Here is a 144,179-nt window from a genome sequence, read left to right on the forward strand (position 1 = left end):
CCAACGGATACCGTCGTGTAGATATCTGTTTCTCAAATGTTTTGCTATATTTCCAATGATTATTTGGTCGTATTGTATTTGCATACAAAAGGTCTGCGACCTGACGTGTACCATCATAACTCACAGGCACATTTACTTACGCAGTCATCAATTAGAATTGTTTGCCGCCTAAAATAAACCGTTCATGATATTTACAAGTGGTTCAGTATGTGATGTTACCGAATAAGAATTTCATTGACACAAATATTCCTATGTCCAAGTATATTATACAAAAAGCTGTCTCTTTCGAAGCAAGTCGACATAAATTACTAAAATCGTCATCTAAATATATATGTGTCACATAAATACATGGCAACGAATTATTTAAAAAGGTACATTCAACTGTTGCATTCAAAAATCTATTACATCAACAAACCCTCGAAATAATATGTATCATAAACTAAATTCATTCAATAAATATATCATTTCTAGATCATTCAAATTTGCTGCAAATATATCACTAACGTCCAATGTTCACACTGAAATCGAAGCAAGCTGTAGAAAGAATTCTTAGAGTAGACTTAATATCGCGTAGCCAACAAACAACTGCCGGGCTGTTGTCGCGTTGTAGTGTAGATTACCACTTCGCGTCATCTCACGACTTCTTAGTTCAGTTTACATATACGGTAGATGTCGGTTCCAAAAGCCCAATTGACTAAATATTGGCAGACAGCAAAACCATGAAATATCTTGAAACTGTTGCAAGGAATGTCTACAAAATGCATGACCCAGTGTACCAGTAAACCAGGCTAAAACCACCAGCTTCTATTCAACTCAAATTCTACCACAGTACTGAAATTCAGACTGGCTGTACTATTTATACTACCGAAAATCATCCTAGGTGTAGTAGATATCATAATATGGCTCAAATTTCATCACATATGTAAATCAGACTCAATGAAATTAAAACAAAATAATGACTGTGATAAATAAACTTGTGTACACACAAATTACAGTTCTATGATATAGAATATTGAAACATCGTCACATAACATTTAGATAAATTCGGTTTTATCCGAGAGACGTTGATCATGCGGGCCATGATTCAACTATGAACGTGTCTAAAAGTCATTGACGTGATCAGACAACATATCACATGCACACGCAAATTGGTTACGTTGAATGGTTTTCATATGTATTGACTCACATGAAAGCCCTATCGTCAAACATGTATAACCAATGTGTTTTCCATCACCAGGTTCTTATCTAGGAAATGTAACATCATATTTTGTCTCTGGTATACTGAGCTCAACATTTGGTTGGGAGTACAGTTTTTATTTGTTTGGTAAATACAATTTTCTCTCTAGTTTTTCCCGTGCCATATAGGTGATTCAATATGATTACTTGCCGATGAAAAATATATACAGTAACAACACATGCGTGGATAAAGTTGATTCCTTATAAATGGACTCCAATAAATAAATGTGTATAATGTAATCACATTGTGTTTCTATTGTATCAAACGGATCAGGCTGTACAAGCCTTATTTTAGGCCTACTGTGGTTGTGGCTAGTGTTTGCGACGCCCGACGATCATCCTCGAATTTCAGAAATCGAACGAATTTACATAAACAAATGGAATGGCGTAACAGGTATAAAACAGGTCGAGTATAAAGTACAATAAGTTATGTTTATTATTTATGATTGATGACTTTGTCAAGGATTTTGGAGCTATTTATTAAATGATCATTATTATGATTTGTGATATTTTTTCTAGAAACGAAACATTCCATGGAAATGTATTTTAACATCGGTAGCAGTGTGGGGACAAGCCATTGCAAAGTTTTGTCAAAACTGTTATATAATGTTGTTACTTCTAGCTCTACCGACCATTCTATATAACATGTATAGTATTGACATAAATACAGTAAGTGGCATATGTCAGATGAAAGTGTCACTGTATCGTATAATTAAACAGACTAATAGAACATTTTATACAGTTTGGATCGATTATTAACATAACATAATGATAGTACCATTTAGAAAACAAATAGTCTTAAATAGAGTGCAGTATATGTATATACGAGTATAAATTTAAACATACGTTTACGCCTCGCCAATTTATGGTTGTCCATAAATAAATGAAAAGGTTACTAAATATGCAGAACCAAGTAATTTCGGATTAACGGGATATTAATAGATGTTTGTTACATCAGAATACGATAAATCAATATAATCTATATCAGTATTTTGATTTATATGATCAATACATTTTGTCGATAGAATGGATTACTCTCTGCCATGACGGCTTTCTGTGTTTGGGTTTTTATGATGTTCTTTGGATGGCTATCGGAATTCATTCTGAAAAAGAAGAGTCTATCTGTTATGAATATCAGACATTTATTCACCGTGTTGTGTAAGTAAACCAAGTTATGTATAAATTATGAATTATTATTGCACGGGAGATAAATTTTATGTGTTCTACTTCTTGTGAATAAATATCAAACAAACAAAGGTGGAACATATTTTAACGGGAATGTCAGTACTCAAAAACATTTTCTTCAAATATGTTTTCACTCAACCATTCTATAGGTAGCATTATATCTGTACTATTTTTTAAATAGATGTGATTATTTTTTAACAAATTTCGCATTCGGTATATAGTGGAACAATGAAATATTTGTATCACACTATAATGTAGGCCTTATCAAAATAAAGTTTCCCAAATGCGTTTACAATTTGTCAATGTCCAGATTGATTTATATCGTTTTTAGAAAGCAAATATAAAATGGCACAATATAACTTTTTTTGTGTGTAGGTATGATTCTCCCGGCTACATTGTTGATCATCGTGGCACACACTGGATGTAATGACTTCTTCTGCAGCATTCAAAGTCAATATCTTTGAAATTGCTCCGAGCTATGGGGGCGATATTTATACGTTAATAGACAGCTTTAGTTCAATGAGCGGGTTTTTGGTTCCTGTTCTAATTACTGCACTGAGCAGCGATAAGGTAAATCTATTTTGCATTGTATCTTTTTGTACGACTCTTCATTATTGTTCCGGCGACAGAATATAGGGCAAGATACTAAAATGTACATGATCATGCATAACCTCCTGACTCCCGAAAAATGTAAACAACTTCTTCAAGAGAACTATGTTTATCTGAATAAGACATTTCAAATGCCGTCGATTACGTCTTTCCAACACCCAGAAGTAATTGCCGTTGAATACACATTATTTATTAATTTTAGATTAAACCCTTTTCCAGAATTTCTTTCTTCGATGGAAGACTATTTGCTGGATTACGTCAATAATAAATATTATTGGTGCCGTTGTCTTTCTCATAACATGGAGAGTTGACGTTCAGAAATGGGCTATGGTGGATAACAACCAACAGGGCACTGAATACAAGCCATTGGAATATGTTAGCGATAAGATTTGAATGGTTGATGTAAACGTTGATCTAAATGATGATGATCCAGATAATTTCACAAATCGTGTGCCTACAACGAAGTCAAAATTGATAACATATACATAAACTGAACGCTTAGCAGATATGATTAAATATATGGTAAATATATTGTTTGGATCCATATTTTTCAGCAATATGTTATGTAACATCTGCTGCACACAATGCAAAGGAACACTGGTAGATAATGTTAAGACTCAAAGCCCATGGCACTCCAGGCCTTAATGTTGCTGTACATCCTTTATCAACCTGGACGAATAGTTCAATCAACAGAACATTTCCTATGTTGATATATTGTTTTCAGTCATATTGGTTTTATTAAAAGCAGGGTCTCGGCAATGTGGGCGTTTTGTAGCACCAGCAAGTTCGTAAATAAACGGAGTTCATATGACATTTGCCGCCAAATTGAATTTTTAAAAAGGCATACACGACCTAAAATCGTCTTCGCAACCACTAAACACATTGATCTGAAATTGTGTCTGTTGTAATTATGTACCAAGCGCATTGAAGTTTGAGAATCGTTTAATGATTGATCATGTGGTTTGGCCTCAATCTTGGATTGAATACAAACTGTGGCAGTTGGCTTATATCCTATAAAATGAAATTCTGGATGCAAACATCTGTTTTCTGAAAATCAAAAATCAAATCTAGTGATCACGTTACGATTGGCTACAAAACGATATAAATGGCACTTGCACTTGTGTAGCATCGATGTATCAAGGTTGTGTATATGTTGCTAAGTCCATATTGAGGAGTACATGTGTAAATAAAGACAAATAAAAAAACAATTTCCACACTAAAAGAGATTACATTATAGGTTAACTCATGAGAGTAGATGACTAAAAAGGTACAATTAACAATCAAACCAACATATGTTTTAGAGGTGAAAATGAAATCAGCGTAACCAGCATTCATTCGGTATTGTTAATCCAAAAAATCGTCTAAATTGACATTATAACACAGGTTTTATTGTGGGATCATCTCTCAAACTTTGGCTTGAAAACATTGGATGTAAAAGTCATATATTATTCATACAAATCCAAATAAAAAAACGCGAAATCTACATTCCTTTCAAACTGCCTTAAATTGTCCTTTAGTCACGCACGACACTACTACCAAAATCGATAAGCGAGAGATTAAAACTTAATAAAAATCATAGTAATAATTTGAGAAGTATTTTGCAAAACCTCTAATTAACATATGTATGCACGATTTAACTTCCAAAAATAGGGTTACGTCTGACTGTCAGATGTGACAAATAACTACCGAATCCTTAGCCACCTTCAACTAAACTAATGCACCGGCATCCAAAGAAGCTGCTTTTGTAGGTGGTAGTGATTTCATGACACAGATCGCCCATAGCAATTTGCGGTTCACAGTGCATTTATGGTGAGAAGCGGGTATGTAAGAAAATCCTTGAATAAATCAGATGTTTTCACCATGTGAGCATTATTAGAGATAAAGGGGGGGGGGCGTTGTTCCACCCCATTTATTTTCTATATTATCAACTTGAAAGGGACGTTTTCCAGAACTATGCATTTTCATCCTGTCAAATGAGGTTTTTATATATTAATGATTTTAATAGAGAGTCATTAATTTGAGTCATCAGGGGGAAAGATGAATTGAGCGGTTTGAAATCACACCTCATATTTATAATTCAGTTTTGCGAGATAAATTAATATTAACATGTATGGTATTAGCGAGGGAGTATTAAATCAACCATATTTTTAATCCAAGTCTGTATGAAGCATTAATAGTAAAGAGAATTGTCTAGAGAGTCTTTGAACTTCCGAGTATTTTATTAACTATTGCATCTTAAACTTTGATAGCTTATGAAATGTTTAATTTTTCAATCATTCTTCTATAATGTCAAATTATCCCCAAAGACCTACGATCAAATTGTCACGTACAAATACATTATCTTCAGTATATTATGTTTCTGATAGTTTTCTTTTGAATGTGATGGATTGATGGATTTGTTTCACACACGATCTGATCTTTGTACCTCTAATATGGTTATTTGGGATGATATGTATTATAACGTACTAGTATTTACATTTCACATGTACATGTACGAGATGATTTCATGGGGAGGGGGGGGGGCGAACACTTCATGTTTAGTTTACTCATTGACATGTTCATATACTGTATAAAGTAAAATTTGTCTGGATTTGACTCGAATTTGGATTGTGTTATTTCTACATATTTTAGGAAAAAAAATCCCTTCTGAAAATTCTTCAATCCCATAAACCGTCATATCAGTGAACTATTTAATATATTTGCTTGTTATACCCATTTGCCCAATGACAATATGCCACCACAGGTATCAAACTACTCTGTGAAATAGAGACATCAGATGGTAACCTTTTTATTACATTACCAGCTCAGAGTCTCAAAACGACAATGAAATCGTGATTTTTACGGAGCTATGTTTATGAGTTCAAATTTATGCAAATCTATGTTAAAGCGATGAAAATAAACAATGACAATTGACTCGCCAAATAAATGAGAATGAAACATGTTTTAGCATAGTATGAAATAATAGAATACAAATACAATCAAAGAAAGCTTAGAAAGAACTCCCATGTGCTGAGAGTATTGGAGACACATTAAATATAATTCGAAATTACTTAGCTGAAAACTAATTATGCAAATCAGAAAATTAATATGACCAGATTTGAGTGTAAAACTAATGAGGTCTGCGCAATGTAACAGAAAATCTATGTCTCCAAGTTTAATTGAAATGTGATTAGAACCAAAAAATTATGAATTATTATGCTTATTAGGGAATTAATATGAACAGATTTTTACCCCAAACTAATTAGGTTTGTACATTGTCCTAGAGCATCTTTGTACTAAGTTTCATTGAAATGGAATAATTAGCACCGTGAAAACTCCAAAATTTCGACCCCTCTAAAAATTTGAACGCCTATTTATTTGCCGGGTTTCGGTGTTTTATTTACCTCCAAATTTTCGACTCCACTAAAAATTGCCGACTCATTCTTATTCGAAAATTGCGACCAGTTTTAGTTTTCCCCCAAACGAAAAAAAAAACGATGTGAGCGTTCAAACGGGACCTTCCTCAAAGGCATGAATCCGGGTTTCTGATTGACTGAGAGATTTTTATTTTATTGGTAACGAAAATATATTCTAAATAAACGAAGTTTCAAATAAAAACGAACACAAAAATCTCGGCATGCTGCGTTTCTGAATTGTTGATTATTACTGTACTCAGTAGTGATTATAATAATGTACACAAAATAAATTTGTTGAATGGTTATGAAATACAAATAAAAGTCAACTAAGTTTCATCGTAAGCGAATGATTCCGGTCTCGTATAAACGTTTGATGCTGTAGGATATCCGCCATGTTCTCTTAGGTCAAATAGGTCAAATCGCTAATTAACCAATCAAAAAGCTGGATGATGCGAAAACGGCATGATTTTTTTTAAATAAAAAAATTAGTTGTTTTTAAAAAATAAACTGGTCATCTGAAGAATAATTTAACATTGTTCACAGTGATAACAGCTCATTCTCGAAAGGAAGCTTACCCGCTCACGCTAGTCACGATAAAAATCATACACGTGTACTCTTGAATAGACAGACGTCAATGACTACGGTAAAACTTAGACTCTATTTTAGCCGGCAGGATTGATTGAAATGTCCGAAAAATGACGCCAAAATACACCTTAAAAGTCCCATTTTATTTTCTTAAATCCCATTATATTTTTTAATCCAAGGGCGAATTTACGGCAGAATTTGGTCCCTCAAATCACCGGTACGGTGCTCAAATAAGGGACACGTGAGCTTTGATTCTAACCGGATACATTGCACTGGGTCGGGGAGATCGTTTGCTAAACCTCCATGTATCTTTTGTCCAATGGGTACCTGTACTTCGAACATTCGCAAGTTTTCCTAGGTAGTGCGAGACAGCTTTGTCTTTTGACCTATTAGTTTTGTGCTGACCTCTTCTCCGCGTCTTGATGTTTTGTTTTGCTTGTCATAATACTCACTGATTGATGACTTTGTTTAGATTTTGAGTTACAACTCGGCCACAACCTTTGCTTTTACCGTGAAACATGAGGAAGTTTACGTCAATTGACGGACATTGCATTTTTTAAAAACTAATGAAGCACACTGTCTATCATCCCCATTTTTTTTTGCTGATTTCTATTCTGAAAAATTCGACCGTCCGAAAATGCACCTTAATTTTGACTCTAAAAACACGTCACATTTCTAACACAAATTATTTAAAACCAGTCGAAATTTTGGAGTGTTTACGGTACTTTAGATATCAGTGTGAAAGATTAAAATTGGTTAATTATGCAAATTAGGTAATTAATATGTACAGATTTTAACCCACAATTATTCAGGTCTGTCTATTGTCCTACAGCATCCATGTACATTCATTGATATGTGATGTATAGTACCTGAGATATCAGTGTGAAAGTTGGTTAATTATGCAAATTAGGTGATTAATATGCACAAATATTTACCGGAAACTAATTGGGTCTGCATAATTCTAGATTCATTGAAATATGATGATTAGTACTTTAGATATCAGTAGAAAAGCTGAAAATTAATTATGCAAATTAGGTAATTAATATGCACAATTATTTACCCTAAAACTAATCAGGTCTCTGCATAGTCCTAAAGGATCTATGTACCAAGTTTCATTGAAATGCGATGATTAGTACTTGAGATACCCGTGGAAAAGCTGAAAATTAACTAATTATGCAAATTAGGTTATTAATATGCACAAATATTTATCGAAAACAATCAATCTCTGCATAGTCCTTGAGTATGTAAGTACCAAGTTTCATTGAAATGTAATGCTAACTACTTATATCAAATGGTGAAAATTAATTAATTATGCAAATTAGGTAATTAATATGTACTGATATTACCATAAAAACTATCAGGTCTGTGCAGTGTCGTATGACATCTATGTACCAAGTTTCATTGAAATGTGATGATTAGTACTTGAGATATCAGTGGAAAAACCGAAAATTGACTAATCATTATGCAAATTAGGTAATTAGTATCCACGGATTATTACCAAAAACTAATCAAAACCTAGCATTAGTTCAGAGCATCTATGTACCAAGTTTCATCAAAATCCAATGAGTGGTTGTTTAGATATCAGTGGAACAGTCATGGAACCACTAAAAAATAGCTAATTATCATGCAAATTAGGTAATTAATATGCACGGATTTTTACCAAAAATTAATCAAATCTGCGCATATGTTCAGAGCATCTATGTACCAAGTTTCATCAAAATCCAATGAGTGGTTCTTTAGATATCAGTGGAACAGTCATAGAACAGCTAAAAATTAGCTAATTATCATGCAAATTAGGTAATTAACGAGCATGGATTTTTACCAAAACCTAATCAAATCTGCGCATTGGCCCAGAGCATCTATGCACCAAGTTTCATCAAAAACCGATGTATGGTTCTTGAGATAGCAGTGGAACAGTCGGACACACATACACACATACACACACACATACACACATAAAAGACATTTCAAAACACATTTATACTTGCTTTATGCTTAGGGAGCAAAAAATCAAACAATAACTTCAGTACCAGCTGCCTCAAAAAAAAAAAAAAAAAACCCACAAAACACAGATTTACATTTATTTACATTATATTACAATTATTCATTTATCTCTTATTGTGAGATGTGTATTTATTTCATTCATTTACTGTATTTTTAGTATTTCCTTTTATTTTCATTTTTTTATTATTACATGTTTTTGACTTTATTGTACTTTTTGTCAAGATCTCAAATGGGATACGATAGCAATAAAGAATTACTTACTTACTTACTTACTTACACATACACACATACACACATACAGACACACTAACTGCAAAGACTCCCATTTTGTGCTTCGCACATGGGAGTCAAAAACAGCATGTTCATCAGTTTTAATTCAATGAATGATGTCATGTTAATAGTGTACAAATAATAATGAACTTCAATGAGCGGAAACCAAGCAAAAAAGTTCCATAAACTTTATTTACATTTCAAGCAGCCTGGAATATATAAACCTCAAGTTCCTGGCTGTTTTTTAGTCTGTGATCTTGTAACTCTTTTGGGAGGAGAGTCCAAAAACAATGAAGCATCAAGGTTGGATAAATGCAAGAGAAGAAGTGCATCCTGTGTATCTTTACATTTTAACTCTGCATCTGATTCAGTGTATTCTTCTTTGCCGGAATGGGCACTTTTTTCATCATTTCCTATGTCATTAACAGTAGTTAAGTTTGCCTCACTGTCACTAAGCTGTTTATCTAACTCTGTCAATTCGCAAGTTATATTCTTCATGGGCAGTTGCTCACATTGTTCACTGTTTAAGTTATGAGATAAACTGGCTTCTGTAAAATTGTTCAACGGCAGCATCTTTTTTACTGATGTTTTAAAAGTATCTATATTTGACTTTTCATCTTTGTCACTTTGCTCCCAAGAAGAGGCAAGACTAGCACATTTAGATTGTGGTCTACCTTCAGTTCCAGGGTTGATATTAGATGATGTCCTAAGAGGAGGTTTGAAACACTTCCTGACAGCACAAGGTAGGGGACTGGGAAGTGGTGGTATCGGTGGTGGTGATGGGATATGGTCAAGATAGTTGGCAGGAGAGTTGGTCTGTGGAAAGTGAGAACTAAAATCCTGACATCTGAAGTTCAACTTTATTCCAGTGATTGTTTGATTAGGTGTAACAGAGCTACTATTATTATCCGCACTCCTAGATTGGTTATCTTCTGTAAACACATCAGATGTCTTCACAGTTTTCTTGCTATCAACATTCAATCTTGCATAACTACGGCTGCTGGTTGCTGTTATAGGACTTTGAATGTCACAATCATATTTCATACCATAGAAAACACTTGATGCTGTACTGCTGACTGCTACACTTGGGGATAAGGTGCGAGTTTGTATTCCATAATCACTACTTTCATTTCTCACAATATGCAATTGTGTGTTTTTTCCCACTGGGAAACAATCGATTGTCATGCCAACGTTTGTCATGCTCTGAATGAAACCTTTTGGATCCTGGAAAATAAGTAGCATCAAAAACATGAATTTAGGTAACACAAGGTCATGTAAAATGTTTTTTTTTGTGTGTGTGCAAAATGACATAGCTATTACTTCTGACATTTTTCAGTTGTAATAGAAATTTGTTTGAAAGGCACGACAGACTTAATCTTATTTATACTGCCAAGTAAACAGTCAGCTCCGAGAACCAACCCCCAGAACCTCGCAATTTTCCAGATAGAAAATGATGTAATTATGAAATTACATGCATATCCACCATTAAGCTTTGTCATGCTTCGACATTATGAACAAGATAATTGAGTAATGGGTTATGCAAAATGATAATAGTAAACTAATGAGACTATGAAATAAATTGATGTACATACATTTAATTAACAGTGTTTAAACTTTTAAAAATCATTTGATTTTTATTCAGGAAGTACGCACATTAAGTGTGTTGGGGAGATACAAAACCTTCTACTCGTTGTTGAATAAATTTACCAAAATGTTTTGCTAAAAAAGTATTGGTCAAACTTCTGAGCAAAAAAATGCATACAATGCACAGGTTTGTGAATTTGTGTTTTTTCCACCAAGTTAATGCAAATACTTTCATGTATCAATGTAATTATGACATACAATACCTGAATTGCTGCTTTTAATTCTAGGAATGCCATCCTAATGCCAGTCGCTTTAGGGTTTTCAGTGAATACAGAATATTCAGAAGCAAAAGCACATGGTCCTTGTGAATGCCTATTTTGTCTAAACTGCAAATTAGAGGCAGCAATAAAAGTACTGGGTTTCATCATGTCTTCAATGTGGTAAGCCTGAAAAAAAAGTGAGTGAGTGAGCGAATAAATCAATGTCCATGATATAGTCATTGTATATGGTTGAATAACTCATGTCCGAGTTGGATAAAGTGAAAAAAACTTAAATGAGTCTTTCCTTTGAATTTAATCAGTCAATGTTCGTCGAGGACATGGATTATGAACACCATTTGCAATTGGCTCTCTGATCCCATTATATAAATCAGGGTTCATCATGAGAAAAATGCTTGATTTTGATGCCTTTTTAACATTAAAATGGTAGCCAATCAGCCACCTTGAATCAGATCATGAAACAAATGGACAGGCATAGAAATGTACATGTATGCACAAAGGTCAATCCATAACAGATATAACTACATACAATGTATATGATTATACCTTGTATTAGATTCTGATCATTTTCTTTATCGTATCATGGTGAGTATATTACATAAAAGTGTGCTCAGTGTTCTCCCCAGAAAAATGTATCAGAGTGGCGGCTAATTTGCATATACTTTACATATCATTAGCATATGACTGGAGATAAAGAAAACAATAATGACAGGCTTGCATGGATGAAATTGTGTCTTTATTTTTTAACAAATCCGTGTACAAGATTAAATGAATCTGCTGCTGTGTGATTTCTATGTAATGTTGATTCTTTGGACTTTCATGGAAGCCCAGTGATCTGCAGCTTTTGAGAACGCCGTGATTTCCCACTTCTAATGACATGGCCTTCTTGTGCATCTCCGAGTGTGCGTGTTTATTGATAGCATATTTCGTAATATTTATACATGGCATAGAATTCCATACCAAAAAACTATTTCTGGATGTTTTTAAGTTGAATTTTCCACATATGTGACACAGCATTCCTAAAAGATAAGAAATAGGAGCGAATCAATACTTGTATTTAAAAAATATCGTCACGATCAACACATTTTGAAAAGTCGCTAAACTAAAAAATTGCCACGATAAAATTTACCCAACTATTTCAAAACACAATACTAGTATTAGTTATTTTGATAAATCATAGCAAACAATTTTTGAACTTCCAGAAAGAAAGTCGTTTCCAAAAAAATGTTTCGACGATCGGCAAAAAATGAAGCCATACAAAAGTTTACAAAACTAGGTCAAAATACGCTTCCAAGTAAAACGCTACAAATAAATACTTTTTTTACCTTTGCCATCGGATGTTTCTCTCAGCGTTTAGTACCACTGTAGACAGGGGTACCAGTGACCGCGTTGCTGGTGGGTTTATCACTTGCAACCAGGGGCCCAGCAGGGCGTTCTACGCGGAACCACGATGTAATATTTCTGCTGTTTGACATCGTTGCTTCTTCCAGCCGAATATGCTACTGAGAAAATACTCGCTATTACCCCAATTAAATAGGGCGAAAGTGTTTATTGTCGAAGTACAAAGCCGTATTAGTCCATTGTCTTCGCGTAATCACTGACATGTTTCCATTCACACCTGATTTGGCTCACAGTACCGGACGCTGATGACGCTGACTAACAGATTCGCACGTGTATTTACAAGCTAAAACAAAGAATAACAGGAAATGCCACAGAGTAGCGGGCAATCTCTCAGAGTAGCGGCATAAATAATAGAGTAGCGGCCCCGCTACGCTAAAACGCTTTGGGGAGAACACTGGTGCTTGATATTTACAGTAATTATACATCCAAGCTACAACCAGCAATGGTCATTTACAGTATTCGCCTTCTACAAAAATTTATTTCAGAACACAAGAAAACTTAGTTTTGAATGTTTTGATCAGAAAAGTTAAATACATTAAATATTCACTAAGCTATATGTTAGTAATGCCAAGTCATGAGATGGCCTTATATATATAACTCACAAAATGTGGATTTTTATATATATACACTATAATCCGAATGAGTGTGTTGTCATCAGGGACAAGTGACTCCCTGTATAGTGGCTGTATACCTCCAAGTTACAGGTGTGGAAGACAGGTATAAGGGGAGTCACTAGTCCAAAATTACTTCACATGACTGAGGAATTCAGTCTGGGGGTGGGGGGATTCTGAGGGATTATATATTTATTATATATATGCAGACTCATTTTACTATTTGACTACCTTAACTTATGTAGTTAACATAATTACACACTTTTAATAAACTTAGGCGAGGGTTCTCCGAACCCGCCTACTTACATAGTTCATACCCACCATAGACTCCGGTCAGCCAAAATGACTATTTTGAACTGTAGGCAGAGTCAGACGCCGATAGGTGGCAGGTTTTCCGAGCAAAACAGAAAAGTGATGAAAGGTCTTTTCCCAGTCCAGGATGAAACACTCTACAAATAATCACTCAACACACTAGTTAAGACCCAAAAAAGGGTGGTGTTTTACCTTGCCTGTGCTGTCCCTGGAGCAAGAAGCCAAAATGCTGCTACGGTGACAGGGTTTGGTGTGCCCGAGAAAGCTAGACCCCCAACCGAATTCTGGGGGGTAGTAAGCTTTCAAAGTAAAGACCGAAACTGTTCTGCATGAGGGCATAGGCGGCAAAGCGGGACCTGGGAGCTTCCAGGGGAGTGCTGACGGTAGAGAGATCTGTCCGCATAAAATGCCGAGACTGACTTATTGCCTATGCGCAGGGATCCTTGCGGTCGTTCGGGCTGGGTCAGCAAACCAACGACGGGACCCAACCTAGAGAGACCCTTTACAATGAATTCGGTGTCTTTTAGGTGGTAGTGGATAAAGACGTTCTGCGTTCTCCAGAAGCCTGTCCTCCATGTGTGCTCAAGGGGGGCGCCTGACGCTAGCACTAGCGAGTTAGCAATCACACAGACCTCATGTGCTCGTACTTGGTGTCTCTGCAAGCTCTGTGTCGAGGAATTTAAAATATTATAGACCTCTAATACAGTCGCAGTAAACCACCTGGTTATGGAAGTTGGGGAGGCCGGCCTATCCTGCCTGCTTGGGCCATAACACAAAGATATGTGCCTGGCACCCCGTCCCAAATCCTTAGTAAGGTTTGGTGGCAACTCCGTGCTCGAACCGGGCAGAGAAGTAATTCCTCCTGACCCTCCAGCCGGAGGATGACGATCGGGTGAGGATCGTGTCCTGGGATTTGGTTCTAGGTGAGAAACCTGATTCGTGTCTTTTGCACAACTTGATTGTCCATAACGGCAGTACATCATCCGAGAAGGACAATGCACCCAGCTCTGGCCGACGCCTACCTGAGGCAAGGGCCAGTAAGAAGACTATTTTCCACGTCAAAAATTTGAGTGGTGCTGATCGGAGAGGCTCAAAGGGCAGTCTGCTTAGAGCGTACAACACAGCCGACAAGTCCCAGTTGGGCGGTTTCCTTGTATGGGGTCTCAGTGTCTGGAAAGCAGTAAATAGTCTCCTAATAATAGGACAATCGGCTAGTCTTGTTCTTGTACGTTTGAATGGTGGGGGACAAGGCCGACCTGTAGCCAATGATCGCTGTGTAGGACAAACCCACTTCGTCAAACAGGTGGACGAAGGAGCCTGCTACCTGGCCAATAGAGGGATGATATGGATCAATCTCCCTTCCGCTACACCAACCAGTGTATGCTCGCAGCCTAGAAATGTAGGCCGCGTTGGTGGGATCCCTGTTTGCCCTGGCAAGAACGTTGGCAGCCCGCTCAGATAAGGCTTTTGTATGTGCGGGTCTACTGAGAGCCTCTATGCGTGTAAGTGATACTTGCTGGGCTCGTTGGTAGTGCGTCGTCTGGTTGGGACGGCAAGTCCGGCAAGTCCAGAAGCACTGCTGGTGTTTCCGACAGAAGTGGAAACTAGGCCTTGCTTGGCCAATTGGATGCGACCAATGATAATATGCAGGTGTGCACCTGTCGCAGTTTACTCTGGTGCCCGGTGAACTAGCGGGAAGGGAGGAAAGGCGTACACAACTAAGTGGGTCCGCAGGGTAGCAAAGCGACCCTGGCCCAGGCTCCTTGAGTCAGCAGGAGTGTTACGTATGTCGGGAGCTTGGTGTTCCGGGGTGCAGCAAACCGGTCTAACCTTGGACCGTCCACAGCCAAACAGCCTGGAGGCTGTATCAGCAACTCAAAATGACTATTTTGAACTGTAGGCAGAGTCAGACGCCGATAGGTGGCGGGTTTTCCGAGCAAACAGAAAAGTGATGAAAGGTCTTTTCCCAGTCTGGGATGAAACACTCCACAAATAATCACTCAACACCCTAGTTAAGACCTGCTGGTGTTTCGACTATTGTTTCTGACAGAAGTGGATACTAGGCCTTGCTTGGCCAATTTGGTTCGACCAATGATAATATGCAGGTGTGCACCTGTCGCAGTTTTCTCCAGTGCCCGGTGAACTAGCGGAAAGGGAGAGAAGGCGTACACAACTAAGTGGGTCCGCAGGGTAGCAAAGCGACCCTGGCCCAGGCTCCTGGAGTCAGCAGGAGTGTTACGTACATCGGGAGCTTGGTGTTCCGGGGTGCGGCAAACTGGTCTAACCTTGGACCGTCCACAGCCAAACAGCCTGGAGGCTGTATCAGCCACTCAGTGTTCTGGAGACGGAGCCGCCCTGAAAGGGCATCACCAGACTGTTCCTCACCCCTGGAAGGTGGTGTGCGGTTAGCTCCACATTGTATTCCAGGCACCAAAGGAGGATTTGCTCCGCTAGGACTGACAACGATGGGGAATGCGCCCCCCTCCTTCTTGAAGGAGACCACCGCTGCGTTGCCTGTGCGGAGCAAGACTCTGTGGTCTCGAACTACAGGTAGAAAGCGTGGTAGTGCTAAGTACACTGCTCTCAGTTCGAGTCGGTTGATATGGTAGTCCCGAAACTAATGCGGGAGCCATATCCTTGGGCTTGTTCGTCCAATAGATGCACTCCCCAACACTGGGGTAGGCATCTGTTACTAGAGTCATACCTGCGGCGAGTGGGTCCAAGGGGGCCCCCCTGCCTGAGGTTGGCTAGTGACGACCAACAGGGCCTCCTTCACTTGGTCCGAGATCGAAACCCGTCTATCTAGTTCCCATAGGAGAGCTTGGCGTTATAACAAGCTTCATACCGGGCGGCGGTGTAGTGAGGCCTGGGGAACGACCCTTCGAACCGAGGTCATTATTCCATTCCATTAGTTCTCAGAGGGACACTGAGAGAACGCTGACTAGGCATTCGGCTAGGCTGCTTAGCGCTAAGCAACACTCTTGAAATAGCTAAGCCAAGCTTACCTCTGTGTCAAAACTCCATGCCCAACTACGCGTTGGGTCCAGGTCGGACTTGTTGATTTACTAATGAGCCCAACAGGTGAAGTAAATCCTGCGTTAGCCTGACACGTTTAGCTATTAACCCCTTGCCCAGGTTGTTGGTAACCAGTAGTCTGGGTACGGATTGAGGTGTACCCACATCTGGTGAAGCAGCAGCACTACCTGTTTCATCACTTTGGTGAACTTGTAGGGCGCTGTGCCTAACCCAAACGGGGGGGGGGGGGGGGGGGGGGGGGGGGGGTTGCACCCAAAATTTCAATACTTGGCCCAGCTGGGCAATTTGAAGGAGATGACAACTCGCTGGGTGCATCGGTATGTGCAGGTAGGCCCCGCTTAAGTCTAGTGGGGGCTAGCCAGGCGAAACGGTGGATGGAGAGAAGAACCCTGAATGGTGTCTCCAAGTGGAACCGATCAAGGAGCACGTACTGATTCAGTCTGCCTAGGTCCTGGACGCCCGCCACTTGTACATTTGGTACTACGAACACATTTGGGTAGAAGCCTGGACTTAGTTCCGGCTGATGTACACTGTGTATGGTGCTTTTTACCAGCAAACTGTTACTTCCTGTCTGATTGCTTCCGCCTTGAGGGAGTCCCCTGGCAGTGCCCAACAGGGGGACACTGACAGGGGAAATGTAGATTTCAGCGGTATCCCGTAACAGGATGTCACCACCTGGAAAGGTCCAGGGATCGGTCACCCGCTGTCTCCAAACCGGACTACACCGGCGCAATCTGTGTATGACAGGGATATGTGGCAATGGGTTTGGCAGTTGCGAAGGGGGTGCTCTCTTCTCCCATGAGGTGAGTTCCCCAAAGGCCTTAAGGAGTCACTAAGTTGTGACCTGGCCACTCGCCGAACACATGCCTGTCCCCCCCGCTTGCAGAGGTGAGCGTCAAACACGCTTCCATACATCCATACATTGCTAAATACATTGCAAATAAAAGAACACATGCATGAGGGAAAAACGAAATACAGTTGTAAAAGGTGCCGCCGCGAAACCAACAACTGGTTACGTAGTGGCGCCGGGTTTTAATTTTTTTGTTGTGAAAAATACTACACACAAATGGGAAAAACGACACGAGGGTAAAATGACAAGGAAAACTTATCCTACCAGCTACAATGTCGGATGCCGTGCAGCGGCAACAATCCAAGCTAGACACACGAACAGGAAAAAAGGCAGGCGATCCAGCAGAGACGCTAAAACTTCATCCCCATAGATGCAGAGAAAAAGAAAGATTGAGTGTATAGCCGTCTATGGCGCTGCCATATGGCCTCGGTCATGTGGTTCGTGACTTAAGGGAAAGAGAATCTTGGGGTCATGGGGCTTCCCCTGACCTAGATTCTATCTCTCTGTCACTGGCAGAATCGCTGATTAATGCCTACAGTTCAAAATAGTCATTTTGACTGATCGGAGTCTATGGTGGGTAATTGAACGTAGTTATTTACAAGGTTTTGTAACATGTCAAGCAAATATTTCAATTGGGACCATATCACACACATGCACTGATATGAAATTTATGTAATACATATTACCACAGTGTGCATGTATGACATCACACCTAGACACATGGAGCCGGGAACAGCCACTGGTGGCATTGTATAAATCGAGACCTATTTCGGCATGCCGTAGCTTTAGATTTCATTGTAAAACGAAAAAGCAGTTGCTAAATAATTTGGTGACCAGTTTAGTATGATAGAAAGTGTTTACAGACTTCAAATAACCACAATAGACATACTACATGCTTTCCATTAATAATTTCACTTAAAAATAATATAAATGAGATATGTCTAAGTCATAACCTCATAGGTTATTAGTGCACATTTCAGGCTCTTTTTCCGTATTCCACAATGTATGCGTCATCACATTGAGGTCAATTGAAATTTACGTTACATGCAACCTACGTCATGTTCAACACCACCAATGGGTTTCACCACATTTATAGTGCTGAGTAACATGGTCTTTGTATTTGATGCCCACACATAAGCGACACTACCAGATATATACAACAGCTAAAAACCCAGCGACTGCTGAGGATTTGTACACACTCCCACAGTGCCATACGCTGTAATATGCAATGACAATCCTGGTTTCCCCATAACTCTGGGTGATATCTTGATATATTTGTGCTAAATATCTTCAGAATTTCAAAATAAAAGATGTATAGCGAGAGAGCCACAGACTTGTTTTCCCATCAAATAATATTCCATTTTCTCTCATCATTTTCACTGTTCTCCGGACCTATGTAACCTATGGAGGGTGAAACACTATTTGAAAGGTGAAAACAAGCCCTGTGGCTCTCTTGCTCTTAACAAGATCTTGGCGAAGGTCTACTACTATACTGGAGCAAAAAGGATGAAATTAAACATTCTGTAAAAGCGGCATTTGGCTTGTTAGCAGGTTTGCAATTATTCAACGTTTAAAATTTGCACCATATATTCCTACTGTACTGCATTTGTCAATCCTTGCCTGCCTGTAATCTGGTAATACCAAATGTACCTACCTGTACTCCATTCCAAAACTTGATTATAAATTGATTGCGTTTTTCATCAGATACTACAACACTCTGCAAACCACTATAAATTGAATTCAGTAAGAAAAATTGTTAAATATAATACAGTACACACATACAAAGTTACCGTCACACTTTGCTGCATTTAGTGAGAGAAACCTACATGTACAGGTATTTTCCATATTTGCTACTGGAGTACCCAACACTATTAATATACCTGTACAGTGATTAGGAGCCATTTTAACAAAGTTACACACACAATAAATCATGGTATATATCAGCAACATTAACTGTCACTGTTGACACCCCTGACTTTTTATGGGTTTTTTTTAAATGGCAAATTAAACTGTGAAAGCTATACCAGTGTAAAACAGGCTATGGACAAGTCAATAAAGATATCAAGTTTTTACTGATTCACTAAATGGGGTAGTTCACAACTGTTAATTTCTGGAAAAGACTTGACAAGAATGACAGGTTTATTTCAAATAATAAGTAATTTTTCTTGCTAAACAAAGTACATTGGGACAGCCATTTTGTTTCTCCCACCAGTCCAATAATTTGATCACCAAAAAACATCAATGGATTAGCAGACTTTTCAATACAGGGGTACCCTTTTCAAATCTGCATAATCAGAGTCTGGTTATATAAGACATATACTGTAAACTATTTGAGAATTATACCCTACAGCTACATGAATATACAGTGATAACAGTGAGTACAATTTCTTGTCTGAATTTTGTTGCTGAAGCCAACTACAGTGATTTTAGATTACTCTAACTCTGACTACATGCTGTCATGTACACTCCAAGGATAACAGGAAGGAGAACAAGCAGAGTAAACAATGGCTACACTAATAAATTAACTGGAGGACAATAGAAGACAACCAGTAAAGTTAACTGCTCAGAAGAAAACCATTTAGAGAACTCTCAAGTCTAATTGAGCCAAATCATCTGTAAAACTTGAGCCAAATCATCTGTAAAACTGTTACATGTTTGTGCATTGTATGACCTATAATGCTCAAAAAACAAAATGGACACTTGAACAAAGAACAACAATGAGAACAAAGGAGAGACAAATTACTCAAAACAAAACACAGTGAAAGCCTACTACGAAACTGGTCAAATCAGGTCAAATTTGAAATGGGCAGTAATACTGTAGATGTCATAGCAACAATACCAGTTGAAACATTTAAGGAAGAGAGCTTGAAAGATTTCTTCAGTTCCTTTGACCAGTTACAAGGAAACAATGTGGAGGTCAAGATAAACAAACAATCAGTTACATTGATATCAAATAGGAACTATACTGACATCTGGTTAAGCTGTTTGAAGAAAGCGTACCCAGAGAACCAACACCAATATGAAATTAAACTGAAGGAAAAAACTGAACAACTGCATTTAACAAATCAAGATGGCCATACTGTAACTATTAAGGTTTATAGAAATGGAACACTGCTGATACAAGGAAACTCCTACCACAAATGGATAATGAATGAAGGATTAATACTGATGAGACACATACAGAAACAACTACAACTGAAAGTAAAAATCAGCAATAAAGAAACAGATACAACAAGACAACGGCTAAGAAGAACGACCACAAAACCTATAAGATACAGCGATAGTAGTTCAAGTGACTCAGAATCTGAAGAGGTAACCACTGATCCTGACAACAAACATCAACTGAATGATGACATCACAACTAATCAGACTAGGATCGCTAACTCAATTACGACAAATATTGGAACAAGAACACCAAGCACCAGGCCCAGATATCAACACACACCAACATCGATGATAAGAGAAGAAACACCAAGTAAAATTCCTGTAAGCATAAACAAATCGATAACAAGTCATGATTACAACAAAGATGATACTAATATGCTACAAACAATTATAGAAATGATGGAAGAAAAACATGACAAATATATGATGATGATAACTGAACTGGATGCAAAAGTCTCAACCAGTCATAACGACATTCTCAAGAAAATATCTAATGACACCAACAAAGGACAAATCGGAAGTGAAATATCAAAGAAAGATAAAGAAATACAGTCCCTAAAAGAACAGCTGCAAAATAAAGAAAAGATATTAGAAACTACAAAACAGTCATTAAATAAGGAATCAGAAGACAATGCCTGGAAATCTATCAAGATCACACGACTTAAAGATGATGTACAAAGGAAAACTGCAGAAATTGAAAGACTAAAAGAGGAACATACAAAACAACTACAACAATTCCAAAGTGACAAAATAAATGCACAAGAACAAACTAAGAAGGAAGTACAAGACATTAAATCATCCATAACAACTACAATTATGACAGAATTCCAACAACTTCACGAGAAGATAGATACATCTACTTGTACACCAGTAAATGAACAACTATGGACAGTGGTATCAAAGAGAAACAATTACCAGAAGGATGATTATACTCAAGAAAAAATGTTAACACCACATAAAAGTCCAGTGCAAAATCAAAACAAAAAATATAGTGACATAGTACGACAACACTCTCACACACCAAAAGAAAACCAAGTCAGCAGGGAAAATTTAACACCAAATACAAAAGACATGAGTAATGTACGACCATCCAAAATAAGACGAATCCCAGAACAAGTAGAACACTTACTCATCAGTGATTCACAGTCAAAATACATACAAAACAGATATCTCGCCAAGAACCAAATGGTACTCACCTACAGCAGTGCTGTAATATCCAACATTAGAGAAGTCATAGCTGATAATAACTTTCCAACAAGTCTTAGAAGTATTACAATCAACGTTGGTGGAAATGATATCGACAATGACTCAGATGTTCAATCAATAAAGAATGAAATGAAAGAATTACTAGAAGAAACACACAGGAAGTATCCAAGAACAAAGGTGTTCTTATGTGAAATCTTCCCTCGCCAACACTGGAGCAAATCAACATCCAACACTATGAACGCAGTAAACAGATACATCAGAAAAACAGAATCACATGATACAGCATTCATTGTAATGGATAACATAACACCCAACATGTTAGGAAGAGACAGAATACATCTTAACATTGATACAGGAACTCATTGCTTCATTTCTAACATAAATACAAAAATCAACAAGTCTTACCCACTGGAAAGAAGACCGAGAAGAAATCAACCAAGAGAACCAAGAGAATTTCCTGCATCCAGAGAATATAGTCACTCCAACCATACTCACCAACAAAAAAGTGATCCTCTAGACACCACAAATGAGTACAGTGATACAAGAAGACAAAGAAGATATGTACTGCCCTTAGAAAGAAATACTCCCAGAGGATATGATCGATACAACAAAGGGCATAGCATTGAAACACAATTTGAAATAACCTGTTAATGACAGTACAACAAAAAAGAAATAAAAAGTACAATGATACTATGACACCAAATTACATTACAATTGGTCATTGGAACACTGCTGGTCTAAGATATAACTACAAACCAAGAGAAGGAACTATAGACATTAAAACAGAAGGTTCACTAGATATAGAACCACACATTAAAGATTATCACATATATGGAATGACAGAAACATGGCTGAATACTGAAAGTAAAGAACTAATACCACAACCTAAGGGATATTATACTTATCACAACATTAGGACAAAAAATAAAAAAGCATGGAGGTCATCAGGAGGAATCAGTATTTTCATCAGAAATAGTATCAAAAGTGGAGTCAAGATCATGTCAAAGTCTAGCAACTTCTCTATTTGGTGTCAAATGTCGAAAGACTTCTTCAACCTTGAAATGGACATCTACATAGGTACTATATATATTCCACCAAAAAATTCCACTTTCTACAATGACAATGACTGCAATCCATATGACGAAATCAACAAAGAAATCCAACAGTATAGCCTCAATGGACATGTCATTATACAAGGAGACTTTAATGCTAGAACAAAAGACCTTGAAGATACAATTCAAGATGAACAGGACAACCTTCACATAAACATGCCATTACCAGATACATATACATATGATAAAATAGTCAAAAAAAGGAGAAACACGGATACATGGAAGAATGAATTTGGAGAGGAACTAACACAACTATGTAAAGAAAATCGTCTACGGATATTAAATGGGCGGACTTCAGGAGATTGGTCAGGTCAACTGACATGCTACGGTTATCATGGTGCCAGCACAGTGGACTATGCAATCACAAGTGAAACACTACTACAGAATATCCTTCATTTTAAAGTTGAACAACTACAACAGGCAAGTGACCACTGTCCTATCAAAACTATCTTGAAAATACCAAAATACAAGCAATTCACTGATATGAATGAAGTCCTTAAACCAGTACATCAATGCTATCAATGGAATGCAATGAATAAAGGCATGTACAAGCTATATATGAAGACAAAGGAGAGTGAAGATATTGTGTCCACATTCATAGTAAACAATAATAACAACACAAGTCATGATATGGCAATACAATTCCAAGAGATGATACACAAAATAGCAAACAAATGCTCCATAAAATTAAAAACAAAGAAGAAGACCATGCGTAGGAAAGTTAAGTACACAGACAGGCAATGTAACATGAAGAAAAAAGAACTACAAACTCTTGCAAATATATTACAAAAAAACCCTTCAGATGGGACTCTCAGAATGCTTTACTACACTAAGAAAAAAGACTTCAGGAAGTATGTAAAAAGCATGCAAAAAGACAAGAAACAAAAAATATTATCTCGCATTGAATCAGCAAATGAAAATGAACATGCACAAGAATTCTGGAAGAAAATAAACCAAAGTAAATTACAAACTGAAAGAAATCCCACACTCAGTGTGGACTGAACACTTTCAATTGGAAACAATAACTCTGCCACATTAGATAGAATAAAACAAATGAAAACACAACTAAAACAGTTAGAGAATAAAACAGAAGACAACCATAAGCTGAATAAACCAATATCATTAACAGAAGTTGTGCAGGCAACAGGAGCATTAAAAAATAACAAAGCAAGTGGACCAGACGGTATTCCAGGAGAGATGTTAAAATACAGCAACATACAAATTAAACAAGCATTGAAACATATGTACAATCGTGTGCTAGAAACAGGAATTTACCCAGAAATATGGAGCACTAGTGTTATTACTCCAATACACAAGAAAGGAGACAAGATGGACACAAACAACTATCGCGGCATATCAGTTGGTAATGTCATAGCTAAAGTATTTACTAGTATAATCATAAACAACAGAATCACAAATCATACAGAAAATAATAAGATTATTCATCCGAACCAAGCAGGATTCCGACGAAAAAAACGAACAGTTGATCACATTCTGACTCTCCACACAGTTATAAAGAAACAACAAGAAAAAAAGAAAAAAATGTACTGTTGTTTTGTGGACCTCAAAAAGTGTTTTGACACAATTTGGAGGAAAGCATTGTACTATAAACTACTACGTAACAACATCAACGGAAAAGTATACAACATAATTAAGAACATGTACACTAATATGGATTTAGTAGTCAAATTAGGTGATGTAATAACAGAACAATTTAAAACTAAAAATGGAGTTAAGCAAGGTTGCCCTCTGAGTCCAACCCTGTTCAACATCTTTATAAATGACTTTATCACAGGACTCACAGAAATTGAAACAAATGCACCAGAACTGGATAATAAAACTATCAATAGCCTATTGTATGCTGATGACATTGCACTACTATCAAAATCATATGAAGGATTAAAAACTGCAATAGACTTTCTCCATAAATACACTTCAGACTGGGGGCTACAAGTAAACACAAACAAAACGCAAGTGATTATATTCAGGAATTCGGGATGCAAACCAGATACAAGGCGATTTACATGTGGCAATGAAGAAATAAAAACTACAGGATTATACACATATCTTGGAGTAACATTTAAGGCCAATGGATCAATAACCTCTACTGCAGACAGACTGGCAGACAAGACCTACAAAGCTGCAAGGATCCAGTCACACATATATCCAACATTACAACAAACATGAACAGTATAAGGATAAAGGAAAAACTCCTGAATGTGACACAACTACCCATATTAACATATGCAGGTGAGATATGGGGCATTTTCCAAAATCAGACTAATTGGGACAAAACAGCAACAGAAAAATATCATCTACGCTTTTGTCGTCAAATTCTTAACATTGGCAACAGAGCGAGCAAAATTGGATGCAGAATGGAACTGGGAAGAGAGCCACTGATAAGCAGAATATATTGCTCAGCAATTAACTATTACAAACACCTCAAAGCGATAGACAATGACAATTTAGCTTTTTATGCTATAAAAGACATGGAAAACAATACTTACACAGGAGCATGGTTGACTACCTTAGAACGAAACTTGAAACTTTACAACAAAAACAATGTCACAGATTTCACAAAACAAAAACTAAATAATTCAATTAGACAATATTACATTAACAAATGGAATATAGACAACAAAAGGGAAAGTGCCAAATTATGCACATACAGGACATTCAAAGACTCCTTGGAACAAGAAGAATACATAAAAGTGATGAACAACACACAACATGTCAAAACAATAGCTCAATTTAGATTAAGTTGCCATAAACTTGCCATCGAAAAAGGTCGTTATACAAAACCAAAAACACCAGTGGAAGACAGGTTATGCTCCCATTGTAACGAAGTTGAAAATGAGGAATATCATTTAATACATTGTAAATTGTACACAAAACAAAGAGACGCAATGTTTCACACTATCAACAGTGTAAATGCAAATTTCCTGAATTTGGATAAAGAAAAACAATTTAAACATATCTTACAATCAAAAGATAAAAATACTATTATAGCCCTCTATGTGTACTTGAGTAACAGTAAATGAACAAACAAAAGAATACACTCAGTCACACTTATTTAACTTTTTATTTACTCAACTTTCGCCTACTTACTTTTTTAGTTATTCATTATTAACTTTATTACATTTTAAACACCAAATTAGAAATGTAAAATTTTCTACACGGTTGTAATAAAGCTGTTATCTATCTATCTATCTAGTATCTATTTAATTTTCACTACCAGAAATATTTCCCATTACAGGATTTCATGGCATTTGTGAAGACAAAATTTCATGATTGTCAAAAATTTGTCTCACATGATATTAAAGTGTTTTACAGTATTTGTGGGCTTCCCTTTTCACTTGTATTTGAGGAACTTAATGCCCTATTGTGTTTAGTGAATTTCCTAAGATTGAGGTGAGATTATTGTTTTTCAATAATTTGGACAAACACGCATAACCTTCACATTAATTTAGTAATACCAATGACAACCAAATGTTGCCCTTCATTAAAGAGCATAAGATTTGTGCAGCTGTAAATGTGTTAACCAAAGAATTACAAAATTAATTTGAAGTTATCTACTTACAAATGTAAGGAGAAAGATGTATAGGAATACACATTTTATTTTGGTAGATATTGACAACACTGATAAGAAGACATGATAACTTACCCTGCAAGTTCAGATACAAAGACTACCAAACCAACTATGTCCACTTCCCCATACATTGGTTGAAAATAAACATCTCCCAGGTTCAAAATTTTTCTTGGTAGATACATAGGCACTTCATTTTCTAATGGCAGTGGGTGGTATCTGGAACTTCTTGTGGATGATAACTGGATTTCACTTCCTCTGTACTTACTTCTAATATAAACAATAAAGAACATTAAATAATAATAATAACTTTATTTAATTAAGCGCAACAATTCCAACATATGAAGATCAAAGGCGCTGATACAATAAACAATCAGTCAAATATTAAAAGCACTTTTAAATAAGTGCGTTTTCAGTCTGGATTTAAAAATGTCTACTGAAGGCTAGAACGAACAGACAGAGGTAATTCATTAAAAAGTTTAGGACCTAAATTTTCAAAAGCACGGTCTTTGTATAACACCTTGGACTTTTTACTACACATCTGACGAGTTTTAATAAGAAACTTCGATTCAGATCTTAAACTACGACTCGGTACATAAAATTCGATTCATTCACATAGATAATTTGGGGCAAAACCATACAAAGATTTATACACTGGTAAAAGTAATTTGAAATTGATTCTTTGTACAACTGGTAACCAATGAAGTTTAATAAAAAATGTCTGTAATGTGGTCATATTTTCGAGCATGAGTGACAAGGGGGGCTGCTGCATTTTGTACACGAATAAGAGGTTTTATCTTAGTTACAGGGAGACCAGACAATAATGAATTACAGCTGTCTAAGCGAGAAGATATGAAAGCATGTACCAACTTTTCAGTATCAGATTGGGATAATGATTTACGAATACAATTAATATTTCTTAGATGGGAATATCCAGATCTACAAATAATAGAAATGTGTGTTTCCATAGATAGCTGCGAATCAAACAAGACACCTAAGTTTCTAGCACTTGACGAAGCACTAACCAATTCTTCACCAATTGCGATACTAGACAAAGGACACGAGTCTTGCGAGAATCTCCGAGACGACATGCACACAAATTCAGTTTTCGACACATTCAAAAGTAGGAAATTACAAGACATCCAATCGCTAACATCTTGAATACATGTCTGAGGTATCACCCGGGCGCGAATTTGATCATCTTCAGAAACCGATAAATAAATCTGTGTGTCATCGACGTAAAAATGATATTTTACGCCGTGACGTCACAATAACTCGCCCAATGGACGCATGTACATTGAGAACAATAATGGCCCTAAGACTGAGCCCTGTGGAACACCGGTTTCTAATATAGACGTCATATCAGAAAATACATTTCCAATTTTCACTTTTTGAATGCGGTTACTCAAATACGACTCAAACCATTTGATGATGAGACCATTTAAACCAAAATTTGATCTCAACCTATCGATGAGAATCCTGTGATTCACAGTATCAAAAGCGGCTGAAAGATCCAAAAGTACGAGAGCAACTGAATTCTTAGAATTATCAATACTGCATAGTACATCGTTAGCGACCCGCAAAGGAACCGTTTCAGTGCTATGTGCGGTCCAATACGCTGATTGAAACTCTTCATACAACGAATAATTCTCTAAATGTTGTTTCACTCTGGATGCAACGACACGTTCAAGGACTTTAGATATAAAAGACAAATTAGAAATCGGTCGATAATTTTTCAGCATGTTTGAATCCAACGATGCTTTCTTGAGCAGAGGTTTAATCAGCGCACATTTCATTTTCTCAGGAACACTTCCAGTGCGAAGTGATTCATTTATGATATCTGTTATAGGTGAAAGCAGGATAGAAAGGATCTTTTCATCTTTTAATATATTAGTGGGTAAACAGTCCAAATCGCACGAAGCCGACGATGATTTTTTTATAATTATAATTATTTCATCCTCCGTGGCTGGTTCAAAACATTTCAATTCATCACCAGAGAACTTGTGCAGTTCGTTAAAACGGTTTCCATTCAATAAATTTAGATTTAGTCCTTGATTGATTTTCTTAATCTTATCCACGAAAAACATGCTAAAACGATTCGCTAAATTTATTTTGTTATCGTGAATCGGCAACGCATTCAAATTATTTGTCGAGCCTAGAAGACCATTTACGATGGAAAACAGTTTTCTTTGCTCACCATTACAATCCGCGATCTTATCAGCGAAATAACTCCTACGTGATACATCAATAAGATCATTAACTTTATTTCGTTTAGATTGGTAGATTTGGCGATGGACAGTTAAACCAGTTCGCCGCCACGTCCGTTCAGCTTTACGGCGTTCATTACATTAGATCATGAGGAAATTATACGAAATGCTGAATGAAGGCATGCTGTAAGATGACCTGTGTAACCAGAGTATTCAGAATAGTGAAAGTGATGACCAGAGAGAATACCAAAAGTCTTTCAATTTAGAAATTACTTTAATTTAGGCGGCAATGTGAAAAACCTTGATTTTATTCTAAAATAGGCATCACAACAGTTGACAAGTTAAGAAGCCAAAAAAAAAACATTTTGGTACTGTAACAGTATTTACATGTGATAACAAAAATATTCGTAGTGAAATGATACCACCATGTTTTTGCCATTATCAAGTTGACTTGGAACTACAAGCCAGTTATTAACTAATCAGCTAGCCAAAGATATTCATGAATTTCCAGATATCACAAATGGCTATACAACACACCACTTGAGGGGCAAAAACAAGTTACCGGTACATGGCATAATTGGCTCTCTCTCTCTACAAGATCTCAGCAGCCATTTGGCTAAGACAAAAAGTATTAGACATTGTGGCTAAAATTACTTCATCCTTAACAGAAGCCCGGCATTGTTTTTGTCATGTCTAGTTTCAACATTTATTGTCAAAAACACTGGCTTTTAAGAATATTACTTACCTTCCAGCAGAAGTAGACAAGTTAAATATTTTGTGTCTTGTTCCTTCACTCAAAAGTCCGATTATATCATCATTGGGTCTCCAGACCGTCAGTAAACAGCTGGTATTATTTCTATTTTCTGTGTAGTCTGTAATTCTTACTTTGTAAATTGCGCTTACTCTTCTACTAGCTGGGAACTAAATTACAAGGTCATTAGAAGAGACTTGTGTGATTTGTTTACTTTACATGTAAATTGATCACTTTTTTTAAACAAAAGTTATTGTAACATTTGGGATTAATCTGAATAAAATATAATGTTGGTAGGGGACTTTTAATTGTGTTTGTGGGTGTACATAGCCTCCAAGTACAACTGGCCAAATATCTATGCAATTCACATTCTGAAATACATTCAGGACACAACATTAAAATATTGCTAAAATAAATATTTTAAATTTAAATATAAATTCCAACTCATAACATTTTCAAATTCCCATATCCACTGTGCACCGATCTTCAGTATTCAAAATATCAAAACAATTTGTTCACTATACTCCTGCCTTTTTATTTTTGATCTTAAAAGCAATCTGTTTGTCCACAATGTGGTCAATTATTTTCAGCCCCTAACACATACAATACATGATATGCCAGTAATGATAATTCCTGTATAATTCCAAATATCAACTGTACAAATACTCACCCTAATGTTCAATATGCAGCAAGCATTTATTGGAATTCAATGCTTAATATTAAATAAATACAGAACAGAAACACTTTCAAAACTAAACTAAAAATGCACCTACTACGCTGTAAGCAATTGTTTTGAATCTAATAATTTAAATCATTTGTTTTGCCCATCTACTGTTTATTTTTTTGTTGTGTTTTTATAACCAAACCTATACTATCATGTTCAATATTGTAATTTAACTACCTTGGATCAGAGGCTACAAACATGACTAGTTTGAAAAAAAAACTTGATGATTTATTATTAGTATATTTTTTGCATTTATTTTAAAATTAGTATTATTAATATGATTCATGTGATTCTCAATTTAAAAACAACCCCAAAAAAAAAGGAATATAATAAAAGAAGTCATAATGGTACAATTATAAAATCCCACCTCTTCAGACTGCTCATCTAAGGCTCTCTGGAATTCTGATTGAAGGTCATAGTGTTTCTTTTCAATTAGTGATTGCTTATAAGAATGTAATAATTCAAACTGTCTTCCATTCAAGTAATTCTGGAACAGAAAAGGCAATAAAAGTAACAAGATAATGAAATGAAATGAAAGTACATTTGAAGACCGAAATAATGAAATTTTGTTTTGAATCCTTTCAAAATTTTGAAATCCAGATACTGTAAAATACTTTAATTTGGCAAAAATGTATTCTCGCGTATGAGAAATAAAAGTCATAAAGCATGATTTTCACACAAAACAGTGTCATAATTTTGTTTTGTTCTCTTGTGCATAGATTGATTTTTCTCATTGTGGCAAAAAAACAAACAAGTGACCTTACGGTCGAAATAGCTCTGCTGTCCTAAAATAGCATTGTGGTAGCAATGTCAAGCAACACATACAGTATCCAAACGACAAAAATATTCGCCATAAATAGAGAATTGAAGATATCCTGATGAAATGAACAAGTCAGATGGTGATGGATAATCGCCTATATGAACAGGTACACTCTGTAATTTTTTACAATGACATTTTGAAAGCTTAAGTAAACGATTTTTCATTGTAACACAACGATCACTGTATCATTTCCAGCTGACAGCAATGAAATGCAATAAGCATTCACCACTGCTGTTGCAATCATCCGTACCTGACTTTTCAGTGTCAAAATACACAATGTCTTGGAAATTACATGAAAATCAGCAAAACACTGTATGGTTTTTAACACCAAGAAAAAATCATGCATTCTGTTTTCATCTCAGGTACCTTGATCAAAATTCTTTTGCCATTCAGCATGCATTGATTGCGTAATTTGTATATCCATGATCAGCGTCCTTGGTAATGAGGCACTCTATGAATAAGACATTTCTAAAAGTTGGGCTTTGTCTTAGTTTTGTTAGCCTTCTCATCTGAAGTTGAATAAAACCTGCCCCAATTTAAAGTAGTTTTCCTTCCAATTTGACTTTATTTTGAATTTTTTATGTATTTGATAATTTGTGTAACCAAAGTTGAGCAGCAAATTAGAGAAAATCTGCATTTGTTATTGTCACATTGTTACCACTAATAAGCAAAATACTACTCTCAGATTTAGAGACGACAAATCCCCCTGAAAAACTAGGACATTCACATGGTATTTAATTCCGCTCAAACGACCTCCCATGAAAATAAATCCATGTGATGAGTTCATTCACAAAAACAATGTGACAGTGCAACCATGTACATATAGGTTATAGTATAAATGATACACACTGAGACAGACAATGCATGTCACAGGTGTCTGCTTTATTAGATTGATGCATGATGCCAAAAAATAGATAATTTCATTTACTTTTGCTGTTGCGTCAAAAAACATTGATAATATATGTACCCAAATTTTACTACCGGGGTATATACTAGGTAAAACATACATTACCTCAATAGACATTGGATCAGTACAAGTCTGAAGAGCTTCATAAATGTCTTCACCTGTGTCCAACTTTGCAATTTCTTTAATTTTTAGATTTTGATTTCCCTTTTGTTTATTTCTACCAACATCTTAATAGACGAGAACAACAAAATTAATGATCTCCATTACTGGGAGGAATGAGTGCAAAAAGATAACCAGGACCAGACAGTTCTAATACTTAGAATGACTGTACTTACTAGTATGATTTAAAAAGATTTAAGCTAATAGATAATCCAAATGTATCACAGATTAATTAAATTTTTACCACCAATAGTACAGTCATTCTGTCTTAGGTTACATGTGTAATGACAGTGATTTATAACTTGGTGATGCATGTCAAATCTGTTGTGACTACGACATAGCTGAATCAACAAGTGCACTAAATGTATGTGATAAAAAAATGCTTTATACATAAAAATGCTTTTAATAACAATTCTCACCATGAGATAATTCACTTTTTTCGAACTCATCTTGAATCTTTTTAAATAACTTTTCTGCTCTTTTCTGTTTTTCTTGTTCAAACCTAGCTGCAATCTTTGTTTCTGCCCGTGCACTGTGTACAGTTGAGCTACCCTCACTTGTCTTCTCTATGTACTGAGGAACGCAATGATATAAAAAAAACATCAGATTAAACAAGCTGCAAAAGATCCTTCTAATAACAATATAACACCAAATATTCCCACATAACCAAATATAGTTGGAATAAGTTTACTTAAATTCAAATCAGTTAAGACATAAAAGTAGCTACATATTGCTTGTTAGAATTTTGTGTAAACAATGTATTGACATGCTATGGGTCCCACATTGAAGACAAGACAACCACCAGCCTTTAAGTGAGCATATTATTAATTCATTTAAAAATTAATTTATTCTGTCCGTGTACAGTTGTTATTCTCCTTTATAACATAGTCCCTGTTGGTTCAAAATAAATCAGCCATTTTGAATCAAAAAAATAAATTACATGATTATTATAATTTTGATTGTGATCAGTCAATGTATGTCAGAGACATGCTCTATTAACAGCATTTTCATTCACTCATGTTGAATCCGATCTGTACCAAGATGGACATTAACTATTCATGCATAACTGAGATGATGGTCCACAATGGTAGAAATGCTTGATTTTCAATTTTAACATTAAAATAACTGCCATTCAGCCATCTTAAATCTATTCGTCAAACAAATATACATGTATGTGCATATATGCATCTTGATGTATCAAGGCATGTCAGAGATATGGCTCTGGAACAGTATTTGTTTTAAAACAAGTCATTGTTAATGACACAGTCCCCATCCAAAATGTTGTGATCGGACATATCAATTTGATGCTGATGGAGTCATTGAGATTGAAACCATTAATAGGAGATGGATTTGTAAAATATTATGATTTAGTGCTTTTAAATGAGAATTGGACATTGGGCAGTCATATTGAATCAAATTACAAAAATAATGTTCATGTTGATGTATCTATTGGTATACTGTCTTTGTACAAAATTTAAACAGAAATGTTCATTACATTCATGGAAAAGTAGGCATGGGTATCATGAAAAACAAAATGGCCACCAGTCAGCCATATTAGTTTGAATCAAAGAAAAACAAGCCATGCACGAACGAAATCCATCCATAAATGCTTGATATTTGATGATTTTTTAGCACAAAAATGGCCACCATTTGGCCATTTTGAATAGGATCGTCAAACCAATATATCTGTCTATCTATGACATGATGTATAATGAATATTTAAAGTTTGAACATAATCAGTGAAAGCAAGTCAGAGATATGGCACAAGAACCACATTCATTAAAACAAAATGGCCACCAGTCGGCCATTTTTAATCTTATCTGAAAAACAAAATGAAGTGCATCAAGGTCCTATAATGTATAATGTATATACCAAGTTTGAACAAAATCCATCTGTATACAGCCGAGAAATGCTTGATTTTGATGATTTTTAGCAAAAAAAATGGTCGCCATTCGGCCATCTTGAATCAGATCGTGAAACAAATTGACATGCATTTGTATAATATCATGTATGATGTATGTGTGAAGTTTGATTGTGATTGGTCCAGGCATTTCTAAGATACAGGTCTGAATGCACGCACAGACAGAGGCACGCACACACACACGCACACACAGAGGTCAAAACACAAGTCTTCGTTTTCGGACTGCGTCCGAACGGGGACTAAAAATAATGTTGGTACAAATGTATCCCTTGGTAAACTATTTTTGTACAAAATTTAAAGAGAAACGTTCATGGCATTCAAGAGAAAGTAGCATGGGTACCTTGAAAAACCAGATGGCCGCCAGTTGGAAAAAAAAATGACGTGCACCTACAGCTCAATATACATGATCATCAAACCAACTTTGATCCAAATCGGCCCAGTTATCTCCGAGAAACTGCTGCGGACACATTTAGGTATCAGAAATAGCAAATTTTACATCCAAAATGGCCACCAGTTGGCCATTTTTGCTCTGATCATAAAGTAACGCGCATATGCAAGACATTATGTATTGTCCTCATGTAAAGTTTGAATGAAATTGGTTAATGGGTGTTGGAGATATAGCTCCGGACGTACGAACGTACGGAACAAACCCAAATTAATAGTTCGTCTGAACAGGGACTAAAAAATGTCCACCTGCCGGCCATTTTGATTTTGATCTGAAGAACATAATGATGTGCACCAAGGCCTCATTCTTTTTAATGTAACAACCCAAATGACAGAAATGCTTGATTTTGCTGAATTTTTAACATGAAAGTGGCCACCACTTGGCCATCTTGAATCTGATTGTGAAAGGAACAGACGTGCATGTATCAAAGATGTATTATGTTTGTGTAAAGGTAGGCACACACAGACAGATGGATGGATGGATGGATGCCTAGAAGTCAATCAATACCTGTAATTCCCTGTTTTCGGACTGTGAGAAAATGAGATAATTTTAGTTATGACGTGACAATGGTACATCCCTTTGACATAGTGACTAAGGTGACATCATCAGTCTGTGTGTGCTCAACCAGAACACAATAAAAGCATCATAGTGCAATAATTTTTAATCGTTGAAACAAGTAACAGTTAGATGGTGGAAAGACAATAAATAAGAATAATATTTCTGCCAAAAACCATTACTGCAAACGTGTGTGCAACAACACACTCAGACATCATGACTAATAGCATGATGTAAGTGCATGATTCGTAAGCATAGTTCCACGTAAAATCATGATTCCTCTTATTCTACTCAATCGTAGAACTAGTTGATACTTGCAGCGTCATGGGCTAGTTTTATACACTAACCTTCCTTTTGTGGATAATACTAGCGCATACTAGTCGTCATTGGCATATTATAAAACCAACTCAACAAACAAGTGGTGTCATGTGATAATTTCATTATCATAGCAGTATAATAGCTGTTCATCTTCATATAGTCCCCTGGATCCCACAGTGCAAATATAAATCCATACTCCACTAGTGACAATGGTTTTCACTGTGTGGCTGGCAAGAACTATTCTTGTTAATATTACTCGCATTACAAAGTCAACTTTTTAAATATTGTTCATGAAACTGATTAATTAACGTATTTGACATTTAGTTTCAAACCTGGAAAATCTACTGAAACAAGTAATCAAACACAAATATGCCAATTAGTTAACGGAGAAAATTAAAACGGAGAAAATTAAAACAGTGAAAACTACATATTAGAAACATTAGTTCATAAACATAAACAGCAACAGAGGTGCAGGTAGTATTTTTTGATTTCAGACATAATTTCTTTCAAGCTTCACCAACTATCATTTGAGCAAACTTTGCATTTTTGATAAAATGTGTTCGTCATGTTTGAGATATTTATGATGACTTTTTAAAAACTGTAAGTCTGACTGTTTTGATATATATTACTGCACATGCATGTAACATGGACGTCTTTCAGATTTGGAAATTTTGTGATATCTTCAATTCCCTAATTTTGTCATTTTGTTATTATCAACTTCAAGTTACTTTCGCATTGGGCCATTCCAGTTTATATCTGCACCCCACCCCCCTGTTGATGAGTTTGTGTGTTTACTTCATACAGGGTATAATTTCCATGGGTGTATAAGTCATACAAAGTTTTATTTCCAAATCACCATTCACCATACAGTAATGGAAATCCAAAACTATAGGTCCTACTTATGGTGTTGATGAGTTCCTTTGTGACACCATACAGAGTAGGATTTACAAATATAAGTCTCATCATATGCTAATTTACCAAGTTCAAAATTTTATATCTGATAATGGAAATCCAAACTAGTCCTGCTTCACGGTGTTGATGAGCTCATTCGTCCCACCACCATCATTATCTATTTCATACTGGCCCAATACAGTCAGAATTCCAAGTTTTTTTTAGTCATAGAGTGTTGGAAATCCAACCTCATCAACCGGTATGTGGTGAGATAAGCTAGGCCATATTTTATTTAGTAGCCATAACTGCCTGGATTTCCAGAATTTTTTTTTCCATACTCGTCTGGATTTCCAGATTCTGTTTCTCCATATACAGTTGGAAATCCGGGGTATTTTCCCCATCATACAGTGCTGGAAATCCGACCTCATCAACAGGGGGGGGGGGGGTGCAGATATAAACTGGAATGGCCTATTGTGCATCAGGTTTATGTTCAGCTCACAGGATTGTTTTTTTAACATGCTGTTCCTACTGTAGATATCTCCTACATTACATTCATGCATTCAATTTACTCTACACACAGGAATTCTTTTTTTATAATGTGATACAGATTTTTTACAAAATGCACATCACAGCCAAAAGCCAGCTTGTAAACAACATACAGTACTCATTCCGCCCAACCTCCAGTCCCGCTTTTATCGCTTTTTTTCCGACCGCTTATCGCTTAATTTCCGACCGCTCGCTGCTTTCCGACCGGAAACCGACCGCTTTTTTTCCGCTCGCTCGCGTTCGCTTTTGTTCGCTCGCTCGCTCGCTTTTGTTCGCTCGCTCACTCCTGCTATGGCTGGCTTCAGAAACATCGTCCGCTTGCCAGCCGACCGCTGGAGTAACAATGATCGTACATTGTATGTATAAACTTAAGTTTTTATTCGTAATAAATTTAGGTTTTAATCATGATTCAAAACACAACGCCTATTGCTTCTCTGTTTTGGAACAAAGACGCCTTCAAATCACTTGACACATTGGAACGTTTGCTACGCAAGTCGAACTGTGACCTGTATTTACATATTTACGTCCTTGTGTGTGTGTGTAGTTCAAGCAGCTATATAACTGGTCAATCGCGATATGTATTGAGTACTAGTATTTGTGTGTTGTGTGTGTGTTTCTGTGTGTGATTTTGACTAAATTTATTCCGAACGGCGCTCAAAATAATTTGACACTTTGTTATTTTCGAACGCAACTCACACTATGACCCTTACTCAGTTTGCATAAGTAATACGAATGCTGTAGTTCAGAAAATCTATTGGTTAACTTTTGCTCGTGTCTGGGTGCGCAAAACAAAACTGCACATATAATTATCGCATAGCTGAATTTCTACAAATCAATTGGACTTAAACTACTAGTATAATGACTGTGACGATTAATCGCTTGTCTGAGTACATGCGGCGACGAATTATTGGATTGGCAGCAGCCGGACGAAAAATGAAAGAGATCTCGGAACAGTTAATTTGTTGAGGAAAACCATAGAGGGTCTATGGGAAAACAAAACAAACGCAGCCAGTGATACATTTTGAAAACAAAAATACAAAATAAGCAATCAGAGGCGCCGACCACGCGCGTTGGAAATAAATAAAACGTGTTGTGACAGTCTCACCAAACTCTTTCACTCGCGCAATATAATTATGTTATTTCCCAAAGCACTTATATTTAATACATTGACGAAAAACACCGCAAGAAAAATGTAAATCAGGCTTGTAATTACTAGTAACTCTACTCGAACGCAATGTTGATCACTGTAAAAGTGGATAAATTCGAACCGTCATCAAATTCAAAATTCAAGCGATCTCGTTGAATGTCAAAAATAAACTCGATGTTTAGAAAGACAAAAACAACACCATATTAGAGTGCAAAAAAAGTTAGCAGCAAAGAACGAGAAGTGCATGTGGGAAAGCGATGAGTGAACTCGAGGAAAATTATGCTGATGTGAGAACAAGCCATATACCCGCGGAGTACTCGCTAAAACATCGAGAAAATGTGCCATTTCAAAGGGCACCCTTACAAATAATGTCTGCGATTGTGTGAACATGATAACGTGCAAACAAGGAACAGAGCTCGTGGTCCACAAGGAAACTTAGCGATGACGCAGTTATAGATGTATACGGCTGTTGAAAACAGAGACTCCTTCGATCTCATATAAGCAGGTTCACGTGGATGTATCATTTTCAACTATTACCAACAACGCTATGATAACAAAGACATTGTGAAATTCTTTTGTTTTTATGTAGAAAAATACAGTAATTTTACCAAGTAAAATCATATTTATTAAAATTGTTGTTCATACACGAGTTGTCGAACACACTACATACTAGTAGTTTGTAATTTCATCTAGCTCCTTTCAGTCACGATTCAAGACAAATAAAAGGCACAAATATAGATAATATAGCAAATTATTTTTTTCTGTAATATTCGTGTGTAATCAGTAATTATGAAAAAAAAATTATGGGTACATATGAAATAGATTTCGTTATGAATTATTCTTAATATCAATTTCTGAATTACTTTTTTCAAAATCAGGTTTTTTCCCCTAAAACGAAAAGAATTTCATAATGTCGGGAACGAGAAGTTTTTTTCTTATTATTATTTATTGGGAACGGAAAGTCTTTATCGTAGTGCTTCGCCTCGGTTGAAAATGAGCTCTTCGGGTCGCTAAAACTGTATGTGCACCTCTGTTGGGGTGAACATTTGTATTATTATACTGAATAAATCTTAGAACAGAAATGGTGGCACTCAATTATGGCAATCTTCCAGCTCATCGTTAGAAAGATTTTCGGAGGCAAATTTAATCTCGAAGGATTGCAGGAAATTGACCCTTACCGATTCATATTTATGAATTAATCGGGATTCAGGTATCATAGTGTGTGATTTTTCATGCAAACATTGTGAATGGTTCTCCGACACTGATTCCTTTTTAACTTTCAATTTTTCTAAGACGCGGCAAACCCTGCTCATGACCGGAGACGTCGTCGAGATGCAGGTGCGATTCCTCTTAGCAACGCGTTCTATTTATTTCCAAAGCGTGTGGTCGGCGCCTTTGATTGCGTTTATTTTGTTCTTTTATTCACGTAATCTATCACTGGCAGCGTTTGTTTTGTCGCGTCTCACAACTTAATGTCCAAGCTGACTTTGTTTTGGCTGTAAGTGAACTACGTACAGCTCATGAAAGTATTTCGCCCAGAGTTCGCAAAAAACGGAATACCCTGCAAAATTTGAATCCTTTATTTTATAACGAGACATTGGGCGCAAACATAAAAACCATAATTGTAGTTCAACAGGTTTATGTAACGTGTTAGTCCGCTTGCCAGCCGCCTAGTTAAAAAACGCGATCTCCAGTGATGTCGGCTTCGACAACTTCGGACAAGTAAGATGGGCGCTGGCCGACATTACATTTGCAAGTATTGTATTTGTTTGACAAATTGTACACTACGGTCATTCTATAACAATCGATCAGTCGTTTTTTTCACAGTCTTACTATTCCTGCAGATATTCTTCAATTGTTATAGGTGCCACGGATTTTAACATAACTACAACTTGACCCGTGTTAAACCCAAACCATGCGTGCATGACAACCGTCACCCTACACACGGTTACTCAACGAATACCGTACTCTACAATAGACATTTTTCGCTCTCCACCAAAAATAGAATGGTTTTATTTCATATTAGTTGTGTCTGTGTCAGTGTCGTATTTGATTTCACATGTTTGGTTCGATCTTGTTTATGGTGGACATTATTACTACGCGTATGTATTATTACCAATTTTATATGGCCGTGTGATCCACCGTATTTTTTTCAACGGTCGTTCTATAAATTTCTGATTGTATTTATTCTTATTTTAACATCATAAAAACAAAAATGATACACTTGTACATGAAACAGTAGGTAATGAACTGTAAATGCGGGCGGTTGCGCTGTCAGGCGAGCGAGCGAGCGAGCGATTGCGCGAGCGAATACTTCCGGATTTGCGCGGTCGAAAAAAAAGCGGAAATTGCGCGGTCGAATTGAACAAAGCGAGCGAAAAAAAAGCGATCGAAATCCGGAAGCGGGCGGGAGGTTCGGCGAAATGAGTACTGTATATTGAAGTGGGAAAGTCATCACACATGCATGCAGCAAACAACCATAGCATGTCATTGTTTACAAACAAGGGTCTACCATGAGCCTTTATATTTTTAGCATGATTTGTTATCGCTTAGAAGTAAATTCTCATGTCTACACAGCAGACAAAACCCTCTGCTTTAACTAAATAAAAAACTATTAACAAAATGGCATTTATTGTTTACATCTGAGAAAGAACAGTATTTAAAATCTATACAGTTAGTTGATGAAGAGAACAAATTGTGCTGCACAATTATCTTTATATTTGCATCAAAATGCAAAACCATGGAAAATATGTAATACACGACTGACCTCAAAATACACAAAAAAAGAGTATTAGAGGAATTATTATTAATATAATTTAAATATTGTAAATATATCGATGGCCCCAAAAATAAATGTAAACCTTAATCACTTGAGGGTATGTAATCTGTCCATAAATTGTGTTTATGAAAAAATGATATGCAAATTGAGTCTTGTAAACATTTTCCCAAATTCTGATTCCGATGCAAATCATTAAAAAATGCATTTACAACTTTACAGCAAGCTTAAAAAAAATATGCCAAAATTTAACATCCTCATAGCAGAGGTGGGATATAATAAAAAGTATGAATTACCAGAAAGGGCACAACAAGAGTTTTTTTGGAAGAAATGGATTAAATTTTCAGTGTAACAGTACCTTATTGAATTGTAGTGTACTACTATATTATTGGTGGGGGATGCAAGAAAAATAAAGGAAAAGGAGCTGTATAGAGATACATGAGATAACAGTATAGTGTGAGATTAACATTTAGCTGGCTTGAAGCCAGCCTAGCATGTTTTCAAAACTTCCATATACATTGTATCTATGCAAAGTGATCTGTCCAAATATTTGAATTTGTGAACTTCTGCGCAGCCGTAGCACCACCTGTTTCTACACTCTGGTGAATATGTATGGAGCCATGCAAAACCCTGTACTTGACCCAACTGGGCGAATTGAGGGAGTCGCTGACTCACTGAGTGTATCGTATGTGTGGGTAAGCATCGCTCAAATCTAGCGAGGCTAACCAGTAGAAACAGAGCATGGAGAGTAATACGGTGTTCAGTGTTTCCAGTGTATCACCACCTGGAGAGATCGAATACGCACTGCCTCAGAGCCAGAATAAACCGACACAATCAGTGCGATAGAGATGTGTGGCTTCGGCAATTCTACATCAGGGCTGATCTCTCCTTAGCCGAGGTGAGACCCAGCGAGGCCTGTAGAAGTTGATAGGTTCAGACTCTGCCTCCCGCCGAACATATGCCAATCCACCTCGTCACAAGTGGCGAGTAACCCCTGCCACGAGAGCCAGATGACACTGCAGGATATCCCATGTAGCCGTGTGGTGTCTCACCAATGGCTGTGTCTGCTGGTCTAGGAGGCTGGTGCGTTCCGCCTTTGAGTGCTGGCAGCACAAAACAATGCGTTCCAGTGGGCTGAGGGTCGCCACTCTGCTCTCAGGGCATGGATTGTTTCCAACTGAACTGATGAAATATTCCATGAACGTGGCCACCTCCCAAATATTTGTGGTACCGGGGTCAGGGAGAGGAACAGTTTTCATCGATCCACACTGAATGCGGACAAAAAAAAAGGATAAAGGCAATATGGCAGCACCTCTTTGCCTCGGTCACATGGTTCGGGACGTGAGGAAAAATCTTGAGGTCATGGGGCTTCCCCTAACCTAGATTTCTTTATCCGTCATTAGCTGAATCGCAGATTAATGCCTACAGTTCAAAATAGTCATTTTGACTGACCGGAGTCTATGGTGGGTAATTGAACGTAGTGGATTTTGATATACATTGTTGACTGACCCCATGGCTATGTTTTATATATCAATTTCCATGGCTTTTTTCATATTGTAAATATTTACAATGGTGAAGTCACTCTTGACTGCCAACTTATGACTGCACTTTTCCCCCAGACTTGGTATGTGATGTATTTGGAGAAGTGTGACAAATGTTTATTTACCGGTTTGCTTTATATTGATAGTTTCATTCAGTATTCAGCAATATGTTTTTCACTTGAACCCTTGAAACACCAAAGTTTTGTCACCTTTTACAAAATAAAACCAACATAGTTTTTTTCTGATTTTTTCAAAAGTTTTGATGAAGATATATAAGTCCATACAGTTTAGAATTATTCATTTATAGAAAAATGCATATAAATAGCAAAATCTTGCACCAACAATTTGGTGCCCAAAGTGTTCAGGAATTGAGGATTAACCAGTTTCTGATTCGCTCGACCATAAATACATTGATGGTTGAACAAATAAATTAATCATAGCCAATAAAATGGCCACAACGCATGTTCAAAGGCATCCTTGCACGCAAATGAATAGGACACACTTAAGAAGCTCAGTATGCAAATACACACACTTAATAATTTTGATGTTATTTTCTGCTAGCAAAACAGCTGAAAATTAAAATTCGAGCCTTATGATATCAAATTTATTAAACTTGTGTCGTAAGTAGTATATGGTAATCGTCATGATATGAAAATTACCAAACTTGTTTAATAATTCAGATACGATGGGTCACTAAAAATTTGTTCCTGCTAACAATGCAATTCTGCTACCACGAAGGGCAGTGAACATTCAGTGGCTTGTGATGACTGAACAACTCTTGTCACATGCTATGGCTTGTTCTGAAATTTTAGCTTGGCAGAATTTAATCATAAAGTCAAATGGCAATTAAGTTTTCAATCATATTAACCTTGACCATTGTATATTAACTCTGATCTTCAGTTGCTAATATAAATGTGTTTAAAGTGGCATCAAAAATATCCTGTAAATGGATGATGTTTTTAATACTGAACATCATATCCATTGTTTGCTGTAGCTTGTGGTTAAGTCATACTGTATATCTTGCAACTTTTGATGATCAGGTTAATCTATCATTGACATACTAAACTATCAGTCAGACACTAGATACTACACTGGTGTTATTATACTAATCATATCTATAATTAATGTACATCAATTTGTCATTCATTATCACTGCATGGACAAAAGAGTAGCAAAGAACTAATGTCCATAAAGCAGACTGACTTGGTTTACCAGCAAAAACAATATACATTCACAGCACACTCACAAAACATTTCTTGTCTGAGAAATGAGAAATGAAATACAAAGCGACATGGATTATGTATTCTATGAGTTGTAAATTTTGTATATATTTGATTCTAAATAGATTTGGGTAACATTACCGGTAATACTATAAACATTTAGGCAAAATTTTCACTTATATCTTGAAAAACAAATCAAACTCTGATTTTATACTTATTAATGAGACTGAAGATGGCCAAATAGGAAGTGCTCAAGTTATTGTACAGTCCTCATTTCACCAAACTAATGTCAACGTTAATTATGTCACGTGACTGCTAAATAAACAAATCCATTATGCTGCTATTTCTTACTGCTACTAGAAAACAAAAACAGTTAGCCAACACATTTTTATGGGGAAAAAAAAGACTACAATGTTCTCCAAAATAATGTAAAATTGATAGTTTCTGAATTGTTTAGTTCTTTTACAAAGTGGTGGAGAAGAATTCTGTAATAAATTAGAGTACTCTAGTTTCACGGATCAATTAGTTATGAAATATTAATGATACTTGAAAACGGTTTTACATTTTGTTTTCAATTGATCATGAGTTCAATCTCTACAAAAATCAATGAAATCGATAAAAAAAGGAAAATATTATTGATTAATTGCAAAAATAACGATACCAAAACCATGTCGGTCTGGTAAAATTTGACATCCAATTTCAGTGACTGAGCTCGATCTATAGTAATACGTATTCTCACCAAAAATATTTTCGAATAAAAAGTGAAAAAATCGAACAGAGCTTGCCATGTATAAATAATTTTAGGGGCTTCAGCAGAAAAATGCATCAAATTTAGCTCTAACCGTAAATATTTGGTGACCAGTCAAACAACTTGAAAATTATGATTCACACGGCCCTTCGGTATTGAAAATCGTCCACCCTAGTCTGGTTTACCTTTTTTCCCAACTTGCAGAAAAAACTGATTGGCCATGGCCACTAATGTATCTCAGCCTAGTTTTTCTTTTTGAACTGAAGTCAAATCCCACCCCTTGTCAAAATATACCAATGTTTTTCAGTGAATAATTTTGAAGTCTGACACAGCCAAAAAACTATGTGAATCAACGCCGGATGATTGGATGGTACAACAACCCTTAAATTTCGGTCAAATACGCTTTGTTAGAACATCACCTAAAAGTCACCTGATCGGAGCATGACCTGGGTCACAGAACCATATTGGACATGGTCGATAAACAATCCAAACAATCAAAGACCAGATTTTTCTAGATATTTATACATACTGTCATACCAAACATATACAATATTAATATTAATATTAGGTATTATTTTAGGCTTAGAAATATTTTCTTTCACTCAGTCCATGCATGGAACTGCTATTCAGTCCTTTGGCTTGTCTTCTCTTTGACAAATTGTAAATACATTGCAAAGACTCAACACTCAGGAAAGGAAATCCAGACAACCATGTCGTACTTGTGTTAAAATACATTTTGTAGCAGTGTATCACGTCTAAATATTGTTTAAAATAAAATATTCAATCCCAGCCAAATCTAGGTCAAAGGGTCAGATCAGGTGCATATAATTATAGATTGTTAAAACCAAAAGTATTTGAACTTTTGACGGCTGTGCAGCATCTATGAAAACCAGCAGGACAATTATAAGTCAATGTGAACCTCGAGTGAGCGGGCAGTGATATTTCCGAGTTTGTGTGAAAATAAAGAAGAAATTGTCCGGTCGAATTCAACAAGCAAAATCACACAAAGAAAAAAGCAAAAGCTGGCGGGAGGTTGAGTGATACGAGTACTGTAACATCAGCAAAAATAAATCTATTGTATTGTGTCAGTAAATTACATATCTATTAATTAAATATTTTAGGTTGGAAGGTGTTTGAGTTTAAAAACAAACATTTTCCCTTGCTCTATTTATCTATCTAAAATATGGGCATGGTAAAATAGTATCAAAAATAGTAAGTAGTACCACTCGAATGACATATACCAGGATAAATACAATATCCAGTCTAGTATCTACTATAAAAATACTTGAATGTCAGATCTATTGTACTCACTTGTAATGGATAAGACCTCACCACCACAATGTCGATACATCCCACGAGACCACCATCTGGATATAATGTGTTCAAAGAAATGGGGAGTGGGTGTGGATTGCGATGAAAACCTAGTTTCGCAGCATAATGAGATCGTCTGGTTGAATTACAGGTGATCTTTAACATTAAATCTGGTGGTGCCTGAAATAAACATTTACAAAAGACTTCAGTGTGAGAAAAATTAAAGCAACAATGTTTAAATTTTCTACTACAGCCATTACTTGCTGAAAGTTCACATACATGTACAATTCCGGAAATGTGGTTAAAAAGAATTAATTGCTAACAAATTGTGTTAGGTGTACACCTGTGATACAGTTTATATTTGAAGACAAGCACCACAATGAAATGTACTTTCTAAATAAAAGCACACACTCTCGTTTTTTTTTTTTTTTTTTTTTACATAGCGCCCTCTATGGTAAGAACATTGATCCAAGTCACTTTTGTTTACCAGTTAACACTCTTGTGTTCAGAACCATCAGGAATAACATTACAAAATACTTTTTTTTTCTAGAATACTTAATTTTAATTCTACCATGATGTAATAATGTAAGTTAGAGAAAGGTAGTATTCACTGCTGTATAAAAATAATCAAGGTTTGAACACAATAAATTGTATATTTCATCCACTCCACTTAATTATTGAGAATTGTGCTGTTTCTTGTTCTCCAAAATTTCGTTCGTCTTAGATTTTTCTTTGTTGACATGTGGTTTGACTTTAATGTAGGCTTTAATTAATGAGTACAAAAACCTCTGAACTGATGGTAGGTGGTGTTCTGAGACACTGAGAGGATAAACACATTTCTCAAACAAATATCTACTGTCATAGATGTACCCATAAAAATAAATAGTGCATATAAATGCACTGCTTATTATTCAGTCATGGTTTGATAAAAAATATGTATTGAAAAAGCCACATTTATTCTCCGCCAGTGCTGTTTCTTTCCTGATGAAGACTATCATTCTCATTGATAACAAGAGTGTGTGTTATCTAGATTTCATTTTAAAGGGCATTGTCTATATCTCGGACCTTTATATTTCAAATGGAAAAATAAAAAATTGGACACAACTACAAGAAATTGGGTTTACTCCTAGACAATATCTCCTTTGACATGGCATAATCTCCGCTATATCACCAGAATGGAGAGGCTGTACTCCCTTTTTTGTTAGACCAGAATTGCCTATTGGTTTGTACATTAACAACATATTTTGTCCATTGAAGATGGTAACATGTAAAGTAATACGAAATGCTCTTTCATCTCTTTATTTGATTCCACCAAAATGTTAAACTTATTTTCAGCAGTTGTTTCAATTAAATGAAATTAAGTGGGAAATTATTTTCAAGATACCATTTAGAGTTACCATTGAAACAAAACTCCAAGAATTCCAGTGGAAACTAAATCATAATGTTTTATTTACGAATACTATGCTTCACCGTATGAGACCTCTTCTCGTCACCTCTAGCCTTTGTTCTTTTTGTCATAATAGCGACGAAACTCTAACACATTTATTCGTTACATGCAACTATGTTACTGTCCTTTGGACATCAATATGTAATAGATGGGGTGAATTTTTAAATACGCCAGACACTTTCACAGATATTCAAATTTTGCTGGGAGATGATCAGTTCTCAAGTTTATTGAACCATATCATTATTATAACTAAACAAATTATTTATTCCTGTAAATTAAATGGCATTTCACCTTCATTTCGTCTGGTGGAAAAAAAAGATATGGCAACAAAAGAAATGGAATATTGTATATGTAGTAAAAATAGCACTATCAAATTGTTTCAGGTGAAGTGGAGAAACTTTACCTAATGTTGGTTTGTGCATCTTACAATCCACAATTTTTTAATACAATTGGAGTTACTTGGTAATCTGTCTTCATTATTTGTTGTTATTGTTTTGTTTTCTTCTTTTACTTTTTTTGTTTTGTTTATTACTGTTTTTTTTGTATTTACTAAAGTCCTGTAATTTTTTGTTTATGGGTAATAAAAAATATTTATCAAAAAAAAAAAAAAAAAGACTACATGTGTGTGATAAAATAGCTATCCATAGAATACTTGACTTGTTTCTCATTACTACTTGTTACTACTTCATGTCTCTATTTTCCTGGTTTAAAATAACCGTAATTCGGTTTGCTAACTTCAAGTTTGTCTTATTATAAGAACTCAATGAATTTTGGATCTGCCAAGTTTTCTTGGCCTACCATCATGTCCATTGACCTAATAGATCAAGAATTCCATTAACCAATCAGAATACCATGTTGTATTACAGACAGTTTCCAAATCATCTAAATATTGGTGATTGCAAAGAACTCATTGAACAAATAAATTTCATTATTATCGTTGCACTATAATCAGTTGGTGTTGATTTTGCTGCGCAACAATAAATAGCACTTGTTACATTGTAAAATGATATTAAAAAGATGAAATGTATTTTGCCTATTCCCGCAAAAATCCGCCAGTTTTTTTCTATGATGAAAACTCAGTCATACAAATTTGTTTGGGCCATAAAACATTGCAGATGATTGTGTTTTGACAGAAATATTACTAATGTTTTTGTAATCAGATTTTTACTCATTTCATCACAATTATGTATTTTAAAAATAGGCCAATTGTCCTGTTTGGTTGACGTGTGACCCCTGCAAATGTTTTCTTACTATTAATATTAATGAGCATTTTGATGACGTCACAAATTTGAAAGGTTGAGTATGCATTCTTTCAAGATGGCCGTGAATAGCGAACAAGCGATTGCTAGCACGCCAACAGAATGTAAGTAAAGATGCATTTGTTAGTAAATGAACTTCGGCCAACCCTTTTTAGTGTTCAACCAGTGTAAAAATGTCTGACAACAAATATTTCTCACTGATATATTCAGCACTAGTTCTTGACAACATTGCCCATATGTTTTACTACAATGTCCAATTCTTGCCAACCAGTCACTGTGCATGCCAAATGTTAACAAGTATGACGGCCTATTAATAACCCAGATGTTGAATAGTGTGAAATGTTTCTTATTGATACATACTGAAGTAAGTTTTTACTATTTTTGTCATTGAAAATGTACACTGATATGTGTGGTAAATTATATGCAAATATGACAATTGTACAAGACAATGCATACCCAGAGTACACTGCACTGGTTCTCTGACTCACCTCCAATGGAGTGCATGCATCCTGGGATCCAATCAATTCAGCACCATTGATACACAGTTTAGTACCAACTTTTATTTTCCCATTTGTTATCAGTCTTTTCAATGCTGCATCTATAAATGCTTTAATGCTGTACCAACCATCAGTTAATTCAATCACCATATTGTTCTGCAGTTGTAAAACAGAACTGTTCATGAAGTCATGTTTATTGGCCTACCTATTTTCACATGCCTTCACTTTCATTTTAATTATACAAATATCTAATAAAATATTTACAGCATAACTGTGTAAGATATTAACTCCCCCAATGGGGACTTCGCCCTCCCCTAATGAGAACTCCCTTTTTGAGCAACACACAAATGATTACCATATTTGTTAAATTAGTAGTGCACAGTGATTCAGATGCTCACTAGACAAATTCTCAGAGCTCATTTCTTAATCGATCAGACCATATAAAAAAAAAATATCTGAATGCATTATACAGCAAAGGTATTTTTCAAAGATGTGAAAAATTGAGGACAATACTGTACATAGTGTATGATACACAAGGTATTTTGTAAAGAACCTCATAGTTTCCATAGATTTACAGATTAAGAGGTTATTACAAGGATACCGAAAAGTATGCACGAAGACAGTACAGCAGGAGTGTCGACCGATGCGCAGCAGAGGTTGATGCGACAGCGTACTATCTGAGTGCATATTTTGCAGTATTTTTGAAATAATCTCATTATTATACATCTTTTCCTTCCAATGATACATCATGGGAATGCCGAAATCCAAAAAGTTTAGAACAGAATCAGCAAACTTTTTTGTGTGGAGTCCGGTCAAACCCTGGTGGCAGCCATGTTTGTTTTTATTATTATAGGACGCTTACGCATGTAATCCTTCCATATTTAGAATTCGCATTTCCTAACTTACGGGGACAGATGTATAATAATATACCTTATGATTAATTTGTTTTGAAACTTCATTTGGGTCTTGTTCATGTGATGTTACATTCACAGAAGTTGATGATACACACAACACAAGTCGTTTGGATGGAGCGTCGTCCCGTTCTAATATCTTCTTTAAAGCCGATCTTTGACTGCAATCAATTTCTCTGTCATATCTGTATTTCAACTGCTGCATCACATAGTCTGGAGTCAGACTTCTAAAATAACAAATTTAATATTAATTCAGGAGAATTGCAGTGTGGTTATGTCCAATGTGATTAAAATAAAATCTAAACTTTCATAGAGTCTGATTCAAATCTCATTATTTAATTGTTCACTAAGATTCACAAACACACTGCATGTACACAATATGATGCGGGTATTATGTTCTGTAATTGATTGTGTGAGTAATCTACTATGAAGAAATCTCAAGAACAAGTCTCAGATTTTCTACTGCAGTTGGTCAGATGTATAAAATAAACAAACAATTTCAATGAAGCAATATTTTTGTGGGTATATTTGTTATAAACTGTACAATTATTTGTGTGTTTTTTTACAAATTGATATAAAGTGGAATACTTTATTTTCGCTATAATTAATTTTCGCTGAAAAGGCTTTTTGGGCATTTTGTATGGAATTTATTTCCAAACGGTTCATATTTTGAGACAGTGCCCTCAATGTTGAATATTGGTGAAAATTTGAATATACATGTAGTAGGCAGTGCAAAGTTATAAGCAAGCAGTAATATGAATGAACACCTCTATCCACTGCAGAATCAACACTATTCTCAGTGCATACATAGCACTCAATAAACTCAAAATTTTTTGAGTACAAATATTCATATATACCGGTACACAGCACTCAAACTGAAAATTCCTCTATTACAAATATCCATATATACACAGCACTTTATAAACTGAAAATTCCTCTATTACAAATATCCATAGATACATAGCACTCAAATAAATTGAAAATTCCTCTATTACAAATATCCATATATACACAGCATTCAATAAACTGAAAATTCCTCTATTACAAATATCCATAGATACACAGCATTCAATAAACTGAAAATTCCTCTATTACAAATATCCATAGATACATAGCACTCAAACTGAAAATTCCTCTATTACAAATATACATAGATACATATAGCACTCTATAAACTGAAAATTCCTCTATTACAAATATCCATATATACACAGCACTCAATAAACTGAAAATTCCTCTATTACATATATCCATAGATACATAGCCCTCAAACTGAAAATTCCTCTATTACAAATATACATAGCACTCTATAAACTGAAAATTCCTCTTAGACTATTACAAATATCCATAGATACATAGCACTCAAATAAACTGAAAATTCCTCTATTACACATATCCATAGATACATAGCCCTCAAACTGAAAATTCCTCTATTACAAATATACATAGCACTCTATAAACTGAAAATTCCTCCATTACAAATATCCATAGATACATAGCATTCAATAAACTGAAAATTCCTCTATTACAAATATCCACAGATACACAGCACTCTATAAACTGAAAATTCCTCTATTACAAATATCCATAGATACACAGCACTCAATAAACTGAAAATTCCTCTATTACAAATATCCATAGATACACAGCATTCAATAAACTGAAAATTCCTCTATTACAAATATCCATAGATACATAGCACTCAAACTGAAAATTCCTCTATTACAAATATACATAGATACATATAGCACTCTTTAAACTGAAAATTCCTCTATTACAAATATCCATAGATACATAGCATTCAATAAACTGACAATTCCTCTATTACAAATATCTATAGATACACAGCATTCAATAAATTGAAAATTCCTCTATTACAAATATCCATAGATAGACAGCACTCTATAAACTGAAAATTCCTCTATTACAAATATCCATAGATACATAGCACTCAATAAACAGAAAATTCCTCTATTACATCTACCCATAGAAACATAGCACTCTATAAACTGAAAATTCCTCTATGACAAATATCCATATAGACACACCACTCAAATAAACTGAAAATTCCTCTATGACAAATACCCATAGATACACAGCATTCAATAAACTTAAAATTCCTCTATTACAAATATCCATAGATACATAGCACTCAAATAAACTGAAAATTCCTCTATTACAAATATCCATAGATACATAGCACTCTATAAACTGAAAATTCCTCTATTACAAATATCTATAGATACACAGCACTCTATAAACTGAAAATTCCTCTTTTACAAATATCCATATATACACAGCACTCTATAAACTGAAAATTCCTTTATGACAAATATCCATAGATACACACCACTCAATAAACTGAAAATTCCTCTATTACAAATATCCATAGATACACACCACTCAATAAACTGAAAAGTCCTCTATTACAAATATCCATAGATACATAGCACTCAATAAACTGAAAATTCCTCTATTACAAATATCCATATATACACAGCACTCTATAAACTGAAAATTCCTCTATTACAAATATCCAGATATACACCACTCAATAAACTGAAAAGTCCTCTATTACAAATATCCATAGATACATAGCATTCAATAAACTGAAAATTCCTCTTTTACAAATATCCATAGATACACAGCACTCTATAAACTGAAAATTCCTCTATTACAAATATCCATAGATACACAGCACTCAATAAACTGAAAATTCCTCTATTACAAATATTCATAGATACATAGCACTCAAATAAACTGAAAATTCCTCTATTACAAATATCCATAGATACATAGCATTCAATAAACTGAAAATTCCTCTATTACAAATATATATAGATACATAGCACTCTATAAACTGAAAATTCCTCTATTCCAAATATCCATAGATACACACCACTCAATAAACTGAAAAGTCCTCTATTACAAATATCCATAGATACATAGCACTCAATAAACTGAAAATTCCTCTATTACAAATATCCATATATACACAGCACTCTATAAACTGAAAATTCCTCTATTACAAATATCCAGATACACACCACTCAATAAACTGAAAAGTCCTCTATTACAAATATCCATAGATATATAGCATTCAATAAACTGAAAATTCCTCTATTACAAATATCCATACACAGCACTCAATAAACTGAAAATTCCTCTATTACAAATATTCATAGATACATAGCACTCAAATAAACTGAAAATTCCTCTATTACAAATATCCATAGATACATAGCACTCAAATAAACTGAAAATTCCTCTATTACACATATCCATAGATACATAGCCCTCAAACTGAAAATTCCTCTATTACAAATATACATAGCATTCAATAAACTGAAAATTCCTCTTTTACAAATATCCATAGATACACAGCACTCTATAAACTGAAAATTCCTCTATTACAAATATCCATAGATACACAGCACTCAATAAACTGAAAATTCCTCTATTACAAATATTCATAGATACATAGCACTCAAATAAACTGAAAATTCCTCTATTACAAATATCCATAGATACATAGCATTCAATAAACTGAAAATTCCTCTATTACAAATATATATAGATACATAGCACTCTATAAACTGAAAATTCCTCTATTCCAAATATCCATAGATACACACCACTCAATAAACTGAAAAGTCCTCTATTACAAATATCCATAGATACATAGCACTCAATAAACTGAAAATTCCTCTATTACAAATATCCATATATACACAGCACTCTATAAACTGAAAATTCCTCTATTACAAATATCCAGATACACACCACTCAATAAACTGAAAAGTCCTCTATTACAAATATCCATAGATATATAGCATTCAATAAACTGAAAATTCCTCTATTACAAATATCCATACACAGCACTCAATAAACTGAAAATTCCTCTATTACAAATATTCATAGATACATAGCACTCAAATAAACTGAAAATTCCTCTATTACAAATATCCATAGATACATAGCATTCAATAAACTGAAAATTCCTCTATTACAAATATATATAGATACATAGCACTCAATAAACTGAAAATTCCTCTATTACAAATATTCATAGATACATAGCACTCAAATAAACTGAAAATTCCTCTATTACAAATATCCATAGATACATAGCATTCAATAAACTGAAAATTCCTCTTTTACAAATATCCATAGATACACAGCACTCTATAAACTGAAAATTCCTCTATTACAAATATCCATAGATACACAGCACTCTATAAACTGAAAATTCCTCTATTACAAATATCCATAGATACATAGCACTCAAACTGAAAATTCCTTTATTACATATACCCATATATACACAGCACTCAATAAACTGAAAATTCACATATTACAAATATCCATAGATACCTAGTTGCAAATTGTTGAGGGTAGGCTACTTCCATTGCAGCTAGCTTCCACACAATCCATTTATAATGATTGTAAACCCAATCCATACTCAGCAATTTAGGATCAACACCCGGTGTGCTCAGCATTGCTCTGCAGGGTAAAATAGTAGAAATCATGTGTATTGTGATCTCTACATGTACACATGAAGTTCAATCACATTTCAACATGTGGTAATAGTAGATGACTGTATCATCCCACAATCACCAAGACCTATGCCTACTCAGATCGGATCAGATCAGAATAGGATTGTCAAACCAATATATCTGTATACCTATCAGATGATGTATAATGAATATTTAAAATTTCAACATAATCAGTCGAAGCATATCAGAGATATAGCACTAGAACCACATTTATTAAAACAAGCCATGCATGGCACAGTCCATGTTAGTTATCAAATTTAAGATATATAGTTTTGTTTATAGTAATATAGCTGGAATATAACCATGTCAGGAATATAATTTTTTAACATTAAAATGATTGACATTTGTATCTGATCGTCAAACAAGTACTTGTCCATATTGAGAGATATTGCTCTGGAACAGCATTCAAAATCAGCCATTTTGAATCCATGTATATATATATATATATATATATATACATACGTGGACAGAGAAATTAAGACACGACTAGATAAGTAAAGTTCACTCTACAGTACTGTTTCGTAAGGTACATGGAGTACTTCACTCATCAGGAGTTAAGACTTTATTAAATAAACCACCGAAACAGACTACGTTATAAGTGCTACAGATTTGCATAACAATGGAGTGTGTTTACGATATTAAAACTAGTTGTTGCATAGCAACGATTTGGCTCTGTGTCTACAGGAAGAAAAAAGCTCATTTCTTTTATTTAAACTACAGTAATGTGGTTGGAAAATTATAATATATTTCTCTCTAATACATAAGTTGCAACGTTTGCTTGAAGTATTGTATGGTGCAGCATGCAATAACACTCTCCATTTGATGTCGTAATCGATGTTATTGTCTTTTAATGACCAAGCGTATTTACTGAGCTCTGTTGCGTTTCTCAATGATTGGTTGCGTAGCGATGCAGTGTGGTTTCTGTACCGGGTTTTAAATTCATTTCCTGTTAGTCCCACATATGTTTCACACTTGTTGTTGTCTTGCCGTCTGATATTAGCTTGGTAAACCAAGGCCGATTGTAAACAATTTCCGTCTAAGGGGCATTCAGATTTCTTACGGCAGTTACATAATCTGTTGATCTCGGTACTGGGTGTATTGGTGTTGGCCGCTGTAAGTTGTTGTTTGTTTTGATTGCAGATTATTTGCTTTACGTTATTCGTACAACTGTAGCTCAATTTGATGGTGTTATGGCTGAAAATTTTCCTGAGTTTGTTTCCCTGTTGGAAACACTTATCAACCAGGGTGAGGAATCTTCTAACCACGCTGTTAGTGACATTTTTTACTGAAGGGAGGGGGGGGGGGGGGGTTAAACCAGAGGATGTTGTTACGAGGTCTGTTTGTTCTTCTTCTTTCCGTGGGGGGTTCGAATTTGAGGTGATAATCATATCCACTTTGATTTAGAGCTGTCTGGTAGGGTGGCGCGGCTAGATCAAAGTGTTTTTCGTCTGATGAAAGATATGACAATCGTTTGTTGATTCCTGCCGGTATATTCTATGTACGTATAGTGGGTGGCTGTTGGGTTTAATATATGGATTGTAAAAGCTGTCAGTGAGGTTGAATGTGACGTCCAGGAAGTTGACAATATTTTTATTAGCTTCGATTGTGACTTTCAGACCGTGTAGTTTGAAAATATGACAGATGGCTTTTTTTATTCTTTCAGTTTCTTTGGGTGTGTTGTCTACAGCGGCTAAGCCATCATCTCTGTACGGCTGATCATTTTTCCGCAAATATCATGCAGCTGTGACAATAAAAAGCATCCAACTAATTCACACGTCTCTGCGCCGTCGAAACTGCCCATACCGGTAGTTACGTCGAATGAGCAGGTGCTCTTCTTCTGCCAGTAGTGGCCATTATGTAATAACAGAGACTTTTTTGAATGTAGAATAATATTTATTTCTTCTTCCGAAATATGGTCGTATGAAGAGGCGAAGTGTAACGCTTTGAGAAGAAGATCTTGGTTAATGGATGGGTAGAATTCTACTATATCAAAGCAAATAAAACGATGTTTTTCTTTGTGTTCGATTTTGTTGAACCATTCTATTACAGATGCGGTGTTTTTCCATTGGTTTGTTCTTGTTTCTATAATAATTTTCTTATTGATCCTGTCTAAAATTTGTTTACTTACTTTGCCGATTTCTGGTTTGGTAGGGTTGATCAATCTGCATGCAGGATTATTTGCAAAGTTTGGTTTGTGGTCTTTCAGGGTGATGAAGGCCTCTCTATTTGCGGTGACGTCGACGCGGTCATATATATATATATATATATATATATATATATATATATATATAACATGATGTATAACAAATTTATAAAATTTGAACATAATCGGTCAAAGAATTTAAGAGATATGGTTCTAGAAGCCCAATCATTTAAAAAATGCCCGCCAGTCAGCCATTTTGAATCCAATCTGAAAAATAAAATGACGTGCATCAGGAACCCGCAATGTCTAATGTATGTACCAAGTTTGAACGAAATCCATCCACAAATGCCAGAAATGCTTGATATTTGATGATTTTTTAGCACAAAAATTGACCACCATTCAGCCATTTTGAATAGGATCGTCAAACCAATATATCTGTCTATCTATGACATGATGTATAATGAATATTTAAAATTTGAACATAATCAGTCAAAACAAGTCGGAGATATGGGTTTAAAAGCCCATTCATTAAAACAAAATGGCCGCCAGACAGCCATTTCGAATCCGATCTGAAAAATAAATGATGTGCATCAAGAACCCGCAATGTCTAATATATGTACCAAGTTTGAACGAAATCCATCCATAAATGCCAGAAATGCTTGATATTTGATGATTTTTTAGCACAAAAATGGCCACCAATCGGCCATTTTGAATAGGATCGTCAAACCAATATATCTGTCTATCTATGACATGATGTATAATAAATATTTAAAATTTGAACATAATCAGTGAAAGAAAGTCAGAAATAAGGCACAAGAACCACATTCATTAAAACAAAATGGCCACCAGTCGGCCATTTTTACTCTTATCTGAAAAACAAAATTATTTGCATCAAGGTCCCATAATGTCTAATGTATATACCAAGTTTGAACAAAACCCATCAGTAAACAGCCGAGAAATGCTTGATTTTTATGAATTTTTAGCACAAAAATGGCCGCCATTCGGCCATCTTGAATCAGATCGTAAAACAAAATAATGTGCATCAAGGTCCTGTAATGTCCAACGTATATACAAGGTTTGAACAAAATCCATCTGTAAACAGCTAGGAAATGCTTGATTTTGATGATTTTTTAGCACAAAAATGGCCACCATTCGGCCATTATTGATAGAATTGTCAAACCAATATATCTGTATATCTATGACATAATCTATAATAAATATTTAAAATTTGAACATAATCAGTCAAAGTCAGAGATATGGCACTAGAACCACATTCACTAAAACAAAATGGCTGCCAGTCGGCTATTTTGAATCTTATCTGAAAAACAAAATGATGTTCATTAAGGTCCTATAATGTCTAACGTATGTACCAATTTTGAACAAAATACTTGATTTTCAGCACAAAAATGGCCACCATTCGGCCATCTTGAATCAGATCGTGAAACAAATTGACGTGCATATGTATAATATCATGTATGATGTATGTGTGAAGTTTGATTGTGATTGGTCCAGGCATTTCTAAGATACAGGTCCAGATGCACACACGAACACACAGAGGTCAAAACATAAGTCCTAGTTTTTGGGCTGCGTCCAAACGGGGACTAAAAACGTAATGGCAACCATGTTGACAGTCACATTGTAATTCGATACTGCAGCGTCTTTCTTGGCAAGATTGGTGGTTTCATCAGAGGTGACATAAATTTGTATATCAAACAATTGTATGCAGTATTTATGATCATTAATGCATCTAACTTTTGTCAAAATTCTATTCATGTCATCATCAAGTAAAGTCTTTTCAAGTATTGAAAACTTATTATATAATAATTTTTCATGTTTGGGCAAAAAAAGTTTAGGGTAGACAACCAATTTGTGATAGGGTACATATGCATGGTTATTGGAAACATGCATCTTTTTTATACAGCAATAAATTGTCATATAGGGTGATTAAAACTGTTTGCTTCAACACATGTGTAAAAACTTAGGTTGTAATGACATTTTTCAACAAAACATAATGTAAAAATGATGACTTTAAGCCCTGCATTTTTATACCATGTACGCACTCCACTAAAGCCTGTGTAAAGATCTGTGTTATGTTGGCTGTATGTTTGTAAGGACTGATACAGTCAAGAGAGCATAATTTATTCCAATTATAGTTACCATATATATGAGGGGCGTTCAATAAGTAATGCCCCTGACCCACTTCCAGTTGTCTGATCTAGATGAAATTTTGCATGTGTAATGATTTTCATCTCTATGGGTTATGTTGCAAAAACAGCTCTGAACAAATTGTGGTTTCTGATTTACAGGTGTTTGAACTGAGTCAGTTGAGTGTTATGCAGTGATCCGATTTTTGTATTTGAAAGGACGACACCAAAGGAGACTTTTGATGAAATGAAAGAAACTAAATATGGTGATGATGCCCCATCATATGACCTTGTAAAACACTGGCATCGTGAATTCAAACATGGCAGAAAGTCTGTGGAAACAGCTCCCAGACCTGGTTGTCCCTCTTCTGCCATTGATGAGGCATCTGTCCGTCAAGTTGAGGCAGCCATTTTGGAAGATCGACACATTACTGTTCGCCGAATAGCCCAAGAGATCAAGATTAGTACAGGGTCTGTGGAAACTATCATTCATGACCATTTGCATATGCATAAGGTGTCTGCCAGATGGATTCCCAGGTTGCTCACACCTTTCCAGAAGCAAGAACGCGTTGAGTGCTCGAGGATGAATTTGGAGATGTACTAAGAAGATGAGTCTAAGTTTTTTCAAAAGACTGATACACAGGATCATCACTATGATCCAGAGACCGAAGCCTAGTCAATGCAGTGGAAGCACTTGGACTCACCACCTCCAAAGAAGGCAAGGGTGCAGCCCTCCGCTGGCAAGGTCATACTAACAGTCTTCTGGGACCAGGAAGGAGTAGTGATGACAGTTTTCCTGGCAAAGGGTACCACAATTACAGGAGCGTATTACGCTTCACTTTTGATGAAATTAAGAGAAGCTATCAAAATCAAGATGCCGGTCAAGATCAGCAAAGATATCCTCCTCCTCCTGCAGGACAACACTCCGGTCCACAACTCGCATGTCACCAGATCAGAAGCACGGGCGTGTGGCTATGAAATCCTCTCCCATCCCCCTTACTCTCCTGACCTTGCACCCTCTAACTTTCATCTCTTCCCAGCCATGAAATTGTTTTTGAAAGGAAAGTGTTTCCCAGATGATGCAGCCTTGATTTCTGAAGTTACGATGTGGTTGGAGGACCAACCTGGGGTGTTCTACAAAAACGATGTCCAGAGCTGCATCAAGTGATGGGAGAAATGCATAACTCTGGGTGGTTCCTATGTAGAGAAAGACTAATACATTGTAACTGTGCCAAGTTTCATTAATGTCCTGCTATGGGAAATGGGGCAGGAGCATTACTTATTGAACGCTCCTCATATTATGTAATATATAACCACATAAACCAAAAAACATCATTTATTGTATGACTTATATTGCCCATAAGCCCTCCTCTGTCATTTATGTACTAAGTACATACGATACTGACAGAACACATACATTATTGTTTAGCTGAATGACTATGAGCAGAAGTTCATGTATGTGGGAAACACTGCATACTCATTCTAGAAACTCACTTTACAAAATTGTCCTTTCCAGCAGTTCCTTTCTCATCAGGGACCAAAATACCTCCATCACTTAATTGAATACCATCTTGATTTGAGCAAATACTTGTACTGTAATGATTAGCACAATTGAATCTGTAATTTTCTGCATTACTGCTTCTAATATCCAGCACACTGGGGTGTATTCCAAAGGAGTGTAACTATGGGGCAAACAATAATGAAAAGAAAGAGTTGACATAGATTTCTAAAATAATTTAGAAAATGGAAAGTTTTGTCAAAAACAAGTTAGTAACATTAAGCATTAGCATTATGCTATTTTTACTCAATATAGCTATTCTAATTTTATAATTAAACCCCTTTATACCCAGTATCTGTTCTGACGTCATGACTATAGATAATAAATTCATTACAATTTTTTGCAAAATTTAAATATTATTGGTATGGCCTAAGATGCATTTTAGCATAAGTTGCAGCTATAATGCGCCATTATGCAACATGGGTTATATACATGTGCATTATAGCCCTTACTTATAGCAGTTTAAAACAGCTGAAATGCAGTAGCAAGTTGCATTATAGCGTGAATACATGGGAATACATGTTGGATTTTAGCATGACTTGGTGCAAGAGGCTTGTATTTTTCACATTATTGACTCTTTTATCATAGGATCCCTAATTAACATGGCTCGCATTATAGTGCATTTTAGGAAATTGGTTGAATTTAATAGTAGAAATATAATGTGCACATGATAGAATTACATGTCACTTTAGCATCTAATGACATGCATTTTAACATGGTATCCTATGATAAGATGATATAAAGCAAAAAATACAAGAATCCTGGACCAAGTCAGATGTTAAAATGTGACTATAATCTTACCATTCATGTATTATAACTTATGCAGGGTTAAATGCAACAAATTTTTTTTCAAATGCAATAATGCAAGCAAGCAATCATCATAGTCTGACGCTAAAATGCGATAAGTAATCGTATAATGTGTGTAATATTTTCATAAATGCATTATGTTAAAATCGTTGCAGTATAGAAATTACGATTTAGTTTAACAGATACCTGTTAGCCTTCAAAGTTTAAATGGCTATAATGCCAAAAATAGAAAATTTACCATCATTGGCCATTCATGCCAGTCAACATGTATAACAAAATATTCCCAAAGATTGAGTTATGACACTGTTCCCAAACATTGGCAGTACTAATCACAAGCAAGATCACACAATACTTGTTTGTTGTATCCTATTTGCCTCCTGCTTGTTTCCGGTTCTGGTCCATGTTTGAGACTACTACTCTGTGCATCCACAACTAAACAGACATAATTTTTAGTCAGCAGCCTGAATGAATCGTAAATTTACCTCATCTGGTGTATGTTGTTGTGGTGGTTGTGAGCCAACAACATCATGTAACTTCAGTCTTGGTTGGTTGCATCTCTTAGTATACAGACTGCCCATAGCAGGTTTGATTTTAGCGGCCTTTAATAAAAAATAAAAAAAGTTATCACTCAATCTATTGTCGCAAGTTTTACAGCTTGCCATAATTTTGCAATACCAAGCAGGGTATCCAATCCTATTAGGAATCACAAATTTATGCTATATTTACCGCTAAAATGTTACCACCTTGCCCACTCCTGGACTTCACACACCAATCACTTGGATTTTAAAGATCAATTGATAAGATTACAAGAATCCTGTCTTCATGAATACGGTAAACATCAATTGATAAGATTACAAGAATCCTGTCTTCATGAATACGGTAAACAGCTTTAATTTCATGAGACAAATACCATATTTTACAAGCAAGCAGTGACAAATTCTCTAGGGTCATAGGAAACAAAGTTTCAGTAACTAAATTTTTGCAGCATTTTCACGAATGCCATAAAATCCTCATGAAAAATCATGAAATCATGAAAAATTCTGGCAGCAAAAACTAAATGGTTCACAGAAACTTCATTGGAACTGGGAGATTAGAAATGTGAAACAAGGCTACTAAGCTCTAAGCTAGTATCTAAAGAAAGCAATTTATATTTCCATGGTCTTCCACCACATCATTCAAATTTGTATTCTAGCCAATAGCATGGCAGCAGCTAATCTCAAAACTTCCACTTAAGCAATGTGTTGTTGCTTGTCACTAGTAAACCTAGTCAGAAAATGTATATGTGTGTCTTTGATCAAATATATAAAGCTAGTCATTATTTTGTAACATTTGGCAAATTTCTATAGAAAAGAAAACAGTGTGAAGACTATCACACATTGTCAGACGAGCAATGGTATTCCAATATTTGATAGAGGAAAAGAGATTACTGACCTGATATGTCTGCTTTGCCGTGATAGCCCTTGATGTCCATGATGAACACTGTTGTTTTCTGTTAGATTCCTTGAAATTAATAGAAGGTTGTATCGTTTGACTTGGTAACACAGCAATATTGGGAGTTGATTTTTCATTTACTGTCTTCGTTCCTGACTCTGAGTCAACACTTATAACTCTTTTGCGAAAGGGAGTCTTGAAACTTGACCTTCCACTACAGTTTTTATTCTGATTAGACACTGTAGAGGCAGTAGATTTGTCAGTGCTGCTTCTATAATTAAACAGCCCATGTGGACTATACTGAGAATTTATGGAGTTCACATTAGACTTTATACCATTTTTGGGGGTAGAAACGATTGGTCTCAATGGCACACTGAACTTCTGATGTCTATCTTTGGTAAAACCTAAAAACAATGGAGAAAATGAATGTGTAAAATTTGCAGTAAAAGTATTCTATTATCGAATTAGTTAATAATTATTGGATTTATAACTAATAAATGCAAGATACACCATTCCAAACTACTGTAATCCACTTCAATATATTCAGAGTGAGAAAAAGAGTGTTTCTGCCCCTCAAATAGCGATAATTTCTCCCAGTGCATTCAATTTCCCTGATCTATGTACACATAGTATGTGAAACGGTGGACAAGATGACAGAGAGAAAATGAAACACAATTTGAAGGGCACTACTAAAATATATCTTATTTATCTAAACATGCAGGTAGGGTTTTGAACTCTTGTCTGGAGTCAAAATAAAAAGAAAACCGGGTTGTCCAGTGAGAAAACCATTCAGATTGTTCACAAGAAACAATGTGTTTTTTTTAACATAGCTTTTTGGCCACTTTTTATCAAATAAAACCAGAATCATTTTTAGCAACTACACATGTATAACATCTTTCACAGTTATGTTAGCATCTGGCTTTCCAAACAATAAATTCAATTTTTTTTTTCAACAAAATATAGCTACAATGATAATACTAAATTCTGTAATTTCTTCTCATGGTTAGCCCGAATTTTATATCTGGTTGTCCCATGACAAAAAAGTCTGGAACAACCAATTTCAATCCCCTGCTTGACCAATCATTCATGAGCCCAGAACAACAGTTGTTACCAGTAATCCACACTTAAAGTAAAATAAAAGTTGAACATTGGTTATTGATTAATTTGAAGTGGACGTTACATGGACATACCTGTTGGAGTAGTAGATACTGGGGTGATTCTTCCTCTGCAGTCAACTTTAACACCAGAAGTGTCTTCACATAGTCCTATTGAATATAAAAATGATATATATGATTATTAAACTAAGGTTAACATTTACATTGAAAAACTGACAAAAGAAGAAATGGAGGCACTTGTATGCACTGTATTTAATGTGTATATATTTATGGTTACATACAAAGTTTATATACTTGTAGGTTGTCTCTACTCTCCATCCCCCTATGTTTATAATATCCATTTTGTACCATAATAATCACTCAACACATCCCCCACCTTGACAAACACTTCCCTATATGTACCTGGCTACATATTTTTTGCAAGCCTACTGTTAGTACCATGATTTCAAGTATTTCTTTTACCATACACAAACATGACAAAATTACTGCTACATGTACTATGAAGGTGAAATCAGACGACTGCCATCCTAGTCTGCAATACTGGTAGATGACAATCAAAATTCAATCAGAACTTACCAATAGAGGGATTTTTCACTGTGTTTCCATTTATTCTGCTGCTCCTTGCCACCACATTACTAACTTCAATGTTTCCAGTAGACATACAAGCACTCTCCACAGTACCAGCCATGTTTGGTCCATGCTTCTGAGCTACCCTAGGCTTACAAAGCATGTTAGAATCATCAGTTTTCCTTCTCTTGGTGGGATTTATTGTTCCTTTCAAAGGAACAGTCTTATCAGCAGATATCTCAGTTAATCTATTGACCATCATTTCAGTGCTTGTGACTTTTGACGTATTAGATTGGCTTATCAAATCCAAACTTTGTTCTCCAGCTAGTAACATTTGTGCTTTTAAAACAGAACTTTCAGATATTGTTACTTTATCTCCCTTAGCAGTTTGAAATCCTGACGAAACGCGAGGCAGGTCATCTCTGTATGAGCTACTGTCATCGGCAAGAAAGTTCCTTGCTTTGAAAATAGCTTTATCAGATATTTCAACTGTTTTTCCACCAGCTGTTTGAAATCCTGAAAAAGATCCAAGCTCCACGACCCCGGTTTCAACATTATCATCTGTGAAATTGCCATCACGCAAAACTTTATATGTTTGGGAAGGATTTTTAGGTCTTAAACTGTTACCATTTTGCTTGCTCATTCCACTGTGATGCTCCATATTTTCAACATCAACACAGGTTTGACTGTTTCCATTTGCAGCTCCATCCATATATAAATCGGGTACAGTTTCACATGTCTCACTTACAGTTTCTTCCATTTCTACTTCTGAAAATATAATTTTAGCTTTTTTAAGAGCCTTCTCAGATATTTTTACATCTTTTCCACTTGCAGTCTGAAAACCAACAAATTCTCCAACAGGTATTTTTTCTGTATTCTCAGAATCAGCTAAAAACTTTGCAGCTCTTTGCAGTGATTTTTCACAGATGTTAACTTGTTTTCCACCAGCTGTTTTGAAACCAGTGAATGGTAGCATTTCATCAACTGAATGGCCAACAAGATTTTTAGTTAGTTCATCATTCATGCAGCTTTGGCGATTTCTTTGTCCACTTCCATCTGTAGTATTCATACCATCTTGAAATGTCTTTTTAATGCTATTTGACTTTTCTTCCATTTCTACTTCTGAAAATATACTTCTAGCTCTTTTAATTGCAGATTCAGATATTTTCACACCCTTTCCACTTGCAGTCTGAAAACCAACAAATCCTTCACTGGCAGGCATCATTTCTGTATTTTCAGAGTCAGTCAATAAATTTGTAGCAACACAGCTTTGCCTATTTCCATTTGCAGCCCCATACATTATCATATCTGGCACAGTTTCATATGTCTTACTTGTAGTTTCTTTCATTTCCATTTCAGAAAATATACTTTTAGCTTTTTTAAAAGCCTTCTCTGATATTGTCACACCTTTTCCACTCGCAGTCTGAAAACCAACATATCCTTTGGCAGGTGTTTTATCTGCATTCTCAGCACCATCAACAATATTTGGTACAGTTTTACATGTCCTACTTGATTCCATTTCTATTTCTGAAAATATACTTTTAGCCTGTTTAAGTGCACAGTCAGATATTTTTACATCCTTTCCACTTGCGGTCTGAAAACTAACATGTATATTTTCTGGATTTTGAGAATCAGCCAAAAAATTAGCTGCTTTTTGTAAAGATTCTTCACAGATGTTAACTTGTTTTCCACCAGCAGTTCTGAAACCAGTGAATGATGGTATTTCATTGCTTGTGTTACTACTGGCATGATTAGTTGTTTCAGTCATGTCATTAGGACATCTTTGGACATTTTGTAATCCTTTATCCAAGATTTTATCTACTTTTTCACCGGATACAGTATCACCATTATCTATCTCAAATGCCATTCTATCTTCCTCCATTTCTACTTCTGAAATTATACTTTTAGCTTTCTTAAGCGCCTTCTCAGATATTTTGACACCTTTACCACTCGCAGTTTGAAAACCCACAAATCCTTTGACAGGTATTTCTTCAGTATGAACTAGATGCACTTTTCCTGGAACATTCTTCTCACTTGCATTTTGAAAAGTCTTATCATATTTATCCTTGTCTGTTTTAGAAGTCAACTCTACACTGGGGAAATTTAGATCACTGAATGCTTTAAAATCATCAGAAATATTACTATTACACAACACATCATTGACCTTTACTTGCCTACTCTTTGTGTTGTTATTATCACAACAAGATTCAATGTCTTTGGCAGCAGTTGCTTCAATATTCTTATGAAAATTGAAGACTACTTCACAGTCTTCAGAGCCAAATGAATCAAGATCTTGGACATTTTGCCATTCAGCTATCTGCTCTTTCTTTTCTAGGGTTGACATGTGGTCATTGCTAGTGTCCATCACAACTTCTACTTCATTCAAGGTTAGTCTACTATTGCATCTATTACTGGACTCCTCTTGTTTCATTTCAGCCAACTGAAGTTCAAATTCTTCAACGGCCAGTAGTTCTTTTGCAACCTGCGTGGATGTATGCATGTCATCAGCAAAGCTATCATTACATGTCAACTGTTCATTACAAAGCAAATCTTTCTCAGACTCGCAACATGTCCTGTTTGATGTATTTGTTTCTGTTGAATCATTGTTTTTGATACAAGAGGATTTTAAACCAACAAGTAGACTTCTAACCACTGTCTCCTCACTGTCTTTTGAATTGTTTGTTGGTGCTGGAGGTTTAAAAGGTTTGAATCTTTTTGGCAGTTTGCTACAGCCTTGAACTGATGTAGTTGTCTCTGTAGCATTGACAAACTTACTAGGAAAAGAAGCTTCTTCATTGTCAATGTCCATTATGATTTGCTTTGCTCTCTGTATAGATGCAGATGATATGCTAATTGTTTTGCCACTTGCACAGGAGAAACCACTGATATTGGAGCTCATTCCACAGTCATTCCCATTCTTAAGATCACTGGTGATTTTCTGATTATTTAGCAGGACAATCTCTGAGGTAGAAGGGAGTCCTTGATTTACAGGATAGTCAGCTGAAGATGCATTACAAATTATAGAATGAGTCACTTTTGCAGTATCTTCAGTTTTGTCAATAGCTCTACCAATGGTGGAATTGAAATCAGCAATAACTGGCATATCACGACTGTTAGTTATTTCAGTCGCAGAGTCATTTTTAACAGGTGTGACAACCACCAGTTTATTTAGAGGATTACCCTTGTCACCCGCAAAAGTGAAAGCATGCATTTCAGAATCGTCGGGCACAGAGGCTATGTCATTCATTAGTTTTCTAGCCATCAACATTGATGATTGAGATATTTTAATTTTTTTATGGGAAGCTGTAAGGAAGCCTTTAAATGCAGTGTCAGAAACTACTGTACTCTCTTTACAGACAGGAGATGTCACACAGGTGTCTTTACTCTTGCATTCGGTATGCATATTTACAGGACTGGTACTGGAAACAGACTCAGACAGACTTTTTCTGAAATTTGAAACCACAACAGAATCAATGTTTGTAGGTTCTGATTTATGCCATGTCTTCAATTCACTGTTTTCACTATCCTTTGGGTGCCTGTCAGGTTCCTGATATGCAGTTGTTGAAACTGGAATTTCCATTCTTTTGTCATGAATGTGGAATGAAACCTTGCGTTCTATACCAGAATGGTGATCAACTTTCAGACGCTTTGATGATGCTAAAGAGTGGTCTAAAATTCTCCTCTTACATCCAACAGACTTAATATTGCATCTTAAAAGTGAAGTGTTTACAATAGATTGAGTCCTATTTGAAGTACTTGAACTTAATGACTGTTGTTTCTCCTTGGACATGTATGATGAAAATGGCACAAAAGCACCTAAAAAAAAAAATTCAAAGAATTAGTCCTATTGGTCAAGATGAATTTACAAAATTCAAACAGATCTTCCACGTCATGACAAGGAGTAAAAGGTTCTCACAACTGCAGTGCTTCATACAATTTTCTTTTGAGTTTCTGCATGGAAAAGCCTAAAATACCAGTTGTCAAGCCAAGGAATGGTCATTTTCAGATCACATAATTAGCCTAATATGAACTATTGACAATTAAAAGATAAACGCAGCCAATTTTAAACATCATCAGTCATAGAGCATTGGAGAAATAAGTGAGCACAGACATGGAATAGTCGGCCATTTTGAATAAAATCATACAAACATAAACACAACGTTTGAAAGTAACAGTTGATATATAAAGTTGACAAACAATGAATGTGAAAATAAGGCATAAAGAGAACACTCAACTATTATAATGCATTGCTGAGGTCATGATTTGTGATGAATAAAGCTTTATTGCAAACAATGTTGCTTTAAGAAGCCAGTATAAAATCATTATCAGATTTGGGGGTAACATTGCTTGCAACACAGCTGTTTTGGGGGTAACATTGCTTGCAACACAGCTGTTTTGGGGGTAACATTGCTTGCAACACAGCTGTTTTGGGGGTAACATTGCTTGCAACACAGCTGTTTTGGGGGTAACATTGCTTGCAACACAGCTGTTTTGGGGGCAACATTGCTTGCAACACAGCTGTTTTGGGGGCAACATTGCTTGCAACACAGCTGTTTTGGAAGCAACATTGCTTGCAACACAGCTGTTTTGGGGGTAACATTGCTTGCAACACAGCTGTTTTGGGGGTAACATTGCTTGCAACACAGCTGTTTTGGGGGTAACAATGCTTGCAACACAGCTGTTTTGGGGGTAACATTGCTTGCAACACAGCTGTTTTGGGGGCAACATTGCTTGCAACACAGCTGTTTTGGGGGCAACATTGCTTGCAACACAGCTGTTTTGGGGGCAACATTGCTTGCAACACAGCTGTTTTGGGGGTAACATTGCTTGCAACACAGCTGTTTTGGGGTAACATTGCTTGCAACACAGCTGTTTTGGGGGTAACATTGCTTGCAACACAGCTGTTTTGGGGGTAACATTGCTTGCAACACAGCTGTTTTGGGGGTAACATTGCTTGCAACACAGCTGTTTTGGGGGTAACATTGCTTGCAACACAGCTGTTTTGGGGGTAATATAGCTTGCAACACAGCTGTTTTGGGGGTAACATAGCTTGCAACACAGCTGTTTTGGGGTTAACATTGCTTGCAACACAGCTGTTTTGGGGGTAACATTGCTTGCAACACAGCTGTTTTGGGGGTAACATTGCTTGCAACACAGCTGTTTTGGGGGTAACATTGCTTGCAACACAGCTGTTTTGGGGGTAACATTGCTTGCAACACAGCTGTTTTGGGGTAACATTGCTTGCAACACAGCTGTTTTGGGGGTAACATTGCTTGCAACACAGCTGTTTTGGGGGTAACATTGCTTGCAACACAGCTGTTTTGGGGGTAACATTGCTTGCAACACAGCTGTTTTGGGGGTAACATTGCTTGCAACACAGCTGTTTTGGGGGTAACATTGCTTGCAACACAGCTGTTTTGGGGGCAACATTGCTTGCAACACAGCTGTTTTGGGGTAACATTGCTTGCAACACAGCTGTTTTGGGGGTAATATTGCTTGCAACACAGCTGTTTTGGGGTAACATTGCTTGCAACACAGCTGTTTTGGGGTAACATTGCTTGCAACACAGCTGTTTTGGGGGTAACATTGCTTGCAACACAGCTGTTTTGGGGGTAACATTGCTTGCAACACAGCTGTTTTGGGGGTAACATTGCTTGCAACACAGCTGTTTTGGGGGTAACATTGCTTGCAACACAGCTGTTTTGGGGGTGACATTGCTTGCAACACAGCTGTTTTGGGGGTGACATTGCTTGCAACACAGCTGTTTTGGGGGTGACATTGCAACACAGCTGTTTTGGGAGTGACATTGCTTGCAACACAGCTGTTTTGGGGGTAACATTGCTTGCAACACAGCTGTTTTGGGGGTGACATTGCTTGCAACACAGCTGTTTTGGGGGTGACATTGCTTGCAACACAGCTGTTTTGGGGGTAACATTGCTTGCAACACAGCTGTTTTGGGGGTAACATTGCTTGCAACACAGCTGTTTTGGGGGTAACATTGCTTGCAACACAGCTGTTTTGGGGGTAACATTGCTTGCAACACGGCTGTTTTGGGGGTAATATTGCTTGCAACACAGCTGTTTTGGGGGTAACATTGCTTGCAACACAGCTGTTTTGGGGGTAACATTGCTTGCAACACAGCTGTTTTGGGGGTGACATTGCTTGCAACACAGCTGTTTTGGGGGTGACATTGCTTGCAACAGCTGTTTTGGGGGTGACATTGCTTGCAACACAGCTGTTTTGGGGGTGACATTGCTTGCAACACAGCTGTTTTGGGGGTGACATTGCTTGCAACACAGCTGTTTTGGGGGTGACATTGCTTGTAACACAGCTGTTTTGGGGGTGACATTGCTTGCAACACAGCTGTTTTGGGGGTAACATTGCTTGCAACACAGCTGTTTTGGGGGTAACATTGCTTGCAACACAGCTGTTTTGGGGGTAACATTGCTTGCAACACAGCTGTTTTGGGGGTAACATTGCTTGCAACACAGCTGTTTTGGGGGTAACATTGCTTGCAACACAGCTGTTTTGGGGGTAACATTGCTTGCAACACAGCTGTTTTGGGGGCAACATTGCTTGCAACACAGCTGTTTTGGGGGTAACATTGCTTGCAACACAGCTGTTTTGGGGGTATCATTGCTTGCAACACAGCTGTTTAGGGGGTAACATTGCTTGCAACACAGCTGTTTTGGGGGTGACATTGCTTGCAACACAGCTGTTTTGGGGGTGAACATTGCTTGCAACACAGCTGTTTTGGGGGTGACATTGCTTGCAACACAGCTGTTTTGGGGGTGACATTGCTTGCAACACAGCTGTTTTGGGGTGACATTGCTTGCAACATAGCTGTTTTGGGGGTAACATTGCTTGCAACACAGCTGTTTTGGGGGTGACATTGCTTGCAACACAGCTGTTTTGGGGGTAACATTGCTTGCAACACAGCTGTTTTGGGGGTAACATTGCTTGCAACACAGCTGTTTTGGGGGTAACATTGCTTGCAACACAGCTGTTTTGGGGGCAACATTGCTTGCAACACAGCTGTTTTGGGGTAACATTGCTTGCAACACAGCTGTTTTGGGGGTAACATTGCTTGCAACACAGCTGTTTTGGGGTAACATTGCTTGCAACACAGCTGTTTTGGGGTAACATTGCTTGCAACACAGCTGTTTTGGGGGTAACATTGCTTGCAACACAGCTGTTTTGGGGGTAACATTGCTTGCAACACAGCTGTTTTGGGGGTAACATTGCTTGCAACACAGCTGTTTCGGGGGTAACATTGCTTGCAACACAGCTGTTTTGGGGGTAACATTGCTTGCAACACAGCTGTTTTGGGGGCAACATTGCTTGCAACACAGCTGTTTTGGGGTAACATTGCTTGCAACACAGCTGTTTTGGGGGTAATATTGCTTGCAACACAGCTGTTTTGGGGTAACATTGCTTGCAACACAGCTGTTTTGGGGTAACATTGCTTGCAACACAGCTGTTTTGGGGGTAACATTGCTTGCAACACAGCTGTTTTGGGGGTAACATTGCTTGCAACACAGCTGTTTTGGGGGTAATATTGCTTGCAACACAGCTGTTTTGGGGGTAACATTGCTTGCAACACAGCTGTTTTGGGGGTGACATTGCTTGCAACACAGCTGTTTTGGGGGTGACATTGCTTGCAACACAGCTGTTTTGGGGGTGACATTGCAACACAGCTGTTTTGGGGGTGACATTGCTTGCAACACAGCTGTTTTGGGGGTAACATTGCTTGCAACACAGCTGTTTTGGGGGTGACATTGCTTGCAACACAGCTGTTTTGGGGGTGACATTGCTTGCAACACAGCTGTTTTGGGGGTAACATTGCTTGCAACACAGCTGTTTTGGGGGTAACATTGCTTGCAACACAGCTGTTTTGGGGGTAACATTGCTTGCAACACGGCTGTTTTGGGGGTAACATTGCTTGCAACACGGCTGTTTTGGGGGTAACATTGCTTGCAACACAGCTGTTTTGGGGGTAACATTGCTTGCAACACAGCTGTTTTGGGGGTAACATTGCTTGCAACACAGCTGTTTTGGGGGTGACATTGCTTGCAACACAGCTGTTTTGGGGGTGACATTGCTTGCAACAGCTGTTTTGGGGGTGACATTGCTTGCAACACAGCTGTTTTGGGGGTGACATTGCTTGCAACACAGCTGTTTTGGGGGTGACATTGCTTGCAACACAGCTGTTTTGGGGGTGACAATGCTTGCAACACAGCTGTTTTGGGGGTGACATTGCTTGCAACACAGCTGTTTTGGGGGTAACATTGCTTGCAACACAGCTGTTTTGGGGGTAACATTGCTTGCAACACAGCTGTTTTGGGGGTAACATTGCTTGCAACACAGCTGTTTTGGGGGTAACATTGCTTGCAACACAGCTGTTTTGGGGGTAACATTGCTTGCAACACAGCTGTTTTGGGGGTAACATTGCTTGCAACACAGCTGTTTTGGGGGTAACATTGCTTGCAACACAGCTGTTTTGGGGGCAACATTGCTTGTAACACAGCTGTTTTGGGGTTAACATTGCTTGCAACACAGCTGTTTTGGGGGTAACATTGCTTGCAACACAGCTGTTTTGGGGGTAACATTGCTTGCAACACAGCTGTTTTGGGGTAACATTGCTTGCAACACAGCTGTTTTGGGGGTAACATTGCTTGCAACACAGCTGTTTTGGGGTAACATTGCTTGCAACACAGCTGTTTTGGGGGTAACATTGCTTGCAACACAGCTGTTTTGGGGGTAACATTGCTTGCAACACAGCTGTTTTGGGGGTAACATTGCTTGCAACACAGCTGTTTTGGGGGTAACATTGCTTGCAACACAGCTGTTTTGGGGGTAACATTGCTTGCAACACAGCTGTTTTGGGGGCAACATTGCTTGCAACACAGCTGTTTTGGGGGTAACATTGCTTGCATCACAGCTGTTTTGGGGGTATCATTGCTTGCAACACAGCTGTTTTGGGGGTGACATTGCTTGCAACACAGCTGTTTTGGGGGTGAACATTGCTTGCAACACAGCTGTTTTGGGGGTGACATTGCTTGCAACACAGCTGTTTTGGGGGTGACATTGCTTGCAACACAGCTGTTTTGGGGTGACATTGCTTGCAACATAGCTGTTTTGGGGGTAACATTGCTTGCAACACAGCTGTTTTGGGGGTGACATTGCTTGCAACACAGCTGTTTTGGGGGTGACATTGCTTGCAACACAGCTGTTTTGGGGGTAACATTGCTTGCAACACAGCTGTTTTGGGGGTAACATTGCTTGCAACACAGCTGTTTTGGGGGTAACATTGCTTGCAACACAGATGTTTTGGGGGCAACATTGCTTGCAACACAGCTGTTTTGGGGTAACATTGCTTGCAACACAGCTGTTTTGGGGTAACATTGCTTGCAACACAGCTGTTTTGGGGGTAACATTGCTTGCAACACAGCTGTTTTGGGGGTAACATTGCTTGCAACACAGCTGTTTTGGGGGTAACATTGCTTGCAACACAGCTGTTTTGGGGGTAACATTGCTTGCAACACAGCTGTTTTGGGGGTAACATTGCTTGCAACACAGCTGTTTTGGGGGTGACATTGCTTGCAACACAGCTGTTTTGGGGGTGACATTGCTTGCAACACAGCTGTTTTGGGGGTGACATTGCAACACAGCTGTTTTGGGGGTGACATTGCAACACAGCTGTTTTGGGGGTGACATTGCTTGCAACACAGCTGTTTTGGGGGTGACATTGCTTGCAACACAGCTGTTTTGGGGGTGACATTGCTTGCAACACAGCTGTTTTGGGGGTAACATTGCTTGCAACACAGCTGTTTTGGGGGTAACATTGCTTGCAACACAGCTGTTTTGGGGGTAACATTGCTTGCAACACGGCTGTTTTGGGGGTAACATTGCTTGCAACACGGCTGTTTTGGGGGTAATATTGCTTGCAACACAGCTGTTTTGGGGGTAACATTGCTTGCAACACAGCTGTTTTGGGGGTAACATTGCTTGCAACACAGCTGTTTTGGGGTGACATTGCTTGCAACACAGCTGTTTTGGGGGTGACATTGCTTGCAACACAGCTGTTTTGGGGGTGACATTGCTTGCAACACAGCTGTTTTGGGGGTGACATTGCTTGCAACACAGCTGTTTTGGGGGTGACATTGCTTGCAACACAGCTGTTTTGGGGGTGACATTGCTTGCAACACAGCTGTTTTGGGGGTGACATTGCTTGCAACACAGCTGTTTTGGGGGTGACATTGCTTGCAACACAGCTGTTTTGGGGGTAACATTGCTTGCAACACAGCTGTTTTGGGGGTAACATTGCTTGCAACACAGCTGTTTTGGGGGTAACATTGCTTGCAACACAGCTGTTTTGGGGGTAACATTGCTTGCAACACAGCTGTTTTGGGGGTAACATTGCTTGCAACACAGCTGTTTTGGGGGTAACATTGCTTGCAACACAGCTGTTTTGGGGGTAACATTGCTTGCAACACAGCTGTTTTGGGGGCAACATTGCTTGTAACACAGCTGTTTTGGGGGTAACATTGCTTGCAACACAGCTGTTTTGGGGGTAACATTGCTTGCAACACAGCTGTTTTGGGGGCAACATTGCTTGCAACACAGCTGTTTTGGGGTAACATTGCTTGCAACACAGCTGTTTTGGGGGTAACATTGCTTGCAACACAGCTGTTTTGGGGTAACATTGCTTGCAACACAGCTGTTTTGGGGGTAACATTGCTTGCAACACAGCTGTTTTGGGGGTAACATTGCTTGCAACACAGCTGTTTTGGGGGTAACATTGCTTGCAACACAGCTGTTTTGGGGGTAACATTGCTTGCAACACAGCTGTTTTGGGGGCAACATTGCTTGCAACACAGCTGTTTTGGGGGTAACATTGCTTGCAACACAGCTGTTTTGGGGGTATCATTGCTTGCAACACAGCTGTTTTGGGGGTAACATTGCTTGCAACACAGCTGTTTTGGGGGTGACATTGCTTGCAACACAGCTGTTTTGGGGGTGACATTGCTTGCAACACAGCTGTTTTGGGGGTGAACATTGCTTGCAACACAGCTGTTTTGGGGGTGACATTGCTTGCAACACAGCTGTTTTGGGGGTGACATTGCTTGCAACACAGCTGTTTTGGGGGTGACATTGCTTGCAACATAGCTGTTTTGGGGGTAACATTGCTTGCAACACAGCTGTTTTGGGGGTGACATTGCTTGCAACACAGCTGTTTTGGGGGTAACATTGCTTGCAACACAGCTGTTTTGGGGGTAACATTGCTTGCAACACAGCTGTTTTGGGGGTAACATTGCTTGCAACACAGCTTTTTTGGGGGTAACATTGCTTGCAACACAGCTGTTTTGGGGGTAACATTGCTTGCAACACAGCTGTTTTGGGGGTAACATTGCTTGCAACACAGCTGTTTTGGGGGTAACATTGCTTGCAACACAGCTGTTTTGGGGGTAACATTGCTTGCAACACAGCTGTTTTGGGGGTAACATTGCTTGCAACACAGCTGTTTTGGGGGTAACATTGCTTGCAACACAGCTGTTTTGGGGGTAACATTGCTTGCAACACAGCTGTTTTGGGGGTGACATTGCTTGCAACACAGCTGTTTTGGGGGTGACATTGCTTGCAACACAGCTGTTTTGGGGTGACATTGCAACACAGCTGTTTTGGGGGTGACATTGCTTGCAACACAGCTGTTTTGGGGGTGACATTGCTTGCAACACAGCTGTTTTGGGGTGACATTGCTTGCAACACAGCTGTTTTGGGGGTGACATTGCTTGCAACACAGCTGTTTTGGGGGTGACATTGCTTGCAACACAGCTGTTTTGGGGGTAACATTGCTTGCAACACAGCTGTTTTGGGGGTAACATTGCTTGCAACACAGCTGTTTTGGGGGTAACATTGCTTGCAACACAGCTGTTTTGGGGGTAACATTGCTTGCAACACAACTGTTTTGAGGGTAACATTGCTTGCAACACAACTGTTTTGGGGGCAACATTGCTTGCAACACAGCTGTTTTGGGGGTAACATTGCTTGCAACACAGCTGTTTTGGGGGTAACATTGCTTGCAACACAACTGTTTTGAGGGTAACATTGCTTGCAACAGCTGTTTTGGGGGTAACATTGCCTGCAACACAGCTGTTTTGGGGGCAACATTGCTTGCAACACAGCTGTTTTGGGGGTAACATTGCTTGAAACACAGCTGTTTTGGGGGTAACATTGCTTGCAACACAGCTGTTTTGGGGGTAACATTGCTTGCAACACAGCAGTTTTGCTGATGATATTGCTGGTTAGAAGTACAAAACAATGGGATTTTACAAACCTTGTGACACTTTCGTCAATGAACATGATCCATTTACCGATACTGTTGATTTGGTATCACAATAGGTGTTGTCACTTTCCTCATCTTCTTTATCATCATCTGTTTGCTTCATCCTGTTTAGCAGTGACTGTGATTTGAAATGATTTCTTTCAGTCATCTCGCTGCATGTCGGATACTGAAACTTGTTCACTTTTGATTTATAAATAGCTGTGCAGGACTTATTTGGTTCTGCTGATGGTATAATTGTCACATGTTCTGCTACAGTCTTACACTCATCAACCGACTTAGCGGATGCTCCACGAATCACTTTGTTTGATGAAATTACCTTTTCTGTTTCAGTACAACATTCAAACACATGATTAGCAGATGCCTGGTCAGTTGCAAGAAAAATTGCTTCAGCATAGGTGGGCGAAATCTGCGAAAACATGACAGAATTGTCTAAAGAGTTACAGTTTGGCATGGTTTCATCTGTAATATGTGTACTTCCAACAGAATTGTTCTGTTGTAATGACAAGTCATGAGATGGTGGTGATGTTGATACAGTACAAGGCAAGGCACTATATTTTTTCAACAAAGGTTTCCCAACATGACAGTAATCTTTCATACTTTGTTCTCTTGAAGTATCAGCCTTTGTGGGTTTGATTTCTATTTCAGGAGGCGAGTCAAAGAGAAAAGCTAAAGTCTTCCCGATGTTACAACTAACATGTGGAGTTTGAGGACTTGAAGTCAATATTGGTGAACTATTACCGTACGTCTCTGGTCTGAAAGTGATTTTAGTGTCACAAAGTTTCTTGCTATTTTTAACACACATCAAGTTATTGTTAGCATTCTGATTTTCAGAAGAAACTGTGTTATTTCTGTTCACAGTATCACTTGCCAAATCACTGTCTTTCCATCTACCAATAGATACAACTTTTGTGGGATTATGAATTTCTGGACTTTCAGGCGCTGTCACATTTACAGCACTACTTGGATCTTCCAGGTTTGGTATTATAATTGAATGTTTTTGTCCTACAGAGTCAGATAAAGATATCTCTTTGTTGTCTTGACTATCAGAGTTTGGCATTTTAAGTAGAGGTTTGCTTTTGTTATTTTCTTGATTTTGAGATTTGGGCATTTCTAGCCGAGGTGTGCTTTTATTATCTTCTTGACTTTCAGAGTTTTGCATTTTAAGCAGAGGTGTGCTTTTGTTATCTTCTTGACTTTCAGAGTTTGGCATTTTAAGCAGAGGTGTGCTTTTGTTATCTTCTTGACTTTCAGAGTTTGGCATTGCAAGCAGAGGTGTGCTTTTTATATCTTCTTGACTTTCAGAGTTTGGCATTTTAAGCAGAGGTGTGCTTTTATTATCTTCTTGACTTTCAGAGTTTGGCATTGCAAGCAGAGGTGTGCTTTTTATATCTTCTTGACTTTCAGAGTTTGGCATTTTAAGCAGAGGTGTGCTTTTGTTATCTTCTTGACTTTCAGAGTTTGGCATTGCAAGCAGAGGTGTGCTTTTTATATCTTCTTGACTTTGAGATTTGGGCATTATAAGGGATAACTCATTGCCAAAGTCTTTTAGCTTCTCATGGTGGTTTGTTTTCCAAACGTTGCTTTCTGATACACTATCACAGGTTCCACCACTGAATAAAGATCTTGCCAAAACCTGGGAAATACAGTAGTGTAGACATTAGTCACAATTATAGAACACCAATATTTACAGGGAGTACCAGGTATTGAAATCCAATATTTTTATTTCCAGTGTGGCTGACTAGCTACCGACGACCAATTTTAATCTTTGTTTTTTGGCTGTACTTCGGCCAGTAATGAACATTAAATGGGATTTTCAAACACAGTTAACACAATGGACAGTGCAGTTAAAAATCAAGATATATATATAGAGAGAGAGTATTCCACCAACATATTATTCAAATTAATCCACGGAATGATTTATTACGGAACAGTACAGAACAGCTCAAGCAAGCAAACTTTACTTCCAGCTGGTTCTCAGCTGACATTACCTTTCCATAAAAACAAATTTAAAGTGTGTACTCTTTGATATAACTCTTTCTTTGTAGTATTTAACCAAGTTATTTAAGATCTATCATGGCTTTGAAAGCGAGCTAAGCCTGCATGAAGATAGCTAATGTTCAGTTGCACTTAAACTATATTGTTAATTGTACATTATTTTCTGCAGTCAAAAAATAGTAACAAGTTGAACATAACAGGGAAAATGCAATAAGCCAAGCCATGTCCAAAAAAAAACTTATGATTTTCAACAAATCAACTATCATACCTGAGTCTTTCTTTGAATACCATCTACATCATTCTTGCAAGCAGATCTATTTTTATGATCAGACACAGTTCCAGTAGGGGGTGTGGCCAAAGAACTTGTCCACGACATAAAAGACTCATTTAGGTCAGCTCCAAGACTTGCAGACACTCTCTGTGGAGTTTTCTATAAAACACAAGGCATACAACAGCATAATTACAAATACACATGTATCTCAGCGCTTGGTACATAAAGTTGCTACATATTGTCTTTTTTTTGGATTGCTTGATCAAAATATGAATACTAAATACATTTAAAGAGAATTTCAAAAATAAATTTAATATTTGAACACAAATGATGACACAAATGATGTAAATATGAATCCGACACTAATACACATTTTGTCAAAAATAGTATTTATAAACTAAAATTGCAGAAAGGGAGGAAAAGCTACCATCATATGAAATATTAAGGCAAATGAGTTGGTGATTTTTGCCTATTTGCCTACATGTATAGTACTGATCCAGCATGCAATTACCCTCTCAAAGGCACAAAACCATAAAAAGTAACTGATTTGACACACAAAATTTAGGAAGGGTTGGTTTACCAAAAACACACTTTTATTTTGCCTAATAAAAATGCTTTCATATTGTATGTATAGTTGAACAGTCATTTTCATTAAAAAAAAAAACCAAAATTACATTTACCTTACTACCAAAGCAGTGACATAAAAGACAAAGAACACAATATAAAGACCTGCTTCAGGATTGAATGACAAGGCAGCAAAAAATCATTCCCCAATGATTGTTTACATAAGACTGAGCACAGTCGCTAGGCTAGGATAGGAGAACAACGGACAAAGTACAAATTGCTGACACAAAATTGTCAAAAGAATGTTTTCCATGGATAATACAACCGGTGCGACCATGGATTATGTAAGGCCGATCAAACTAAAAAAAAGCCTGAAAAGAGGCTTACACAAGAACAGGTGGCAATATATAAAGAGTCAAGGCACTGTCATTATTTGTCACTCTCTTTGTAAGTTAGAATATTCACATCACTTAATCCCTTGAGTAAATATACATATGATAGAAAAGGCACTAATGACAAATAGAAAATTCAATGACTGTATTCTAACTTGGTTGTGCAGATGGAAGTTGCATGGCATTAAAAAAAAGATAATAATCTCATGAATTTCTGTTCACAGTTCCTTGAAAGGGGGTTTAAATGTAATTAATGAGCACACACACTGTGGTGACACGCAGTTAGACAGTGGTAGAGTAGACCACATATTTCTGATTTTTGTGTACTTTTTGTTGCATTTATATCCTTGAGATGGTCGCCATCAATGGTTGACAACTTAATGGTTGCCATTTTTTAGTTTTCTATAATATTATTATTATGATATATTCTGTTCGGTAGGGAGGAAATTTCACTGACATCCACTACGTGTACTTGCTGTCTTAAGATCCTAATAAAATGTCCACTAAGAAATTCATTGTTTTCATTGACTCCATATTCTCAAAAATTTGTAATGGTTTATAGCACTGTAAATGTAATAATTCTAAATACATCATCAGTACAGGACTGTTTCATTGCCACTTATTTTGATTCTATATCTTTCTGAAATTTGCAACAAAGCGACAGAAACAATTTTACATACATGTACATGTATAGTACATATAAGCATGGATGTACTAAGTACTAGTACATCCATGATATAAGTATAACAAAATATACACACAGATCAACACACACACAACAGTATTGTAGCTTCTGTACGCCCAACTCTCAAATACACAAATACAGGGGTAGAGGTAGAGCTAGGAATGGGAATTACAAACAAAATTCTTTCCCACTGTCAATTTTGAACCAGTGCCTGTAGGAAATTTTAAGCAAATATAATTTCTAAATATGAATAGACTCAAAACTGAAAAAGTTAAAATATGTGTACACTGTGCAAGCATCAATTGCTAATCCAGAAGACACAGCAAAATATGGAAGTGAATGTAAACACACAAACTGATGCTGCTGCATAGTCTGATGATGACAATAAATTAAAACTTTTCCTAAACAAAGTTTAGACCTTTACGTTTGTGCAGGTTATTTCCAGTGTTTTAAAAGTATACAAATGTGTAACTACCATAGTATTTGATCTGGCTATAGACAGTGATGTTTTAAAAGTATACAAATGTGTATCTACCATGGTATTTGATCTGGCTATAGACAGTGGTGTTTTAAAGGTACACAAATGTGTAACTACCATAGTATTTGATCTGGCTATAGACAGTGATGTTTTAAAGGTACACAAATGTGTAACTACCATAGTATTTGATCTGGCTATGGACAGTGGTGTTTTAAAAGTATACAAATGTGTACCTACCATAGTATTTGATCTGGCTATAGACAGTGATGTTTTAAAAGTACACAAATGTGGAACTACCATAGTATTTGATCTGGCTATAGACAGTGATGTTTTAAAAGTATACAAATGTGTATCTACCATGGTATTTGATCTGGCTATAGACAGTGGTGTTTTAAAGGTACACAAATGTGTAACTACCATAGTATTTGACCTGGCTATAGACAGTGATGTTTTAAAGGTACACAAATGTGTAACTACCATAGTATTTGATCTGGCTATGGACAGTGGTGTTTTAAAAGTATACAAATGTGTACCTACCATAGTATTTGATCTGGCTATAGACAGTGATGTTTTAAAAGTACACACATATGTATACCTACCATAGTATTTGATCTGGCTATAGACAGTGATGTTTTAAAAGTACACAAATATGTATACCTACCATAGTATTTGATCTGGCTATAGACAGTGATGTTTTAAAGGTATACAAATGTGTAACTACCATAGTATTTGATCTGGCTATAGACAGTGATGTTTTAAAAGTACACAAATGTGTATCTACCATAGTATTTGATCTGGCTATAGACAGTGATGTTTTAAAAGTACACAAATATGTATACCTACCATAGTATTTGATCTGGCTATAGACAGTGATGTTTTAAAAGTATACAAATGTGTACCTACCATAGTATTTAATCTGGCTATAGACAGTGATGTTTTAAAAGTACACAAATATGTATACCTACCATAGTATTTGATCTGGCTATAGACAGTGATGTTTTAAAAGTACACAAATATGTATACCTACCATAGTATTTGATCTGGCTATGGACAGTGGTGTTTTAAAAGTATACAAATGTGTACCTACCATAGTATTTGATCTGGCTATAGACAGTGATGTTTTAAAAGTATACAAATGTGTACCTACCATAGTATTTGATCTGGCTATAGACAGTGATGTTTTAAAAGTACACAAATACAGTACAGTTCTCGCGGAAGCTTTGGCTTTTGTGGCATCATTGTCGCCTACGCATGGCTTCATTGTCGCCTCAGCATCGCATCATTGTGGCATCAGCTTCGCGTCATTGAAAATTGAAGCTGTGTTCGCCTCGCTATTTTGTGGCATCAACGTGGCATCAGCTTCAAAGTATTGTGACATGAGTATGACCTCATTATTTGCACGCAGAAGGGCTGTAGACAAAAACATGTACAGAAGTTCGATATGTATTCGATTTGAAATTCAAGGCGAATAAAATAATATGATCAAAAGTAAAATGACATTTTAAAAAGATATCTTGTTTAATTATTTTAGTGTTGCGAGTATTGGGCACCAAAAACTTTGCGAAGTACATTACAATCGGCAAGGTGACGAGTTTCATATTGACTGGAAGGAAAATCGTGATAAATTCAAATCACACGATGCAATTAGCTGTATACGAAGTGAAACTGTTCTTGTTATAAAATTTACCTTTTTTCGCTCATGTTATTTGCTGCTAGAAGAGCAGATTCAGATTCCTCATTTCGGTGGTATTTTTCTGTGTTTCGTTTAGTTTTAGCCGAGTCCGACCCCATGCCCGGACTACTAAAACATGCAACACACACACACGTACACCGCCTGGTGCGTCGGCGTCGTCGCCAGTCATCTTGATACAAAGTTCCAAAACAAGTGCGTACATTTCCAACATACAATTGGATGGTTGTGGTGGCGTCGGTCTGGTAAAATTTGACAACCAATTCTCAAAATTAAGTCACGATCAGTGATCTGAGCTTGATCTATACGTACTTTAAAAGTATTCTCACAAACATATTTTCGAATGAAAACGAGCCACATCCTCTGTAAAAAATCGAATAGCACTTGACATGCAGAAATATTTTTTTGGGCTTCAGAAAAAAAAACGTGTCCATTTAGTGTGGCCGTAAATATTTGGTCACCAGCCGATGAACAATTTGAAAATCATGATTCACACGGAAATCCTTCGATACTGAAAATCATCGACCCCAGTCTGGTTTACCTTATTTCCCAACTTGCAAAACTGATTTGTATCTCAGCCCTGTTTTTTTCTTTCTTTTTTTTTTTCTTTTTTTTGAACTGAGGTAAAATCCCATCCGTTTGTCAAAATATACCGATGTTTTTCAGTGAATAATTGCGAAACTTGTGTCACAGCACAAAAAAAACTTTGTGAATCGACGATGGAGATTGGATGGTACGACGACCCTTCAATTTGCGTTAAATATGTTTTGTTACAACATCATTGATTGGCTGAGAGTCACCTGATCGGAGCACGACCTGGGTCACGGAACCATATAAGTCCGTATTATCAACAGAACTTTGCGAGAAAACCACACCCACATTTTCAACCATTTTAGCGCGGAAGTTGCCAACAAATGTCGAAAACTCGTGAATTTTATAAATTCGAATAAAATAAAGCTAGCGATTCGTAAGATTGGTTAATAATATATCCCCCCGATGCTCTTCGATTTTTTTATTTCAAGTTGAGAAATGGATACTTGTAGTTGAAGTTCCATCGATTTCAAGACGACTATTTAACCGCGACAACTCTACGCTCTGTTGTAGTTTCGCGAGGTAAAACAAAAATACAATAAATAGTACTTGTTTAATTATTTGGTTGTACAGCCCGCAAATTACGGGACATGATCCCCATGAATTGCGATAAATAAATGCTGATTGTGTTGAATGACGGACGTCGGGACCGTTTGGAGAAACAAATTACGGTCGGTAGACATTTCAAACAAATGAAATTGTTAACGAAAGACGAGATTTTTCTAGGTATTTACGATCATACGGTCATACCAAATATATACAAAATTGACAAATACACAAAGAGGTGTAATAGTAGGTCATTTTTATTTTAGCCTTAGAAATATTTTCTTTCACTCAGTCCACGTCCATGCGTGGGAATTCTATTTAGCTTCATGGTCCTTCGGCTTGTCTTCTGCTTGGGGGGAAACAACAATAATTATACAAATCGTAAACTCAACACAATCAGGAAAAGAAACCCAGACAACCATGTTGTACTTCAGTTGAATACATTTTGTAGCAGTGCGTCACGTCGGAATATTGTCTAAAATAAAATATTCAATCCCAGCCAAATCTAGGTCAAAGGGTCAGATTGCGTGCATATAATTATAGATAGTTAAAACAAAAAGTATTTGAGCTTTTGACGGTTGTTCAACATCTATACACGGTTACTAAATTTCTTTGTTTGAATGAAGCGATGCTGATGCCACATTGTCGCCATAATGAGGCCACAATGAAGCGAAGCGATAATCGCCTAACTTTTTAATGGCGCGACATTGAAGCGATGCTGAAGCCATAACAATGCCATAATGATGCGATGCTGAAGCGAAGGTGAAGCTGAAGTGAAGCCAAAGCTTCCGCGAGAACTGTACTGTATGTAACTACCATAGTATTTGATCTGGCTATAGACAGTGATGTTTTAAAAGTATACAAATGTGTACCTACCATGGTATTTGATCTGGCTATAGACAGTGATGTTTTAAAAGTATACAAATGTGTACCTACCATGGTATTTGATCTGGCTATAGACAGTGGTGTTTTAAATAACCTCTTCATGAACTGAGGGGTATCATCTTGACGATTTGGATTCCAATTGAAACTGGTGGATTGCACACTGCTGGTTGATGAGGCACTTCCTGGCAATAACTGACTAGACTTATTGAGTGGATGATGGAAGACTGCACTGAAATCTGGCGTTGTTGGACTAAATCCTTCAAGAGAACATTAAAAGTGATTGTTTCTAAGACCATGGATAGGAAATACCAGAACTCTGAATTTGCCTATCAAAATGCATATACATTCTGTAGTTATAAATACTACACATTATAGTTATAAATACTATGAGGTTATTATGAGGATAACACAAATTATGTATGAATACAGTACAGTAGAAGTATTGACCGACACGCAGCAGAGGTCGAGGCGACCACGTACTGTCTTATGTCTTATTATACATCTTTTGCTCCCAGGAACACATCATGGGAATGCCAAAATCAAAAACGTTTAGAACAGATTTAGCGAACTTCTTTGTGTGAAAGCCATGTTTGTTTTTATTGTTAGAGGACGCTCACAAGCGTAATCGCTCCATATTTGAAATTCTCGTTTCTTAATATGGTAGGATTAAAATATGCTGTGAAATACCGCAAAATTATGACACGCAGTAACTTATTGTGTTACGATGACAGATGTATAATATTAATATTACTCATTATAGTTATAAATACTATACATTGTATATTGTGTATGGGTATTATTTCTTTAGTTCCATTTATAGGCGCTATTTCTTGGAAAATGTTGATCAACACCAACATACATGTAAACTGGGCTTCCTGAATTTTTCTGGAGTGTTAGTAAACTTCACAAATTGAGAGCTTACCATGTTCACTAATATTCATATCTGGCATGGGCATTTCAGTTTCCACCAAATTGCTATGATCAACACAGTCAGCATCATCTGGCAGGTACACTGAAGAAGATTTCTCTAGTGGACGTGAAGGTGTAGCAAATACATTTTTTGATCCAAAATCTTGTTGATTGTTTTGTTTCCAAGGTGAATTATCATTTCCAACAGCACTCTCATTTCTTACTCTCTTCTTAAACCAGTCTTCATCAGTCGGTCCTAATTCTAGTGATAATTCTTCAGTGATGAATGTTTTGAATCTCAATGGTCTTCTGACACATTTGGAATAAATTTTGAATTCTAAATCTTTGCTATCATTATTTTGACATCTCTTTTGGAATTTCCCATTTGTATATGGCTTCATTTTTCTTTCTTCAAATTCACTAAAACACAAAATATACCATTATTTTTTTATATAAGGTTACTGAAGAACACACTGTATATAAAAAAAAAAAGAATTTTATTTTATGTACATGTTTGTATTACCATGAAAAGTTTTTTTTTACCCAGTTTCTGGCACAAAGTTAGAATATCTAAAATTACTTGAATCAGTTTAACTTTAAGGCACAACGTTCATGGTAGCACAGTCCCTTAGATTGAGTTGCAATTACTAATTATTTTGTTCTGTGGGAAGTGCATCTTCTATAGAGGAACACAATAAAAACACTAAAAATTGCAAACATAAGATTTTTCAGAAGGTTCATGTCAAATTCAATGTCATTTATCATAGTATCATTATTATGGGTTAATACGATATCACGATATCAAAATTAAGATAAAGTTTAGATCCCTGGAATATTTTTAAACGTGACAGGTTTGTAGAAATTAAATTGTCAAATAAAATGTTGTACATGTACCTGTTTAAAATTTAATACCCTAGATGTTATTAATATTTCCCACACAATACTCCAGCTTGTCTCCTATACAATTTTCTTTCCGCCAACTTAGTTTTAATATTTATATGACCTTTGGACTGACTCCCACATCTAATTGCATTTGACCATGGACATCACTCATGGCATACAACTGAACAAATTAATATACCATATTTGGAATATAGCGAGTAAATTCAACATTGTTGATAATTTTGTGGCATGTTGCAAAATATATATATAATTTGGATGAAATATCAAGGCATTATGGCATTGGAGGAGGGATCAACCATTTCTTAACATCTATATCTGGTTTAAAAAAAAAAAAAAAATAAAAAATAACTGCTCAGAAAAATATGTCATTTATATTCTATATATGCAGTTCCTGGAAATCACCATTGTCGGAAACACATAGTTACGAAAGCTTGGTGTAACTGTACTTTCTCACATTAAATTTGCATTGGTGATCATTCACATGTATTTGAGGAAGTTACTTATTAATACTTGATGTTTGTATCAAGACTTATTTTGCTTGTGAACAGTTGAAGTCGTGCGTGAATTTATTCAATCCAAGGAAAGCAGAAAGGAAATTGTTTTCCAATTTGACTCAGTTAGGAAGGAACCAACTATGTGTGTTACATGACTAGGATGGATGATTGATTAACTACCAGCTCATTAGTATTCCACCAACCTTAACTACATCTACTTTTTGGATATGCGAAGTAAAATTATATACTGGTAGTAGGCAAGCTGGAGTCTTGTGTGGGCGATAGCGATAACACTGGAGCGAATACTAGTCTGGGGTAAAATTTTAAAATATGAAAAAAAAAAAATAATTTCACCATAAAATTTCAAAATATTTTCCATGATAGTTTAAAAATATTCCAGGAGGCCATTTTTCATTCCATTAAAAAATAAAATTACAATAAAGTACAATTAAAAAAATAAAATGACAGATCACTCAATGTGTTCCGTCTACTGGCCAAAAAATTACTATTTTCCACTCCAGAAGCTTAGCCCGTGCTAAGGGTCTAGACCGCGTCTTAAATTTGGATCAGATTTAACCCGTACTTAGCATTCCTTAGCCCGTGCTAAGCGTTCACACACGTTTGTTTAGCACGGGCTAAGGAATTTGATCTCTTAGTCCGTGCTAAGGAGCTGTGCGTGAACGCAACTATTGTGAGCTGTATTCAAATTCCATTATTAATTGTTCAGAATTGATGTGTTACAATTTTAGGGGGGTGGGTAGAAAAAATATTCATTTTGCTTTTCTGAGACAATTTATAACTTGTTAAACATATAATGCGATGTGCACTTGTAAACAATTATTACCTGTCCCTGTACCAACTTTGAACAAAACTGGATGACGCATATCTGAGCAAAAGCTTGTTTTTTTTTAGATTTTTATAAAAAAAAATGGCCTCCAAGCCATAAAAATTTATTCAATCAAACAGGTCATGAATGACACTGCCTTCAAGTTGCAACATATAATTTGTCCAGTTTTTGGCATGGACATAAATTGGCAAACATGATTTCTATGGCATTTTCAAGTTTGTAGCACTCTCCATTCTGGTCTCAGGAAGAACACCAGAGAGCAACAAACAAGTGCAACAGGTAAAATGACATGTAAGTATGCAAATCACATCTGCAAATATGTTGAAGAATCAGTGTTGTGTCTGGATAAACTTCCTTGTACAACTGTATTCCTAATACAAGGACACTGTCAATCACAGAACTGTTCCAGCGAAAAACTTCTGATATTTTAGACAGTAACAGGGCAATGTTACTGTTTGTCATACAAGTACTAGCACCAGATGAGGAACTGAGAAACTGCAATGATCCTTGGTGTACATTACCTGTGTCAACAACTTTACTTCCCATGTACTTCATGTACAGATCTACATGTAGTTTGTGGCCCTAAATAAGGACAAGAGTACTTCTCATATGACAATGATACAAATAAAGTGCAAGAATCCAGAAAAATGTTATCAAGTTTTTATTATCATGAAATTGAACTTTTATGTACAGAGAAACACATATTTATGCTTTGGTTGACAGCACTTCTCAAAGTAAAAAAAAGAGGACCTGCAAAACTTTATACAATTGTCAGACATGCAGCGAATAGTATGCTATTGTAATATATGCAGTTCCAGTGGCTTTGCTTTCTGAGAAAAAAATTCTGGCTCTGCACCTGAAAAAAAACAAAAAAAAACATTTAGTCAAAAGTAAGCAGAGGTTGTAGCATATGTGCTCCCATTAGCTGTTAAATTTAATTCAAAAAGATATTTGTGCATCGTCTTTTCAGTACGAAAACATATTACTTAATATATTTATACCAGCCAGAAAGAAATTGCATTAGGAATATAAATGGACAACAATTGATGCATGTCTAGCAATATACTGTTTGAAAGGCTGCAAGATGTAATGAAATAGCAAACCAATCACTACTCGAGTCGGACTGGCTGGGAAACTGCACAATACATACAAAAATGTATGCAAATGATATATGAGCAGCTCCACCAAATCTAAAAATATCCTCTCCATAGTTATGACTCTAATGTGAATGTGATTTTCCACTCCTTAACAATACTAGTTTGTGTATTGTATTGAATTGTATCGTACAAGTTTATTATGATTCTATATGTGTTTGTAATATTATTTAGCTTTATTTAGGATTCTGTTTAGTTTAGTTAACTTTACTGTATCTTAATGTAGTTTATTTTATTTTTATACGACCATAGAACAACTCACTGTAGTTTGTTTTAATGTTGAATAAATATTATAATATTATTATTACATGTGTTTGTATTATTAAAATCAGTCACAGTACAATAGTGACGTATTGCACGACAATAAAGGACAATAAAAGGACAATAAAAAATGCACGGAATGGTCGGTAGTATCGATCAAGTTCACCTACTAGTGTGACCTTCGTGGCTGGCGAAAAGCAAGATGCCGTATAATCTTTTAAATAGGCGTCAAGGAGAAGTGAAAGGCCTTAATTTGGTTCTACAATGGGCGTCGTGAAATGTTGGAAAATTACAGTCAATCAAAAAAACTTTTCACATAACAAAAAATATTCACTATATTTAATATGCATTATTTTTTTGTTAGTAGCAAATGATCACGGTATGACAGCTTACTTGTTTTCAAGGTGTTGCAATTGTTGATTAGTACTCAGTGGTGATTATATTAACTAAAAATTGGCATTCCAGCACAGCAGCCAATCAGCGACGGCCTAACGCTTAGATGACAATTTCGGTTTCAAATACCCCGGCTTAGTGTTCTAGGTTCTTTGCGTAATTAGGTGTTCGTATGCAAGGGATTTTTCCACACAAAAACGAAGAAGTTGGCCGAATTTTGTTATCGGTTGGCTTAATATAACCCCAACGAACCATATTTTTGTGAAAGATTGGTATTTTTGTCCTGATTTGTAGGAATCTGAAAAACGCGTTTCACAACTTGTCTCTTATTTAGTTTTATGCGTCATTCAAGATGGCGGCCCCCATATAGTAAATATCGTATTTATTTTATTATCACGTGTGCGCCAGCTGACTGTGGTTTTAGTGGGATCTTTTAGCTTCGTTTTTCATGGTAAAAAGACATGATTTTTTTTTTAATCTGCCCGATTTAGAAAAATGAATAAACGTACCGTCCCAAATAAGAATGTATCGAATGGAATTTTTCGGGGAAAAAGATAAACGTACCGGTACGTTTATTTGGGACAAGTAGCATTCTGGGCAAGCTCTCCGAGTAGCGACATATTTTTAACTTCGCATTGGCGTGATCAGTGCCGACCCAACTAAACTTGAGGACGCATCTCATAGAACAATAGCTGCGAAAATCAAGCATGGCGATAATGATTTTGAGCGAGGCAGAGTCTGGCAAGCATCTCAGAGCAGCATTGCGCCGACACCACCACGACGTTTGAATCCCGGAGAGAGCACTGCAAACCTCTTAAATCATGAGGTAACCTTTCAATTTACACAATACATAATCAATTCCTACAACAATATTAATAAACTCTCGCCAGGTTAGCAATAGTTTCTCACGATCACCAAACCCAGGACACGAACGATAACTCAAAGTGTATAAATACCATAACAAGCAGGGCTTCTTACCTTTGAAATTGACGAGACACAATTATGTCCATATAAGCGTTGCGCAAATAAAGATACAATTCCGGGATACAATACCCTCACACAAAAATGACTGATTTCCACCGAGACGAGAACTGTGTATGCGTCATCAAAACTCGGATTAAACTCGGATAATTTCGGGGAAAGTCGGATTTTCCAGCAGTTTTGAAGGAAAAATGTTAAAAATCGAAGAAAAACACAGTGAAGAATCGAAAAAAATAACTTGATGTGCATATAAGCACCATCAATTCCTGTCTCTGTACCAACTCTGAACTGAATTGGATCACACATGTGTGAGAAAAAGCTGGTAACGTGAAAATGTGTACTTGTCACACAATTTGATTGATCTTTACCAACTTTGTGTACGTGTTCAACCATTTGCATAAAGTATTTCACACATTTGTACATATGTGATATAATTCATTGACCTTCAAACTGTACAGCAGATGATAGTAAATGCATGGGTAACATACAGTACAGTAAAATATCCCTGCCTAGATTTTTTATGTTGACCTTGTATTATTTTATGGCTAAACTGCTACATGTAAGTGGCCACTATAGCCTGGTGCTCATTTCCTTATTTCTGAATGAATGCTGGACAAATACTTCACACAATAATGTCTGCCGGTATACAATACATCCAATGTCATGCATTATTAACATTTTATTTACCACATTGCTGCCCAGCAGTATCTGGACAACACTTGGAAGATTAATTAAAATAAATAAGACAAACCTACTGAATATTCAAGCTATTTTATTTTCAATTTTAACAAAGACCTCATCATGCAGTTTCTGCCTCTATGTTTATTGTTACAATGCAACACAGTTACTAAAAAAGTAATAACTGTGATGCAATCGCAGTTATTACTTTTTTAGAAATTGGTGCAGCTCGCTGAAGGAGTAACAAATTTGTTCACCTTTTTGTAGTTTTGCTTATAGAGATAAGCCTTCTTTCAATCACACCCATTTGATAACAACCAACCCAGTGGGTGTAAGCATAAGTTACGTTAACGCACAGTTCCTTAGCACGGGCTAAGAGGTCAAATACATGAATGCTTAGCTTGGGTTAAGATTAAATCAGGCCCGTTTAAGACCCAGTCCAGATCCTTAGCATAGGCTAACAAGTGTGTGTGAATACGTAGCTCAGACCATGGAGGTAGAAAAGAGAAGGAGTGATGAGCTATTGTTTCCGCTGGTTTCATGATGCTTTGGATTTGTTTACTCACATACACAATGTAAATAGTTTGCAAACACGCTGTACAATGTCACAGTTAATCGGCTTACATGTTTCGACTGTATTTGGAAGCTTCACGAAGATTCTCAACGCACTGCGCATGCCCAAACAGATAACAATAATACAGAATGCAGTGAAAGACGTACTCAACGCCCGAAATCTATTACAACAAAATGCGCGATTTTCGACATCTGCACAGTTCTGCACACCAATGAAAAATGACTCGTCAAAACATCTTGTTATAATCTTATCATGTATCTTTAAATTTCACTGCGGAAATTTGCGGGATTTTTTTAATCAATGTCCAAAGTTGGACGACTATTGCGATGAAAAATATCAGAAAAGAAGTAATCACACATCTTGGTGGCGTCCGTATGCAGAATTTCCGGTACCTACAAGTGTGAAATGACCTTTGTGATCCGATAAAGGTCATTGCGCATGCACAGTTCTTTTATTTATGGTTTGCGCATTCAATTTTATAGACGATGTTTAAACGGATTTTTTTTTTTCAGTTCTACTCACGTTTTCTTGTGTAAATAAGCGGCTATCATCATGTAGATAAAACGACTTCTAAACAAAAACAATAAGTGGCTTAACCAAAGCGAAGACAAAGGATGTTTATAAGATTAACATGGGCTTAAATAGCATCTTCACTCCTTCTCTTTTCTACCTCCATGCTCAGACTAAGCGCCCAAAACAATTCAATGCTCATTTTGAAGATTTACTATTATATTCATAACTATTCATTTCGGTATGCCATTTCCAACATGACAATCAATGTGAGCACTTAAGACATATTGTTCTCAAGACTCTGTGCTACTTCCTGTTATTCTGATCTTTCTGAATTTACTTTAGTATTGTTTTATTAACTGTAGAACCTAAATGTATATTTTCTTATTTACTGTACTAAGTAATCATTGTTTAGTGACTGAAGATTTTTGTATACCGGTATTACGATCTTCAGTACTTGAAATTAGCATTACTAGTAGTGTTGCTGATGTTAGTGGAGCCATAGTTTACAGAAATATTTAATAAATAGTCTATTATGTAAAAGTATGAAATAGTTGATGCAATAAATAAATTCTATTTTCTACAATGTTCATTCTTTTGATTGGTTGGAGTGTGGGAAATCGGCAAAGTGTAGAAGTAAATGTAAAGAAATCATTGATTGTAAGACATCTCCCATTATACTTTTATTTAGAATATTTCTCTCTGTGGCTAAGATCGTCTTGCCGAAACGTCCGGAGCTGAAACGTCCGGCATTCTAACGTCATCTATCAACAATCTCATTGTGAGAAGATACTAGTTTGGTTAATTTTGATTAAATTTTTTACTGCTTGAGTGCTTCCACAAATCACCGTCCCCGGACGGTGCATAAATTGATAAACGGATTTTTTTTTTTTTGGTACGGACAGGAAAAGACATCACAAAATGCTGTTTAATTAGCAATTGAATATCAGCAGTGGCCCCTGCTATGACGCGTCTTTACGATACTGTATTTGACCCTTTAAACTTTTTCTTGACATTGCATTTCCCGGCATGATGATCGAGTTCACCCGGAGTTCACGTATACGTCTCCTTCTAAGTTCTATGTTTTACTTTGCAATTGTTTAATTAAACCCAAATATCCTAAATATACACGGGCACCCAAAAATACCCAGAATGTATTACATAGAGACCAGAGCACATAAATCTCACCTTCATTGAGGAAAACTCTTCAACATCTTCGTGGCCGATCGTGGCCGACGAAATTATTGCAGGTCGCCATTTTATGTTTACCGCCGCCGCTAAGCATCACGGGAGGTTGGAGGTCAAGAAACTTTCTTCCGGTAACCAACCCGCGACCGAACCAGACGGGGAACCCCGAGCGGGCAACCTGCCTACACAACTGACCCAGTCATGTGAATATTTTTGTTTTATATGGTAATTCTTTTTTTAATCTTCGTCGGTCCGAGATGAATTTTGAAAATTCATTCTTCAGCATATAAAACAATCAAATTGTCACAAATGGGTTAGTCTCCCGGCGCCAGTTGCTTGTAAGTTGCAACTCAAAATATGACTTCTCATAAAACTGGGACATATATACCCACTGTATCATAAACAAAGTCGGTATCCGAGGGGGCACTAATAAAAACCTGCCAACGGGTATGCGAGACACGCAAGGGGTCTGTAAATTATGTTTTAAAATGGGAAATTTTCAGAAATCAAAACTGTGTTGATATACTAGTAATGTGTGATATGTGACAATGATAGTTCCATTTTACAATAATTTCTGACACTGGAAAACATGTTTAAAGGGCGTCGGTCGTCGCACCGCGCATGCGCGAGATATGGGTCCTATATGAACAAAGATGGCGACTTTGACTGTTGCGCGGACCAATTAGTTCAAACTGAGACGTTTTGATGATTTGAAAAAAAGGAAAGGAGTCATCGACGGCAATTACTGCACGTTGCACCCAGATCAAAATTCGTACTTGTGATTTCCACTAGAGGAGCGCATTGGATTATTGGGAAAGCAATGTTTATCAACACAAATGTCGCACATGCTCGGCGCAACGACCACAACCCTTTAAACTACTTGAAAATGTGTTCAAAAAGCTGGTGCCTTGCACACTCGTATATAAATAATTTCCAAGTTGTATAACCGTCTTCAGCGTTACAAATTATTTTGATCTGCCAATCGGTCGCATTTGTTCAAGACGATGACGCGGTGCTTAAAGTGAACACATAGGTTCAAGTAAATATAGAAGCACATGAGGCTGGCAGGATAATGATTGAAGCGAAGCACAAAGCTCAGACTACTATAGTAGTCTGAGAACAAAGTAATTAGTTCAATATTTCCGAGGAGATGCATGATTACACATGTCTTGAAATGACAGTAACTGTGATACCCATACATTACAGTGTAATGAACACACGAGGTCTGTGATAATAACAACACCGTGACGTGTCTTCATTTTCGCCAATCAGATTAAAATCGAAATACCGTAGGTAGATGGCAATACACTTTTAATATTAATGAAACACGTACAATTCCACGGTGGAATTTTGGTCACGGCAGCTATATGTATGTTCCCATTATGTTTGCACCACGGCCACTTGCGCCCATGAATTTACTTGTCATGGTTTGGTATATAATTATGTATACTAAATCACAATTTTATCTAACATGGGGTAGAGTTTTTGGTAAATGATAACAATAAATGATAAATAAGCTCTCATTTTTTATTTAATTTACAGTGAACAAAGTAAATACTAAACTTATAAATTACATGCACATTTATGACTTATGGCTACTAAAATATGCTCTTAAATACACGTCATACTCCAAAATAGACAGGCTTCAGTCGGCGGGAATAGATTATCATCTATTTGACGAGGTCTTCTGCAGTTGGTGGTTTTCTTGCAAGCGCGCCACCAACGGCAGTACGAGATGTTGACAAATTCGTGAAATACGTTGATAACAACATTGATGTTGTGACAAAAACGTTACCATCCTTTAGAAATTATTAATAGGAATATTATCAGGGGGTTTTGTGCCTCCTCTTTGTCCCCGCCGTCTAGAAAGTATTAAACTAAATTATCAAGCAAGCTGTCGTGAAAGTTAATTGGATGATAGTCGACGGAAGGGGTTTATTTCGATATATACACATACCGTATATAAATGTGTGGTGTATTTGACAGTACATGTACTGTCGTTCAGAAATGAACCCGTCCAGCGACCGTTTTCTATGGAACTCGGACACAGAGTCTAAGCCATAAACATCGTTAGAAATGTCGTGACAATTTTATCAAAAGTATCAGCGATAATTATCATATTCACCCGTATTGACTAGTATCGTTGGACATGTCATGGGTGTATATTGACACTCTAAGCGAATGCATAATATGTACTGAGGCGGCGGTGTTGACGCTTGTCAGTATTTTCTAAACATTAATTATCGTTGGACATTTCAAGGGTGTATATAACCTTTCTATACGAATGCATTATTATCATATTGAACATGTGCTGAGGTTGTAATACGGGCTTTTGGTCGCATTGTCTAACCAATAAATATCGTTGGATATGTCAAGGTCACGGTGTATATCACCCCTCTTATCAAATGCATAATTATCATATTGGACATGTGCTGAGGCGGCAGTATTGACAATTGCCCGTATTGACTAAGCAATAAATGTCACTAGAAATGTCATGGGTTTATATTACCCCTCTTATCAAATGCATAATTATCATATTGTACACCTGCTTAGGTAGAATTATTGACTAAGCAATAACTGTCACTGGAAATGCCATGGGTGTATATTACTCCTCTTATCAAATGCATAATTATCAAGTCAATTTCTCCTTACATACTGGTGTGTCATTTCCTCAGTTGGACCTTTAGTAGCCATTTTATTGAACCCTATCAAATTGGCTATGTGCTCAGACGGCGGTATTGGCGTTTGTTTGAGTTGTTTGAGTCATGAACATCGTTAGACATGTAAAGTGAAAAGTGTATGAAGTGCTGTCGTTTCTGATATTGGTACTCGTCCGTCTCAGTCATAATTATTATTGGGCATCCTCCGTGCTCTGTCGAGTATTCAATGACGAGTATTCATAACAGCTGCTTAATGCACATGCTTTTGATTCCAAGCAAGCATACGCATGTAGGAACGGGAGAAAATGCAGCTAGAGAGTGGTGGACCATGACAGATTGAAAAGTTGCATATCATGATATAATGAAATAGTGTTTGCCGGTCTTTTAAAACGAAGTCTTTTTAAATGATCGATGTGAAGTGTCCATATGTTATTCTTCTGTTGTATATTAGAACTCCAAACATTTGTATTAGTCATGCCCACTTTATCACTAACATAAATATTACTAGCGATGTGTTTGTCACAATATAAACAATATCTAGTATAATATCCTACATATATGTTTAATTTATGTGTGGGGTTGGCCAGAAAATTGGCTTATTGACATGATAGTGATTACTCCTAACTTTAGAACCTGATGCTTTCAACACAACCGACACAGCAAAGTTGCCTCATTACATGTAGATATTGCGGTAGCCAAGCCAAGTAGTCCAACTAGTACTAACTCGTTGTCAGTACTTTCACAAGCACGCCACCAACGACAAGACCCAGAATGGTCCGAGTCACAATAAGTACACGATCACTTGATTTTCTGAGTTTAAGAGCAATTTCCATAGCTACTTCATCATCCACGCGCTGGTGTTGTTTTTAAATCACATTGGTTTTCTCGTGTTTTCACGTTTAATCAAAAACTTTGCTAATGTATTTTTTTTTGCGATTCCACTTAACTCAATGTGCATCCAGTTAGATGACATTTATTTATTTATTTGTTTGTTTGTTTGTTTTTTCTTTATTTATTTCCCCAAGTCTTTGATAATGGTCACGTAACTAAAAGCTTTGCTTAGTAGCGAGGTTTGAGGGCGCAATTGATTAGATATACTTAAGCAAGAAAGAATACATATATTTAATTCCCAATGTCTACCAATACATCCTGAATCCCAATAGATCCCAAATGCATACCCATGATATTATGTATACGTCCCATAATTCCCAATGTCTACCAATACATCCTGAATCCCAATAGATCCCAAATGCATACCCACGATATTATGTATACGTCCCGTAATTCCCAATGTCTGCCAATACACCCTGATTCCCAATAGATCCCAAATGCATACCCACGATATTATGTATACGTCCCATAATTCCCAATGTCTACCAATACATCCTGAATCCCAATATATCCCAAATGCATACCCACGATATTATGTATACGTCCCGTAATTCCCAATGTCTACCAATACACCCTGATTCCCAATAGATCCCAAATGCATACCCACGATATTCTTAATACATCCCATGATTTCCAATGACTCATATTAGCTCATGAATCCCAATAGATTCCAAATGCATACCCACGATATTATGTATACGTCCCATAATTCCCAATGTCTACCAATACATCCTGAATCCCAATAGATCCCAAATGCATACCCACGACATTCTTAATACATCCCATGATTTCCAATGACTCATATTAGATCATGAATCCCAATAGATTCCAAATGCATACCCACGATATTATGTATACGTCCCATAATTCCCAATGTCTACCAATACATCCTGAATCCCAATAGATCCCAAATGCATACCCACGACATTCTTAATACATCCCATGATTTCTAATGGGTCCCAATAGATCCTGAATCCCAATATATCCCAATGCATACCCACGATATTATGTATACGTCCCGTAATTCCAATGTCTACCAATACATCCTGAATCCCAATAGATCCCAAATGCATACCCACGACATTCTTAATACATCCCATGATTTCTAATGGGTCCCAATATATCCTGAATCCCAATATATCCCAATGCATACCCACCATATTATGTATACGTTCCGTAATTCCCAATGTCTACCAATACACCCTGATTCCCAATAGATATCAATGCATACCCACAATATTCTCAATACATACCATGATTTCCAATGACTCCTAATAGATCCTGAATCCCAATAGATTCCAATGCATACCCACGATATTCTGTATACATCTCGTAATTCCCAATGTCTACCAATACACCCTGAATCCCAATAAATACCAAAACATCCGTTCGCAAAATATTCTGCATACGTCCCATATTTTCCCAATGATTTCAGCTTAGGTCTCCAATATACACCCAATGTACACTGCAGTGCACGATTGTCAAACATAATATTATACAAATATAACAGTATACTAAACGATTTCAAACCCACCCCGATTACATTTTAGAATTTGATTGGACCCACAAATGTTTTCATGTGTTATTCTAAGATTTATAATATCATGATGTATGCAATACTTTCCAAATAATTCCGTATGTTCTATAAGATTTATTTCGAATACTATTAATGGTTCAAAGCTAATGCACAACAAACTTGGTGAGTCGTATTTTATACAACGTGATTATAAATAGTCTTACAATATGTCATCCATGTCACACGTGGAAGGAACGTGGGTCATCGATAGCTTTAGGATTACCTCCTCTCACGGGTAAAATTATAGTAACTTTCCAACTCGTTGCGTAAAATTACCGTGACTCATTGCGGCGTGGTAGTTTCAAACGTGCAATGTGCTGGTAATAAGTTAAAGGGGAACTAAATAGAGCCTATTTTGGTGTTTGTATTTATCAAGTTATGTATATTGATTATAAATTTGAAAAAAAAAAATAAAAAAAAATGATTATCTTCAGAGTTATGATGATTTAAATATGAGAAACCATAAACCTGCGAAGGACTTCCGTTTGCGCCATGTTGCCATAAAAAAACGCCCTCATGAGGTATAAACAGGTAAGGTAACAAAGCATGATGACGAAATAGTATCTGATTAAATATAAGCAACTTAGGGAGCCATAGCTGGCTGGACTGGTGAATTGACTTCTAGTCTAGATTGTTTCGACTTTTACGTTAATGTTATTTACAAGCATATCAACATACAAACATTATGGATGTCTCGATTGATCGAGACAGACATTTTGTTTTGTTTTTTGTCTAACTGTCTAATACATGCTGTTTCTAGTACTGCACTGTGCGACGTGAAAATTATTCAAAGTATGGATGCTGGAGTATGCAATCTTGAGTTCGTAGGGTGGTGGTGGAAACATTTTCGTCCATGTATTCACAGGGCTGCACTGGCAAATCATGGGACAAGTGACACAGGAACACCAAGCAGATTGTTCACAGACTTCCGTGTAATTTGAAATAAAACTTTCATCCGAACAAGGGGCATCGTCGACGATATACTCTCATCACTCACACTGGACTGATCTGAATCGTCACAGTATACCGTACTTCCCTGATCATAAGCCTGGAGGCATGAACACGTAAAGGAAAAGTAAGGGATGAGCTTGTACTCGAGGACCAACTCAGAAAAAATGATTTTGTTTTGGGGTTAAACACTGTAACCATCTTGCAAACAACGAAAAATTATCCAAAAAAAATATTCGTTCACCACGCCGGGCTCGGGAAAATAATACTTATTTTTGAAAAAAAAATGCGTCATTGATTTGAACGATACTTACAATGAAGAAACAAACATGTTAATAAAGAACACACACATTTTATTACAATACGATTTACATACCGTCTGAATTTACGGTGAAATAATGGGTTGGGTCTGTGAGGAAACAGTGGACGAAGGCATTTATCATTATTTTCGTTTTGGTATGTTTTCGATCGTACGCAAACTCTCGACGCAAAACAATTTTCCACCATGAGGTTTTTCAGCACGATTTGACCTGGAACAACTTCCTTTGACATAACAGGTCATGTCTTTCATTAACCAATCAAAATGATGTGTCGTAATGATGAAATTTTCCGATTATTGACGATGATTTTTTAGCGCAATGCGGAAGTGAATTACCGCAATGTTAAAATGCGATCTGTAGCACTGATTGCAACAAAAAAAACGATGATTTTTTCCCCTAAAAACTGGCGATTCGCAATTTCCGAAATATAAAAAACGGTTATTAGTAACCGTGGGTAAACTGAGTGTGGAGGAAGAATTTAAACACCTTTCTCGGTCGCCAACATGTCTCATCGTTCAAACCCTAGGCCTTTCATGATAGTCTCAAAGTAAACCATGCCCAATAACCAGGTACACGCCTTGACGATCACATTTTTGGCTTTTCGAAGGCAACTACTCAAAGAAATAGGATTATTCCAGAATTGCAACATGATGTTCATCCTGAGTAAATGACAGAATAGAAACGATGCGAATCACGTTGTGTACGTTCGCCATGCACTCTGAACTTGAAATTAATGCGAGTTTTCTCATAAAACTAAAAGCATGAACCAAACTAACATGCCAATCACGATTATTATGAAATGAAACACACCTTTTACACGCATATTTTAAAGAATATCGTCGACGCCCAGTAAAAACACTCTGGGCTTATAATCGTGAATGCCCTCAACTCGATAAATACCAAGTAAAAACATAGGGATGGGCTTCATACTCGGGAGGGGCTTACGATCCGGGAAGTACGGTACTTTAACGCAATTGGGCTTTCACTCTCAGAATATTGTGGTTCAAACGCATAAGGCTTTAACCCTAGTTTTAAAAACCACATTGTGCATATAAAAGTTGAGTTTATACTAATAGTACACAACGCTTGGCAGCATGAACGGCTATGTACAATGGCGTATACGAGTGCGATCAGATACTAAAACGTCTTAGCTTTGAAAAGTACCCGGATGTTACATATGTTCGTTCGTTAATTATTACCCTCCATGAATGGCCTCCATGGCAAGCACTTCAAATGCCTATCCAAGCTACAGTTATAATTAAAACAAAATTAAACCACTGCAATATTATTTCGAATACAGTTTAGAATATACACAACTATAAATTAAGGCCGCATTTAGGTTCGCTTTAACGGTATTAACTCAGGAAGAATCAGCCCGATGATGCGGACGCGGTATATCTTCAAATGTATAACGTTCGAAAAGTATTATAAGTTATATAAAACGTTGTCCTTGAAGTAGATGTTAGAGGTATTGGTTTACGAATGTATTCATATTGGAAACGGCGAGACAATAAATACACGGTACTATAATGTACAGCGTTTAGATATCGCATGTACGTATCAGGTTTCTCTGTTTCACCGTTGTGGCGCGTGACTGAAAGGGGATTATAGGTCCATTAAACTGTGAAAGTGGGTCGAATTTTAAGGTTGCGTCAGATACCCCCCCAATACTTCAATAATTTAAATACTAGTAATCAAACACGACTGAGTATAGTGTTAAGCATATCCTGAAGATTAATCCATTACACGGTAAAGCGTGTTTGAAGTTGCAATGGCCAATTTTGTTTACCCCGTTTCACTCATTATTTTAAGCAATGACTTGCCTCAAGATTTATATGAAGAAAGACATGTTTTCTCCATAATGTGTTGCCATAGTCATATGTGTAATGCGATTTCAGACCTTACAATGAAAGTTTACTTGAACAGAATTCAATACGCATTTCATTCTCCAATACGATGTGATATATTTGTGTTACCTACACCACGCACGCCAACAATTATGTTATACGTATGTTCTTCTAAATTTAGTGGAGGATGGTAAGAAAAATGATGTAGACATCATCTGTAGAATTTTAATAGCTTAATGGTTTTATTATTAAAACGTGCATTTAAAGGTTATGAAAAAACGTGATGATGCGAGGAATACACGTGATGATGCGAGGAAATATACGTGATGATGCGAGGAATACACGTGATGATGCGAGGAAATATACGTGATGATGCGAGGAATACACGTGATGATGCGAGGAAATATACGTGATGATGCGAGGAAATACGCGTGATGATACGAGGAAATACAAGTGGTGATGCGAGGAAATACACGTGATGATGCGAGGAAATACACGTGATGATGCGAGGAAATATACGTGATGATGCGAGGAAATACACGTGATGGTGTGATGATATACACGTGATGGTGTGATGAAATACACGTGATGGTGTGATGATATACACGTGATGGTGTGATGGAATACACGTGATGGTGTGATGACATACATACGATTGTGTGACGAGATAGTATGGCGAAATACACGTGATGGTGTGACAGAATAACGTGGTGGTGTGACTTGTTGGTATGGCGAACTTCGCATGAAATACGAGCCTGCTAGAGTGTTGATAATCTACAACCAAAAATATTTAAGATTAGAAAAGGTGCTGTGATGGTACCTTTTAAAGATATCACATTGAGCGGACGATTTTTCATTTCTATAGTAGTGTGTAACTACTTAATGGATCCAGTAGAAATCACCATTCACTAAGTTTATGCCTGTAGCATGACGCATTCCTACGTTTGGAATGTTACGTTTAATGCTCGATTATGGGGACAGGGTGCTGTTTGCTCGTTATATTATCTGGTACAATCAACATTGGTGATAACCAGAGAAACGACTGTCCCTAGACCACCAATTTTTTTTAAATCTACATCAAATGAATAAAAGCGGTGACGCCACATTATAAATTTGAACGAATATTTGAGTACATATTTTGTATTTTAAAATAAATGGTGGTTCAATGTAAATTAATCTAGGCACTGCGTCGTGTTCGAAATACATTGTTTGTTTGAATAAATTTTAGTAACACGTCAGAACTCATGGTCTACTGTGGAGCAACATTTATCGATATTGCCTGTATCTTAGCAAATGCGTGATATTGGGCAGTCCATCGAATTAATTGAACTAAGCGAATACTGCTGGTACACTAGAGTTTCCATGAATATTCACTCAAGCTCTTGCCCAGTCTAGAGTACTCTGAGTCGTAAAATATCGATATTTGAATGTCAGTTTACATTGCGCTTACCAACATTAATTACAAGTTTAGTTTGTCTATTTCTTAAAATATTCAACAGTATTTATTACTGAAGCTGTAGGCTGATTCAGTCACGTACAATGTGTCAGTCCACCAGTTTGAAACGGATTATTTATCGCTAAACTTAACTGATAAATCTCTAGTATTCTATAAAACAGTTTGAACTGCCATCCCCTGCTACACCGAGAGTGACTATTTAAACTGATACAAAGTCGAAAACTAGTGCGCGTTACCGGAAATATTATTTACAACTTTGTTCTCGCGGAGCAATCTCTGAGCGATTTCTCTGTGCTGTTAATTGTCTTGATATCACCCGTATACGGGGTATTATCTAGATATTGCTCTCTTAGAGGGTCATTTCAATGTCAAGTGGAATTACTAGTATTCACCAGCAAATGACAAAGCGTGCAACACATTTTGCATATTTAAAAATACGTTCAACACTGTGTACTGGCAATACAACCAGTTGCTGTATCATAAAATGTTGTCGTTTTTTGGTGGTAAAATTACGAAACCCCAAAAGTGTGAGTTATCGAATATAACCACTTTTGATCAGAGTCATGTCAATCGCATGCAGACTCTGACCAAAAGTGCCGCGTATATATCCGATATAACTCACACTTTGGAGTGAGTGTTTATATGAATAAATTAAATGGAAATAAAGATCGCAACACCTGAGTTGTGTTTGTTTTGTCAATCGTGATTGTATGTTTAAAAACGCCCAATAACACTTTTGATTGACATTCACGACGATCACGTTCTTGATCGATGCTCAAAATTGTATAATATTTTCATTTTGTCATTTATATTTTATTTGTATTCCATTGTAATGTGTATACATGTGTGGTGAGATAAATACATCGAAACAACTCTGAATATTGAACACTGATTTATTTTTTAATTAATTACTTATTTAGAAAAAAACTAATGAAGAATTTAGACTGGTCCACGAGACACCATAACAGCGCTGATATTTACATTTATATTTGATGTTATTTTAACATACTTCAGTTTGTGTATTGCATGAGTTGTCGAAATGTTACTCGACAAATTATCAGATAAGGAATCTGTCGTAAACGTCGAGCAAATTTTCTCATGAAACAGTATACGGATTTGACCCATTGATATAGACAGTATATCTTTGCACGTAAGTATTATCTTTTTCCTTACATTCTCTCTTTTCAATATAATGGTATATTGTATTCTTTAATAGAGGTTTTTCGGAAGTAAAATATTTAGTTTTACTTTTTCGTAAAAATGAAAGCTTACCGTATTAATGACAAGATTGGTTACATTGTTTTGTCATAATTCACGTCGGAGACATCTAAAATCAGGTTTCTTTGGCAAGTGAGTCTAAAAATGGTAGTGTCACAGGAAACTGGACGCTTAAAAACTTATCACAACAGAGATAAGCAGCGAATTAGTAAAAAACACAACATTGACTCTGATTTGCATACACCAACCGCAGTCCCTCTATCACACGTGATAGAGGGACTGTGCACCAACAAATAATAACATTAACGTATCGTCGTCTACATCCTCGTAACACTAATTAGTAAAATATATGTGTCTGTATCAAAAAAAAAACAACAAAAAACATGTTCGATGACAGAATAGTCACCGACATCATGAATAATCAAGATTAGGCTAATTGTGTTTTGTTTACAACCTTGTTTTCAATATTTACATTATATAAATCGTCACAAGAATCATGATCGTGCATACAAAGACAATCAGTTGAACAAGATTCGCTAACACAAAGTGCAGGTGCGGCAAACCAAACAGATTATTTTTTCTAGTTGTATTGGTTCATACTGTATGTTTGTGCACATCTTTTATTACAACTTATCATGAACTAAAAATGCTACCATTGTCACGGTAGCATACAACTAAGTATTCAAATCATTGAAAAAATTGTTGTTTATTTCCAGTGACACGGAAGCAAAATCATACCAGAGTTATTTATTTATTTATTTATTTATTTATTTATTTATTTATTTATTTATTTATTTATTTATTTATTTATTTATTTATTTATTTATTTATTTAAGGCCGCACCCCCCCCCCCCATCTATTAACTCTATCGCAACGAGTAATTCTGGTGACAGAACTGTTATAGCTGGATGTTGGTTTCTGTTTTCCCCATAGACTCCCTCCCTACTAATACGTTTACTCGGTTCTCCTCCTGTTTCAGTTTAGTATTGCACGGTTGTATACAACAAGTTTTATTGCGTGTCTCTCTCTTCGTTGCTCGTACCGCAAAGAACAATAAAGCGGATACAATAAAACATATCTGTACATGCAGCACTACCATATATTATATTTCCATGTATCCGATGCAGTGTCTTTGTTACTGGACTGAGTCTGCGAACGATAACTAAATATTCTATAGTTAGATACCGCATGCATTTCGAGTGATTGAAATAACCCAACAAGTCCATTTTTAGCTTGGGACGCGATCTGAGTCGCAAGTTCATCGTAAATTAACAGTCTGCAGACACCTGTAACTTTATTTGTCTTAGAATTATACCCGATATAAACTGAAGCTGGACGTGAAGCTGGAACTATTAGACGTAGGCCAGCCGTCCCAGGATTCGCCGGCTCTCCCTATTCTTTGTCTAATCCAGTTGCGTCAGGATATGGCTCTGTTACATGGCCGACCTTGAGTATATTCATGTTGTTTTTTTAAAGAAAGGCAGTGATTTCTGGTGAAACTGATGTTAACTGATTGCTGTTACGCTCACAATTTTCAACCGAGGGTCAAGGACTGGGGAAGGCGTTTGCGCACGTTTGCTACCTTTGACTGATGAAGAATTAATCAACCAACTTGAAAAAAAGAAAAAAAAACAAAAAACAACAACAAATGATTACGTTAGTAAACGAGTGCTTTGTTTTTTTGCAAAACCCTTGGAGTTTGTTGCGCAATTTAAGGCAATATTTACATGTATACAAACTCCCTTCCACCATCAACACATCGCCCTTTCCCTAGACACGAACTCGCAGTTTGTTGTGTTTGTTTTCACATCACAACAGAGTTGAATAATTGAGACAGTCCATAGCGAGTACACAAGGGTCAGACAGCAATGAACTGTTCATTGTATCGCCATTGTGGACAGCATTACTCGCCTTTTTTACGATGGATGGCGATATCGCCATTGGACCACTTCACGTTGTCTGCTCTCGAGGTGCACAACAAAGCACGGGGATAAAGCCTGAATAGACTACACGTTGGGGGTTTTTCTTCCGCCCAATTAGGCTTCCAAAGCCTCTCTTGTAGTTCTTCAATGCGCAGTTGACAAAGAATTTCCGAAATGCATGATTGGGATCAATGCAATACCTTTTTCACTTTCTTACTCGTTACTCGCAGGGTACCTCGTGTTCTTCTAGAACACGTTCTCTGTGAATTCATATACAAATCCATACCTCATCCACCCTATCCATCCATGTATGTGTGAAATGCTACAGAGCAACAAAATCACGCTATTTAATACGAGGCATTTCTTAAATCTTGTCCGTGTTTTCACATGACAGCACAGACCAACCGACCAGAGTCGATATAAGCAGTACTACCAACTGGTAGCGCCATAGTAGAAACACGGCGGGACGCTTTTGTTGGTGAAGTTTTAACAACCCTTGGAGAGCAATTTTCGCTTTCTAAGGTCAGACCAAAAACCAATAACCAATGTGCAGGGCGATGGTGAGCTTTTCATCTGATGTTAATTGGCTATTGGATGTTTTCAACCACTCTCTTCTGTTAGTTTACATTTGTTTTTTTCTTTCGTGAGATGCTTCACCCAGACCCGCTGTGTGTCTCAATAAACAACGTATTTTCAAAGCAACTCACGTTGTGTGTTTATAAAACCACCAACACGAAATACCATTGAATGGGGATTCGGTAATCACTGTTGCCTTTGAAGTCTGGCCACTGTCGCCTCGTTCAAGTCTAATTCACCCCCATAATAGATCAATTTTATCTCACTTATTTCGAAATTCAAATTACATCCAAAATGCAATAAATTCGAGAGCCGCTGGCAGGTGCCTACTTCTCTGCGTTGATCCAGAAAGAACGCTTATTAATTTACGCATATTTCACAAAAATGATATTCTTGTTCTTTTTTTCAATTAAGTGAACAGCTTGCTTTGTTTTGTTTTGTTTTCAAAAATGATAAAATAGACACGCATCCTCGGCACCATACTAATCGTTGTTTTCGACAAAACTGGCGCCCTTCTTCAAATTCAAACGATTAAGTCATTAATGATGGGCTATATTTATATACGAATAGTATTGACCTTGTAATCACTCGTTAATCTGATTAATCTCTTCTGGGGGACCGCAGTAACTCACACCTATGATGGCGTTAAACATTTTTATACCGGGATTGTTTTATTCGACCAAGCAAAAATATGCTAGCATATGGCGTATTATTGAGTGAAAAGTGGTGCACGCGAAGGTCAGCCTTCTCTGGCGTGAGGGAGTCACAGAATGGGACACATGCTCAAAAGCGCTTCTTCTATCCATCCATCTTTGAAAGTCGGTTGCTGACAGGTAGTAGACAAGTAGAGGGACGACTGCACAATCGAAAAGCCGCCTTGCGCTCCTGGGCATCGCTTTGTTTTCAAATGATAGTGCACTGTAAAGAATCGTGGTGGTTTCAGACAAAATTTGCCTTAATGACCTGGCAAGGCCATACAAAACCAATACAATGCTATCAACACTGGTATTATCTATCGTATCCAACATTAATGACATTAAATGCAAACCGCACGCGTGTGCACTCTCCTTCTATGTACTTACATAACGATTCTCACAGAATTTGATGAGCCACTTGAAATGTGTCTGTATACCCCTATCACATACATGAGATATCTATTTTGCCACCTGTTCGATGTACCTGCTGATAGCAACCAGCCATGTGGGCTTTCCTGTATCGCTCAGGCTATTCCATAGACCAATACATATTCTCTCGGTTTAGTCACGATCGTCTGAAAACACTATACTATATTCTAACGCACTACCACGACTACTATAACATCGAGCCGGGCATCAGAAAACCGTTATATTCTAGGATGAAAAGAGGTGACAAATACAACTAATCGACCGGCTAACAATCGCAAGCTCCGTATAATGCAAAGTGTTTTGCTCGGGAGTCCAGTTCCGCGTTAATTTGAATGGCCCAAATTGTCCATACAACCAAAAGTTATTATCTCCAGTTTTTATTTCATTATGATTCTTATCTTTCATATTCAATGTTCACCTATAAGAAACCGGATGGTGCTAGTTAGAAAACATCTTGCCAGTGTTATTGGTAAACAGGCGTGAATAATTCGCTTTCTCTATCGCTTGTACTTTTATACTTTAGAAAAAACAGCATCTGCCATGCATCCAACAGTGGTTCAATTACTGGATCGATCAGTAATTTCCTCTTTCTTCTTCTCGAATTATAATAAAATAACATTTATTCAAGTGTAGATCTTCTGCCAAACCTACTGATTATGTTTAGTTCGTGCAATAGTTTGAGTTCCCCCCAAACAAAATTCTTGAATTAGTGTGACCCATTAGACTTTTTCCATGCGTTCGTTCTGTAGTCCATATTTTGTGAGTTAAGTTCCATGTCCATCAAAAATGTCACACGAGCCAAGAACAATTGACAGAGAAAATTAATCTCTCTTTCAGGGATTTACTCAATTCCACCACCACAAGCGCTGTTTTGCATTCATAGAAGGGTGTCAGATCCAAAGTGCTTTGTCGAGAACATACGTGGACAGGTAGTTGTCCCAATCGCTGTTCTCACGGCTTCGCGATTTTTTCAATTGCCTCTAAGCGTTTTCTTTTAAAAAAAATCCACAAATATTGGCCGCTTCTGGCCATAAACTGTACTTCCTGGTGATTGCCCGTCGGCTAAACTGCTTACGTATCAAGGTCCGCTCCCAATATCACTAAGATTTTCAGATTCTCTATTTTTGTTCTAAATCAATTTCTATCTTCCGTAATATTCTCATTTTTGTGAGCCAATGTCCATTTTTAACATCAATCCTACTGAAAAACGTGTAATACACTACGAAAGGGTAATCCATGCCTTTCAACAGCCGTTTGGTTAGTTTAAATCGCTCTATCATAGACCATTTAGGAGTCTATTTAATTGAAATTTCCCTTTTCTTGACTCGAGAGATGTTATTGTGCGAGCATCAAAAAGCGAAACAATGAGCCACGATCCACCGAATGAAGACATTATCTTCTGTGCTGAGTATAACGACCTTTTTGTTGTGGATGCACCAGACGATGTCCTTAGGGACTGACACTTTAGAAACGAGAATATAATAAAAAGTCCATCTAAAGCCTTCCGGGCTTCGTTACTCAGTTTTTATTACTTCTGGTATTTTATTTTTGTCAATATGTTAGATACGGTATAAACAGCAGACACGTGCCGTGAGCATTGCCTAGCAGTGATGCCCAACTGGTTATCTGAGAACTGATTCTGAAAAGCTCGCTCTCAGAACCCTCTATTCAAACGACCCCCTACCACTTCGCGGAAGAGATTGGAACCTTTCTCTTCTGAACTGTCTAATTATGTGCTCCATTTTTGTATGGTTCACGTGCCGAGTTAGGTTATCTGTTTCGTATTGCTGGGTCCACTGCCGCTCTCGGACGACATTTAGATAATAACAGTTCCTTTTGAAGCTCATTTTCAATGATCGATATCCATCTTTAATTGCTGGTATCATGTAACCTATATTCTTTCATTGCGGTCTACCTTGGGACCACTGCGCTGTTAACCGATTTAATAAATTATGTTCGTTTTTTTTAATGAAAATGGACTTCGTAAATCTCCAAATGTACACCGTTTAACAGAGGCGAGTGGTTGCTCGTTGAACCCGACCTCCGTGACTTGGTGAATGATTCGATAATGTATGTCATGCGCATCACGGTTGAATGTGTGTGAGAGACTGTTGTGAAACGAGACGGTGACACATCCTAAAATGTAATAGAATTGTCGGCCAGTGCATGTTTCACTACTGAGTCCGCTTGACGCAACCATTCTTATATACATATACAATTGCGATGTGCCTTTGTTCAATGGGATTTCCTTGACTCTTGTGTTTCTCCCTGTCTAGAGGCGGCAGAGGTCGAGACTGGGGTCGATGAAGAGAATGGGTAGAAAATTACCCTATTTTGGTACAGCAGTATAACAATAACAATTGGCGAGTGTAGCGCGCCACTGACACGTCAGGCATTACGACGTCTGCCAGCATACGTTATGATCTTAATCGTCGCACCAACAGTGCAGTATGCCATAACATAAAGAGATCTTCCAGGCTTCGTCTTGACGTCAAAAAACATTAGATCGTGCAATAGCGGTGCAGATGGACTGTTTGGGCGACGGTGATTGTCACCACTTATCCGATAAAGGATTTGCAAATAAAGACAATTGTACCTTAGACCCAGTGTCATGAAGTCACCGACGTCCGTTACTAGATCTATGGTTTCGCCGTATTTTTGTGAAGGCCCGGCATTTTGTCGCCAAGTTCAATCATTTTCTGTGCGGCATTTATCATTGATACGTATTATCTGTACGCTATTTCGAGGAATATGTTAATTACTTCGTGATTATACCTATTAAGGACGTTTTAGGGACGGGTGGCAACAATCAAACCATCCGATTAAGATGATACTTGCATTGAACTGGTGAGTGTCCAATACGAGGAATAATGTAAAGCGAACAACTTACATTCGTTGATTGGTAACAATTACTGTTAGTGAGGCCGTTAGACTGTCACCAGTGTCCTTAAAATCAAATAATGGCGGACTGACAGACTTCCCGTACGTGTTTTCGACCTTGCACCCGTCTAGTGACGCGGCCATTACATTAACGCGACCAGGCTTATTGTTGGTTCTTATCCGCAACGGCAGAGGTACAAAGATTTAAGTTCGAGTCTTTTTCAAGTCTTTGCTTCAGAACAAAAGTTTCAACAATTCAAGAAAAAAAATTGTACCCGCAGCATTGTATGGCAAGTTTAATAGACACAAACGCGACTATCTGGTCTCCATTGTCAGTGTCGCGCTGAGTTCACGTGCTTTAAACTTGGTGTTATTAGAATACTATAGTGTTGGTAAACTGGTGGTACTGCATTCCTAATATTAAATGACTATTTATGATTTATCCTTGATATACTAGTTTGTGTGCCACGTCACCACAAACAGCATTGTCAAAACTGAAAGTAAAAGCGATATTACATTAATATGGAGACAAGCTAATGACAATTGGCCTTGGATAGGATAGGGTCTCGGTGAGTTCGAACACAGCCATATTACTTGAGGATGTTATAGATTCTGAATAGTAAAAACTATAAAGTAAAAAGAAAACAAAGTAAAGTAAAAAGAAATATATTGTGAATTTGTTGCCAACATTATGGTTAGAAATATGATTGCAAACACAATCACCACGAGATAAGAATACAATTGCATGATTGTCATTGACTTTTAAATAAAACAAAACAACGTTACTTATTTAAAATAACTCTTTTTTATGGTTTATATTCACATTGAAAAACAATATTGAGAATTAATATTATTGAAAAGTGGCTTTTAATTATATATATATATATATATATATATATATATATATATATTAATTTATTGTATTCCCTCCAAATTTGACCATACCCCGAAAGAGTCACATTCACTATGTACTATACACTAAACGAGTAACATCCACTGTGTACAATGTCCCAAATGAGTCACCTCCACTGTGTACCATACCCCAAATGAGCCCCATCCACTGTGTAATATCATAAACGAATCCTACCCATTGTGTGCTATACCTTAAACTGAATTCAATCGAATTCAATCGACTGTATGCCATAGCCTAAATAAATACAATCGACTCTATGCTATACCCTAGGTAAATCCCATCCACTGCGTGCCTTACCCAAAATGAATCCCATCCACTGCGAGTCATTCCCAAAATTAATCCCACCCACTGCGTGTCATATCCAAAATGAATTCCAACCTCCGCGTGTCATACCCATAACGAATCCCATCCACTGCGTGTCATACCCAAAATAGGGATATTTAACTTCTGCTTTTGAAGTTGTGGCTTTCCCTGTGCGCCTTTTACATAATTATCTGAAATTGGGTATGCTATATTATGTTATTCCAGTTTAGTTGATATAACAGAACAGGATATAACAATGGTATTTACAATGTGAATTAAGTAGGGGATTAAACTATGTTTGCATGGAAGTTACATGACTATGTGAAGTGTATAGCAATTCATCAATCAGTATTTCACATAACCAATAATTTGTTTCTACAGAATGTTTCATTTACCTCCTTATTCTTTCTAGCATGACATTGGTAGTGCTGTTGGGAAATATTGTCAGTTAAAACCAATGCTGCAACGCACAAAACAGTTGTACGGGTAAATACTCGTAAAGGTTTGTGTAATATTCTACTTTCCTCATGGTGTCATATAATCTCAAATAGCTCTCGTTTACAATTTACACTATTTAGCGTGTTATCATATGCATACCAGGCCTGTCGAACTCTAAATTTAACCCTTCCTATCACATATAAAATGGTAAATTGGTAAAACATGGCAACCTCCACAAATAATAGTTGTGTTGGGTGTGCGAATGTCTGCAATGGTAGATTCATGCGACAAAAAGGACCCAAACTCACTTAAAGTCTCTCAAAGAATGTCAGGATAACTCATATGAAAAATTATCACCCGAAAGTGAATAAATATATCTGAATGTACAGAAGTAGAAAACATTAGACTAATTTGCAAACAGAAGCATATCAAATGACCACGGCGATAGATCTTAACACGCTTGAAGGGGATAACGCTTATGCTGCAAATATGAGTAGACTTTACCTTAGTATGACATCAATTCAATCTGCTTATAAAAAATATTACAGAAATTTACAGTTGGTGAATATACAAACCATATTTGACAAATAATGTTGACAACTACTTACTCCTGCATTGGTGAAATGCGTACGTGATTATTGCTTCGTGATTATTCCAATCTTCATTGGCAAATAGCGTTGACAAGTACTTACTCCTGCATTGGTATAATACAGATATGAATATACCAACCTTCATTGAAAACAACGTTGGCAACAATTTACCCTTGTATTGGTATATCACAGACGTGAATATTCCAACCTTCATTGACTAACAATGTTGACAACTACTTACCCCTGCATTGGTGAAATGCATACGTGGTTACTGCTTCGTGAATATTCCAACCTTCATTGACAAACAATGTTGACAACAACAATAACAACTCACCTTTGTATTGGTATAACACAGGCGTGAATATTCGAACGCTCATTGACAAACAATATTGACAACTTACCCCCTTGTATTGGTATAACACAGACATGAATATTCCAACCTTCATTGACCAACAATATTGATAACAAATTACACCTGTATTGGTGTAACACAGATATGACTATTCCAACCTCCAATGACAAACAATGACGACAACAACAATAAGAATTCACCCTTGTATTGGTTTAACACAGGCGTGAATATTCCAACATTCATTGACAAACAATATTGACAACAACTTACGCTTGTATTGGTATAACACAGATATGAATATTCCAAACTTCATTGACAAACAATGTTGACAACAACAATAACAACTTACCCTTGCATTGGTATAACACATATATGAATATTCCAACTTTTATTGACCAACAATGTTGACAACAACTTGCCCTTGTATTGGCATAACACATATATGAATATTCCAACTTTCATTGACAAACAATGTTGACGACAACTTACCCTTGCATTGGTATAACATAGATATGAATATTCCAACCTTCATTGACAAACAATGTTGATAACAAATTACCCCTGTATTGGTGTAACACAGATATGACTATTCCAACCTCCAATGACAAACAATGTTGACGACAACAACAACAACCTACCCAATCTTCATTGGCAAATAGCGTTGACAAGTACTTACTCCTGCATTGGTATAATACAGATATGAATATACCAACCTTCATTGAAAACAACGTTGGCAACAATTTACCCTTGTATTGGTATATCACAGACGTGAATATTCCAACCTTCATTGACTAACAATGTTGACAACTACTTATCCCTGCATTGGTGAAATGCATACGTGGTTACTGCTTCGTGAATATTCCAACCTTCATTGACAAACAATGTTGACAACAACAATAACAACTCACCTTTGTATTGGTATAACACAGGCGTGAATATTCTAACGCTCATTGACAAACAATATTGACAACTTACCCCCTTGTATTGGTATAACACAGATATGAATATTCCAACCTTCATTGACCAACAATGTTGATAACAAATTACCCCTATATTGGTTTAACACAGATATGACTATTCCAACCTTCATTGACAAACAATGTTGACAACAACAATAACAACTCAACCTTGTATTGGTATAACACAGGCGTGAATATTCGAACGCTCATTGACAAACAATATTGACAACTTACCCCCTTGTATTGGTATAACACAGACATGAATATTCCAACCTTCATTGACCAACAATATTGATAACAAATTACACCTGTATTGGTGTAACACAGATATGACTATTCCAACCTCCAATGACAAACAATGACGACAACAACAATAAGAATTCACCCTTGTATTGGTATAACACAGGCGTGAATATTCCAACATTCATTAACAAACAATATTGACAACAACTTACGCTTGTATTGGTATAACACAGATATGAATATTCCAAACTTCATTGACAAACAATGTTGACAACAACAATAACAACTTACCCTTGCATTGGTATAACACATATATGAATATTCCAACTTTTATTGACCAACAATGTTGACAACAACTTGCCCTTGTATTGGCATAACACATATATGAATATTCCAACTTTCATTGACAAACAATGTTGACGACAACTTACCCTTGCATTGGTATAACATAGATATGAATATTCCAACCTTCATTGACAAACAATGTTGATAACAAATTACCCCTGTATTGGTGTAACACAGATATGACTATTCCAACCTCCAATGACAAACAATGTTGACGACAACAACAACAACCTACCCAATCTTCATTGGCAAATAGCGTTGACAAGTACTTACTCCTGCATTGGTATAATACAGATATGAATATACCAACCTTCATTGAAAACAACGTTGGCAACAATTTACCCTTGTATTGGTATATCACAGACGTGAATATTCCAACCTTCATTGACTAACAATGTTGACAACTACTTATCCCTGCATTGGTGAAATGCATACGTGGTTACTGCTTCGTGAATATTCCAACCTTCATTGACAAACAATGTTGACAACAACAATAACAACTCACCTTTGTATTGGTATAACACAGGCGTGAATATTCTAACGCTCATTGACAAACAATATTGACAACTTACCCCCTTGTATTGGTATAACACAGATATGAATATTCCAACCTTCATTGACCAACAATGTTGATAACAAATTACCCCTATATTGGTTTAACACAGATATGACTATTCCAACCTTCATTGACAAACAATGTTGACAACAACAATAACAACTCAACCTTGTATTGGTATAACACAGGCGTGAATATTCGAACGCTCATTGACAAACAATATTGACAACTTACCCCCTTGTATTGGTATAACACAGACATGAATATTCCAACCTTCATTGACCAACAATATTGATAACAAATTACACCTGTATTGGTGTAACACAGATATGACTATTCCAACCTCCAATGACAAACAATGACGACAACAACAATAAGAATTCACCCTTGTATTGGTTTAACACAGGCGTGAATATTCCAACATTCATTGACAAACAATATTGACAACAACTTACGCTTGTATTGGTATAACACAGATATGAATATTCCAAACTTCATTGACAAACAATGTTGACAACAACAATAACAACTTACCCTTGCATTGGTATAACACATATATGAATATTCCAACTTTTATTGACCAACAATGTTGACAACAACTTGCCCTTGTATTGGCATAACACATGTATGAATATTCCAACTTTCATTGACAAACAATGTTGACGACAACTTACCCTTGCATTGGTATAACATAGATATGAATATTCCAACCTTCATTGACAAACAATGTTGATAACAAATTACCCCTGTATTGGTGTAACACAGATATGACTATTCCAACCTCCAATGACAAACAATGTTGACGACAACAACAACAACCTACCCAATCTTCATTGGCAAATAGCGTTGACAAGTACTTACTCCTGCATTGGTATAATACAGATATGAATATACCAACCTTCATTGAAAACAACGTTGGCAACAATTTACCCTTGTATTGGTATATCACAGACGTGAATATTCCAACCTTCATTGACTAACAATGTTGACAACTACTTATCCCTGCATTGGTGAAATGCATACGTGGTTACTGCTTCGTGAATATTCCAACCTTCATTGACAAACAATGTTGACAACAACAATAACAACTCACCTTTGTATTGGTATAACACAGGCGTGAATATTCTAACGCTCATTGACAAACAATATTGACAACTTACCCCCTTGTATTGGTATAACACAGATATGAATATTCCAACCTTCATTGACCAACAATGTTGATAACAAATTACCCCTATATTGGTTTAACACAGATATGACTATTCCAACCTTCATTGACAAACAATGTTGACAACAACAATAACAACTCAACCTTGTATTGGTATAACACAGGCGTGAATATTCGAACGCTCATTGACAAACAATATTGACAACTTACCCCCTTGTATTGGTATAACACAGACATGAATATTCCAACCTTCATTGACCAACAATATTGATAACAAATTACACCTGTATTGGTGTAACACAGATATGACTATTCCAACCTCCAATGACAAACAATGACGACAACAACAATAAGAATTCACCCTTGTATTGGTATAACACAGGCGTGAATATTCCAACATTCATTAACAAACAATATTGACAACAACTTACGCTTGTATTGGTATAACACAGATATGAATATTCCAAACTTCATTGACAAACAATGTTGACAACAACAATAACAACTTACCCTTGCATTGGTATAACACATATATGAATATTCCAACTTTTATTGACCAACAATGTTGACAACAACTTGCCCTTGTATTGGCATAACACATATATGAATATTCCAACTTTCATTGACAAACAATGTTGACGACAACTTACCCTTGCATTGGTATAACATAGATATGAATATTCCAACCTTCATTGACAAACAATGTTGATAACAAATTACCCCTGTATTGGTGTAACACAGATATGACTATTCCAACCTCCAATGACAAACAATGTTGACGACAACAACAACAACCTACCCAATCTTCATTGGCAAATAGCGTTGACAAGTACTTACTCCTGCATTGGTATAATACAGATATGAATATACCAACCTTCATTGAAAACAACGTTGGCAACAATTTACCCTTGTATTGGTATATCACAGACGTGAATATTCCAACCTTCATTGACTAACAATGTTGACAACTACTTATCCCTGCATTGGTGAAATGCATACGTGGTTACTGCTTCGTGAATATTCCAACCTTCATTGACAAACAATGTTGACAACAACAATAACAACTCACCTTTGTATTGGTATAACACAGGCGTGAATATTCTAACGCTCATTGACAAACAATATTGACAACTTACCCCCTTGTATTGGTATAACACAGATATGAATATTCCAACCTTCATTGACCAACAATGTTGATAACAAATTACCCCTATATTGGTTTAACACAGATATGACTATTCCAACCTTCATTGACAAACAATGTTGACAACAACAATAACAACTCAACCTTGTATTGGTATAACACAGGCGTGAATATTCGAACGCTCATTGACAAACAATATTGACAACTTACCCCCTTGTATTGGTATAACACAGACATGAATATTCCAACCTTCATTGACCAACAATATTGATAACAAATTACACCTGTATTGGTGTAACACAGATATGACTATTCCAACCTCCAATGACAAACAATGACGACAACAACAATAAGAATTCACCCTTGTATTGGTATAACACAGGCGTGAATATTCCAACATTCATTAACAAACAATATTGACAACAACTTACGCTTGTATTGGTATAACACAGATATGAATATTCCAAACTTCATTGACAAACAATGTTGACAACAACAATAACAACTTACCCTTGCATTGGTATAACACATATATGAATATTCCAACTTTTATTGACCAACAATGTTGACAACAACTTGCCCTTGTATTGGCATAACACATATATGAATATTCCAACTTTCATTGACAAACAATGTTGACGACAACTTACCCTTGCATTGGTATAACATAGATATGAATATTCCAACCTTCATTGACAAACAATGTTGATAACAAATTACCCCTGTATTGGTGTAACACAGATATGACTATTCCAACCTCCAATGACAAACAATGTTGACGACAACAACAACAACCTACCCTTGTAATGGTATAACACAGAAATGAAAGTTTTATGGACCAACAATGTTGATAACAAATTACCCCTGTATTGGTGTAACACAGATATGACTATTCCAACCTCCAATGACAAACAATGTTGACGATAACAACAACAACCTACCCTTGTAATGGTATAACACAGAAATGAATAGTCCAAGTTTTATGGACCAACAATGTTGATAACAACTTACCCCTATATTGGTATAACACATATATCAATATTCCAACCTTCATTGACAAACAATTTTGACAACAACTTACCCTTGTATTGGCATAACACATATATGAATATTCCAACTTTTATTGACCAACAATGTTGACAACAACTTACCCTTGTATTGGCATAACGCATATATGAATATTCCAGCTTTCATTGACAAACAATGTTGACAACAACGTACCCTTGTATAGGTATAACACAGGCGTGAATATTCTAACACTCATTGACAAACAATGTTTACAACAACTTACCCTTGTATTGGTATAACATAGATATGAATATTCCAACCTTCATTGACCAACAATGTTGACAACAACTTACCCTTGTATTGGTGTAACACAGATATGACTATTCCACCCTCCAATGACAAACAATGTTAAAGACAACAACAACAACAACCTACCATTGTAATGGTATAACACAGAAATAAATATTCCAAATTTTATTAACCAACAATGTTGACAAGAACTTACCCTTGTATTGGTATAACACAGATATGAATATTCCAACTTTTATTGACAAACAATTTTGACAACAACTTACCCTTGTATTGGCATAACACATATATGAATATTCCAACGTTTATTGACCAACAATATTGTCAACTACTTACCCTTATATTGGCATAACACATATATGAATATTCCAACTTTTATTGACAAACAATGTTGACAACAACTTACCCTTGTATTGGTATAACACAGATATGCATATTCCAAACTTCATTGACCACCAATGTTGATAACAAATTACCCCCTGTATTGGTATAACACAGATATGAATATTCCAAACTTCATTGACAAACAATTTTGACAACAACAATAACAACTTACCCTTGTATTGGTATAACACATATATGAATATTCCAACTTTTATTGACAAACATAGTTGACAACAACTTACCCTTATATTGGCATAACACATATATGAATATTCCAACTTTTATTGACCACAATGTTGACAACAACGTACCCTTGTATTGGCATAACACAGATATGCATATTCCAAACTTCATTGACAAACAATGTTGACAACAACAATAACAATTCACCCTTGTGTTGGTATAACACATGCGTGAATATTCTAACGCTCATTGACAAACATAGTTGACAACAACTTACCCTTATATTGGCATAACACATATATGAATATTCCAACTTTCATTGACAAACAATGTTGACAACAACTTACCCTTGTATTGGTATAACACAGATATGCATATTCCAAACTTCATTGACAAACAATGTTGACAACAACAATAACAATTCACCCTTGTATTGGTATAACACATGCGTGAATATTCTAACGCTCATTGACAAACAATGTTGACAACTACTTACCCTTGTATTGGTATAACACAGATATGAATATTCCAACCTTCATTGACCAACAATGTTGATAACAAATTACCCCTGTATTGGTGTAACACAGATATGATTATTCCAACCTCCAATGACAAACAATGTTGACGACAACAACATCAACCTACCCTTGTAATGGTATAACACAGAAATGAATATTCCAACCTTTATTGACCAACAATGTTGACAACAACTTACCCTTGTATTGGCATAACACATATATGAATATTCCAACCTTCATTGACAAACATAGTTGACAACAACTTACCCTTATATTGGCATAACACATATATGAATATTCCAACTTTTATTGACCAACAATGTTGACAACAACTTACCCTTGTATTGGCATAACACATATATGAATATTCCAACTTTCATTGACAAACAATGTTGACAACAACTTACCCTTGTATTGGTATAACACAGATATGCATATTCCAAACTTCATTGACAAACAATGTTGACAACAACAATAACAATTCACCCTTGTATTGGTATAACACATGCGTGAATATTCTAACGCTCATTGACAAACAATGTTGACAACTACTTACCCTTGTATTGGTATAACACAGATATGAATATTCCAACCTTAATTGACCAACAATGTTGATAACAACTTACCCTTGTATTGGCATAACACATATATGAATATTCCAACGTTTATGGACCAACAATATTGTCAACAACTTACCCTTATATTGGCATAACACATATATGAATATTCCAACTTTTATTTACCAACAATGTTGACAACAACTTACCCTTGTATTGGCATAACACATATATGAATATTCCAACTTTCATTGACAAACAATGTTGACAACAACTTACCCTTGTATTGGTATAACACAGATATGCATATTCCAAACTTCATTGACCAGCAATGTTGATAACAAATTACCCCCTGTATTGGTATAACACAGATATGAATATTCCAAACTTCATTGACAAACAATTTTGACAACAACAATAACAACTTACCCTTGTATTGGTATAACACATATATGAATATTCCAACTTTTATTGACAAACATAGTTGACAACAACTTACCCTTATATTGGCATAACACATATATGAATATTCCAACTTTTATTGACCAACAATGTTGACAAAAACTTACCCTTGTATTGGCATAACACATGTATGAATATTCCAACTTTCATTGACAAACAATATTGAGAACAACTGACCCTTGTATTGATATAAGACATGTATGAATATTCCAACTTTCATCGACAAACATAGTTGACAACAACTTACCCTTATATTGGCATAACACATATATGAATATTCCAACTTTTATTGACCAACAATGTTGACAAAAACTTACCCTTGTATTGGCATAACACATATATGAATATTCCAACTTTCATTGACAAACAATGTTGACAACAACTTACCCTTGTATTGGTATAACACAGATATGCGTATTCCAAACTTCATTGACAAACAATGTTGACAACAACAATAACAATTCACCCTTGTATTGGTATAACACATGCATGAATATTCTAACGCTCATTGACAAACAATGTTGACAAGTACTTCCCCTTGTATTGGTATAACACAGATATGAATATTCCAACCTTCATTGACCAATAATGTTGATAACAAATTACCCCTGTATTGGTGTAACACAGATATGATTATTCCAACCTCCAATGACAAACAATGTTGACGACAACAACATCAACCTACCCTTGTAATGGTGTAACACAGAAATGCATATTCCAACCTTTATTGACCAATAATGTTGACAACAACTTACCCTTGTATTGGTATAACACATATATGAATATTTCAACCTTCATTGACAAACAATGTTGACTACAACAAGAAGAATTCTCCCTTGTATTGGTATAACACAGGCGTGAATATTCTAACGCTCATTGACAAACAATGTTTACAACAACTTACCCTTGTATTGGTATAACACAGATATGAATATTCCAACCTTCATTGACCACCAATGTTGACAAGAACTTACCCTTGTATTGGTATAACACAGAAATGAATATTCCAAGTTTTATTAACCAACAATGTTGACAACAACTTACCCTTGTATTGGTATAACACAGATATAAATATCCCAACCTTCATTGACAAACATTTTTGACAACAACAAAAACAACTTACCCTTGTATTGGCATAACACATATATGAATATTCCAACTTTTATTGACCAACAATGTTGACAACAACTTACCCTTGTATTGGTATAACACGTATATGAATATTCCAACTTTTGTTGACAAACATTGTTGACAACAACTTACCCTTATTGGCATAACACATATATGAATATTCCAACTTTTACTGACCAACAATGTTGACAACAACTTACCCTTGTATTGGCATAACACATATATGAATATCCCAACTTTCAATGACAAACAATATTGACAACAACTTACCCTTGTATTGGCATAACACATATATGACTATTCCAACCTCCAATGACAAACAATGTTGACGACAACAAAAACAACCTACCCTTGTATTGGTATAACACAGAAATGAATATTCCAACTTTCATTGACAAACAATGTTGACAACAACTTACCATTGTATTGGTATAACACAGATATGAATATTCCAACCTTCATTGACATACAATGTTTACAACAACAATAACAACTTACCCTTGTATTGGTATAACACAGACGTGAATATTCCAAACTTCATTGACAAACAATGTTGACAACAACTTACCCTTGTATTGGCATAACACATATATGAATATTCCAACGTTTATTGACCAACAATGTTGACAACAACTTACCCTTGTATTGGTATACCACATATATGAATATTCCAACTTTTATTGACAAACAATTTTGACAACAACTTACCCTTGTATTGGCATAACACATATATGAATATTCCAACGTTTATTGACCAACAATATTGTCAACTACTTACCCTTATATTGGCATAACACATATATGAATATTCCAACTTTTATTGACCAACAATGTTGACAACAACTTACCCTTGTATTGGCATAACACATATATGAATATTCCAACTTTCATTGACAAACAATGTTGACAACAACTTACTCTTGTATTGGTATAACACAGATATGCATATTCCAAACTTCAATGACCCCCAATGTTGATAACAAATTACCCCCTGTATTGGTATAACACAGATATGAATATTCCAAACTTCATTGACAAACAATTTTGACAACAACAATAACAACTTACCCTTGTATTGGTATAACACATATATGAATATTCCAACTTTTATTGACAAACATAGTTGACAACAACTTACCCTTATATTGGCATAACACATATATGAATATTCCAACTTTTATTGACCACAATGTTGACAACAACTTACCCTTGTATTGGCATAACACAGATATGCATATTCCAAACTTCATTGACAAACAATGTTGACAACAACAATAACAATTCACCCTTGTGTTGGTATAACACATGCGTGAATATTCTAACGCTCATTGACAAACATAGTTGACAACAACTTACCCTTATATTGGCATAACACATATATGAATATTCCAACTTTCATTGACAAACAATGTTGACAACAACTTACCCTTGTATTGGTATAACACAGATATGCATATTCCAAACTTCATTGACAAACAATGTTGACAACAACAATAACAACTCACACTTGTATTGATATAAAACATACGTGCTTATTCCAACCTTCATTGACACACATTGTCTTCAACAACTTACCCTTGTATTGGCATAAGACAGACGTGAGTGTTCAAACATTCATTGGCAAATAATGTTTACAACAACTTACCCTTGTATTGGTATAACACATAGAAATGAATATTCCAAGTTTTATTGACCAACAATGTTGACAACAGCTCATTCTTGCATTGGCCTAACACAGACGTGAATATTCCAACCTTCATTGACAAACAATGTTGACAACAACAATAAAAACTTACCCTTGTATTGGTATAACACAGACGTGAATATTCCAGCCTTCATTGGCCAACAATGTTGACAACAACTTACCCCTGTATTGGTGTAATACAGATATGAATATTCCAACCTTCAATGACAAACAATGTTGACAACAACAACAACAACAACAACAACAACAACAACAACAACAACAACAACAACAACAACTTACTCTTGTATCGGTACAACACAGATATGAATATTCCTACCTTCATTGGCAAATAGTGTCGACAACAACTAACCACTGTATTGACTGCTAGTTTTGTTTTGATTAGGTCGAATGCCGTATGATGACTCCGATATTTATTCATATAAAAGTGCCAACATTTGTATTTTCAATTTAGGTCATCAAGATAGAAAGAGATAAACCAACGTTTTTTTAAAATTCAGAACTACTGTCACCATTGACGTCGTACCTATAATGTGTCCCGCATTGTATAATGGGCACATGTTTATAGTGTGTCCTTTGTAATTATTTGAGTTGATTATTGAGTTCAGCAAACCAAGACAGTTTCAAAACAATGTGTCATTGGTTTTACAAGTTGTGCCGTTGGTGGCAGTAGCATTATGAATGCTCGTGTCTCATTTCCCAAATAATAAACAGGGTACGGGTTGATTTTCCGTATCATTTATTTTCATCCATCATGGACATTATAGTTACAATTTTCCAATTCTCTACAAATAAATATTGCATTATACACGTCTGGGAATGGTTATATTAAGGAATCGCATAATATAATGGCTTACCATATCACAATTCTTGACATAGGAAGTATACCAATCAGATGGCTTCAGACAATGCTTTACTGCTGCGATCCATTGAAAGTCGCCTTTTTAACCAATCAGTTATTTATGGATGTCAATGGATCTCTAGAAATAAGATTGTCGCGCATTGCGTCATATGACTTTTGTTTGGCGCCTTTCTTTTAATTTTGACTTCCACCAACCCAATCGTAAATTTGTCAACATTTTTAAATATTACTTGGTTCTAAATACCAGGTTCAGAAAGTCTACATTTACAAACATCACTTTCTATATGGCCGTGGCTTGATTGATACAAAAAACAGTTTCGCACATATCCAAATTCACACGTTTGGGAACAGCACGATTGTATTTCAGGTATGTCTCTTGAACTAACATGTGAAAAGACATGACATTGAGAACCATTTCACACATCGACCATTGGCTGAAGAGGCGTCTGTATCAGAAAATAAGCCCGAACGAAGACATAGAATAAAAGAATACTTTAGTGAACCTCAGACAAAACAGTTTCCGTTGCCCAATACGTCCCCCATTCCTGGGGTTGGAAACAGCATTTATAATATTTTGTACGCGTGCGTCAGGTTCGTAAACATGATTTCTAGAACCACAATGCAAAGCGAGTCATGGGTATGCTAGCAACTACATGCATATTGTTTTCCGGGAAATTAACTGACGTTGTCATGTGTGAACTATAGAAAGAGACCGAGATATCCTGTAAATCAGCGTACTGTAAACCGTCTGTTTTCATTCCGTATAATAAAACTAATGCCACCCCCGCCAAGGTCGATATACAATGTGTATATCGAATTCATTGTGTGGGTTTTGACAGAGATAAACAATCGACGAACGACAGACTGGCTGTTTTCATGCATTAATTTGGCCACTAGTTGGCGGTATTGCGAATACTGTTTTCGTAAGTTGGAATTATCTAAATTTGCCGACGATATGAACCTAATAACAGACAGGAAAATGTATTTAAATGGTTCAACAAACAAACAAACAGTTTATAGAATGCGCGTTATGGGAAGAAATACGTAATATCTGTCAATGTAGCTGGTCTTTGGTAGTCAGTATTTAGTACTATAATATCAGCCACTGGTAGTCATTATTTTGTACTATAATATCAGCCACTGGTAGTCAATATTTTGTACTATAATATCAGCCACTGGTAGTCATTATTTTGTACAATAATATCAGCCAATGGTAGTCATTATTTTGTACTATAATATCAGCAACTGGTAGTCAGTATTTAGTACTATAATATCAGCCACTGGTAGTCATTATTTTGCACAATAATATCAGCAACTGGTAGTCATTATTGTGTACAATAATATCAGCCACTGGTAGTCATTATTGTGTACAATAATATCAGCCACTGGTAGTCATTATTTTGTACAATAATATCAGCCACTGGTAGTCAATATTTTGTACTATAATATCAGCCACTGGTAGTCAATATTTTGTACTATAATATCAGCCACTGGTAGTCAATATTTTGTACAATAATAACAGCCACTGGTAGTCATTATTTTGTACAATAATATCAGCCACTGGTAGTCATTATTTTGTACAATAATATCAGCAACTGGTAGTCATTATTGTGTACAATAATATCAGCCACTGGTAGTCATTATTGTGTACAATAATATCATCCACTGGTAGTCATTATTTTGTACAATAATATCAGCCACTGGTAGTCAGTATTTTGTACAATAATATCAGCCAATGGTAGTCATTATTTTGTACAATAATATCAGCCACTGGTAGTCATTATTTTGTATAATAATATCAGCCACTGGTAGTCATTATTTTGTACTATAATATCAGCCACTGGTAGTCATTATTTTGTACAATAATATCAGCCACTGGTAGTCATTATTTTGTACTATAATATCAGCAACTGGTAGTCATTATTTTGTACTATAATATCAGCCACTGGTAGTCATTATTTTTTTACAATAATATCAGCCACTGGTAGTCATTATTTTGTACTATAATATCAGCCACTGGTAGTCATTAATTTGTACAATAATATCAGCCAGTGGTAGTCATTATTTTGTACAATAATATCAGCCACTGGTAGTCATTATTTTGTACTATAATATCAGCCACTGGTAGTCATTATTTTGTACAATAATATCAGCCACTGATAGTCATTATTTTGTACTATAATATCAGGCAATGGTAGTCGTTATTTTGTACTATAACATCAGCCACTGGTAGTCATTATTTTGTACTATAATATCAGCCACTGATAGTCAATATTTTGTACTATAATATCAGCCACTGGTAGTCATTATTTTGTACTATAATATCAGCCACTGGTAATCATTATTTTGTACAATAATATCAGCCACTGGTAGTCATTATTTTGTACAATAAAATCAGCCACTGGTAGTCAATATTTTGTACTATAATATCAGCCACTGGTAGTCAATATTTAGTGCTATAATATCAGTCACTGGTAGTCAATATTTAGTACTATAATATCAGCCACTGGTAGTCATTATTTTGTACTATAATATCAGCCACTGGGAGTCAATATTTAGTGCTATAATATCAGTCACTGGTAGTCAATATTTAGTACTATAATATCAGCCACTGGTAGTCAATATTTTGTACTATAATATCAGCCACTGGTAGTCATTATTTTGTACAATAATATCAGCCACTGGTAGTCAATATTTTGTACAATAATATCAGCCACTGATAATCAATATTTAGTACTATAATATCAGCCACTGGTAGTCAATATTTTGTACAATAATATCAGCCACTGGTAGTCAATATTTAGTACTATAATATCAGCCACTGGCAGTCATTATTTTGTACTATAATATCAGTCACTGATAGTCAATATTTAGTACTATAATATCAGCCACTGGTAGTCATTATTGTGTACAATAATATCAGCCACTGGTAGTCATTATTTTGTATAATAATATCAGCCACTGGTAGTCATTATTTTGTACTATAATATCAGCCACTGGTAGTCATTATTTTGTACAATAATATCAGCCACTGGTAGTCATTATTTTGTACTATAATATCAGCAACTGGTAGTCATTATTTTGTACTGTAATATCAGCCACTGGTAGTCATTATATTTTTACAATAATATCAGCCACTGGTAGTCATTATTTTGTACTATAATATCAGCCACTGGTAGTCATTAATTTGTACAATAATATCAGCCAGTGGTAGTCATTATTTTGTACAATAATATCAGCCACTGGTAGTCATTATTCTGTACTATAATATCAGCCACTGGTAGTCATTATTTTGTACAATAATATCAGCCACTGGTAGTCATTATTTTGTACTATAATATCAGGCAATGGTAGTCATTATTTTGTACTATAACATCAGCCACTGGTAGTCATTATTTTGTACTATAATATCAGCCACTGGTAGTCAATATTTTGTACTATAATATCAGCCACTGGTAGTCATTATTTTGTACTATAATATCAGCCACTGGTAATCATTATTTTGTACAATAATATCAGCCACTGGTAGTCATTATTTTGTACAATAAAATCAGCCACTGGTAGTCATTATTTTGTACTATAATATCAGCCACTGGGAGTCAATATTTAGTGCTATAATATCAGTCACTGGTAGTCAATATTTAGTACTATAATATCAGCCACTGGTAGTCAATATTTTGTACTATAATATCAGCCACTGGTAGTCATTATTTTGTACAATAATATCAGCCACTGGTAGTCAATATTTTGTACAATAATATCAGCCACTGATAATCAATATTTAGTACTATAATATCAGCCACTGGTAGTCAATATTTTGTACAATAATATCAGCCACTGGTAGTCAATATTTAGTACTATAATATCAGCCACTGGCAGTCATTATTTTGTACTATAATATCAGTCACTGATAGTCAATATTTAGTACTATAATATCAGCCACTGGTAGTCATTATTGTGTACAATAATATCAGCCACTGGTAGTCAATATTTTGTACAATAATATCAGCCACTGGTAGTCAATATTTTGTACTATAATATCAGCCACTGATAGTCAATATTTAGTACTATAATATCAGCCACTGGTAGTCATTATTGTGTACAATAATATCAGCCACTGATAGTCAACATTTTGTACAATAATATCAGCCACTGGTAGTCAATATTTAGTACAATAATATCAGCCACTGGTAGTCAATATTTAGTACTATAATATCAGCCACTGGTAGTCAATATTTAGTATAATAATATCAGCCACTGATAGTCAATATTTTGTACAATAATATCAGCCACTGGTAGTCAATATTTAGTACAATAATATCAGCCACTGGTAGTCAATATTTTGTACTATAATATCAGCCACTGTTAGTCAATATTTAGTACAATAATATCAGCCACTGGTAGTCAATATTTAGTACTATAATATCAGCCACTGGTAGTCAATATTTTGTACAATAATATCATCCACTGGTAGTCATTATTTTGTACAATAATATCAGCCACTGGTAGTCATTATTTTGTACAATAATATCAGCCACTAGTAGTCATTATTTTGTACTATAATATCCGCCACTGGTAGTCATTATTTTGTACTATAATTTCTGCCACTGGTAGTCATTATTTTGAACTATAATATCAGCCACTGATAGTCAATATTTAGTACTATAATATCAGCCACTGGTAATGATGTTTTTGTACTATAATATCAGCCACTGATAGTAAATATTTTGTACAATAATATCAGCCACTGGATGTCAATATTTAGTACTATAATATCAGCCACTGGTAGTCATTATTTTGTAAAATAATATCAGCCACTGGTAGTCATTATTTTGTACTATAATATCAGCTACTGGTAGTCATTATTTTGTACTATAATATCAGCCACTGATAGTCAATATTTAGTGCTATAATATCAGTCACTGGTAGTCATTATTTTTTACTATAATATCAGCCACTGGTAGTCAATATTTTGTACAATAATATCATCCACTGGTAGTCATTATTTTGTACAATAATATCAGCTACTGGTAGTCATTATTTTGTACAATAATATCAGCCACTGGTAGTCAATATTTATTACTATAATATCAGCCACTGGTAGTCATTATTTTGTACTATAATATCAGACACTGGTAGTCATTATTTTGTACTATAATATCAGCCACTGGTAGTCAATATTTTGTACAATAATATCATCCACTGGTAGTCATTATTTTGTACAATAATATCAGCCACTGGTAGTCATTATTTTGTACAATAATATCAGCCACTGGTAGTCAATATTTAGTACTATAATATCAGCCACTGGTAGTCAATATTTAGTACTATAATATCAGCCACTGGTAGTCATTATTTTGTACTATAATATCAGACACTGGTAGTCATTATTTTGTACAATAATATCAGCCACTGGTAGTCATTATTTTGTACAATAATATCAGCCACTGGTAGTCATTATTTTGTACTATAATATCAGACACTGGTAGTCATTATTTTGTACTATAATATCAGCCACTGGTAGTCATTATTTTGAACTATAATATCAGCCACTGATAGTCAATATTTTGTACAATAAAATCAGCCACTGGTTGTCAATATTTAGTACTATAATAACAGCCACTGGTAGTCAATATTTAGTACTATAATATCAGCCACTGGTAGTCATTATTTTGTACTATAATATCAGACACTGGTAGTCATTATTTTGTACTATAATATCAGCCACTGGTAGTCATTATTTTGTACAATAATATCAGCCACTGGTAGTCATTATTTTGTACTATAATATCAGCTACTGGTAGTCATTATTTTGTACTATAATATCAGCCACTGATAGTCAATACTTATTACTATAATATCTGTCACTGGTAGTCATTATTTTGTACTATAATATCAGCCACTGACAGTCAATATTTAGTGCTATAATATCATCCACTGGTAGTCATTATTTTGTACTAAAATATCAGCCACTGATAGTCAATATTTTGTACTATGATATCAGCCACTGGTAGTCAATATTTTGTACAATAATATCAGCCACTGGTAGTCAATATTTTGTACAATAATATCAGCCACTGATAATCAATATTTAGTACTATAATATCAGCCACTGGTAGTCAATATTTTGTACAATAATATCAGCCACTGGTAGTCAATATTTAGTACTATAATATCAGCCACTGGCAGTCATTATTTTGTACTATAATATCAGTCACTGATAGTCAATATTTAGTACTATAATATCAGCCACTGGTAGTCATTATTGTGTACAATAATATCAGCCACTGGTAGTCAATATTTTGTACAATAATATCAGCCACTGGTAGTCAATATTTTGTACTATAATATCAGCCACTGATAGTCAATATTTAGTACTATAATATCAGCCACTGGTAGTCATTATTGTGTACAATAATATCAGCCACTGATAGTCAACATTTTGTACAATAATATCAGCCACTGGTAGTCAATATTTAGTACAATAATATCAGCCACTGGTAGTCAATATTTAGTACTATAATATCAGCCACTGGTAGTCAATATTTAGTATAATAATATCAGCCACTGATAGTCAATATTTTGTACAATAATATCAGCCACTGGTAGTCAATATTTAGTACAATAATATCAGCCACTGGTAGTCAATATTTTGTACTATAATATCAGCCACTGGTAGTCAATATTTAGTACAATAATATCAGCCACTGGTAGTCAATATTTAGTACTATAATATCAGCCACTGGTAGCCAATATTTTGTACAATAATATCATCCACTGGTAGTCATTATTTTGTACAATAATATCAGCCACTGGTAGTCATTATTTTGTACAATAATATCAGCCACTAGTAGTCATTATTTTGTACTATAATATCCGCCACTGGTAGTCATTATTTTGTACTATAATTTCTGCCACTGGTAGTCATTATTTTGAACTATAATATCAGCCACTGATAGTCAATATTTAGTACTATAATATCAGCCACTGGTAATGATGTTTTTGTACTATAATATCAGCCACTGATAGTAAATATTTTGTACAATAATATCAGCCACTGGATGTCAATATTTAGTACTATAATATCAGCCACTGGTAGTCATTATTTTGTAAAATAATATCAGCCACTGGTAGTCATTATTTTGTACTATAATATCAGCTACTGCTAGTCATTATTTTGTACTATAATATCAGCCACTGATAGTCAATATTTAGTGCTATAATATCAGTCACTGGTAGTCATTATTTTTTACTATAATATCAGCCACTGGTAGTCAATATTTTGTACAATAATATCATCCACTGGTAGTCATTATTTTGTACAATAATATCAGCTACTGGTAGTCATTATTTTGTACAATAATATCAGCCACTGGTAGTCAATATTTATTACTATAATATCAGCCACTGGTAGTCATTATTTTGTACTATAATATCAGACACTGGTAGTCATTATTTTGTACTATAATATCAGCCACTGGTAGTCAATATTTTGTACAATAATATCATCCACTGGTAGTCATTATTTTGTACAATAATATCAGCCACTGGTAGTCATTATTTTGTACAATAATATCAGCCACTGGTAGTCAATATTTAGTACTATAATATCAGCCACTGGTAGTCATTATTTTGTACTATAATATCAGACACTGGTAGTCATTATTTTGTACTATAATATCAGCCACTGGTAGTCATTATTTTGTACAATAATATCAGCCACTGGTAGTCATTATTTTGTACAATAATATCAGCCACTGGTAGTCATTATTTTGTACTATAATATCAGACACTGGTAGTCATTATTTTGTACTATAATATCAGCCACTGGTAGTCATTATTTTGAACTATAATATCAGCCACTGATAGTCAATATTTTGTACAATAAAATCAGCCACTGGTTGTCAATATTTAGTACTATAATAACAGCCACTGGTAGTCAATATTTAGTACTATAATATCAGCCACTGGTAGTCATTATTTTGTACTATAATATCAGACACTGGTAGTCATTATTTTGTACTATAATATCAGCCACTGGTAGTCATTATTTTGTACAATAATATCAGCCACTGGTAGTCATTATTTTGTACTATAATATCAGCTACTGGTAGTCATTATTTTGTACTATAATATCAGCCACTGATAGTCAATACTTAGTACTATAATATCTGTCACTGGTAGTCATTATTTTGTACTATAATATCAGCCACTGACAGTCAATATTTAGTGCTATAATATCATCCACTGGTAGTCATTATTTTGTACTAAAATATCAGCCACTGATAGTCAATATTTTGTACTATGATATCAGCCACTGGTAGTCAATATTTTGTACTATAATATCAGCCACTGGTAGTCAATATTTTGTACTATAATATCAGCCACTGACAGTCAATATTTAGTGCTATAATATCATCCACTGGTAGTCATTATTTTGTACTAAAATATCAGCCACTGATAGTCAATATTTTGTACTATGATATCAGCCACTGGTAGTCAATATTTTGTACTATAATATCAGCCACTGGTAGTCAATATTTTGTACTATGATATCAGCCATGGTAGTCAATATTTTGTACTATAATATCAGCCACTGGTAGTCAATATTTTGTACTATAATATCAGCCACTGATAGTCAATATTGTGTACAATAATACAATTAGTCTGAATTTCCCACATTATTATCGTTCATATACGTATTTGGTGTGATGATAGTCAATGTGTCGTTTCGTACCAATCGTATTCAGTATTTGTAACATTTATATCAGCTATGAGTAGTCAGTATCTCGTACATTGTAAGTACTTCGTACATTATTGTACGTATCATTATATCATTATATACGTTGTAAGGAAAGGCAGTTTTGAATATTAATGTATAAAATATTTACTACCAGTGATCATATAATTTAGGAAACACGTCAGAGTTCTTTCTTTGTTGTTCATATCTAGTATATTATCATATGCCATGGGTAGTTAGTATTTCGTATATTATCATATGCCATGGGTAGTAAGTATTTCATATATTATCATATGCCATGGGTAGTCAGTATTTCATATATTATCATATGCCATGGGTAGTCAGTATTTCATATATTATTATATGCCATGGGTAGTCAGTATTTCGTATATTATCATATGTCATGGGTAGTCAGTATTTCTTATATTATCATATGTCATGGGTAGTCAGTATTTCATATATTATTATTTGCCAAGGGTAGTCAGTATTTCATATATTATTATATGTCATGGGTGGTCAGTATTTCGTATATTATCACATGTCATGGGTAGTCAGTATTTCATATATTATTATATGCCAAGGGTAGTCAGTATTTCGTATATTATCATATGCCATGGGTAGTCAGTATTTCGTATATTATTATATGTCATGGGTAGTCAGTATTTCATATATTATTATATGCCAAGGGTAGTCAGTATTTCGTATATTATCATATGTCACGGGTAGTCAGTATTTCATATATTATTATATGCCAAGGGTAGTCAGTATTTCATATATTATTATATGCCATGGGTAGTCAGTATTTCGTATATTATCATATGACATGGGTAGTCAGTATTTCATATATTATTATATGCCAAGGGTAGTCAGTATTTCGTATATTATCATATGCCATGGGTAGTCAGTATTTCGTATATTATTATATGTTTAGGGTAGTCAGTAGTTCGTATATTATCATTTTCCATTGGTAGTCAGCATTTCGTATATTATCATATGCCAAGGGTAGTCAGTATTTCGTATATTATTATATGCTTAGGGTAGTCAGTAGTTCGTATATTATCATATGCCATGGGTAGTCAGTATTTCGTATATTATTATATGCCAAGGGTAATCAGTAGTTCGTATATTATCATATGCCATGGGTAGTCAGTATTTCGTATATTATTTTTTGCCATGGATAGTCAGTATTTCATATATTATTATATACCATGGGTAGTCAGTATTTCTTATATTATCATATGTCATGGCAGTCAGTATTTCATATATTATTATTTGCAAGGGTAGTCAGTATTTCATATATTATTATATGCCATGGGTAGTCAGTATTTCGTATATTATCATATGTCATGGGTAGTCAGTATTTCATATATTATTATATGCCAAGGGTAGTCAGTATTTCGTATATTATCATATGCCATGGGTAGTCAGTATTTCGTATATTATTATATGCCATGGGTAGTCAGTATTTCGTAAACTATCATATGTCATGGGGTGTCAGTATTTCGTATATTATCATATGTCATGGGTAGTCAGTATTTCATATATTATTATATGCCAAGGGTAGTCAGTATTTCGTATATTATCATATATCATGGGTAGTCAGTATTTCAAATATTATTATATGCCAAGGGTAGTCAGTATTTCATATATTATTATATGCCATGGGTAGTCAGTATTTCGTATATTATCATATGTCATGGGTAGTCAGCATTTCATATATTATTATATGCCAAGGGTAGTCAGTATTTCGTATATTATCATATGCCATGGGTAGTCAGTATTTCGTATATTATTATATGCCATGGGTAGTCAGTATTTCGTATATTATCCTATGTCATGGGTAGTCAGTATTTCGTATATTATCATATGTCATGGGTAGTCAGTATTTCGTATATTATCATATCCCATGGGTAGTCAGTATTTCGTATATTATTTTATGCCATGGGTAGTCAGTATTTTGTATATTATTATATGCCATGGTTAGTCAGTATTTTTTATATTATCATATGCCATGAGTCAGTATTTCGTATATTCTCATAGGCCATGGATAGTCAGTATTTCGTATATTATCATATGCCATATGTAGTCAGTATTTCATATATTATTATATGCCAAGGGTAGTCAGTATTTCGTATATTATTATATGTCATGGGTAGTCAGTATTTCATATATTATTACATGCCATGGGTAGTCAGTATTTCATATATTATTATATGCCATGGGTAGTCAGTATTTCATATATTATCATATGCCATGGGTAGTCAGTATTTCGTATATTATTTTATGCCATGGGTAGTCAGTATTTTGTATATTATTATATGCCATGGGTAGTCAGTATTTTGTATATTATCATATACCATGAGTCAGTATTTCGTATATTCTCATAGGCCATGGGTAGTCAGTATTTTGTATATTATCATATGCCATGAGTCAGTATTTCGTATATTCTCATAGGCCATGGATAGTCAGTATTTCGTATATTATCATATGTCATGGGTAGTCAGTATTTCGTATATTATCATATGTCATGGGTAGTCAGTATTTCGTATATTATCATATGTCATGGGTAGTCAGTATTTCGTATTTTATCATATGCCATGGGTAGTCAGTATTTCATATATTATTATATGCCATGGGTAGTCAGTATTTCATATATTATCGTATGCCATGAGTAGTCAGTATTTCGTATATTCTCATAGGCCATGGATAGTCAGTATTTCGTATATTATCATATGCCATAGGTAGTCAGTATTTCATATATTATTATATGCCATGGGTAGTCAGTATTTCATATATTATTATATGCCATGGGTCGTCAGTATTTCATATATTATCATATGTCATGGGTAGTCAGTATTTCATATATTATTATATGCCAAGGGTAGTCAGTATTTCGTATATTATCATATGCCATGGGTAGTCAGTATTTCGTATATTATTATATGCCATGGGTAGTCAGTATTTCGTATATTATCATATGTCATGGGTAGTCAGTATTTCGTATTATCATATGTCATGGGTAGTCAGTATTTCGTATATTATCATATGCCATGGGTAGTCAGTATTTCGTATATTATTTTATGCCATGGGTAGTCAGTATTTTGTATATTATTATATGCCATGGCAAGTCAGTATTTTGTATATTATCATATGCCATGAGTCAGTATTTCGTATATTCTCATAGGCCATGGGTAGTCAGTATTTCGTATATTATTTTATGCCATAAGTAGTCAGTATTTCATATATTATTATATGCCATGGGTCGTCAGTATTTCGTATATTATCATATGTCATAGGTAGTCAGTATTTCATATATTATTATATGTCAAGGGTAGTCAGTATTTCGTATATTATCATATGCCATGGGTAGTCAGTATTTCGTATATTATTATATGCCATGGGTAGTCAGTATTTCGTATATTATCATATGTCATGGGTAGTCAGTATTTCGTATTAGCATATGTCATGGGTAGTCAGTATTTCGTATAATATCATATGCCATGGGTAGTCAGTATTTCGTATATTATTTTATGCCATGGGTAGTCACAATTTTGTATATTATTATATGCCATGGGTAGTCAGCATTTTGTATATTATCATATACCATGAGTCAGTATTTCGTATATTCTCATAGGCCATGGGTAGTCAGTATTTTGTATATTATCATATGCCATGAGTCAGTATTTCGTATATTCTCATAGGCCATGGATAGTCAGTATTTCGTATATTTTCATATGTCATGGGTAGTCAGTATTTCGTATATTATCATATGTCATGGGTAGTCAGTATTTCGTATATTATCATATGTCATGGGTAGTCAGTATTTCGTATTTTATCATATGCCATGGGTAGTCAGTATTTCATATATTATTATATGCCATGGGTAGTCAGTATTTCGTTTATTATCGTATGCCATGAGAAGTCAGTATTTCGTATATTCTCATAGGCCAAGGATAGTCAGTATTTCGTATATTATCATATGCCATAGGTAGTCAGTATTTCATATATTATTATATGCCATGGGTAGTCAGTATTTCATATATTATTATATGCCAAGGGTAGTCAGTATTTCGTATATTATCATATGCCATGGGTAGTCAGTATTTCGTATATTATTATATGCCATGGTAGTCAGTATTTCGTATATTATCATATGTCATGTGTAGTCAGTATTTCGTATTATCATATGTCATGGGTAGTCAGTATTTCGTATATTATCATATGCCATGGGTAGTCAGTATTTCGTATATTATCATATGTCATGGGTAGTCAGTATTTCGTATTTTATCATATGCCATGGGTAGTCAGTATTTCATATATTATTATATGCCATGGGTAGTCAGTATTTCATATATTATCGTATGCCATGAGTAGTCAGTATTTCGTATATTCTCATAGGCCATGGATAGTCAGTATTTCGTATATTATCATATGCCATAGGTAGTCAGTATTTCATATATTATTATATGCCATGGGTAGTCAGTATTTCATATATTATTATATGCCATGGGTCGTCAGTATTTCATATATTATCATATGTCATGGGTAGTCAGTATTTCATATATTATTATATGCCAAGGGTAGTCAGTATTTCGTATATTATCATATGCCATGGGTAGTCAGTATTTCGTATATTATTATATGCCATGGGTAGTCAGTATTTCGTATATTATCATATGTCATGGGTAGTCAGTATTTCGTATTATCATATGTCATGGGTAGTCAGTATTTCGTATATTATCATATGCCATGGGTAGTCAGTATTTCGTATATTATTTTATGCCATGGGTAGTCAGTATTTTGTATATTATTATATGCCATGGCAAGTCAGTAATTTGTATATTATCATATGCCATGAGTCAGTATTTCGTATATTCTCATAGGCCATGGGTAGTCAGTATTTCGTATATTATTTTATGCCATGGGTAGTCAGTATTTCATATATTATTATATGCCATGGGTCGTCAGTATTTCGTATATTATCATATGTCATAGGTAGTCAGTATTTCATATATTATTATATGTCAAGGGTAGTCAGTATTTCGTATATTATCATATGCCATGGGTAGTCAGTATTTCGTATATTATTATATGCCATGGGTAGTCAGTATTTCGTTTATTATCATATGTCATGGGTAGTCAGTATCTCGTATTAGCATATGTCATGGGTAGTCAGTATTTCGTATAATATCATATGCCATGGGTAGTCAGTATTTCGTATATTATTTTATGCCATGGGTAGTCACAATTTTGTATATTATTATATGCCATGGGTAGTCAGTATTTTGTATATTATCATATACCATGAGTCAGTATTTCGTATATTCTCATAGGCCATGGGTAGTCAGTATTTTGTATATTATCATATGCCATGAGTCAGTATTTCGTATATTCTCATAGGCCATGGATAGTCAGTATTTCGTATATTTTCATATGTCATGGGTAGTCAGTATTTCGTATATTATCATATGTCATGGGTAGTCAGTATTTCGTATATTATCATATGTCATGGGTAGTCAGTATTTCGTATTTTATCATATGCCATGGGTAGTCAGTATTTCATATATTATTATATGCCATGGGTAGTCAGTATTTCGTTTATTATCGTATGCCATGAGAAGTCAGTATTTCGTATATTCTCATAGGCCATGGATAGACAGTATTTCGTATATTATCATATGCCATAGGTAGTCAGTATTTCATATATTATTATATGCCATGGGTAGTCAGTATTTCATATATTATTATATGCCAAGGGTAGTCAGTATTTCGTATATTATCATATGCCATGGGTAGTCAGTATTTCGTATATTATTATATGCCATGGTAGTCAGTATTTCGTATATTATCATATGTCATGTGTAGTCAGTATTTCGTATTATCATATGTCATGGGTAGTCAGTATTTCGTATATTATCATATGCCATGGGTAGTCAGTATTTCGTATATTATTATATGCCATGGCTAGTCAGTATTTTGTATATTATCATATGGCATGAGTCAGTATTTCGTATATTCTCATAGGCCATGGGTAGTCAGTATTTCGTATATTATTTTATGCCATGGGTAGTCAGTATTTCATATATTATTATATGCCATGGGTCGTTAGTATTTCGTATATTATTATATGCCAAGGGTAGTCAGTATTTCGTATATTATCATATGCTATGGGTAGTCAGTATTTCGTATATTATTATATGCCATGGGTAGTCAGTATTTCGTATATTATCATATGTCATGGGTAGTCAGTATTTCGTATATTATCATATCCCATGGGTAGTCAGTATTTCGTATATTATTTTATGCCATGGGTAGTCAGTATTTTGTATATTATTATATGCCATGGTTAGTCAGTATTTTGTATATTATCATATGCCATGAGTCAGTATTTCGTATCTTCTCATAGGCCATGGATAGTCAGTATTTCGTACATTATCATATGCCATAGGTAGTCAGTATTTCATATATTATTATATGCCAAGGGTAGTCAGTATTTCGTATATTATTATATGTCATGGGTAGTCAGTATTTCATATATTATTTATTACATGCCATGGGTAGTCTGTATTTCATATATTATCATATGCCATGGGTAGTCAGTATTTCGTATATTATTTTATGCCATGGGTAGTCAGTATTTTGTATATTATTATATGCCATGGGTAGTCAGTATTTTGTATATTATCATATACCATGAGTCAGTATTTCATATATTATCATATGCCTTGGGTAGTCAGTATTTCGTATACTATCATATGTCATGGGGTGTCAGTATTTCGTATATTATCATATGTCATGGGTAGTCAGTATTTCATATATTATTATATGCCAAGGGTAGTCAGTATTTCGTTTATTATCATATATCATGGGTAGTCAGTATTTCAAATATTATTATATGCCAAGGGTAGTCAGTATTTCATATATTATTATATGCCATGGGTAGTCAGTATTTCGTATATTATCATATGTTATGGGTAGTCAGTATTTCGAATATTATGATATGCCATGGGTAGTCAGTATTTCGTATATTATCATATGCCATGGGTAGTCAGTATTTCGTATATTATTATATGCCATGGGTAGTCAGTATTTCGTATACTATCATATGTCATGGGGAGTCAGTATTTCGTATATTATCATATGTCATGGGTAGTCAGTATTTCATATATTATTATATGCCAAGGGTAGTCAGTATTTCGTATACTATCATATATCATGGGTAGTCAGTATTGCATATATTATTATATGCCAATGGTAGTTAGTATTTCATATATTATTATATGCCATGGGTAGTCAGTATTTCGTATATTATCATATGTCATGGGTAGTCAGTATTTCATATATTATTATATGCCAAGGGTAGTCAGTATTTCGTATATTATCATATGCCATGGGTAGTCAGTATTTCGTATATTATTATATGCCATGGGTAGTCAGTATTTCGTATATTATCCTATGTCATGGGTAGTCAGTATTTCGTATATTATCATATGTCATGGGTAGTCAGTGTTTCGTATATTATCATATCCCATGGGTAGTCAGTATTTCGTATATTATTTTATGCCATGGGTAGTCAGTATTTTGTATATTATTATATGCCATGGGTAGTCAGTATTTTGTATATTATCATATGCCATGAGTCAGTATTTCGTATATTCTCATAGGCCATGGATAGTCAGTATTTCGTATATTATCATATGCCATAGATGGTCAGTATTTCATATATTATTATATGCCAAGGGTAGTCAGTATTTCGTATATTATTATATGTCATGGGTAGTCAGTATTTCATATATTATTACATGCCATGGGTAGTCAGTATTTCATATATTATTATATGCCATGGGTAGTCAGTATTTCATATATTATCAAATACCATGGGTAGTCAGTATTTCGTATATTATTTTATGCCATGGGTAGTCAGTATTTTGTATATTATTATATGCCATGGGTAGTCAGTATTTTGTATATTATCATATACCATGAGTCAGTATTTCGTATATTCTCATAGGCCATGGGTAGTCAGTATTTTGTATATTATCATATGCCATGAGTCAGTATTTCGTATATTCTCATAGGCCATGGATAGTCAGTATTTCGTATATTATCATATGTCATGGGTAGTCAGTATTTCGTATATTATCATATGTCATGGGTAGTCAGTATTTCGTATATTATCATATGTCATGGGTAGTCAGTATTTCGTATATTATTATATGCCATGGGTAGTCAGTATTTCGTATATTATCGTATGCCATGAGTAGTCAGTATTTCGTATATTCTCATAGGCCATGGATAGTCAGTATTTCGTATATTATCATATGCCATAGGTAGTCAGTATTTCATATATTATTATATGCCATGGGTAGTCAGTATTTCATATATTATCATATGCCATGGGTCGTCAGTATTTCGTATATTATCATATGTCATGGGTAGTCAGTATTTCATATATTATCATATGCCATGAGTCAGTATTTCGTATAGTCTCATAGGCCATTGGTAGTCAGTATTTCGTATATTATTTTATGCCATGGGTAGTCAGTATTTCATATATTATTATATGCCATGGGTCGTCAGTATTTCGTATATTATCATATGTCATGGGTAGTCAGTATTTCATATATTATTATATGCCAAGGGTAGTCAGTATTTCGTATATTATCATATGCCATGGGTAGTCAGTATTTCGTATATTATCATATGCCATGAGTCAGTATTTCGTATATTCTCATAGGCCATGGATAGTCAGTATTTCGTATATTATCATATGTCATGGGTAGTCAGTATTTCGTATATTATCATATGTCATGGGTAGTCAGTATTTCGTATATTATCATATGTCATGGGTAGTCAGTATTTCGTATTTTATCATATGCCATGGGTAGTCAGTATTTCATATATTATTATATGCCATGGGTAGTCAGTATTTCGTTTATTATCGTATGCCATGAGTAGTCAGTATTTCGTATATTCTCATAGGCCATGGATAGTCAGTATTTCGTATATTATCATATGCCATAGGTAGTCAGTATTTCATATATTATTATATGCCATGGGTAGTCAGTATTTCATATATTATTATATGCCATGGGTCGTCAGTATTTCGTATATTATCATATGTCATGGGTAGTCAGTATTTCATATATTATTATATGCCAAGGGTAGTCAGTATTTCGTATATTATCATATGCCATGGGTAGTCAGTATTTCGTATATTATTATATGCCATGGTAGTCAGTATTTCGTATATTATCATATGTCATAGGAAGTCAGTATTTCGTATTATCATATGTCATGGGTAGTCAGTATTTCGTATATTATCATATGCCATGGGTAGTCAGTATTTCGTATATTATTATATGCCATGGCTAGTCAGTATTTTGTATATTATCATATGCCATGAGTCAGTATTTCGTATATTCTCATAGGCCATGGGTAGTCAGTATTTCGTATATTATTTTATGCCATGGGTAGTCAGTATTTCATATATTATTATATGCCATGGGTCGTCAGGTTTTCGTATATTATCATATGTCATGGGTAGTCAGTATTTCATATATTATTATATGCCAAGGGTAGTCAGTATTTCGTATATTATCATATGCCATGGGTAGTCAGTATTTCGTATATTATTATATGCCATGGGTAGTCAGTATTTCGTATATTATCATATGTCATGGGTAGTCAGTATTTCGTATATTATCATATCCCATGGGTAGTCAGTATTTCGTATATTATTTTATGCCATGGGTAGTCAGTATTTTGTATATTATTATATGCCATGGGTAGTCAGTATTTTGTATATTATCATATGCCATGAGTCAGTATTTCGTATATTCTCATAGGCCATGGATAGTCAGTATTTCGTATATTATCATATGCCATAGGTAGTCAGTATTTCATATATTATTATATGCCAAGGGTAGTCAGTATTTCGTATATTATTATATGTCATGGGTAGTCAGTATTTCATATATTATTACATGCCATGGGTAGTCAGTATTTCATATATTATTATATGCCATGGGTAGTCAGTATTTCATATATTATCATATGCCATGGGTAGTCAGTATTTCGTATATTATTTTATGCCATGGGTAGTCAGTATTTTGTATATTATTATATGCCATGGGTAGTCAGTATTATGTATATTATCATATACCATGAGTCAGTATTTCGTATATTATCATATACCATGGGTAGTCAGTATTTTGTATATTATCATATGCCATGAGTCAGTATTTCGTATATTCTCATAGGCCATGGATAGTCAGTATTTCGTATATTATCATATACCATGAGTCAGTATTTCGTATATTATCATATGTCATGGGTAGTCAGTATTTCTTATATTATCATATGTCATGGGTAGTCAGTATTTCGTATTTTATCATATGCCATGGGTAGTCAGTATTTCATATATTATTATATGCCATGGGTAGTCAGTATTTTGTATATTATCGTATGCCATGAGTAGTCAGTATTTCGTATATTCTCATAGGCCATGGATAGTCAGTATTTCGTATATTATCATATGCCATAGGTAGTCAGTATTTCATATATTATTATATGCCATGGGTAGTCAGTATTTCATATATTATTATATGCCATGGGTCTTCAGTATTTCGTATATTATCATATGTCATGGGTAGTCAGTATTTCATATATTATTATATGCCAAGGGTAGTCAGTATTTCGTATATTAT

At 35.8% G+C, this 144,179-nt stretch overlaps 2 protein-coding genes and 1 long non-coding RNA gene across 3 annotated transcripts; all 3 read right to left on the reverse strand.

The window, feature by feature from the left end:
* Positions 1 to 9,458: 9,458 nt before the first annotated feature.
* On the reverse strand, positions 9,459 to 76,887 carry LOC102803273 (uncharacterized). The gene is made up of 18 exons (XM_085498384.1): positions 76,185 to 76,887; positions 63,857 to 67,663; positions 63,356 to 63,430; positions 62,166 to 62,569; positions 61,217 to 61,333; positions 59,864 to 60,051; positions 53,901 to 54,029; positions 49,546 to 49,753; positions 48,607 to 48,771; positions 45,413 to 45,592; positions 32,413 to 32,566; positions 31,940 to 32,061; positions 30,475 to 30,594; positions 29,378 to 29,553; positions 26,504 to 26,695; positions 19,011 to 19,083; positions 11,132 to 11,314; positions 9,459 to 10,508 (listed from the first exon to the last, which is right to left on the reverse strand). The coding sequence occupies exons 1-18, from the start codon at positions 76,786 to 76,788 to the stop codon at positions 9,510 to 9,512; spliced, it is 7,896 nt and encodes a 2,631-aa protein (XP_085354510.1). The 5' UTR covers positions 76,789 to 76,887; the 3' UTR covers positions 9,459 to 9,509.
* Positions 76,888 to 76,927: 40 nt separating this feature from the next.
* LOC146747350 (uncharacterized) lies at positions 76,928 to 85,246 on the reverse strand. The gene is made up of 5 exons (XM_085498385.1): positions 85,213 to 85,246; positions 84,342 to 84,547; positions 78,457 to 78,618; positions 77,062 to 77,826; positions 76,928 to 76,945 (listed from the first exon to the last, which is right to left on the reverse strand). Exons 1-5 carry the CDS (start codon positions 85,244 to 85,246, stop codon positions 76,928 to 76,930), a joined length of 1,185 nt encoding a protein of 394 aa, XP_085354511.1.
* Positions 85,247 to 85,568: 322 nt separating this feature from the next.
* LOC146747351 (uncharacterized) lies at positions 85,569 to 93,288 on the reverse strand. The gene is made up of 2 exons (XR_014929207.1): positions 93,183 to 93,288; positions 85,569 to 85,619 (listed from the first exon to the last, which is right to left on the reverse strand). It is a non-coding gene; the product is annotated as an uncharacterized LOC146747351 (long non-coding RNA).
* Positions 93,289 to 144,179: the final 50,891 nt, after the last annotated feature.

This window comes from Saccoglossus kowalevskii, chromosome 4, assembly GCF_978046115.1.
Source record: "Saccoglossus kowalevskii chromosome 4, keSacKowa6.1, whole genome shotgun sequence".
NCBI lineage: Eukaryota > Metazoa > Hemichordata > Enteropneusta > Harrimaniidae > Saccoglossus > Saccoglossus kowalevskii.

Coding starts and splice junctions, on each gene's coding strand:
- LOC146747350 (XM_085498385.1), bottom strand. CDS start 85,246: ATGCCCATGCCAGATATGAATATTAGTGAACATG. Junction 78,619..84,341: donor TAGCCAGATCAAATACCATG/GTAGGTACACAT, acceptor TGTGTTTTATAG/AAAACTCCACAGAGAGTGTC. Junction 77,827..78,456: donor GTATTCAAAGAAAGACTCAG/GTATGATAGTTG, acceptor TGTATTTCCCAG/GTTTTGGCAAGATCTTTATT.
- LOC102803273 (XM_085498384.1), bottom strand. CDS start 76,788: ATGAAAGATTACTGTCATGTTGGGAAACCTTTGTTGAAAAAATATAGT. Junction 63,431..63,856: donor AGTGAAAAATCCCTCTATTG/GTAAGTTCTGAT, acceptor TATATTCAATAG/GACTATGTGAAGACACTTCT. Junction 19,084..26,503: donor TTTGTATCTGAACTTGCAGG/GTAAGTTATCAT, acceptor TTCAATTTATAG/TGGTTTGCAGAGTGTTGTAG.